General features: G+C 37.5%; 3 protein-coding genes and 1 pseudogene across 5 annotated transcripts in view; 1 reads left to right on the top strand and 3 right to left on the bottom strand.

Moving 5' to 3' along the window:
• The window catches only part of LOC149838847 (elicitor-responsive protein 3-like), a 1,093-nt pseudogene extending 312 nt beyond the window's left edge, over positions 1-781 (bottom strand). Inside the window, exons 1-5 of the transcript XR_016432216.1 lie at positions 736-781; positions 530-627; positions 248-374; positions 95-166; positions 1-12 (exon numbers count right to left, since the gene is read on the bottom strand). The exon at positions 1-12 is cut by the window's left edge and continues 74 nt beyond it. The product of XR_016432216.1 is annotated as an elicitor-responsive protein 3-like (transcript). The remainder of the gene's footprint in view (positions 13-94; positions 167-247; positions 375-529; positions 628-735) is intronic.
• Positions 782-24,211: 23,430 nt separating this feature from the next.
• Positions 24,212-37,516, bottom strand: LOC149838846 (phosphatidylinositol 3,4,5-trisphosphate 3-phosphatase and protein-tyrosine-phosphatase PTEN2A-like). 2 transcript variants are annotated; one of them, XM_090006836.1, is made up of 13 exons: positions 37,387-37,516; positions 36,220-36,748; positions 35,773-35,874; positions 35,623-35,679; positions 33,752-33,817; positions 30,011-30,187; positions 29,733-29,819; positions 29,572-29,636; positions 29,379-29,455; positions 27,606-27,652; positions 25,706-25,836; positions 25,455-25,524; positions 24,212-24,882 (listed from the first exon to the last, which is right to left on the bottom strand). In XM_090006836.1, exons 2-13 carry the CDS (start codon positions 36,649-36,651, stop codon positions 24,346-24,348), a joined length of 1,848 nt encoding a protein of 615 aa, XP_089862962.1. In that variant the 5' UTR covers positions 36,652-36,748; positions 37,387-37,516; the 3' UTR covers positions 24,212-24,345. The 2 variants fall into 2 exon arrangements, with proteins under 2 accessions (XP_089862962.1, XP_089862961.1); XM_090006835.1 differs by having other exon boundaries at positions 36,220-36,681.
• A 16,915-nt stretch (positions 37,517-54,431) lies between these two features.
• LOC149838845 (protein MRG1-like) lies at positions 54,432-102,794 on the top strand. Its single transcript, XM_090006834.1, has 11 exons — positions 54,432-54,601; positions 57,662-57,715; positions 57,928-57,941; positions 69,143-69,288; positions 69,663-69,698; positions 87,809-87,849; positions 88,779-88,880; positions 89,303-89,382; positions 98,759-98,934; positions 101,492-101,576; positions 102,398-102,794. Exons 1-11 carry the CDS (start codon positions 54,464-54,466, stop codon positions 102,495-102,497), a joined length of 972 nt encoding a protein of 323 aa, XP_089862960.1. The 5' UTR covers positions 54,432-54,463; the 3' UTR covers positions 102,498-102,794.
• Positions 102,795-103,997: 1,203 nt separating this feature from the next.
• LOC149838844 (uncharacterized) lies at positions 103,998-140,324 on the bottom strand. Its single transcript, XM_090006833.1, has 10 exons — positions 140,075-140,324; positions 139,564-139,631; positions 137,220-137,245; positions 121,526-121,616; positions 121,107-121,202; positions 119,682-119,750; positions 104,952-105,010; positions 104,653-104,775; positions 104,484-104,555; positions 103,998-104,404 (listed from the first exon to the last, which is right to left on the bottom strand). Exons 1-10 carry the CDS (start codon positions 140,159-140,161, stop codon positions 104,349-104,351), a joined length of 747 nt encoding a protein of 248 aa, XP_089862959.1. The 5' UTR covers positions 140,162-140,324; the 3' UTR covers positions 103,998-104,348.
• Between the last annotated feature and the right edge of the window lie 3,855 nt (positions 140,325-144,179).

Here is a 144,179-nt window from a genome sequence, read left to right as displayed (position 1 = left end):
TCTCCCGAGTACCTGTTACAGAAAACAAAGCGTTAAAAGGATTGGATTGTGAAGCTGGTAATACAAGCAAATTGTGAGAAACAAAACTGGGTACCTTCCACCTTTGCCTTGAAGCAGCCATGATGAATCATCAAATCCTTCGTAGAGGACCTTCTGCATCTAAACCCTGATATCACCATAAAATCAAACACTTTTCAGAACAGGAAAAACAGAGGGTGGTATGGTGGTGGCGGTTCGGAGAAGGAACTTTCCGCTGCCGATGAAATCCTCCGTGGTTATAGTGTGGCTATTCCAGAAGACCACGTTGATTTCCCGAAGTCCCTCGATGAGGCTGAAGACGAACTTCTCCTGGAAGGTGGGGTTTTTGCCCCCGTCTGTAGCAATGAATGAACCAACGACCATGGTAAGCGGAAAGAAAGCATAGAAGAGATATCACTTTTGGAGTAGAAAGAAAAGATGGGTATAGAAGAATTCACAGTTTTGTTGTAGAAACAGAAGATGGGGTTCATGAGAGAAGGTGCTCTTTCACCTGTGCAAGTTCTGGTTCTGAACTTGGTGCTTCCATATTCAAGGCATAGGGGTCTTGCCTGGATATCCATTCTGTGTCCTTCAATTTAGCGCATCCAACTGCCAAATCCCAAGGCAAAGAAGGTTAACCAAATAACCAAAAACATCAAACACACAAAATATTGTGTGATTTTGATGTGGTGAAGAAGATGGTGGTGGTGTATTCACCTGTTACTTCCAGTAGTTGGCCTTGGATTCCAGTAACCGACATGAGTGAGAGACCTGGTAAGAGCAAACAGGGTATGGAAAACAGGAGAAGGGAAGAGATCAGAGAGAGACAGATTTGTATATGGGTACTTACGCAAGAAAGTATCTATCAATATAGATTGCCTTAAATAGTTGTCTTTTTCTTTTTCTCTTGCTATATGTTCACGCGTCTCTCTCTCTCTCTCTCTCTAACGCGTTTAACAAAATAGTAAACGCCTAAAAAGATTTAGATAAAGTGATTTGGATAAAGTCAACCTCTTGTGAACTGCTGAGTGCCAGGATTCTCGAAGTCAATGACTTTTTGGCTTCTCACACACTGAATTCCGAGGAGGAGGGGCCTCCATCTGGGTGGGGGATATTAAAAAAAAGGTTTGGTCTCAGTGGAATTAAAGTTAAAACACGTAACATTATTCTTTTGGTGGAACCGGATGACGTTGTAGTCCTTCCTCTAATCCTACCCTTGAAATTTTGTTAAATTCTTCTCAATATAATCGTTTGACCCCGTCCTTCACCACCTTGGGATCCAACTTGCCCTTCCAAGGTGTGTTCGACTTTGGCATGGCAAGATGCAAATTAGATATTTTAATTCTCTAAATTCCAAGTTCAGAGAGACAGAGAGAGAGCATTGGCTCAACTAATTGCTCTTTTTTTTTTTAATTACATGGGAAAACAGGTGCCGGGTCAGAAGGCCAGACGCGCTGGAAGTTCTGCCAAACGATGCAAAACTAAGGCTGGTAAATGAGCTGAATGGGATGAGCTTGAAGTGTTCAAGCTTGGCTCATTCTTGTGGTAAGCCAAGCGAGTTAGAGCTCATGATCAAACTGAGTTAAGTGAGCCAAGCTCAAGCTGGCTTGTTTATAGGAAAAACACATTTTTTAAAGCGAAAGAAATGGGATTGCAAAAAAAATACATGTAAAATATATCTAAAATATATTTCTTATTACCTAACGAGCTTCGAGCTGAATACCTATTGTTCATATTCAGCTTGCCGAGCCTATTTCATGAGTTTGGACAAGCTCTTTACAAGGCAAATATGATTTGAGGGACGAGTGGCTCAGCTTGTTTTCCAGCCCTACCTAAAACCCGGAGGCCACCCCCTCGCCGTCAAGGAGGCCTGCTTTGGTGAGGCCCACAATGGGATTCAAACATGAGACACTGGGTATAATCGCCTCTCACACTTAACTTCCTGACCACTTAGGTGCCCCCCGTAGGGCATGGAATTGCTAATTCATTGTTTGGTGTATGACGTTCATAGATAGAGACGATGCATGATGATGATGATGATGATGACATTTGCTGGACCCATCATGGATAAGGTTCTAAAGTCTACTTCTTAATCCACCATGGATTAGGATTTAGTCTAGTGAATTGGGCTTTAAGGCCACGTTAGGATGCAGGAAAAGATGGAAAATTTTATACAACAAACAAAATGTTTCCATTGAAATTTTTTCATATCCTCGTGAAAGTTTCACATCTGTATATATACCAAGATCTTTCTTCACCTAAACAGCTGGAGAGATGGTGGTAAAATTTTTCCCAGCCGTAAGTCCCATAAATTTCATATGATAGGAAGATTCTATTTTTCCACCAAAATCGTTATCTTTTCCATGTGTTCTAAGAGCATGTGTACAAACATATGAAATGCTTGCTCACTTAAGTGGGAATATTTTCCTTTTCAAACATGGGATTCTTTTTCTTATGGCACAATTACCCTAAAAGATGTAATTTTCAAAGAAAAACATTTTCTGGCACTTTTGCATTTCTCTGTGATTATCAATGCCCTGTGATTCTTAGGTCCTGTGATTGTAAATCATAATCAAAATACTTTTTCAAGGTTAGTGGAACATGAAAAGTAAAAGTGATTGTGATTGCCACCTGTGCTTGTTTTTGCCTCTCTTTTTGCCTTAAATCTTGTGAAAGTAGATCACAAGGTTGACCTTGTAATTCACAATCACAGCTTCTACTTTCTTACCTGTGACCAAAGTAGACTTTCTCCATCTTACGATTACAATTTATAAGTTCACCACTTTCTCAAGTTTATTGAAACATAAAAGGTGCAAGCTGTGATTTTGATTTTCATTTATGATTGTTCATTCCTTGAATCTTTGGTGGCAAGATTGACCATGTGATTAACGATTACAACTTCTACTTTCACGGTTGCAACCAATGGCCAAAGCCAGGAATCTAAACTAGGGTGCACACAAATACACCTAGATTTTACTTTTATATACATGCATGTAGAATAAAAACTCTAAATTATACAAACACAAAAATGCACCTAGAGTTTAAAAACCCAAATCAAAACCCTAACTCCTACAAACATCATAAATTGTGTATTTACGTTAATTGATAAAAAAAACTTTACATTCTAACCAAAATCAAATCATGCAAAATTCATAGATTCATGCCTAATGGTAATTAATAAAAAATAAAAAATAAAAAATAAAAAAACCATAACTAAACACTTATGTCATTTTAAAAAGCCAAACCAAAACCCTAATTCCTATAAACATCATAAGTTATACATTTATGTAAATTGATAGAAAAAACTTTAATATTATAACAAAAATCAAATCACAGAATATTCATGGATTCATGCCTAATGATAATTTAAAAAAACACAGACAAACCCTAAAACCATAATTAAATATTTATGTCATTCTAAAGAAAACCAAAATCAATACTCTAATTGCTACAAACATCGTAAATTATGCATTGTGATAATTGATAGGAAAACCTTAATATTCTAACCATAATCAAATCATACAATATTCATGAATTCATGCCTAATGGTAATTAAAAACACACACACACACACAGAAACCTAAAACCATAACTAAACATTTATGTTATTCTAGAAAAAACAAATCAAAACCTTAGTTTTTACAAACATCATAAATTATGCATTTATGTTAACTAATAAAAAAATGTCTAATATTCTAACCAAAATTAAATCACATAATATTCATGGATTAATGCTTAAGATTTGGCTAATAAGGGAGGGATTAATATGAAAACCCTTAAGAAATAACTTGCATCATGAGATTCCAACTAAACTATAGGCACATATGACCGATTGAAATATCTCAAACAACAGTGAATCACTGGAAGCCAATATTTTCTTACCAGTTTACGACAAGATTGGTTAAGGATCAAATTTAATACAAACCAATGTCTATGTATAGAAATAAAACAAGAATTTAGGTTTCACGACATCCAATTACTCGCTTTCATAGTCTTCATCATCAGCAAAAGTAAGCACAGAAGCATCAAATCGCTTATTCCCACCGACTCCAACTTCGGGGCCTCAAACTCTTGTCCCCCACTTTGGAATCTCCCGCAGAAATGGGAGTTAAGCCTTCATTGCCCACAGAAACATGTCCAATCCCATGTGTCACGCTCCCCATCTCCTTCTGAGCTGCCAATAACTCCAGAAGCTTCAGAGCCCACACCATCAGTAACTAAGATACACTGAATATTTGTCAACCAAATGCTAAAGATCATCTCCTCTCAAGCAGCTTCTTCATTTGGTGCAAAGTGCAAACCATAACTACCAGAAAAGCAATCACACAATGTTCTTTCACGAAAACACACTGTAAAATTCTCAACTTGCTAGCATCTTGCACAGAATTGAAATCCCCATTCTACACCTTTAGAACCCATGCGACAATCAATATGCTGGATATGTTCCGGGATACAGCCCTGCATAAACAATTAGAATTCATATAAACAACCAATTCATTCTATTGGTCCTGCTTGCAAAACCACATTTGAAAGAGATTACCTGGAAATGGGGGTGGTGGATATGGTCGTGGAGGATATACATGATGCTGAGGGGAATATGGAACTTGCGGGTACGTTATAGGCGCCGGTGACGGTGCGTAGGTAGGAAAGGAGGAATATGCAGCAGTTGGTGGTTGGTAGCTAGCAATTGGAGGGTAGGGGCCGGGTGGTGGCTGAGTGTAAGAAACAGGGTAACTGCATTGTGGTTGTGGTGGTGGTGCATATTGGGGAGTTGATGATGCCTCGTATTTCGGTGATTTCTGCAATACCCACAAGAGGGAAACGCCATTAGATCGATTCAATGATGAATCTGAAGGAAGGGAACACACAAATTGGAAGTGGAAAAAGTGAACTCACATTGGGGTTCTGATATTGCATTATCACCCTTACTTCCCCTGCATACCTGTTACAGAGAACAAAGCGTTGAAAGGGTTGCATGATGAAGCTGGTAAAGCAAGCAAATCGCGAGAAACGAAAGTGGGAGGGAGGCAAAATACCTTCCACCTTTGCTTTGGAGCGGCCATGATGAATCATCGAATCCTTCGGAGAGGACCTTCTGCAACTGAATCCTGATATCGCCATAAAATCAAGCACTTTGAGTTCAGTAAGAGGAAGAAGAAAAAGAGGTGGTGGTATGGTAGAGGAGTGTGAGAAGAAGGGGCTTACTTTCCGCTGCCGATCAGCTCGTCCCTAGTCAGATGGTGGCGGTTCCAGACAATTACGTTGATTTCCCGGAGACCCTCGATGAGGGTGAAGATGAACCTCTCCTGGAAGGTGGGGGTTTTGCCGCCATCTGTGGCAATGAATGCAACCATGTTAAAGTGGAAAGAAATGTAAAAGAGCACATTTTTGTAGCAGAAAGAAAAGATGGGGTATAGAAGATATCACAGATCCGAGAAGAAACAAAAGGCTTCATGAGAGAATGATGTAGCCATTCAGAAAGATCATTCATGAGACTTACAGATTTGATACCAAACAGGCTGCTACAGCTAGATTATCTAAGAATATCTATAAATATCTAAGAGAAACTAAAAACTAAAAAAAATGTTAGAAATAACTGAAAAAACCTTATAAACCAACTAATTTTGACTCCTACCCTTTTCATTTATCACATTATATGCAGCGCCACTGCATGGGTGGGCAAACAGCAACGTGCCTGACAGTCTTCCATCTCGGCATTTTTCAAGATGGGCGATAAATGTCAACATGGATAGTCAGCAGTATTGGAGCTGCTGCATAAAAAAAGACCTCATGTATAAAAGAGGGTTTACAATACTAAGGGGGCGTTTGGTTTCTTTCTTAGAAAATATGAAACAAACATGTTCATAAAAAATATGTGGTCGAACCCTTAGAATAAATGCAAAAAGGTGAATTTCCTGTCGAAATGGGTCCATACCTCTCCATGGGGAAGCACTTTCCCTCCAAAGCTGGCCTTTTAAAGGAAACAAGCTTCCTTAGGTAGGAATGTAACAAATGATTCAAGTTTCCTATCTTGGGAAGCACCAAACTAAGAAAGCATCTTAATCCTACTAAACTATTAAATTTGGATATGAATCAGTTGCATATATCCAACATCCATCACTGAAGATCCAAAAAAAAAATGTTCAAACTAATGGCAAATGATCTAGTGGATCTCGATCTTGCGTTACTATTTTTCCATTATAGAGGTTGTTGTTGGATCATTTTTCGGATCACACAGTTTCACAATCGTCATCATGATATAAAACACGAAATAAATAAAGAAATTCAGCAGTGTAAATAGCATGATTAACAGACGACCGAAACAACAATAGGGAGCAAGCATGACATTTTCCGCATCAGACCAAAATCCAGACAATAGCATTAGAGCAAACAGAAGCATAGAACATAAATAAAACAACATGCACATGTTTAGATTATGAAGCAGGCTAAGGCGTACGAAAGTACTCCCCTTAGAGAAGATTCGCCCCCACATACTGTGCAAATCAGGGTCCGACGTCCTTCCCCCAGGATACAATAGCCACGACGAAACCGAACGGTGCACTCCGGCGGGTCGTCCTTCGAAAACAGCCTCTTCGAACCAAAGTTGCAGAACAACCCCTTTCGGGATAACTAAGGAAAGAGAGAGAGAGAGAGAGTAACAGAGAGATGGGAAATCACAGAGCTTCGACCAGAAATCCCCTGTCTCCACTTCTCCGTAACCCCAGCCCTCACCACGCTTTTATAACCCACGAACGGTTATGAAACGTGGAAGGACCCGTTACGGATTCTGAGGAGACGTGATCCGTTAACGGTCTTCGAAAGATCGAGACCCGTTACGGAATCCGAAGCGTCATAACGGGCACGGAATACGAGGAGTCGTGACCCGTTATCCATTCCCATAACTCGTTACCGAATCCAAAGAAACTTTGGGTAAAAAGATACTTGTCTTGATTGGATATGGCCCTAAAGGGCCAATTACCCGAACCCGAACCCGGCCCGGCCCGGCTCGGAACGGCACGACACGGCACGGCGGGCGGGCGCGGGCGGGCGCGCGCGTGTGTGTGTGTATGGTGGTCATCCCACTCCCTTGTTCTCAAGAACAAGTGTATGAGTTCACTAATTTCTTATAAAGCTCTCAGAAAACTCAAGCAAAAGCAATATGGGACTATTTCACCTCATCAAGACCTCTATCTCTAAACAACCCATTTCTTCTTTGAATTTCTCTCCCTTCTTTCTTACACCTAACATTCCCCCACAAATTCAAAGAATGAAACAGGAGGAAACCAAGGTGCAAAAAGAGACATTCTACAACAAGACATATCATGCTTTCAGCAATGGTACCTTCCGGTTTAAACCACTACCTTAGTTGACTAACTTTACCCCCACAGGAACGAAGTGAACTGAAGTCTTGAACTTGAACCTTTGGTGTATGAGTGTCCATCAGCAAAAACACGATAAAGGTTCTGGTTGTAATCTTTAGGGGCGGCGCGTTAATGGCCATGCGCCCGAATCCTGTTTCATGAGTGACTTCAGGAATAACCCAATTCCTTGAACTGCGGCCACACAGTTACACTCACATAGGTGGGCTTCTCCAAAGATGCACTGCTAACATCTCGCCTAGAAGACTTTGAACCCATTCAGAGTTTTAACTCTTCCTTAACTTGCAGCTACAGCACCTTTCCAGAGTAAACAGAGGAACAAACACAGATACAAGGTATCAAATTTAATAAGGTGCTATCGAATTCACCCTACAGCTTGTTATTACCACATTGAACCTACTTTGTGGGATCTCCACTCAGATAGGTTGGGTTGCTACTGTAGATGAACTACTGATGGGTTTCAGTCCCATCCCCTCTTTGGATTTTAGGACTAAAGACTTATCTAGTCCTTTCGTTAATGGATCAGCTGTGTTCTCTTTGGATCCAACATAGTCCACAACAACCACTAACTGAGACACCAGTTCCCTTACAGATTTTATTCTGACTTGGATATGTCTCCTCTGCTTTTGGTTATATTTTGTGCTTTTAATCTTTGCAATAGTGGCCATATTGTCACAATGCACAGATATCGCAGGAATTGACTTGCACATTAAAGGAAGTTCCTCAAGAAGTCCCTTTAACCATTCAGCTTTCAATCCTGTAACATCTAAAGCACATAGTTCAGCCTCAAAAGTAGACCGAGACAAGATGGTCTGCTTTACTGATCTCCAGGCGACTGCGCCGCCACCCAAGGTAAATACATACCCTGTCACGCCATAACTGTCAAAGTTCATGGCTATCCAGCTCGCATCACTATATCCCTCAAGAACTGCAGGGAATCTCTTGTAATGCAAACTCAAGGAAATGGTTCCTTTCAGGTATCTAAGTACCCTGTCCAATGCCTTCCAATGAGTGCGATTTGGACAACTTGTGTATCTACTTAACTTTGTCACAGAGAACGAAATATCCGGTCTAGTGCAATTTGCTAGATACATCAAACTTCCAATAATCTGGGAATACCTCAATTGAGACACAGGAACACCAGTCGTATTCTTATGAAGAGGGATATAAGGGTCATATGGAGTTGCTACAGATCTCCCTTGGTTATAGCCAAATTTCACAAGTACTTTCTCAACAAAATGAGATTGTGAAATGGTTAACCCTTCAGCTGAACGAGTCAGCTTTAAGCCTAAGATCATATTTGCAACACCCATATCCTTCATATCAAACTTACTACTAAGAAACAACTTTGTCTCATTAACAATTCCCATATTGGAACTAAACAGTAGAATATCATCTACATACAGGCATAAAATAATACAACCATCACTTTTAACTTTACAATAAACACACTTATCAGATTCATTGACAACAAAGCCAAATGATAAAATAATATTATCAAACTTTTCATGTCATTGTTTAGGGGCTTGTTTAAGTCTATATAATGACTTAACAAGTCTACAAACTTTATCTTCATTACCAGGAGCCACATAACCCTCAGGTTGATCCATATAGATCTATTCTTCAAGATTGTCATGTAAGAAAGCGGTCTTCACGTCCATTTGATGGACCGAGAGATCATAAATGGAAGCCAGTGTAATAAGCACCCTAATAGTGGTCATCCGGGTAACCGGAGAATAGGTATCAAAGTAATCTATTCCCTCCTTGTTTGAACCCCTTGGCAACCAGTCTCGCCTTGTACTTATCAATGGATCCATCTGGTTTCAACTTCTTCTTAAAGATCCACTTGCACCCAATTGTGGAACTACCACGAGGGAGGTCAACCAGTTCCCAAGTACCATTAGAGATAATGGAGTCCATTTCACTCTTGATGGCGTCTTTCCAATGCTTTGCTTCAGGTGAAGCCATTGCATCTCGGAAAGTGGGAAGATCATCTTCGATAAGGTAAGTGATAAAATCACTTCCCAAATCCTTGGTAATCCTTGGTCTCTTGCTCCTTCTAGGTTCAACCACTTCCTCAGACTCATCAGGTCTAGGATAGAAACAAGATGGTTCTACCCCCACATCTGTCATCCTTTCTACATGTTCGGGAATGGAACCAGAAGTTGAAGGTATATCTAAAGAAGACAGATTATGAGGTACACCAACTTTCATGGGAAATACATCCTCAAAGAATGTAGCTTCTCGAAGCTCTACAATAGAGTTAACATCTATGCCAGATATTTCAGACTTAATTACTAAGAACTTATAGGCATAGTTGTTCTCTACATAACCCAAAAAGACAACATCTACTGTTTTAGGACCCAACTTCTTCCTATTGTGTTCTGGGACAAGTACCTTAGCAAGGCACCCCCACACTTTAAGGTATTTTAAGCTAGCTTTCCTATTTCTCCAGAGTTCAAAAGGGCTACTATCCTTATGCTTCTGAGGTACTCGATTCAGAATATGGCAAGCCGTATTCAAAGCATCCCCCCACATATAGGTAGGTAATCCAGAACTCCCAAGTAGAGTATTTATCATGTCAGTTAGGGTTCTATTCTTTCTTTCTGCAATCCCATTGGATTGAGAAGAATATGGAGCTGTAAACTCATGAACTATTCCAACAGACTTGCAATATTCATCGAGTTTATTAGAGGTATATTCTCCCCCTCTATCAGACCTCAATCTTTTAAGTTTTCTACCAGTTTGTGTTTCTGCTTCATTCTTAAAGTTAAGAAACTTATCAAAAGCTTCATCTTTTGATTTTAGCAGATACACATAACAGTATTTAGTGCCATCATCTATAAAAGTGATAAAATACTTTTTATGATTTCTAGTTAACACTCCATTAAACTCACAGATATCTGTATGCACCAGATCCAATATTTCAGAATCTCTAACAATCGTATGGAATGGTTTCCTACATTGTTTTGCTTGCACACAAATTTCACATTTTTTAGTTTTATCAATGGAATGCTCAGGAATCATTTTCAAGTTCATCATGCGTTTCACAGAGTTGAAATTCACATGACCTAATCTATTATGCCATAAGTCAGATGATTCTATGTTATAAGCAACATTAGACAATGAGTCAAAAGAAACATCATTTTCTAATTTATCACTGCAAACATGTTCAACACGAATTTTAAATAGACCATCATCTAAATACCCCTTGCCAATAAAAGTTCCAGAATGTAAAATAACAACTTTATTACATTTAAAGTTAAATTCATAACCCTCTCTAACAAGACATGAACCACTTAGAATGTTTCTTCTAACTACAGGCACATGGTGCACTCTGTGTAAAGATAGAACTCGTCCTGAAGGAAACTTCAGATCCACGCGTCCAATCCCTAACACCTTTGCAGCCGTTGAATTGCCCATAGTCACGGATCTGCCTGCAGCAGCCTGGTATGAGACAAAGACAGACTTATCAGCACAAACGTGCACATTAGCCCCAGTGTCAACCAGCCACTCAGTTGGCTCATAAACGTGATAGATTTGTGGGTTAACAGAAACATACCCAGTACTGGTCCCAACGACCTCAGTCACCATGTTGACTTGAGGCATTCCGTCTGTGGTCCCATGAGCTTTGGCCTTCTTGGAAGGACATTCCTTAGCCCAGTGCCCAACCTGCCCACAGTTCCAACACGGTTTGTTCTTTGCCTTTTTCTGGATTTTGGCCTTAGGTTTAAACTGGTTTTTCATTGCAGATTTCGATTTTTGTCCTTTGCCCTTAAAAGCTCCGGTCATCATGTTCACCTTAGGCGGTTCAGTTGACATTACGATCTGTTTCTGGCTCCTATGCTCCTCTTCAATGGCAATGGCTACCATAAGATCATCTAGAGAAATTTTTCCTCTACGGTGCTTGAGAGACATACCGAAGTCTACCCAAGACTTAGGAAATTTCTCTACGATGGTCATAACCTGAAACTTCTCAGGAAGTTTCATTTCAGCCTCAGCCAAACTATGGAGCAGTAGCAGAAACTCGTGTGCCTGCTCAGTGACCGACTTGCCTTCTACCATCTGATATTTCAGAAACTTGGCAACAGAGTACTTTTCAAGACCTTGGTCTTCTGTATTGTACTTCTTGTCAAGTTGGTCCCATAAACCCTTAGCAGTGGTAGAGGAAGAACAGTACACATCGAACAATGTGTTGGACAGAGCCAACAGTATGCAACTACGACATATACTGTCCTTTTCTTTCCACTCTACAGCCGCAGTAACTGCAGCAGGGTCAGGGTTAGTATCAGACACCGAAGGGCAGTCGACTTCCAGAACATTCAACAGCCCTATCGTAGTGAACCAGATCTTCATGCGTTGTTGCCAACGCTTGAAGTTCTGTCCGGCAAACTTTTCTGGCATACCGGACATGTCCACTTTTGGTACAAACGCAGAAGAAGACGACATGCTTCGAATCTTCTCTAAGACTGTTGGATCATTTTTCGGATCACACAGTTTCACAATCGTCATCATGATATAAAACACGAAATAAATAAAGAAATTCAGCAGTGTAAATAGCATGATTAACAGACGACCGAAACAGCAACAGGGAGCAAGCATGACATTTTCCGCATCAGACCAAAATCCAGACAATAGCATTAGAGCAAACAGAAGCATAAAACATAAAGAAAATAACATGCACATGTTTAAATTATGCAGCAGGCTAAGGCGTACGAAAGTACTCCCCTTAGAGAAGATTCGCCCCCACATACTGTGCAAATCAGGGTCCGGCGTCCTTCCCCCAGGATACAATAGCCACGACGAAACCGACCCGTGCACTCCGGCGGGTCGTCCTTCGAAAACAGCCTCTTCGAACCAAAGTTGCAGAACAACCCCTTTCGGGATAACTAAGGAAAAAGAGAAAGAGAGAGAGTAACAGAGAGATGGGAAATCACAGAGCTTCGGCCAGAAATCGCCTGTTTCCACTTCTCCGTAACCCCAGCCCTCAACACGCTTTTATAACCCACGAACGATTATGAAACGTGGAAGGACCCGTTACGGATTCTGGGGAGACGTGATCCGTTAACGGTCTTCGAAAGATCGAGACCCGTTACAGAATCCGAAGCGTCATAACGGGCACGGAATACGAGGAGTCGTGACCCGTTATCCATTCCCACAACTCGTTACCGAATCCAAAGAAACTTTGGGTAAAAAGATACTTGTCTTGATTGGATATGGCCCTAAAGGGCCAATTACCCAAACCCAAACCCAAACCCGAACCCAAGCCCGGCCCAGCCCGGCTCGGCACGAAACGGCACGGCGGGCGGGCGCGGGCGGGCGCGCGCGTGTGTGTGTGTATGGTGGTCATCCCACTCCCTTGTTCTCAAGAACAAGTGTATGAGTTCACTAATTTCTTATAAAGCTCTCAGAAAACTCAAGCAAAAGCAATATGGGACTATTTCACCTCATCAAGACATCTATCTCTAAACAACCCATTTCTTCTTTGAATTTCTCTCCCTTCTTTCTTACACCTAACATTCCCCCACAAATTCAAAGAATGAAACAGGAGGAAACCAAGGTGCAAAAAGAGACATTCTACAACAAGACATATCATGCTTTCAGCAATGGTACCTTCCGGTTTAAACCACTACCTTAGTTGACTAACTTTACCCCCACAGGAACGAAGTGAACTGAAGTCTTGAACTTGAACCTTTGGTGTATGAGTGTCCATCAGCAAAAACACGATAAAGGTTCTGGTTGTAATCTTTAGGGGCGGCGCGTTAATGGCCATGCGCCCGAATCCTGTTTCATGAGTGACTTCAGGAATAACCCAATTCCTTGAACTGCGGCCACACAGTTACACTCACATAGGTGGGCTTCTCCAAAGATGCACTGCTAACATCTCGCCTAGAAGACTTTGAACCCATTCAGAGTTTTAACTCTTCCTTAACTTGCAGCTACAGCACCTTTCCAGAGTAAACAGAGGAACAAACACAGATACAAGGTATCAAATTTAATAAGGTGCTATCGAATTCACCCTACAGCTTGTTATTACCACATTGAACCTACTTTGTGGGATCTCCACTCAGATAGGTTGGGTTGCTACTGTAGATGAACTACTGATGGGTTTCAGTCCCATCCCCTCTTTGGATTTTAGGACTAAAGACTTATCTAGTCCTTTCGTTAATGGATCAGCTGTGTTCTCTTTGGATCCAACATAGTCCACAACAACCACTAACTGAGACACCAGTTCCCTTACAGATTTTATTCTGACTTGGATATGTCTCCTCTGCTTTTTGTTATATTTTGTGCTTTTAATCTTTGCAATAGTGGCCATATTGTCACAATGCACAGATATCGCAGGAATTGACTTGCACATTAAAGGAAGTTCCTCAAGAAGTCCCTTTAACCATTCAGCTTTCAATCCTGTAACATCTAAAGCACATAGTTCAGCCTCAAAAGTAGACCGAGACAAGATGGTCTGCTTTACTGATCTCCAGGCGACTGCGCCGCCACCCAAGGTAAATACATACCCTGTCACGCCATAAATGTCAAAGTTCATGGCTATCCAGCTCGCATCACTATATCCCTCAAGAACTGCAGGGAATCTCTTGTAATGCAAACTCAAGGAAATGGTTCCTTTCAGGTATCTAAGTACCCTGTCCAATGCCTTCCAATGAGTGCGATTTGGACAACTTGTGTATCTACTTAACTTTGTCACAGAGAACGAAATATCCGATCTAGTGCAATTTGCTAGATACATCAAACTTCCAATAATCTGGGAATACCTCAATTGAGACACAGGAACACCAGTCGTATTCTTATGAAGAGGGATAGAAGGGTCATATGGAGTTGCTACAGATCTCCCTTGGTTATAGCCAAATTTCACAAGTACTTTCTCAACAAAGTAAGATTGTGAAATGGTTAACCCTTCAGCTGAACGAGTCAGCTTTAAGCCTAAGATCACATTTGCAACACCCATATCCTTCATATCAAACTTACTACTAAGAAACAACTTTGTCTCATTAACAATTCCCATATTGGAACTAAACAGTAGAATATCATCTACATACAGGCATAAAATAATACAACCATCACTTTTAACTTTACAATAAACACACTTATCAGATTCATTGACAACAAAGCCAAATGATAAAATAATATTATCAAACTTTTCATGCCTTTGTTTAGTGGCTTGTTTAAGTCTATATAATGACTTAACAAGTCTACAAACTTTATCTTCATTACCAGGAGCCACATAACCCTCAGGTTGATCCATATAGATCTATTCTTCAAGATTGTCATGTAAGAAAGCGGTCTTCACGTCCATTTGATGGACCGAGAGATCATAAATGGAAGCCAGTGTAATAAGCACCCTAATAGTGGTCATCCGGGTAACCGGAGAATAGGTATCAAAGTAATCTATTCCCTCCTTGTTTGAACCCCTTGGCAACCAGTCTCTTGTTAGCACACATAAATATGAAACACCTCTTGTTATGATAAACGATTGCATACTATGAATGGAAACATTAATCTATCCAACACCTCTCTCGGGTACTCTTTTCATTGCGCTACTAGTCTTGGAAGATGATGCAGTAATGATTTCATAATTTCTTGTATTATTTCTTGTTGGTCAAACCTTGCACTGCACATGAATTGATACACATTAACAATCAACTGTCGATATACATTTTTTATAAGTTAAGTATTGGACAAGCGATAATGAAATACTTATGGTCGACTATCAATATACACTATTTGAATTACTCGTCGTGTGTCACACTGAAAAGACCCTGCATCCGGCGTAGTTGGGTCATGTGTAGGCAAAACAACACCTACAGAACAATGAATTAGAAATTCACACAATGCATATTTAAACTAATCAGTATACAATTATTTAAATGATATACCTATCGAAGCAACCCGTGAAGATGAAGGCTCAGACTGGCTACCACTGGGTGCTCGACGACTGTGACCTCCGCGAACCATATTCTAACAAATAAACAACATCATGCAATACATTCAAAAATTGCAATACCCCAGTTGTATTGTTTGTTGCTTCTTCCTCTACCCCAGTTGGTGCATCACTATGTCCCATAGCAGGACCCAATTCTGGTCCTGCGGCATCAAATATCAAATCTACATATGGATTATCATGCACCACATTCACCCGTGCGTCAAAATTATTCCAAAATTCTTCACCATGAAGCATCCAATTCTGATAACCAATAACAAAACCCTTCCTTTATAGGTGATGTCTAACGCCATGAGGTTCTACAAATCGATTATTCTTACACATCGTGCAGGAGCATCTGATCCGACCAGTGAGATCCACTGTACTGACACTTGCCGCTGTGAATTCAATAAAACTGTCGACACCATCCATATATTCATGTGATATCTCATTATCAACTATCCTACGGTATATCCAATCATGGTTTGCAGTCATTTTGTCCTATAATGTTACAGATATTATCATCACCAGTTAAAAGAGAATCTTAATAATGCTATGATGAAAAAAATATCTAATTTATCTATTAATTCTTATTTGGTGATTGTTTGTGAGCAATTTTTTGTTTTAATTAATGTGTAGCTTTTCGTGTGTAACACCATCACATCATATTTATACACATCACGAGGATATTTATAAATATGAAATCACATTTCACAAATGATACATTCATTTAAAAACATGTTTTCATGATACAATTTCACATGGAAGGCATAATCAAATAGAAAATAACTTCATGCAAGCATGAATACAAACACATCAAACATTGCAATACATTCAAATCATTCATATCAAAACAATATCAAACATGTACCTGCAGCAAACACACTCCAATATCTCGCTAACTACTATCATGCCTAGCATGAAATCCGTACTCCAAAAATAAGAACACTTATATTCTCATACATTAAAATCATGCTCAGCATGATCTCCAAACTCTATCAAAACAGTCCTAGATATCCACAACTAAGTGAGTGTGTAAACAGTAAGTATTGCATCCAACAAATTAAATAACATGTGATGCGCTTGCATCACTTACTCACCACGGGTATTTACCCGATTTACATTATTTTTGTCACTTACTTACCATGGGTGGCGGGGCATAAGCGGGATCCATTAAGAAATTTGCAAGTGACATTGTGTTAAAATAAAGTTTATTACCTAATAACAAGAAGGGTGACACCCCCTGTCGAAAATGAGCCCGGATAGGGAAACACAAACCTCGGGTGAACGAAATTGAAATAAGAGGTAGTAAGACTGAAACCAAGTAAGGCAGGGGGGGCCACCCCCTGCCAGAGAAACAGTAAGGCAGGGGGGCCACCCCTGCTAGAGAAACAGTAAGGCAAGGGGGGCCACCCCCTCCCTGAAAACAAAATAAGGCAAGGTGGAGACCCCCTGCCAAAGAAAAAAACAAGTAAGGCAGAGGGGGCACCCTATGCAGAAAAGAAAAAAAATCAGTCAACAAGGCAAGGGGGGCTACCCCATGTCAGAAAACACAAGGCAGGGGGCGACCCTCTGCCAAAGAAGAAGCAAGGCATGGGGTGCCACCCCCTGCCAGAAAACAAGGCAGGGGGGTCACCCTCTGCCGAAAAAAAAAATAGTCAACAAGGCAAAGGGGGCTACCCCCTGTCGGAAAACACAAGGCAGGGAGGCCATCCCCTGCCACAAAACAAGCGAGGCAGGGGGTGCCACCCCCTGCCAGAGAAATCAAGTAACGCAGGGGGCCACCCCCCTACCGGAGAAATAGTAAGGCAGGGGAGCCACCCCCTGCTAGAAAACAAGCGAGGCAGGGGGGTGTCACCCTCTGCCGGATAAATCAAGTAACGCAGGGGGGCCACCCCCTGCCAAAGAAATAGTAAGGCATAGGGGCGACCCCCTGCCAAAGAAGAAGCAAGGCAGGGGTGCCACCCCCTGTCGGAAAATAAATAAGGCAGGGCTTACCCTGGTCCTCCGGTGATCCTGAAAGAAAGGGGGAAAAGGCGAGAGGGGGTCCCAGGGTTTACCTGGGAGACGCCGGGAAAGACAGCGGCGGCAGGGCTGGCATAGGGGACCGACTTATAGAAGCTCGCAGATGGGGAATGAAGGAAACGGCGATCGTGAGGCACGCTGGGGACTGCAGTAATGACACCAAAAAGGGGGGAGGGAGCACGAAGACCGTGACCGAGAGGTCACCAGTGTGTCGACGATAAAGGCGATGGCTCTGCTCATAGAGTTTGCCGAATGGGAGTAGAGGGGAGTACTCGGGGTCACCGGCAACTTCAGTCGGTGGTGCCTGCTGAGAAGGGCGACGGTGGTCGCTGGTAGCACATCGTCAGTGGCTAACGAAGAGGGAGACGACGACACTGGGGTTTGCTGGCTGGAGATGAACGTGGTGGACTAGGGTTTGCTTAATTAGACTCATCAATCAACTTAAGTGTCTCAACACCAAAGGCTCTTTAGCTTGAGCTTTCACTCTGAATGCTCTCACAACTAACTTAAGATAAATCTTAACTCATTCAAAACTAATCTCTCAAGAACCTATCATCGCTCTGGGATATCCTTAAGCCCTGACTCATGGTAACATGCTTCTGTCTGGAATAACTTTTAGCCATTCATCCCTTGAGGTTTAAGTGTGTATGAGCAAGTATAACTATCATTCATGATATGGTGCACACAAACACTACAGTGGTTTCATGAAACCCAGGTTCACTCATAAGCCATGTGCACATAAGGTTTCTCACAACTCACATCACATCTAGCATGCTATACACAAACCATTCAACACAATGCATGATGCCCATGTCTTTGACATAAACCATAAATGCATCACTCGTGCAATTTGTCATCTCATATGATTTAACATACATCACATCAAGCAAGCATGACATTCATCATAACCATCATGCGTGAACATTCATCATGCTGTCATACATCATTTTCATAAAATTCTTACACTATACACTTATTCACAAATTGACAATGTATATGTAAGCATGATAGACATTGAATCACAGGTTCATGAATCATTACTTAAAACAGTAAATAGTAAGGTTTACACAGAGCTCAAATTGATAAGCATAAATTCTGAGAAACATCTGCATGTGTCTCCTACTATTTCCAAGTGACAAATTAAAAAAAAACTATTATATTTTTATCTTAGAAATTTCTAGATTGAAATTAGTTTTTCTATTAACACAAACAGGTGCAGACTTTTGTTTCCTAAAGAAAAAGTAATTCAGCAACCTTCCCAAAGGCTTATATTTTTCTCAACTTTTTTAGTTATAGCTTTATCTCCTATATTTCAGCAGAGTCTACTCTTGCTTCTAAACTCTATGCCATTATTTCTAAATATATTCTGAAACAGACCCCTATTAGAGAAATCACATGTTCTAATTTTCTGCAAGCAACAGATTTTCATCAATTTGGGTAAAGTTTTGGTACATACTGGCAAGAGTTACAATTTTTTTCTTATTTTTTGTGGGATATACAAGATGTCTAACATCACATATCAAAAAACTAGCCAAAAAATCCATAAAAGAATTTACGATAACAACTACCAAATTCAGTAAAGTACACAGGCCAAATTTCCTGGTTTATATTACAGAAGCTATATCCCTCAAATGATGAACTTTCTGGCCAAACCCTATTTACTAGAACTTCGTGTATATGTCTACATGACTCACACAAAAGAATTTTGCCAGAATCTAATTCGTTTGAGCGTCATAATTTTTCTACTAGCATCGTTCAATTAAAAAAGTACAAACAACATGACTATTTACATGAAAACACATATGTAAATACATCTAGTCATGGACTTCTAAGCATGTTACATACTTAACCAATCAATCATGATGCTATAACATGTTATCCATGCAACTTAAAGCACTTCACTTTCATATGACCGACACGTTGACATTTAGAGCAAATCAGTCTAGAACGTCTAGCAGATTTTCCTTTGGATGGTAACTAATCAACTCTGGTGTCCATGATAACACCTTGTGTGTTGGCAGCAAGTGCTATAAGATCAGCAGTGGCAGGGATGGTGTCAAGTGCCCGATGATGTTTTCTTCTTAATGAACTAAAGAGTATGTTTTAGCTATAGTCGAAAGTGAGTTCATCAATAGAATTTGCCCACGAACAATATTGAATGTGTCATTCAGTCCCATGAGGAACTGAATGACTTTCTCATTTTGTTGTTGATCCACAAGCAATTTCATGGCTCCATAAGTACACGTTGTTGGAGGGATGTAGGTTGCCAACTTGTCCAAGTAACTTTTCAACTTGGTGAAATATATGGTGACAACATTGTTCTCTTGTTGGTGTTGATTTATGGCACTTTGAATATGATATATTCAAGTCGTGGCTTTGAGTAAACCATTCTCTTCAATGGCGGACACATATCACACTTTCTACCAGATCTCTAGAAATTGAGTTTAGGATCATGTGATTACATCTCATCCATAGAGGATATTTCGGGATCAAAATCTCAAGTTGAGTGGTTGAAGCATCGGCAAATCAAAGCTTATTTTTTACACTCAAGGACATGATCATGGCTCGACTCCATGTCGAGTAATTATCACCATTAAGTAACTGAGACACTAGGACAACACCTGGGTTGTCCGAGTGATGAACTTAGAAGGAACTTACCTATAACCAGTGTTGTGAAAAGCGTTGAGGCGTAGCGAGGCGCTCCACCAAAATTTGAGGCAAGGCGTAAAGCATAAGCCTCAATTTTTTTTAAACTTAAAAAACTATAAAAAATATCTAAAATTATAAATAAATAACAAATTCTTTATTGATGAAACAACAACCAACAAGAAATAAATAAAATCTCAAATAAATACTAAAAAATAAGAGATTAACATGTAAAGCAGCTAGAACATAATAACAATAGTGCCCCTAAGGGGCACTACCTATTACAAAAATAAGAAACATAAAAAACAAAAGAAAATATAAAAATTACATAAATACCTAATATATATTAACACATATATACACATTTAATGTATACATATGTTAATCTATTAACATATATATTTACAAAGATACTATGATTTAACAGTAGTATGCTAACTTGAAGAAAAGTATCTTCTATAACAGAAAAAGATTTTGCTGCATTTTATGATTCAATTATTTAATAGTCAACAAATGTACAAACAAACAATAAACTAATAGCAGTTGCAATCTAAATAATGAATGCATACATGCTTGTGTATATGAGAAACCAAGTGCACAAGATCTTCTTTAACAAAAAAAAAAGTGACCTAAGCCAAGCCAAAAGAGTTAAATGCAACCAGGCTAATCGATTCAAACTTTTAAAGCATACTACCAAAAAGGAAACAAATCCATGTAAATACATGCAAGTGTACTCCATAAAACCTTATAATAGGAAAGAAACAATAGTTTTGGAAGGATGACATACACTGCCATGCCCAGCAGCTTCATCTAGTGGCAACAAGTATTTTAGGGCATATTCATAGTGCACAAGGCTCATCATAGCATCAACAACTTCACATAGTAAGTCAGCACAATCATCATGTGTGTGGAAAAAAAAATGAGAGAAGTTCACATGTTATCATATGAATACAGTCCTAGAAAAGTTCACGTTTTTTTTTCACATGCGGACTCTCAACATTGAAAATTGTAAAAAAAGCTTCTCTCCAAAGTTTCTGAAATCATCAACTTATGCTAAAGTAGGAGTTCAAATCAAACTAAGCTAAATACTTAACACAATCATCAACATGTGAACTTTTATTTCTATGACTGCGTGTGAAAAAAAATGTGAGATGAGAGAGAGACCGTACCAATTTTCAGTGAGAGACGAGAGAGAGAGGCTGAGTGAAGCCCTAAATTTTGGTCAAATAAGGGTTTTGACCCTTATTTGACCAAAAGCATCTCATCTTGAGGTGTGCCTCACCTCAAGGCGTGTGCCTCAAGGCTTTTACGCCTTATACTTGTGCCTCAAGGCAACCTCGCCTTGATGCAAGGCGGGTTTTTTGTGTTTTGAGGTGCGTTTTTAATGACACTGCCTATAACTAACGATGTCTCTGAGCCCCTGCCTATAACACTGCAACGTCTGAATAATAAAAAAAATGGTCTAGCCGACTAATGCAGACTGCAGTTGACTGCAAGACCGTCTGCAGAACAACGCAGACGGCACACGATTACATATCAGCACCACCCAACGATGTAGAGAGGTTCTGTAGTAATCACCTACTGCAGAGAGAAAGGATCACGTTTGCAGAAAGAAAGGATCATGTCTGCAGCGTGAACAACAGGGAGCAGTCTCCGACCAACGCAGATTGTAGTCGACTGCAAGACCATATGCAGAACAACTACTGTAGAGAGAGAATCATGTTTGCAGAAAGAAAGAATCGTGTCTCCAGCGTGAACAGCAGGAAGCAGCGGTAAGACGGGAGAGATATCGATCAAGATGAGACACAGCTAGGCAAACTCACAGGATCCGAGTTGTGTGCTATGATATCGTCTGAAGTTGCAAACCTGGATTTTCATATGGAGATGCAGATCCACGAGGGAAGCAGCAGAAGAAAACAGGAAAAAGAACAAATAACTTTCCAATATCCCTCGCTCATCCTTTTATAGTTACAATCCCACACTTTATGTGATGAGAATAAAGATACAACATTCAATCCAATCCCATGATTCATGGGATGAAAACGTAAAATAAGGAAATGAGAAAAAAGTATCAGGTGAACATAGCAGGTGCGACTTTCTTGCCACCAAATGGATTCACGATAATGGTAACGTTAGAGCCCTTCCAAATGAGTAACCGTGTTCACATTCATGATACCGTAATATAGTAACATTTAGACTCAATAAAAAAGAACAAAAAATCCATGAAAATCGTTGTTCACACATTAATTCATATATTTTCAGTTCTCATATTCCAGTGACTATATATATAGTCACTAGAATATGAGAAACTGAATATATTAGGCCCTCTTTTCTCGTTTTTTCCCCTTAGGCCCCATAGTTTAAAGTGTTTTATGATACATCTGAACTGTTAGATGTGTTTAACATGCTCTATTTAGTGAGAATTGACTCTTAGATCATGGCAAAAATATATATTTTTATGAGCCGCGAAAATTTGATGCCTTCATAGCCATTTACAGATTTTTTTACATTATATTTTTGGATCACCAGAAAAAACTGTATACAGGTCAGATTTTGTTGACAAAACACAGTTCCCACTAAACAAAACCTATAGATCACATCTATGGTGTTAGATGTGAAAAATATACTAAAAACTATGATTTTTTGAAGGGGCCTAACGACACTTGAATAATGTTCTTTTAATAAAAAAATGAATTTTATGCCTTAAATATTTATGTAAATCTTTGACAGTTGATCTTTAAACCTTATAAAACTTGTCTGAATATTAGAATCGGATGGTCCAAGAGTCGATTCCTATAAAATCAAGCATATAAAACACATCTATATGGTCAGATTTAAGAAAAACATGAAAAAAAAACTCATCAAAAGCCGCCCTAGTGGGCAGTAGGCTAGAAAAAGTGGTTAGCAACTGACCTTTATATATATAGTCACTAGAATACTAAAACTACCTGAAATAAGCATTTTCAGCTCTTTTGTTTGCAAATCCAGCCATTTTGATGTGTTCAGCATGGAGAATTTGCTAAGACTCAACAGTTGGATAGTGTATTTTCTTTGAAAAATATGAGTTTTGGATGCTTAATGTATTTATGAAAATTATGAATCAATGATTTTAAAACCTTAAAAAATATTGTTTATGCGTCATAATCAGATGATTCAAGAGTTGTCCTTATAAAACCAATTATGTAGATTATGTATGTATGGTTAGATGAGATAAACATCACTAGAATATGAGAGCTACCATGTGAACTTCAATTTTCATGGAATTTTGTTCTTTTCTCTTATCTAACCATACGTGTATATATATAGTAAACTCTACTCATCAAAAAATCAATGCCTGTGGGATATTAAAAATAAAAAGCATAAAATTTCTCAGTAACCACTAATGGATGGCCTCAGTGCAGAAAACCCCGATTGTTGACAATGAACAAGTCCAAATCCGAGTTGCAATATCTGGCGGCCAAGAAAATGACGTGTATAAGATAGAAGTTTTTTCCCAGAAAGAAAGAGACAGAAAATTTAAAGAAATAACAAGTCAACAGCTTAAGGGATAATCACATAATCCGTGCCTAGCCTGTGAACTGAGGTCACTAAGACTAAATGTGACGGTGTGTTTCCCTTGCCGTAAGGTGTGGAAGCCAACAGGAAACTTTTTCCAGTGGGCAGGGGGAGTACTCATATAGAGTTTTATACTTTGTCACCTCTCAGCCTGGAGAGAGAGAGAGAGAGACAAAGATTCAATCAAGGGATTTTGAATCACCACATTCTGCTGGATGGTTTTGTGATATTGATGATACTACCCTTCTATCTGAATCTACCAACAAACAGATACGGACCTGCATCTGATGATTCGGTTCTTCAGCAGACTTCGGGTCTTGGTATCCATATCCAGATCCGTCATCTAATAAAAATAAATGATATAGTTTACCAAATCCAACTAAATGGAATCGGGAAGTGAAACATCCCACTCGAACCCAGAGTTGGAATAAAAACAATTATGCCCTCTTAAGTAGATCCAAGTAAAATTTCTCAGCACAATGCTGCAACGTCATCCTTCACTCCTGAAGCCTCACTAATCCAAAATTTAGTTCACAACGGATGGGACCTGCGGTTGTGGTGTTAACATCTTCACTCTCTGTTCTTTGAATCAGCTGGTTTTCCTGGAACGAGTACTGAAAACAAACATTTAACCCAGACAGTGAGAAACTAGTGAGATCTCAAACAACATCACTGGAAGCCAATTTCTTCCTCCCCAGTTTACAAGATTGTTCAGAAATCAAATTTAATACAAATCAATCTCTATGTACAGAAACAAAAGAAGAATTTACGTTCAATGACATCCTGTTACTCGCTTTCATAATCTTCATCATCACCGAAAGTAAACACAGAAGCATCAGCAGCCATAGCCTTAAATTCACTTATGCTCGCGGAGTCCATCTTCGGGGCCTCAAACTCTGAGGCATCACCAGTTTTATCCCCCACCTTGGAATCTCCTGCAGAAATGGGAGTTAAGCCTTCATTGCTCACAGAAACATGTCCAATTCCATGTGTTACACTCTCCATCTCCTTCTGAGCTGCGACATCTCCAGAAGCCCCGGTAACAGCAGAGCCCACACTGTCAGTAACTGATTGAGACCGCCTTTCCTTTGGTGGCCCACCTTCTTCAGATTCACTGTCTGAGAACACATCATCCTTCTCTTGGCTTCCTGCTCCTTGGCTTGGGACTGGTGGCAGCCTGGCTCCAGGACCTTGTGTGGAACTAACCTCAGATTTTCCTTCTGGTGCCTCATTACTGGTTTCATTTTTGGCCCGTGTGGGAAGAGGAGCATCATGCTCCATCAGTACAACTTCAACCAGAAATCCTGGAGAAGGCAGTTTTCTCTGCAAAGCAGTGTAAATTGTTGGAAGGCTACATAGATCGACTTTATATAATAAAGCACACCTTGAAAATCAAAATGTTGAAGTTGTGAAACTAACTGTCCCAAGACATGCTTGGGTAAAAGTTGGTCGTGTCAAAAGCAATAGCTTTACAGGCTAATTATGCATTTTGATTCAATAAGACATTGTTTTGCTCTTATGAGATTGCCCTTGATCTATCATCTTCATTGAAATAACATCACAAACTCGTAAATCATTCATGTCATAGATGAGACAAATAACAAATGAGGGTAACTAATCCAAGCCAGCAGAAAAATAAAGAAAATCATAGATCACATTTGAATACCTTAAAGATGCTTCTTTAGACACGCTGACGTGATTTTTTACAAAATTCTTTTGATCAAAAGAAGAATAGCAATGTTCCATAATATATTTTGAATGGAAGAAAATTAATTTTAGGCCAGAAACTAACTAAATAGAAACCAACAACCACACCAAGCAGAAAAAACAGTACAAGTGCTATACAACGGAAAAGCAGAGATGTTTTTCCTTCTTTTTTCCTACACAGGCATTACCTTGTCAAAACCATCAAGTTCAGAAGTGTTCAAGGTTTTCCTGTTTTCCATCATCGTTGTATTCAACCAGCTGAAAAGAAAAGCACAAAAGTTATTTATTAACACAATAGTTGACAAGAATAAGATGATCACCAATACAAATGAGAGTGAAGGAACAAGTTACATAACGGAACAGAGATATAAAGTAAAATAGAAGACTTTGCAATAAATTGAAATTCCTTGACAAGAATCATGATGGAAAAGTTACAAACCAGTAGAAATCTCCTTGACGATCATGAAAATGGATCTTGAAGTCACCAGCCAACTCTGTTAATCCTCTCTCGCCAGGCAAAGCAAAGACCATGATCCCTTTCCGTGGAGCACTAAACCAAAAGTCTTCAGGCTGAAATAACATACAAGCGTGAAATTGGACATCCCATCTTAAATTGCCACAGATGCACAAGTCATATAAAAGCTAATGCTAGAGACCACACGGGGCTATGTAAAACATAAGTTGAATACATAGTCACCGCCGATATTTTGAAAATATCACAATATTATTGGTCTTTCAAAGTCGATTGATATTTTCCTGAGATTTTTAAAATATCGCCAAAACCTGAAATATAGCAATATTTTCCCAAGATTTTCCTGAGATATTCCCAAGAATTTTAAAAACAACTTTTTTTATATTTTCTAAGCATAATTTTTGTTTCTATTAGATTTTACAACCTTTTCTATTTTTTTATATATTTTTGCTGAGAAAAATACTATAAAACCAATTATTTCTTATCTTTTTTATTTTTCATGGCTTCTGAGATTTTTCTGAGAAAAATACTTTTTGAAAATATCACCAAGAAAAACCCTTGCCGAGAAATTACCTTCAACAATATAGGTGACTATGGTTGAATAAAAACTATAGCACAAAATTTCACTTAATCACAGTTTCAGGAGCCAAAACTTGGACAGCAGGCTCACAGTTGGAAGGCCAAGCATCAGGTCAATTCTAAAACTCCATTCTCTATATTTTTATACGATAATCTAAGACAATGCTTTGTGATAGTAATTATGGAACCAAGCACATAGAGAAGAACAAGAAAAAAAATGCACAGTGAAAAGGTAAAGAATAGAAAAAGTCTGGTCCTATGTCACCTGGGTACGAGGACATGGCTATATATATATATATATATATATATATATATATATATATATATATATATATATATATATATATATATATATATCACATAAATGCAAAATAAATTCAAAATAAACTGAATATAATCTAAATATATATGCTATATCTAAAATATATATTATATACTGAAAATATAAAGTTATAAACTGAAAATATAATTATAAATTAAAAATTGAATACAAACTTGTATTTACAGAGGGTAAAATGGCGTGTCCAGGTGTCGATGCATGTCGACACGGGTACGGAGGGCAAAATGGAGTGTCAGTGTGACATAGGTCTGGTCACAAGCATCTGTTAACCTGAACCAACAATTTAACAGAACAACTTAAACAGTGGTACCATGTGAATGCTTCTCACACTTCCAGCAGTTCCTGGTTATGTTACATTATAGCTGCTCTCTAGCCCTTCCTTTAAAGTCACATTTGGTTTGTCAGTTTTCCCCTTTGTTTTCTAAATGGTTACTGCACTGAAAACCTAAAGAAACATAAAAGTTTAGGTAATAGCCATCAGTTTTCAATTTCTGAGCTAAAACAGATTTTAATGAAGACCCTGATTTACCATATTCTTGTTGATTTTTACTTTTTTGCATTAATAATCAGAAGGAATGTTTTGCAATTGTTTACGTTTCTGTTGGATATTTTCTTTCTGCTTCCGTTGTTGAAGGATGCACCTTCAATAGAATTAGGTGTTACAAAAATTTTTACTGCTAATTGAGCGCTCAAAAGTCCAGCAAATGGCCAAGGCACAGTCCTACAGCTACAGGATGTACAATCTCCAATAGGCAGTAAGAAAGGTTAAACTTCTCCAGCATATCATGAATATATTGCAAAGAGATAAGCTGGTCTGACCACAGATCTTTGCTGGGACAAAGAATGCTATATGAGAAGTAAATCATGTTACTCTACCTATCTCAATTATTTAAGACTGAAAATCCCACAATAATATTCTCAAAAAAAAAATCATGTCAAAATATTTACCGCCATATCCTTAGTCCTCGGATGCTTTTTGGTGGAAAAAAGAACACCTGCAATCATAATTACAATTATCAAATTAATAAATCCTAGTGAAAATTCAAGCAGGCAAATTAACTTGAAAGTGTCAATGGTTGAAGGATATCTTATGAGAAATACTATGCACACTATATAACACCCTAGTGTTTGAGAAAATCAGAATGTACAAGACTTTGAAACTCTCAATATATCAAATTTGTCACATTGTTTCATGGTTAAGAGTAATTATGCCATTATACCAATGATGCTTTCTTCTCCAACATTTTTCCATTTACAATAGTGCAAAAGCAAGCTTGCTAGGGATGCTCTTGGAATTCCAACAATTGCAGAAGAATTGAAGTGAAAACATCAACTAGAGAAATTAACACTGAAGAAAATAAAATGCTTTGTGTGCTTAAGTGAGTTATCATGCCCGCCCAACAACTAAGGATGGAAAAAGGACCTGATATAGGTCAAATCATGGCTAATCCCATTCACATCAGACTTTTGGTCAAACAGATAGGATTCTAAAGGGATGTTTGATTGTCGGACAAGCCAGACGGCATTTGTACATAACTCAACAGTCACACCCCATGGGGACTGGCGCATCCTTCCAAAACGCACTGCGCAGGGAGCACTTTGTCCTGCATATCAAAGGCAGGATGCCCCCGCTGCAGGGGACACTTTGTCCCCGGGCGGGATGCATCCTGCGTGTCAAACGCTCCCTGAAGATGAACCTCCAACTCAATGCTGTCTTGGTAAAACCATAATGGGTTCAGATTTGGGAAGGATGCTTCCACATCTAATCTGGGAAAAGACATTGAGTACAGCCACATGAGAGCAAAAACACAGGAGGATGCGAGATATTGCAGATGACCTATTGTTCCAAAGTCCAACCAAATTGTAACAGCAACACTTCAAACAATTTTCATTTTCTCCTGTGTTTCATCTCTTTTCTTTAATTTTTACGAATTGGAAAATCCTCTTCAATATAATATTGGAATTCTTTTTCAAGGTTTACAATGAGGGTTGGATGAAGCTTGTTAATACATGTTGCTTGTATGGCTAAGCACTTTCCTGTTATGATTATTGAAACTAAATTGTTCGTATATGTGCTTCCGAAACTAATGCTATGAATGAGATTGGCTATAAAGGATCAATACTATATGAGATATCAAAGATAATGGCAAATAAAAGTTGCAGATGAAAATATTTGTGTACTCAATGTAGAGCAATATATTATGCATTGGAATAAAACACAACCAGCAAGAGTAGATCTCAGATTGTCAGCAGATTAAAGGTAGATTTCTTTGGTCTACAACCTCAGAAGTTTGCAAGTTCAAGCTAGAAAAAGGTCCCTGGAGCTAGCAGACCAGTGGTTGTAGTAAAAAGCACCAAGGAAATTACTATTCTGGAAACAGAAAAGCAGCTCAACAGCTATGAGTATTCCTCTCCTATCTTATGAGTCCATGTCAGATGGCTAGTAAATGAAGGTGACAAAAATTGTTTGTCAGAAAATTTAAGGAGAAATCAACCATTATATTTGATGCCTCAGAACACAAAATGGTAACTGATTTACTTGTAATATGTAAATGTCCATTAAAGCAAATGAGATAGCTGGGATCAATAAGCATTGTTCACCCACTCATTTGAGGGGGGGAAGAAAAAGCACTTTCCCATGTATTGCAGCATCTATATTAATAAAAAAACATGAGATGGAAACAATATTTGTGAAGCAAAAAAGAAAAGGATGAAGAATACCATTATGATCAGAGACTGTTATGGAGGGCCTAATCCAGTAAGGGCACCTGTGAAGACGAAATCCCCTAAGGATGCACCTACATACATTAGAAAATGAATTAGCCAAAGCAATGATGACAGACATCTTTACAGCCTGAAATACAAAGGAATATAACAAACTCCTGCTTCATGGAGACAAAAAGTAATAGATTACCTCCTCCCAGGCTGATTTTCACCATTAAAATATGTCAGGATTCGCTCAAAATATTTCACATATCTCTGTATCAATAGAAAGAAAAAACGTACAAAAATTATGTTCTTTTCCACTTGTGAGACAATTAAAAAGGATCCAATTAAATGATGGGGTAAACTCACTATCTGACTAGGAAGAACAAGCCCCTTCCCATCCACACATCGTTTCTGATTGTAGTAGGAAATTGACTCTTCAGCTGTCGGAAAGAACTGCAATACAGTTCATCACAGCACCAACCAGTTAAAAGCATGGACAGGTAAACCATGCCACTTTACATCATCATGTATAAAACTCCCACTTCACTTTTAGATAAAAGTGCAACAAAACATAGGAACATGAAAAAGAAATTTGTCATGCTATAAACATTAAATCTTCCTTAATTTTCAAGACAAAATCTGACCTTAAGGTACAGAAGAAGGCTTGATATCATTAGTCCAGTCCTTGCCATACCAGCTTTACAGTGGACAACAACCACATTTTCAATATCTTCTTTCAACCATGCATAAGCACTTTGGCAAAATGATATTATAAGTTGAATTGGTGGACAATTGTGATCATCAAAGGGAAAACAAGCCACCTGATGATCAACAAAGCAAGCATTACATGTCAAGGAACTTTATGTCGTTATCAACTAAAGAAGCAAATAAAATAGCAGCTCAGCATATAGACTGGCTTCCCCATTAAATATGATAGAAGCTCCAACAGTGGTAAGCAATGGAAAACAACTAAAATATACAGGCCGGGCACCTGACTTGAACCAACACAAGGAACTTAGAACCAGCACCGTCATGGTGCTTTCTGGTGATTTAAACAACACTCAGACATCTAGCAGATCTAAGTGTACTAAGTCAAGTTTGATGGACCCACAAGAGATCCAGTTAGCTTAAATGGGTTCTCAAACATGAACTAATTAAGGATCGACAGCTAGGATATGAATCTGACCAGTTTAGATCTGATAAGGTTAGAAGGCTAACAAGATGTGAGTTCTTTCAGGAGTTCTCCACTCAAGTCCACTTAAAAGGCAAAATCCAATAAGATCAGATTATGCTACACCTACATCCAGACCAGACCATGACTAATTGCCAATCTGTACTGCTTGTCTGAGCCAGTTGTATCATGCTAGATCATTTCACTCCAGCCAGACATGAACCGACTAGGTATGCACCAGTAAGTAGGAAAAGCAGTCCATCACGTAATGCAACTAACCATCATCTTTCCTGAAGATTGACCTTATGACTTGGGGGAGTGCGTGGGGCAGATGGAGGTTATTTCAGGTTAAACCCTTTGTATTTTTTTTTTTCGAAAGGCTTAAACCCTTCGTATTAATGTTAGGAATCTTCATGTAACATAAAATTCCAAGCTACGTGTAGGGTCAAAAAGTTACTTTTATCAAACTAAGATTCTTTAACTATCCTTTGTTACTTTTTTTTATTCACTTCTACTTTAACCTAGTATTCCCATAAAGTAACAATGTGATACGCGCCTGCACACACACACACAATTTTAACATTATACAATGAGTTCAAACTTAGCAACAACCATACATCCACACACATGCATACACATAGATATACATATATAGGAACATATTTGTATACATACATACGTATGTACGCACATATATGCATGAATGTGCATGTTGCACCCAAAACCTCGGAGAGCCTTGCAACGTGCCATAGGTATGGGACTGGGTGCGGTGCATGGGGTTGAAGAGACGTGTGCATGCCACTGATAGTGCCGTGTGCCTGAGCTTGACACTGGGCTGTGCAAAGGGGTGTGGCGTGTGCACGGGTTGGTGCAATGCAGGTGCTGAAAAACGTGTGTGCATGTCACTGATTGCGTCATGTGCCTGAGCTTGGCACTAGACAGTGGAAGGAGTGTGTGACATGTGCACTGGCAAGGTGCAGTGCACATTCATAAGAGGCACGTGCATGCCACAGATGGTGTCGTGTGCTGGAGTGGGGCACAGGGCTGTGCAAGGAGTGTGGCATGTGCCTGGTGTGGTGCAGTGCAGATGCGGCAACAGATGCATGGATGTGTGTGAAGTGCGGTGGAAGTGCCCCAAGAGTGATGGATTGGTTGGTTGCGGCGTGCATGAGGCAGTCGGGCCAACCCCGTGGCAAACAGGCCTTGCCCATGTGTGCAGAGTTTGGTGCACATGCATAACAGTGGTGTCGTGTGTTGCACAGACCATTGTCATGCGTTGTGCATGTGGCGTGCGAAGCACATCATGCGGTGGGCACGCAGTTGCGGTGAGCATGGTCAGAGCTTGGCATGTGCAGCAATGTGCGCAGTGTGGGCACAGTTGCGTGCACAATCTTTGAGGTGATAATCCAATGAGCATTTGAAGTTGTTTGGGGCCAAGATCGAAGATTCACCGTGTAAATGGACTATGGGGAACACGTGGGTGAAGGCGGATTTGAAGAATTCCGAAGTTGAGAAATTTATGGTTCCCCAAGTGTTATTCGGGTTCCTCTTGCTGGCAGGGGCCTGGCTCCTAAAACACCTATATAGGGGACCTCCTGTTTGAGCTGTTTGGCACATGTTGCAGCAGTTTGGCATAGGCACCCCCTATATCGCACGGGCAGCACTGGGAGTGCATGGGGGTGTCCGTGTGTAGTTCAAATCCCCCATGGGGCGTAGGCAAAGACCTTGGGTGCGTAGGCAGGCGGCCCTTGGTGCGGCGATGCGGTCCCAACCATGCCAAGTGGCATGGGGTTGTGCAAGAGAGTGCACAACGCCGGCGAACGAGTTTGGGTGGTGCTGTTCGCTATGGCAGATAATCATCAACTGGTCTGCGGACTGGGGGTCGAAAGATCTTGTCCCTTTTATGGTGAGGTTATGTTGGGGGCGTGCCCATGGGGCTGCTATCTGCTCCATGGCACGCGAGGCTAAGGCATCTGTGCGTTGTTGGCTCGGATGGTTGGGCTTGAGGAAAGGTGGCTTGCAATGATGGTTGGAGGCATGACATGCATCGGTAAAGGCTTTGGGATGCGTTATGCTCCCATGACCCGTGTTGGATGTTGGTTAAGTCGGTAGTGCTGCGAAGGCACGTTTCAGCCCTTGTCAACGTGCGCTTGCTTGTGGGAGTGGTAAGGCACGTTTGGCTTGGTGGTTGAAGGTGCTAGCCGGTATGGGACGGCTATGCACGTAAGTGGCTATCAGATGCACGATGGACCATGTTCGGAAGGATCTCTTGAAAAGAAGAGCTTGTTAAGTTGACGTTCCGCTGGGTAAGAAAGTTACGTGTGGGAAACACGTGCTGTGAGGCTGACTAGGTCGTAAGGCCTAGTGCCGCACGGGGCTTCCTTGGCTTGAAATGCGAAAAAATTGGCCTTGGAAAGTTAGCCCGTGACAGTGCATATACACATTGTACAACACTAAAAGCAGAAAAAGAAAAAAATATTGGAAGGAATAACACCGAACCTGATGAGTGGGTTGTTTTCAATGAGGTTATAAGCCTATCTTTGCTGATGGGCCAAGTCATAGCACTTCATGAGAAGATGGCCTAAACATAATTGTTTAGGCCAAATTCTCAGGCCTACTACTATCACAAGTTCATGACAGAAGTATGGAATGTCACTCATTAATCAATTTGCACCATTAATATTGCTCTAATATAGCTACATATTCATGTAAATTTAGAGATAAAACACTGTGGTGGGAAGTCATTCCAACCAACATCGTATCTAAGACATTTACCTGAAAACTGAATAACTAGCTCCTGTTCAGTTACTGGAACCATCAAAATCCCCATCAAAAGTGAAAATTTAAGGCTTGCATAAAGAGACTTGACAACTTAATCAGAATTTTACGGCGTTCAATACAGAGAGGTGGAATACAGAAATTCAACAGCATTGCACACAAAATACCAGAAAATAGTATGTTGTCAAGCTTTGGTGCTTTGGTCACGTCAAAAATCTTTTACATTTCATGTATGGTGGATTTAACCACATAGATTACAAACACCAGTTGTCAGTGATATAATGCAATGTGGCATATCCTTAAGCACATCAAGTGATAATGGTCTCAACATTAATAGCCAACAATGAAACAAGTAATACATTAGAGATAGTGGCAAGAAATGTTGGTTACATGCAAATTATGGATATACAAATTAAAACATTTAAAAAGTGTGTACCTTTCCCTCGAACAGTGATGCATCATACAACCTTTCTGAACAAAGGTTATATACTTTGTACTTCCCCTGCCAATTGAATGTTAACTGAGTAACCAATGCAAAGCACTAGAACTCCAGCAAAAGTGTCATTATATTACAAAGCAACAATAGAGAACCACAGAATGAGATATTCAACCACCAGTATTATGTGATTGCAGGCTTCTTTGACAACTTAAATTGTTTGATAACGCAGCATAAGTAAAAGTTTGTGAAAAAAAATAAGATTTCTTACCAAAATTTAAATGAATGTATTTGAATGCCTTGAAAGTTGAAACACATATATCTACAAAAAATTTATGTATCCAGCTTCATTTGATTAGCAGCACTATGATATGTTCCATACAAAAAATGACATGGTTTTTAGGGTTTTTATTTCTGAAAAACTTACTCTTGTGGCTATCATAAAATTCAAGAAATTTAGACCACAAAAACATGAGGTTCTACCATTAAAAGGAAGAGTTCCAGTTATGGATAAGGGCTGAAGGCCCATGTTTTTTCGAACTTTATCTAATAATAAAGTTGGCAATTCAATGCTAAGCAACCTCCAAAGCAGTAGGTATCTTTATCAGAGTCTGTTTCCATTACTCTTTTTGATAAAGAGTGCAATAAACTCAACAATAAGATTACTTGCAAAACATTCCCGCATAATAGATGCTTTTAGTGATGAAGTTAAAATTCCAACTTATCATGTATTGTCAGCAGCTGAATGTTGTAGAGGGAAAAGCAGTGACTAACATAAAAGTTGCAATGAGGAAGCAAGTGCATTTACATGCAAAGGATAAGCAAACAGCAGTCTAGGAGAATACCAAATATCTATTATACATGGGATCGACTGAATTTGAAATATCAGATACAACTGAAAGGCAATACTGGCTTGAAGTTTGAAATATAAATAATGTTGTTATTTGGTGTTATTCACAGTGACAGATTCTAATACTTAATATTGACCTGGGCGGATGCATCATTTACTGGTCTGTTCTATCAATTAATTTCAAATAAGTCATACCTTGCTCAGATCAATCAATACAGCATGGGTCAGCATGTTGAATGGAAGGGATAAAACTTTAGGCCTTGTTTGGATGACAAGGGGCAAAACCTGATGGAAGATGGTTGGACAAAACAGGGTTTTAAGAGGAGAAAAAAAAACATTTTCGGCCATCCGCTGGTCGGAAAATAGCTGGCTGGTACCAACCTGACCCTTTTCCAGCCAGCCGCCAACCAGAAAAAATAGCAGGACAAAAAGGGTTTTTCCAAAAAAAAAAAAAGAAACGGTTATTTTCCAGGAGGGGGCGAGGAGACAAAAGTTTTGAGCCGGCCAACAGCCGGAAAATGGCTGGACAACCTGATGCATGATGGAAGGAAGGCAGGATAGTTGAACATGAGGGGAAGAATTGAGGAGGTGAAAACCCAGTTCAGATAAACCAACAATTTCAAGATGAAAACCCTGGGTAGTTTTTTTTTCATATATTAGGTTTTGATGAATACCTGGTTTATGAAAACCATGCTCTATGGCATCCAAACCAATGCCTGAACTTGGTTTTATGCCCCACCTTTGTTTTAACTAATAGTGTCATGCAAACGGGCTTTAGTTTATTACATCTATACAACCTTAGGGTGTGATACTGGTAAACTTCACTCACTATATCATCAAACATCATTCATCTCTTTGGAGTATCATGCACATGTAAGCTTCAAAATACTTGTAGACTAACAACAAAGGATCGGCAGAAAAATGATAAACAAAGACATACATAGGTATACCTCCTCCAACTACTAACAAGTTTTTTAGATGATACAAGTGAACCCGTGCTCAATGAAATACAATCCTTTACCTTGTGATGAGTCTCAAAAAATTTGATCACTTCTTCCATATGGTTCCGGTAGAAGCCCTACAGTAAGTGCCAAACTAATTTCCAGTAAGAATTTCTGCAAATAGCTCAATAACTAAAAACTTGACCTATCAACTATACCAAGTTACCAACCTCAACATATCCAAAAATACCAGAGCTTATATCACCAGCAGGAAATCCCATGGCAATGATATTCTCAGTAATATATGTCATATCCAAATCAAACCCACCTTCCTAGAAAAAACACATTGGAAAGCAATTGTTACAAAAACATGCATAAAATAATAAACCAGTAACAGCCTAGCATGCTCATTGAAAAGGTAGCATCTTATGACACAGGCAAAAGGAAAAAGTTAAAGAAAACCCGGGACTATTATATGACAATGAATTAGCTACCTACTTTAGAAGAAGAAGAATGCTACAAAAAAGGGGAAAAAAAGAAGGAAGAACATGGCATAAAGAAGTGAAGGAAACAATAAATGATATGTTTCTAACATATAAAACAGCAGTTTAGATGGACATGTAGATATGGCTTTAACAGAAAGCGTCAACCGAAGCACATACTCAAAGAAAACTCACCTGATATCTTCGCTTATTCTGAGAGACCATATGTCGTGCCTTGGTCTGGACGGCTTTCACAGCACTTTTAGAGGAATCAACTAAGCCTTTTGTGAACGTTCCCAGAACACTGGATTGCGCAGCTGTTGAGTTGCCCTCGGCGGTAGTATCGACAGCATTAGGACTTCTTGGAGACGTCCGCAGCGCAAATCCAGATGTAAAACGAGAAAATGCTGATTTTGCAGAATTGCCAGACTCCGAATCTTCTTGAATCGAGAACTGTGGGATCTTGAGGTTTTTGGCCCACGACGATATACTAGAGGCAGACAGTTTCGGAGATCCTTCTTGAGCAGGCCTATCTTGGCTGGGCACACTAATGCTATGTTCAACTTTATCCGCTTCAGAAGGAGAATATGCAGTGCTGGATAATTTTGAATCCATTAGCCTATCCATCTCAGTTTCTCCTCATACACTATAGTGCATCTGCCACAAATCCATGCACTAATGACGAACACGCAAACGGGAAGGACAAGGCTGATAGTGCTATACACTAAACGAAAAAGAAATCGAACATTTCAGCGGGAAATGAAAAGGAATCGAGCAAGAACTATCTTCTCATCTAATGCAATAACTAACACGGGTTTGTGGAATAATGAACACACGCTGAAAATACGAATCTTCCAGTGGCTTTGGAGTTCTGCTAGTCTTATACGAGTAACAGTTAGCGATATCGCAACTGTTCGGAAAACCAACTTGGTGAATTCAACACGGTTAAGAAAATCGACCATTTGCCCCATCAATTAACAAAGAGAACCAAAAGGATCGAGAAATTTCCACTGTTTACAACTAAATCATAAAAAAGGAGGATCGAACAATAAATGCTCCGTTAAACGAATTGGGCGAAACCTTCGGCGACCCAAATCTCGCTATGGGTAGCAAAATAACGTTGGAAATGCACAGATCGTAGTCACCAACAAGGCAATTTGTTCAAGAATCGCGTCAAGGGACGCCGAAATGAAATGAGCAACGCCTCGGAGTGCGGAAATTGCGGAGATGGTGATCTCGCAATGAATTTCCGCACAAAAAAGGGATCCAGAGGATGATCGCCAGAGCAATTTCAACGCATGAAACCAGATCCGATTCCGATACGGCAAAGGAAGACGATGAAGACGGCGAAGGAATCCATACCTGATATTTTCCGATGGCCGTGGCGTTGGAATCGCGTCCCAACTACTTGAATGAGAGGAGCGTGTAGATAGTTTTCTTTGCTCTTCGCTTCTGGTTTAACTCGTAGAAGACGGTGTGGGTGTGATCAGTCGCCTTATTGTTTGAGTTGAAGGGTTTGATATTATTTAGGAAAAATTACAGTTGGAGCCTAGCTTTTTTACTTAATTCCAAATATTGGTTTAAATTTTCAAATTTTTTAAATATACCCCTATATTTCTCTAAAAACTACCAAACAAAGGCCTACATTTATTATTAACCTATAACTCAGGTTAAATAACAACACAAATTACAATAGTAACCTTCATCATTTTAAGAGTTCAAACAGTGTACTTTTTTTTAGAATGATCGAGTATTTTTCAATTTTCAAAGGAAAATGCAGGAAACCAAAAAAGAATTACGTTTTCCAAAAGGATAAATTTGACACGAGGTTTCTAATTGGACTGTTTTGAGGAAATGTTTGGCCCATATCTAGAATTGTAGAAAAGTCTAACCAGTTTTTTGAAATACAGGCAAAAGGTTGGCATATAAATGTAATTTTCTGCATGATTAAACCAGCTATAAAATAATGTATTATTTGTTCGTAAACAATTTTCTTCAAGCTATTTAGGGAGAACCCCTGATTCAAAAGTTTGCACTCAAGTGTCAAGGAGGCGTACCCATTAAGTGACACGGTTCTGGGTGAGTGTTCATTCATCTTAAACAAAAAAGAAATAGTTTGCACTTAACTAATAAAATATGACCCATTAGGCTCTAAGCACTTGGCTAGGTGGGTTGTCTTAAGACGTTCAAGTTGAGAGACATCACGAGTTCCATAGCAACCCTTTGCCAGTTGCCACAAGGCTCAAGCATCAAGCTTCATGGTGGGTGAGAGTGGTGGCCTTGGGGTTTTACACTTTTAAACGTGGCAACTATCAGTTCAAGTAACTTTGTAGCACAATACCTACGAGTAGGAGCTATTGGTGCATGTGTCCTTGTGGTGAGATGTTGCAGGTACTCCATGAGTAAATGGAACACCGGTCAAGAGTGCAATGCTGCTCTCCATACGTAGAAGTGCATATTTCGATGAAGAGATCACAGCAAGGAAGAAGGTTCTAAGCTCGTGGATAGCTATCTTGTTTATTTGTAGTTTTGTAATAATTATTGATTAAATTGAAAGTGCTATTATACATTAATGCAATTGATTTATTTGACATGTATGTGCAATACAAATAGAAATTCATTGCAATTGACTTATTTTATTGATTATATATATATATATATATATATATATATATATATATATATATATATATATATTGCTACTATACATGAATACAATGTAATTGATTAGTTTATCATGTATGTGTGCAACATGTATAAATTTATTACAAGTGACTTATTTCATTTAGTTTGTCATGTATGCATAAAACATGTAAACATTTATTGCAATTGGTTGGTTTTATTATAATTAACTGATTTGAATAAAATTAATTTGGATTACAAGATTCTCAGTAAATTGATTCAGAAGAGCTAACATCATGCATATACTTACTGTAACCAAGCATACCAATGATTTTTAACACTGACGGAGAAAATAAATGAATTTTTTTATCAAATGCATTTTTGCAAATTCTTAACATCAGTCACCCCTTCTTAGAGGCCGTTATGTAGTTTTGGAATTTGACAAACAACACATTTCAATTCAAAGATATTGAGATGACCATCACATTTGAGGACGTAGCATGAATCACCAGACTAAAGTGCTATAGAGAGCCAGTGAGTAGCACGAGGTGGGTGGATTTCAAGCAGTTGTGTGATATTTATTTGCAAGCAGATGATAATGCATTCGGATTCGATAAGATCAAGTTTGCATGGCTTAAGAGCTATTATGACCCCAATAAGGTGAGGAGGATGAAAGCAAAATTATTGTATGTTAGAGTAATAAGGTGGACAAGACGGTGAGAGCATTCTTGCTATACTTCTTTGGCTCATGCTTATTCATCGACACTGGCAGAAAATCGGTTCATGCATCGCACATCGAACTGCTAGAAGACCTAAATCACGTTGATCAATACACATGGAGAGCATGCACACTTGCACACCTATATTCAAGTTTGAGTAGCATGATGAGTGAAAGAAAAATCCTTGTTGGAATGTTAGTGTTGTTCAAGGTATTTATTCCTTCATTGTACCTAAACTTTTGATTTATAGTATATATCATGTTTTGATACATATTGTGTATTAATCATTGTTGATCATTGTTATGCAAGTTTTGATATAAGAGCACATATTCATTGAAAGACCTCAAACGCGTCAAGTTGCCCACAAATTTTTATGTACCACAATGTAGAGTTGGTCATGCAACGAAGAGAGACATGATCAAAGATTAGTGGGTCATCTTGTGCTACATGTTGACTAAGTTGCATCGCTTCGCAAGCTGACTAGGACAAACATAAGTATTATTGTTTATATTATGTATGTTTTTTTAATAAATACATCTTTATAGGACTAACTATAAAGGAAATATAGGTAAATTGGTGATCTTATGAAAGCGCATTAGAATAAGAGGAGAATGCTTATGTGATTGTAGGGGTGAAGGACATTGTCAGGAAGGACATTTGGATGCACAACATGAATAAAGTTGATCGCTAAATGGTCAATTAATTCATTCAGCAGTTTGGGTTTGTTCAGCAACTAACTAGTATGTAACACTCTAAAAATTTAGAATCTTAAAATTTTCATAATTTTTTTTAAGCATAACATAAGTTATTTTTAAAAGAGAAAATCTGCTATGATCTTCAAACCCATTACAAGTTGAAAACTAGACCATAATAATTTAAAAAATATTTTATTTCACTAAATTAATATTAGAGTTATACAAGCCAAAAACATAAAGACTCAAAGATAATTCAAATTATCCTAATCTATACCAAAATTTTAATTGAGTCATCGTGTATCGTAGCATTCATTTGTTCATCTTTGTGAACCTATTTTTTTTAATAAAAACAAATGGAACAACTTAATATCAAAATATGTACCAGTAGACCTCTATCGAGTCTCTAGTATGAAAAGAATCACATATATAAAAGTATGTAACATTACACAATATTCATACATAAGACACATCTCTTATATGCACTATTATGTAATCTATAATATTTGTATTTCATTTCATATGGTAATCTCTTTAACTGAATTGAATCTAAATACCTATAATTAATTGAATGATCATAGGGAATTGCTTGCATTTCTCAATCCCTATAAATTATGTATATAACCAAAATAATTTAATCTAAATAATCACTAAAAAATTATTTATATAATCAAATTAAGCAATTAATGAAGCAGGTAATTATGTACCTATATGTTTTTCATACATGCATCAATAATATTATTATCTTTTAAATTATTTTTTTTCATTAATGTAAACACTCAATTTTCCCAAGATGCCCAAAATACTAACAACTTTAGAAGAATCAAGTTGCATGTTGGAGTTTATAAAGATGACAACATGAGAAACCCCAGAGAATCTGTTGAACGACTATCTTAGTTTAGTGGTCTGACCCTGGACGACTCTTAATTTAACGATCTGACACTGGACGACTGTCTCAGTTTAGCGGTATGACATTATACGACAATCTCAGTTTAGCGATCTGACACCAGAGGATTATCTCAGTTTAGTGATCCGACATTGGACGACTATCTCATTTTTTTCATCATTTGGCTTATTTTGTCATCAAAGGACAGTCAAACTTGTTTAGTCATCCATCTCTGGACAGACAAACTAGTTTAGCCGTCTAATCAGTTAGAGTAAATAAAACACATTTGCCTTATCTACAACTACTTTTGCATGAATTCAAGAGAATATTATGATCATTGCAAAAAATTTCCTCTCTTGTGGTTTCTCTCTCTTCCTTTCTCTTTTCCTTTCTAACCTCTATTTCCTCCTTTTTGAAGGGAGAAAATAAAAGACAGAAAAGAAGAGAGAAGAGAAAAGAAAAGAAAGAAGAGAGAGAGGAAAATCTTCTGCGAAGGTCTCACTTGACCTGAATTTTTGAAAAAGATTACTCGCCTCCGTTTTTGAAATATTTGCGGAAAAATTGGGAGACGGGGCTCGCTCGTCGGCACAAGGTTCGACCGTTCCTGACGCCTTTACCAGGGGTAACCGAACCAAGGATCGAATTTATGTCTTTTTGCTTTGCTAAAAGATTATCTAAGAATTTATCCTAAGTCTAAATGCACAAAGAATCATGCTTGTGCAATGCAAATTCAAAAATGTATGCTTTTTGAGAAAATACTTTTGAAAATCTGAGACTTTTCAAGTGATTCTGAAGTAAATGTGATGAAGAAACGATTTGAATTTAACTTATAACTTGAGATAGATCAGGAAAAGATGTTTGAAGTTCTAAGTCTTTGAAATAATCAGAGTTGGGAGAAAATAAATCTTGATTTGAAAAAGAAAATGAAATGAAGTTTCAAAGTCAAAATTTGGACTTTTGAGTCTGGATTTAGGAGAGGAGATTAATTTTTGGAATGGAATTGAATTCTATATTTGAAGTTTGAGATCAGAATGAGATTTGAGAAATCCAGATTGGGTTTGAAGATAAAATTGGTTTTAAGAAGGCCAGATGTGTTTTGAAAGTGGATTTTGGACACTGGGAATCAAAGATAGATTTGGATTTGAAATCTGGCATCCTAAATGGATTTGGATCTGAAATCTGAAATTCAAGATGAAGTTGAATTCTAGAATCCTAAATAGAATTGGATCTGAAGTCTGAGATCAAAAAATGCAGTTGAATTCTGGATCTAGAATCCTAAATGGGAATTGGATCTGAAATCTGAGGTTCGAGATGAAGTTGGATTATGGATCCTAAATGGAGTTTGGATCTGAAGTCTGAGATCCAAAATGAAGTTGAATTCTAGGATTCTAAATGGAATTTGGATCTCAAGCCTGAGATCCAAGATGGAGTCGGATCCGACATTTGGAATCCTAAATGGAATTTGGATCTGAAATCTGAGATCAAAAAATGGAGATTGCATTTGAAAATCTGGATCTAAGTTGGGATTGGTTTCTAACTTTGGATTTGAATTTTGAAATTCCATATGAGACTTTTGAAGATGGGTCTCAGTTTTGAAAACCGAGATTGAATTTAAAACTTTAGAAGAAAAAATTGAATTTTGAGATCCAGAATAAATCTGAATCTTTGATTTTGAATTAAGAAGCATTTTGAAGATAAAGAATAATTTTGAATTTTGAAATCAGAAGATGGATAAAAAATTTCAAAGTTAAATTTGAACTTTGAAATTGATTTGAGTTTGAAGTTGAATCTTGAAAAATGAATTTGAAATTTCAGAATGGATTGGAACTTTGAAATTTTGATTTGAATTGGAAATTTGAAGTTTGAATACAAAATGATTTTGAAATTTCAAAGTCAAATTGGACTTTTGAAATTGATTTTTTGGGATCTTGAAATGAGATAGAATTTAAATATGAATCTATAAATAAGAATTGATCTCAGAAATGAAGAAAATACTCAAAATCACTTAGAGTTTTTGAAAGAGAATTTTGAAAATATGATGCAATTCTGTCCTAAATGATGAATGAATTTAAAGAATTTTAAATTGGATTTTGAAAAGCATATCTCATTCTTTAAATGAATTAAAATAAGATTGAAAATATAATACATTATTGACTATGGTCATTGAATATATTATATAATAATCTATATTTAAATTCAGGTGAAGAATAAAACATATTTTTGTGCTTTTATAGAGTTTAAAATGAAATTAACTCTCAATATATCCTGACTATGGCCATTGATATATATTTTGAGCTAATTTTAAACTAAACTCTGATAAAAGAGGAAAATATTAAAAACAAATGTGATGATTTTTTAAAAGGATCCAGTGTGGATCCAGTGTTATTCCATAAAAGATGAAAATCCTAAGCTTTGTTTACATCCTGACTATGGTCATTGATGCAAATCATCAACTTAGGATTAGTCACCTCCTATTTAGAATAATGCATGTGTCATTCGTGTTCCCATTTGTGAATTTTTAGAAACAAAGGAAAATAATGAAACAATTGTTATTTTCATGCTCATCCATTCTAATCTAAGACTGAAGATGTAGAACTTTTATTGATATGTAACTTATTACAATATTGAATCTAAAAATTACCACAATAGCAATCTTCATGTATTTTCTATAAAATCGATTTAATGAGACATAAGCATATCATGTTACAAATGTAAGCATAAATATCTTTAGACTATTTAGGGAGATGAAAACCAGAATGGGCATTAACTTCCTATGTAAGAGAGTGAGATAAAATGTATTGAGCAAAATATAAAGCTAGATGTGCCTATCTAAGATGCCATGCCGGGTGCAGGGTAGGAGCTAGGGAGTAAGGTGCTGCAACTATGGCTGGGGTAGGTGAAATAATGGACTTTCACAGGGAAAGATGACAACGAATGTGAAACATGACTGTTGGTGCAGATGAACCTAGCTGAAATGAAGATTTATGCGGCGAGAGTACCCATGGTACACATGCAATGAATCATCTACCATGATAGGATGATGAAATTACCACAGCAGGAGGGTACTCTGATGGCAAATTGGAGCAGGGAGTATTGCTGCAAGTGTTGCAACAGTAGTACGAAGATGAAGCAGGGTCTTATGCTGGAATGGCATACTATGCACAAAAATGGCATGGTTGACACTCCATGACAAAGGCTAAGGTGAGTGTAGCAGCAACAGGGGCTGCTGTAGGGAAAAAAATGGTGAAGCTGAAACGAGTTGTAGTGAAAAATGTGCAGCATATATGAATGTGTGGCAGCAGACAACCCATAGTGAAGATATTATAACAGGGTTGCATAGGATGAGGGCATCCAGCCGGTGGAGTAGTGTTAGGTTGTATATGTGTGAGATGATGGTAATATTTACAGAGGAGCAAAGTATGATACTTGCAGCTGTATGAAACACAACACCAGGTAGGTTGAGGCAAATAGAGGTATAAGGTGCCAAAAGAATGAAGAGTATGGAATGTGGACAGCACGATGACCTATTCTCACTAAAGACAGGGAAATTATCTACAGAAAGTCCAGAATCTTAGCTAAGCTTATGATCAACCTGAGATGCCTAAAAGGAATAAAGCTAACTGAAGGTGGGCAAATGGACAAGATATCAGTGAATGCAAATGAATTCCTATAAGAAATAGTTGAAATCATACTGGATTGAAACATTGTGAATGGCAGCTGTAAAACTAAGGCATATATTGTTGTGGCACTTCGATCCCCCATTCCATTTATAATTTTGATACTCTCAATTCTGGCATATCTGAATGCTCATCGGGGGCTGCAGGGGGGGGGGGGGTAATGATGAAACATTCTCTAACAGCAAATGATGGACTGAACTCATAGCAGGCCACAAAGTTTCCCCAAAATTGTCTGAATCACGGACATTTCTGACCCAATTTCAGGTCAATAGTTGAGGATGAACCACACTCTTCAAGCTTGTGATCCGAGGTGACTCTGCCATTAAAAATTGATGCAGACTATTGCCATTTTCAAAGGTGTTTCTGGAATACTGACAGCATGTACATGTCAAAAACAGAATGGGTTTCATAGTATCCATCATGCACAGATTATTCAACTAGAATAACCACCATAGAAATTTAATATCAGGCTTGATCTTTGCACTCCAAAGGCATTTTCATTACATTAACATTATGGACATATCAATCTCAAAATGGGTTTCATAGTATTTATAATACAACGCTTCTCGGCAAGAATAATTACCACAGAAACTAAAAAAAAATAGCTTAAACTTTGCAGTCCAACAATTTTTCTAGAACATTATCATTAAGAACATATCAATACATGCATGACACACACTGTTGAACAACTAGCCACAAACCAGATTTTTTTGTAAAAGCAACATCATGGCATTATCTTGGAATGACAGTTCATCAAATCACTAATTATTCGACTATTCACATTCAAGAATTATCAGAAAAATAGTAAGGAGTGGGTCCTTACCTTGATTCTTCTAGTGTTTCTGTTGTACAACAGCTTCACACCAACGTAGTTGGTACTGGGGGTTATGGCTATGCAGGAAATTACAAGTCCATGTTAGGACCTTAGATATTGCTGTAAATATTTCAAGTGTCGGCTTGGCGCCACCGTCACCAGAAATATAACGAGCAAACAGGGTAGTCCACGACAAGAATGGGCAGAGCAGTGTTTGCAGCGACTAATGGAAGTTCCTGGATGAGAGCTGATCCAGATATGTGTCTCCTTCAGTAGGAGACTGTCATTGAAACTGGTCCAAAACCATTGCAGTGATATAAAGGATAACCCACACTCATAAGTCTACTTAGGCTACCAGCATTATTCATTAGCAATCAGATCTATACATGTGGTCACTGTAAGCATATTTATTGGAGGTTACCAGTTCAGGAGCAGCAACTTGGTATCATCTTAATATGATTAGACCATTTCTCCATGGATCACTATCATTAAGGAATGGACCAAATAGAGGTTAGTGCATATATACAAACTAATTCCCTATCTCACCAACAAGTATCGTCTTAATTGCAAGCAGTATTCAACTCATGACGCAGGAAAATCTTCCCATAATTTCTCCCAACAGAGATTTGGCAGAGCAACTGCTATGGAAGAGCTTTTATGATGGAGTTAACAAATCACAGACAAAGTCTTCAACAGAAATCTATCATTAGAGTCCTTTAGGGTCCTCTTGATATGACCATTCCATTCAAGGTGTAAATTGCAGAAAGCAGCACAAGAGAAATTTCAAAACATAGATCACCAGGTAACAGAAAATCAGATTGTCGACTTTTGCAGTTAAATGACAATCGGATCATGTAGAGTATGAAATCACCGATTGAAAGCTATAAACAGAGAAGGTAAGGCGATTTTCAAAATGGCCTTGTAATCGAACACTAGTGGAAAGGTTTTTAAGTAAATGAAATGCCACAGAGGGACCCAGGAATTGGATTACATAAGGGGCACCAGGTGCCGACTCCAAAAGTGTAATATCCCTGCTGCACTTGATACACACAAGATGTATTCGAAGCCGCCCCAGTAATCAAGAAATCGAGCAAGGACGATCACTCAGCAAACGTAAAAAGGATGAATCAAATGATATGCAGAAGAAACTAAAAAAAAAAAGAAATAAAAAAGGAGATGTGGGAGTCTGAGAATCCCATTTGATATTGCACAATGTGTGTGGATTGGTGTTTGCTATATGCAAACTGACACCACAGTAGTGCTTCTAAAGAGGTGATTAAACATGAAAAATAATACGCATAAAAAAAAAGAAGAAAAATCAAGAATAACAAAGAGAGAAGGGAGGGGAAAGACTTATCGTAGCCTTGTTGTTGGGACTCACTTAGGATGAATGCCTCCTGTATGCGGTGATAATATGAAGGGAGGTATTTACGATGGATTGAAGATGGAGTGTCTACAGTGGAGAGGTGAATCGTAGTTCAGGCTCCTCCAGGCGATCAGAAGAGAAAGTCTGATTTGCTTAACTCTGCTGCAGGGCTCTCAGATCGCTGGAGTTCTGAAGAAAGGAGTACCGACATTCTCTATACTCCTTTGGTTTGCTTGAAACCTCTGCAAAATGGAGTTTCCCTTCTTTTTCCTTCTTAAAGCTCCTTTCGAATCGTCAATCGAAGCAAGAGAGGGGTTTTCACTACTTCGTGAAAGAGGGGTGCGATGCTTGCTTCTGCTGAGATCTTGAACTCGTAGGTAGCCTCTTGCTTCAGCCGACAGGGGAAGTAAAAGGAGGATTAGAGACAAAGAATAAGGAAGATGTACGCAGAAAAGAGCAATGGTGGGGTGAAGCGCGGATCGTTCAGAAGATGTGCGATGGTAGGGTGAAGATGGATGAGGGAAAAGAGGCCTTTCGTGCCCCTTTTAAAGATGGAGAAGAAGGGTCTGTAGGTTTTGAAGTTGTTAGAGATGAGTAGAGGAGGAAGAAGGTGCACGATGGAGGGAGATCGGGAGCGAAAGGTAGGAGAGAGAAAGAAAGGGAGGGTTTGGAAAAGTTCGAGAAGGAGGGGAAGAAAGCTATTCGCAGGATTTTCTTTTATTTGAAATTCTAAAACGAGGCTCTTTTCCACATTTTTTCTAAAAAGGGTTTGGAGTAAAAAAAAAGTTCAAGCTAATACACATTTTTTTCCATTAAAAACTTATTCTTGAGAGAAATTCTAAAGATATGAGAAAATATGAGGAAGACCTGAGGATTTTCAAAGGATGGGATCCAGATGGGGTTCTGAAGTATTTTTAGAAAATATTTGTTTTGAAATTGTAAGGTTTTTCTGAAATGAGGTTTCTGGGAAATATCGGTTTGTTTTTTTGAAAATTAGGATTCTAGAGTGGATCCGGGCCCGCTTTGGATCAGAATATTGGGCCAGGAATGAAAATTGACTTCGGATTCCTGTGGATCTGATAAATGAATGGAATTTTTATTTAAAAAAAATTGACCCAATTATTCAGAAGATGAAAGTTAGGGGCAAAGGAATTTTTTTGGAATTTTTTGAAAATTTGGGGTGTTCACAAATATTCTCCTCGAATAAAACCTCATATCTTATTCGAGATGAACACGAATCTATTTGGACCATATCTGAACCCAGAAAATCCCATGATCTAGATCTATTCTGAACCCCTATAAATAGGGGGCAATCCCTATGATCAAAGAGGAAGGGAAGATGTCTAAGTGTTGACACTAAAAAGAACAAACACAAGATCATCGCTACCCACCTCTTCGTTCTTCCTCACTTGCTCGAATGTTCTACCTAAACAACTGCAAAAAATGCTTATTTTCCTATGGAAGTGTTGCCAAATGTACAAGAAAAACTATAAAGCTTAAAAACAAACCTAAGTATGAAAAAAATGTGTTTACTCTCTTTTCTTCCTTTTATTTATTTATTTTATTTATTTAGTTAATTTTATTAGTTTAGAGCAGATACTTACACACAATTTTTTTGTTTATTCACATCATCTGTTGTGTGAGTTGCGCTACGAAATCAAAAGGCGTGCTCCGGCTTTAACTTTCATTTGGCAAAGGGTGATTGAAGTTTGAACGACATCCCTAAAACTTTTAAAAATAAATTTTTGGGATTTAAAAGGTAAGTCTCAATATTTTTTATCAATAATTAAATATCATGCTACTAATTATTTTATAAAATTAAGTGATTATCTTGATTCAACACCTGAAACTCCACTATTTTGGTGTATTGTGAGTATTTATACCTCCATGGGGTATTCATTCACATATTTTATTTTACATTTTACCCCTGGCTTGTAGAGACGCCAACAACAGAGTCAAGGATTCATGTGACTTGCTATGATCGCAGTGTAACTGCTAAACACACGTGTGGTTGGACTACTAGCTTCTTTCAACTAAGCTTGAAAATCTCCTTAATTCACTGTGGATGAGGGAAAGCATCCACTGTCTTAAAGATTTTTTGAATTTTGAATTTTCATCCTCAGAGGGATCCTGAATCTTGGATTTTCATCCTCATAAGAAAAAATGGTCAAGACTACATAGTGTTGAGAATTATCCCTCATAGAGACTACTGAAAATCTTACAAGAATGGTGTTGACACTGGTTTACATTTGACCGACTCGTTCGTCCACCATTTCTCAATGTTACAAGTTCAAAATCATTAATGCAATTTTTCTTATCTTTTTTAGATCATATTCTCAATGCATGTCATTTTTACAATAAATACAACATGCTCAGAAATTTACAATAGTTACACTTCTATGTCAATACCCATAAAATTTTCCATGCTATGCAGTATGCATCAATATACATTTAAAAAAATAACCATGTTTGTAATACGAATGGCATGAATTTACAATTAAAGTATACATTTACTTCGTCACACATTTATGCATCACAACATGCATTTTAAATCATTTTAACATAAATGATTATAAAAAATGATGCAACATTTGTGTCAACACAAATTTTAACACATCATGTTATGTTTTTTCAATCATGAATGGATCTCAAACGAATTCCAGGGTTCTTAATTAGCACTCATGGCTCAACCGCAGTCTTACGTATGTATACTAATCTTAGCATATATATTATATATAAGTCTCATAAAATTATTTAATTAACTTAGGGTTATGAACCCATAATCCCTAAAAAAAATAGTGCTAGATATTTTCAATTATATTAAGAAAAATAGTGCATAAAAAACACACACACTTGACTTTCAGTAATTATAAGATGCATTGAGTGAAAGAAAAGAGAGAGCAAGAGATGGAAGAGGGGAATGTGGCCTTCGATGGGGGTTGTTTAGAAAAATCTAGGGTTCATTGGTTATCAGAAAGAGACAAGAACAAAAGATATTTTCATGCAAAAATTAAGAAGAATGTGGCTTATAATAACATTTGTGTGCTTAAAAAAGCATATGGTAGTTGAGTCTCTAGTCTGGTTGGGATAACAAAAGTGGAGGTCCATTTTTTTTGCAATTTGTTTTAGAAGGAAGATTGCTCGGGGACACATTGGGGGCATAGCTGACCTTAGTGTTTCTTTTAATGAAAATTATAATATGTTGAGAGAGGTAACCATACATGTAATACCCATGATTTTTTGGTTAAATAGTTAAATGAGATATAATAGAAATTCTAAAGCATATTTTATAATTTTGACTATATGGTTGCGTTCGTATCAAAATTTTGAAGAAAATGGTCTTCATTTCATCAAAATTGAAGTTAAAATGAGTTTGAAGCACACTCGACAAGTTCTTGGGGACATTTGACCAAAAAAGGTCAACCCTTAAAAAGAGGAGTTAACCCCTTGCTTGAAAATAATCCTCGATGGTTGACCCTATGTAAAGAGAGTCAACCCCCCTTTGGTATTTTGGTGTTGTAGGGCATAAGGGACCACTACTCCTTGCCGAGAAGAGTCGACCCTTGCGGTGTTGTGTAGTTGGTTGGACCATGTGGGTTGGAGTGGATCCGATCCACCTCAACTCATGTGAGTCACCTCACTTTCCCATCAATCGTAGCTCCCTTTTCCCTCATTCCCTTACCTATTGCTCCACCCTACCACACACAAACTCAGTTTGTGTTCACACCACCATCGCCCCTCTTTTGGTTTAGATTATGCCTATAAAAAGGGGTAGACTCCCCTCTCGTTCCAGACCCACCTCCTTATCCTCCTCTTTGTAGAACTCTCTCTCTCTCCTTGCCTATCTTCTCTGTTAGGAACATGCAAACAAAGGTTCACCCTCCCACTTCATGTTTCTCTCTATTTAAAAATGATCGAAGATCCTGCAAACACCACCTCCATTTCCAAGTAAAACTCCATTAGACTTGGAGTTGCAAACTGCATATAATCAATGTAGGTTTACCTTGATCAAGCATGTATACGTAGTTGTAGGATGTGTGAGCGATAGGCACTTTATGAAAGATGCTTTTTATATGGTTTACATATGAGAAACATTGCAAAAATATCTTATTTTTATATTATAAATATATATATGTTTTGAGAATCGATGCATGTTTATTTTAAATGAGCTTTACTCAGTTTCTTCGGAATAAACTGTTGTTTTACTATTTTATTGAGTTGTGAATGTTTACACAACTCATATGTTTGTTTGTATGAAGTTTCAATATTTGAAACTTGACAAAAACTGAGTTACAGAAAAGCTGAAAGTGCAAGAGTTGACTCTCTATATTAGCAGAGTCAACCCTTGTTGCTTTTCGTTCATGTTGTGAAGGCCAAAAGAGTCTACCCTTTATTTTTTGAGAGTCGACCCTCACGATGGCCTATGTACAAGCTCCTGATAACATAAGAGTCAACCCTCCAAAGGGATGAGTCGACCATTGCTGTGTGAGAAGTCAAAACCCTATGTTATTCCGTAGAGTCGCCTCTTGCTGAGAGAAGAGTCGATTCTTGCATAATAAAGAGTAGACTCTTGCTGAGAGAAGAATCAACTCTTGCAGAATAAGAGTCGACTCTTAGAGATTTTGAGTCGGTCCCTAGACTGTTTTGGTTGATTTTAAAACTCCATAATATTGTGAGTCGACCCACCTAGTCAAAGAGTCGGCCCCTGCTATGAAAATCACCATGTATGTGTGGTTTAGTTGCAGACTCTGATGAGTCAACCTTTCTGATGTTCTGTTCGGTTCTGACTCAAAAGAGTCGACACTTGTTAAAAGCGACTCGACTCATGGGAACCTGAGTTAGTTTTTTCTATTTTCTAAACTCGGCCAAGGTTGTCAAGCCAAGGATTCAGATGAATCACCCCGATAACAAGCCGAGAGATCTATTTTCACTATAACCTTGCATGGAATGCGTAGGTAAGTGCTTAGTGGTTCAATTTTTTATATTAAAATGAATGTGATAACACGATAACTGTTGGTATAAATAGAAATGTGATGTTTTACTACACGATATTGATATATGTAATGCATGAAACTGATTATATGCTTCGATCTGTAGCATGTGGATGAATGATATGCAAATGCATCATATGAAATTCATGCTTAAGAATGTTGTTGCTTATGTTTAAACTTAGTATTATGGCACGTGTGTGTCGTGCACATGAACTCTACACCGAAAGGAGACATAGTTCAAGCCCAAATAGGCGCTCTTGACCTTATGTATGGTCAACCAGACTAAGATTGCATTAGTGCCCCAAAGTGGTGGATGATAACCTTATAACATGTTTAAATCATACGTGCTTGTGCCTGGTAGAGGCTATTGCATCTACATAAGATCAATTATTGTTTAAAGCATGTATGACAAGAGAGCTAACCAAAGAATGTGAATGATTAATTCTCTTATAGCTTACAATAAGAGAGTAAGCCGCTACACTAGGCTCCGTGAAAATTTTAAGCACGAAAGTTTGCTTATTTAACCACGAAGATAGGGAATAACTACCACTTGTGGTGCATGGTGATAGTTAAAAGGTTTCAGTTGAAAGTGAATTCTAATATATCAAGTTGCAAGTGTTAGGGTTTTCTCTTGTTAAAGCACCCGTCACTCGAGAAAGGAAAGGATGTGCAAGGTCAAGGTAATGAGATACATAATGAGTAAATATACTACCTTGGGTCGAGCCTTTAGTCTAGTCTGCACTCTACTTGTAGAGTCTAAAGAAAGAAAGAAAAAAACATGTTGAGCATGTACGAAATCTTGACATGCATCATCTAAGAAAGAAATATAAATGAAAAAATTGTAAGCTACCCATATCATGATAGATGCTTGAGTTACTCTGGTAAGGTATGCATATATTGTAAAATTTGATACAATTATCTGGTGATATGCTATGAACTCTTGGTGAAATGTTTCTTGTATGCATGTACTATGCATGCATGTTTCGTTATTGTATTCTTACAAACTACAAGAAATGAATGGAAGGTCGAAGTGATTGTGGGATGCTGGGACACCGTCAAAGATCCAGTCATTTTCCCATCACGAGCATTGGATTTTGTAGTTATCATGTTGTAATACTTTTAGATCTGCAACACCCAGTTTGGGTATGCAGCATTTTGAATGAAATTGGTTTTCATGCTTCATTTAATATAATATTGTTTTGAGTGAAATCCTGCCTCAGGTTTCAAACCCAAGTCAAAAGAAGGTTTTCGTTGATTGTTCTTAAAGTAAAAAAGAAAAGTTTAAGAATTTTATCTATTTTTTTAAGGGTTGGATATCTGAGGGCGGTAGAATGCAAGAAGTGAAGGAAGCAATGTTTGACCTCAACGCTGTAGGGCCAGATGGATTTTCAGGTATATTTTATCAATGTTATTGGGACATTGTTGGCAGGCATGAGAGTAAGGCAATAATTAAGTTTTTTAAGTCATGGCAAAATCATGAGATGGATCAATTATACAAACATCATTTTGATCCCTAAGACTCGCGAGGCTATTCGATTATCTGAATTTCAGCCCATCAACTTATGCAGTTTTTTTATAAGATTATTTCTAAAATTATTGTGAATCATATGAGGCATGTGTTGTAGTGAATTATCTAGAAAAATCAAAGTGCTTTTCTCAAAGGCAAAAATATCCAGGAAAGAGTTTAATTGCACATGAAATGGTTGACACCATGGGTGGTAGGTAGTAAGAAGAGTTCGTGCGTAGTTAATACAGATTTGATGAAGGCATAAGATAGAGTAAATTGGGAATTCTTATGTTCATTTCTAAAATTCTTTGGTTTTGCAAAAAGTTGGATTGACTGGATTATGGAGTGTGTTACTACTACTACTACTGGGTTTTCCATGGTGAATATGGGAGTAGGTTGTAAAAGTGGAATTCTGCTTTTATCCTTGGGCCTGTTTGGAATCTTGGAACTGGGATGGGCGTTTATGCATTTGGTGTTCCCAAGGCAAAATCTTGGTCGAACGCTCATGGTGGTCCTGTTTGGAATCTCGGCGTTAAGGTGGGCGTTATACATTTGGGATGGGAAATGAGGCCCTTTCTTTTTTTATTTACATCAAACGATGGATTTGGCAGCTACCCATCCCAAACAAGCCAGAGTGACATGACCCAGAGAATCCCTTCTATCCTTGAGGGGCATCACTGTCGGCTTGTCTGGAAACAGCAGTTGGTGCAGGTTCAAGTTCAAATTTCAATGGCATCACTTATCCCCTGCTAGCTTTATCAACCATGAAAAAGTTATGCTTTTAACGGTATTGAAAACTTAGGTGTGCTTTTTATTATCACCTAAAATTTTGAGGTTATGTTATTTGAAAATTTTCTTAAAAAAGAAAAAGCATGGGAACAAGATCAGTTGATTGGGTCATGTCACTAGGAGCGATCCTGATTCACGATGTGGTCCAAGAGCAGGCGACCAACGTCAAGACCCACCAACCAGACCCAAGCCAATGGGGGCCTAAAAAAGGCTGGAGCACCCGAGCCAAGTAACCAACCAAACCCGTGGGTAGGTTCGACTTCACCGCCGCAGGTGGCTCCTATACAGTACACGCCTTGGGGATTTGAACCGAGGAGCTGATTCTCGTGTATAGAGAGAGAGAGAGAGTGAGTGAGTGAGAGAGAGAGTGAGAAAGATGGGGAGCTCCAACGCCGGCGGCGGTCGGGAGGGGATCTCTAGCGACGCCGGCGGCGATGCCTCAGAGGACGCGCCCGTCTTCTCGGAAGGCGAGAAGGTCCTCGCCTACCACGGCCCCCGCATCTACGAGGCCAAGGTTACACGCCCTCTTCCTTCGCTTCTATCTAGGGTTTCGTGTTTCCCTTAATTGCATCTCTCTCTCTCTCTCCGTTTCCCCCTACCTCTCTCTGATTCGTATGTCGGGATATGGAAATTCTTGGTACTGTGATCTGGGACTTGTTGAATTATTTCGTGTAGACGTTAGGGTTCGGTTGGGGGTGGGGGGCGGGATCTTATATCCGGCGAAACTGAAGCTCGGCGATCGGGTTGTTGGTCGCCTCCGAGGATCTGTTCGGCTGGACGACGCGTTTCGGTCAAGGTTCTTTTGTATTTGCGAACTGCAATCGGCGTGATTGAATGCTTTTGAGGTTTCAGGGACTCAAGCGCCGGTTGAGTTGATGTCTTAAGCGCGAGAGCGAGGAGTTGGATGAAAGAAACCGTCGTGTTTTCGTGATAAGTTGATGAATCCCGTTGGTTGGTTGATGGTGGTTTGAAGTAATTAAACAGTGTGGATCGATCAACGGGGCGTGAACTCTGATGCCTGTCTGTCTACATCAGCTTATTGGTTTGAATTGTTCTACATTAGCGTACCTGGGCCGCAGAGTCACCAGGAGACTCGGATTTTATCGGTTGCCTTGGGTACCATGACTTAGAACGGGAATGCATGTCTTTTATCTTTGTTTATATCCCATGTGTTACTTCTACTACAGCTATGTGTTATTCATTCATATGCACATTCTTCTTCTTCTTATTGCCTACAATTAAAAAATTCAGATACGTGTATCGTTCATTCAAGTTCCACATCATTCAGGCTGTAAACGTAAAAGGGATTCATTACAAGTAGAATCAACATAAATGCGGAGAAACATGCAGCTCAAGGCTTGTCACTGAAATAGAAAAAGTTGTTTAGCATGAACCATCGAAGAACCTCACTAAGTTACTAAATGCAGGGAAATACATAAAAGAAAAGGGCGGCCATGGTCCAAGAAACATTGAATTCCCATGTCCTTCACTCTATGTTATTCCATTTATTTGATTCCCTAATAGTTGTCATTGTTGCTTTCTGTATTTGCCCTATTGAATTTGAGAATGGAAAGATAGGGAGGTAGCAGAATACAGAAGATGAAAGGGCAGAGGAGAGGGATGGTCACAAGAGACAAATGAGCTTTAGGTCATACTATTGTAATAATCCCATTTCGATCTGTCCACGTGAATGTACATGCCTTATATCAGCTCAAAACCAGAAAGACTAAACTGCCCTGCGTGCTTTACATGATAACCTCTTGCAAGAAAGGAGGCGGGTAAAGACTAAAAGTGTCCTCCCGACCTGGCGCTTCAAGTTGCAGGAAGTTGTTGGACACGCCAAACTTCGTCATCAGACTATAGGTTCTTGGTCCTCAACCACTTACATCTAAGAATAACTGCTGGTTAACTTTCTGACATCGCATGTGGAGCACAAGACTGATAACGGACAGTGCAATTAACTTTGTTTGTTATTTTATGGTTAACAGGTGTACCGTGTATCTGCAACAACTTCTCTGTCATAAAGTAACTCAATAGGGTTCTCCATTGTCAGTCTTAATCTGCAATCCTTTGTTAATGGCGCTATACTCCACCTTGCCGAATCTATCAGATGGTGCTGATTACCTTGAAAAAGTTACTTGTAGGCATGCACGTATGCATGTATTTTCAGACTTGGTGAATGACACTTATTGCACATAATGTCTGTGTAAGCTGAGATTCACCCATCCCTTTTCCACTACTCATTGGATAACTTCCTCCAACAACTCTCTATTTCTTCCCATGGCCTGATTTGTGTGAAGTGTGTATGGATTTTGCACCAAACACTCACTAAGTATAAAGTGCATGCTTCAAGAAACTAAGATTGCTATCTGTAATGACACACCTGTGCCTAGAAAGTGACAAAGAACATACAAAATCTTAACTTTGGTTGCTTGACTTGAATATTCCTTTAACCTTTGAGGTCATAGGATGCGATTTCCAATCTCCTTTTGCGCTTATGATTTGTAATATTTGTCTGGATTTTTCAGATCACATAAGCTAAGGTCCTTCATAGGGAATTTGTACTTGCAACACGACAAATAAGTAATCACATACTAAAATTCAAAATTCATTATTCTCGTGTGATGAAAATGTTAAAAATAACACCATATGAGAAAAGGGAAAAAGAATGAACAACTAAATCATCTGACTTTTGCAAAAGAAAGCAATTTCTAAGAGTATTTGGAGGGCCCATTGCTCATTTTAGATGGTTTTCCGATGCATTTTATCCTGACAATTTTAAAAGTCCCATTGAATTTGCTAGTAATTGTGTGTTAAATAAGACACGTACAAAATTACAAATATTGAAAGAATTCCCTAATTGGCATGTTTAAGAACAAACTAATAATTATTGTTGTACTACCATGCTGCATCATTCTTAATTAAGTTTCAACCTTATGATTTTCACTAGTTTGGTACATCCTATGACGTATGCATGCCATTCTTCAGTGGACTATCATGATGTAGAACTTTTTGTCACTTTATGAGATATAAGTACCAACAGTTAGATCAACGAGGACTTTATAAGCCTGACTGAATATCCTGATTATCTCACCAAGTTTGGCTTATCATAACTTGCAACTAGGTGAGCATGTAGTCAGAATGTTTAGGTTAGTATGGAATATAGGTGGTGATTTATTTGAAAATCATTCCATAATACTTGATCAAGTCAAGATTCCTGGAATTGCAAATCACTATTATAGAACATGTATGTCACTACATGTAAGAAACATGGTGTACTAATTGTATTCATGTGAAAAAGCAAATCTGGCATGAATTACAACTGTCTTTAAGGACGGGGAAAAGGTTTGCAAGCTCACATAATTGCTAACTGGTTTAAGGACTTTTGAGTTCTATGTCTGTGCAAAGTCTATAAAATGGTAGATTTTTCTTCCATTCACGGTCAACCTTTTTTTTTCAGTTCTTTGAGTTTTCACATATTTGTGCAGTTTATTCTTATCTTTGTTGTGGCTGATTGAATTTTTAATTGGGTTAGTTTTATGATTTAATGCATTTATCTATTTTCTATGGCTAGGTTCAAAAAGTAGAGATTCGGAGCAAGGAATGGAAGTATTTTGTCCATTACCATGTAAGTTTCGCCTTCGTTGTTGCTTGGGATGGCCTCTCTTTTCCCCTGTGGTCACGGGGTTGATGTCCCCATTAGGTTGACTGTCTTCTTATGTATCAAATTGTTCTGATTTTTTTAACTTTCCCCTCTGGGTGAAAGGAGTATTTTTGAGAGCGTATATTGAGTTATTGTCTCCTATATTTGAATGTAATATGTGTTTCTTCATTTTGCAGGGCTGGAACAAAAAGTGAGTAACCTTTGGTTGCTTTCTAGATGCTGTGGTATTCCTGCCCTACATGCATTTTCTGTTAATTGTATCACGCCAGGCTGCATATTTGCTAGTGGTGATGCTTCTGGTTACTGTCTTTGGCATCATTTAATAACCATTCTTGATCTAGCGTGAGATGAATCATTCAATGCTGTTGTCGCTTGAATGGGATTTTGTTTTACCATAGCAAATTGTTGTGGGATAAACAAATTGTAATGTATGATGTCTAGGTATGTAGCATGCTATATTTAATGGAATAGTAAACATGCTAACTCCTTTTTTTGGGCTTAATGAAGTTAGTGCTGTTGGCAATGAACCATCCTAGATGGAGAGATGGTTGGTTCAGATACATTTTGTGCTTTACACAAACTAGTCTTCGATACATTATCAGTTTAGTTGGAACTCTGTAGCCCCAGGACTTCCTAGTCACCAGGCCCCTAAAAGCCTAGTCAGTGCCTAAGCATCTACTAAGGAGTTAGTGGGGGGAAGATGAAGAAGAAGAAGGTTAGGAAGAGGAAAAATAAAAATAAGAGGGTCTGGGAAGAGGAAGAAGAAGAAGGTTGGGAAAGAGGAATAAGAAGAGGAGAGAGAGAGGGTGGTTGTGGTTTGAGGGTACCTATGTCACACATATACTCCATTTTAACTCCGGTTCCATATCCCCTTATATACAAGTCATAGTGGAAACTTTCTAAAAATTGTTGTATCCATGTGTCCGCAGCCATATCCATGGGACATACTTACTCTTTTGTCTTTTTGTTTGTTAAGAAAAAGGATCAGAATGGTCCTTACTGTTTATATATATATATAGATATACCAAAATACCTGATAGGGGTATTTTGGTCTTTTCACTACATAATTGATATTGTATGTAATTTATGTAGATTTTTCTTTTTTTCCTTTTTTGTATCTCATTTTGGGACCATTGGGAGCCCCACCTAAATAGAAGTTGGGGTCCCCAACGGTCTTTAATATGACCGTTGGGGCTCCCCAACGTCTATTAAGGGGAGCCCCAATGGCCCCTCTTTGTGCTCTGCTTTTTGTATATAAAGGGGGACTTTCCCCTTCATGTAAAGTATGAGTTCTCTCACGTTCTCTCCTTAATAATATTCATTTTTTTTGCCTTTTGGCATTCACCCCATAGTGGGTTTGTGTATTTTGCACATTAAGTGCTTGTGATATTTGGTTCTTTATTGAGCTTTTGTATTTTTGCATATCTCGTTACATAGTATCAAAGCCAACTGAGTTCTTTGTAATCTTGAAGGTTTCTTCTTAAGATCCTTGTAAGTTTTTTCTCATCTCTACCTTCTTCATCATGGAGCACGACTCAAGAGTAAGAGTAGAGCTATCCTTCAAGCTCAATGGTTCAAATTATTTGATGTGGGCGTCGGCTATGGAAAACCATTCGTGGAAAAAAACTATGGAGTTTCGTGATGGGGACCACTCTTGAACCAATATTAAAGCTCACCAAGGTCGAATGTGGTGTTGAAAAAGCTCTTGATGGTGAGAATCACATTAAAGCAATTAATAAGCATCAAACAAAGGTAGAGGATTGGGAAAGTAACCACGCCAAAATTTTGGCGTGGTTCATGAACAACGTTAACATAAAGATTTGTGCCAACATTGCTAAGTTTAGAAGAGCCAATAAAACTTGTTCTTTCTTAAGGGTAAGTATACCCAAAAGGATCTAGCTAGACAATTTTTTTGTCAAGAAAAGATTAGATCCACTAAACAAGATGACATGAGTGTTCAAGATTATTTTAATGCCTTGTCTTCCCTTTGGGATGAACTTGCTCTTCTTGAGCCCAAGTGGGTGGCTCCGGAAGATATTGAATTGAGAAGAAAATAAATTGAAAAAGAACATTTCTTTTAATTTCTTCACGGTTTTAGACCGAAGTTTGAACAAGGGCATCCCTTCTTCATAGAAGCAAAACCGTACCTATTGAAGATGCCCTTGCCGAAGTATGCCAAGAGGAAACTTGTCTTAGTATGACTCATAAAAGTGATGAGATCTTGGCTGTTACTCGGCGATGATCCAATGTTAAGCCCTATAGGCCTCCCCACTTTGCCAAAAATAATTTTTTTAGAAAGCGTGTTATTTGTCACTATTGTAATGAACAGGGACATTAAACCAGTTTGTCCTAAGCTTAAAGGAAAGGTGGCCGCGGTTGGTGAAAATGTTCCAAATAAAGAATTGAACAACAATGGAGGAGACATTAAAGATACTCTAAATTAAATCTCAGAGGCACTTCAACATCTTCTTAAGTGTTCTTATACTTCTAGTGCCGCCATCGCAACCTCCTCATCTCCTCCAGGTATGTGGATTTTGGACTCCGGTGCTTCTTTTCATATGACACCACATCAAAACATCCTTTCTAATGTCTACTCCAACCTTACAACATTTTACGTGAAAGAAGATGAAGTCCACAACTGAAACTTCAAATGAATATCACAAAGGATCTTTCTCAATGAACAAAAGACACTCAACAACCAAAATGCTCAAAGAAGTGCACACAAAAAGAGGCAAAAATAATATTTCATTCAAGTGAGATGAAACCCACACAAAAAAGTGAGTTTACAAGGGGGTTTTACCCCATATATATAATGCTCACAAGAGGGAGTCAGGAGGGAGTTGTTGGACTCCCAACGACTCTATTAAGAGCCGTTGGGGGTCCGACAACTCTCAAGTAAAGGTGCTTTTTGACTTTGGTCAAAAAGCACATGTTACTAAAGAGGTCTAAAAAAGTCTAAAAAACAGAAATAAAACTTAACCTAACCTAATTACTATCTAACTAGAATATAACTAACTGTATTACATTACATTTTAACACTCCCCCTCAAACCTACGGTTGAATAATCGAAAGTTTGTCCAAGAGAAAGTGAAATCGAGGAGCAGCGAGAGGTTTGGTAAAGAAATCTGTCAGTTGATATTCTAAGGAAACATATGTTAGATCAATGGTGCATGTAGGAACTCCTCTCGTACGTAGTGACAATCCATTTCAATATGCTTGGTGCGTTCATGAAATGTTCGGTTGCTTGCAATGTAAATAGAACTTTTGTTGTCGCAGCATAGTCTTGATGCTCCTGTACTTTCAACACCCATGTCATGAAGCAAACGCCTTAGCCAGACTACCTCCATAGTGGTTGTAGTCATCGCTCTGTATTCAGCTTTAGTTGACGAGAGAGAAACTTTTTGTTGCTTCTTACACCTCCACAAAATCAATGATTCACCTAAAAACACATAGCAATCAGTAGTTGTGTGTCCATCGTTGGGATCATCTCCCCAATTTGCATCAGTATAAACAATTAAATCAAAGGAGGAAGAAACAGACAAAAAAAGTCCTAAAAAATTTGAAGTTTTGATATATCGAATAATGCGTAAAACAACTCCTATATGAACAATGGTGGGAGCATGTTGAAATTGACTCGCTGTATGAACGACATGTGCAATATCAGGTCTTGTAATAGAGAGGTAAGACAGTGCTCCAACAAGTTGTCTGTAGGGAGTTGGATTTTCAAGTAATTCTCCATCATCAATCTTTATTTTGATGTTGACAACTTCAGGAGTGTCAACCTGTTTTTCGTCCGTGATACTAGACCTGTCAACAATATCCAAGGCAAATTTAGACTGAGTTAGTAAATAGCCTCTGGAAGAATAAGCAACTTCTATACCAATTTTTTTTTAAGAAACCCAAATCACTCATTTTGAAATGTGTTTTGAGAATTTTGTTAATGTTATCAACTCCCTGTTTGTCACTTACAGTGATGATCATGTATTCTACATAAAGAAGATGAATGATGATACCTGCATTAGATTTCTTAACAAACAATGCTGTGCCAGTAAGACAATTAAAAACTAAAATCAATCATAACTTGGCTAAATTTATCACACCAAGCCTTTGGGGCTTGCTTAAGTCCATATAAAGCTTTGTTTAATCGAAGAGCCTTTCTTTTGGGAACAGTAATACCAGGTGGTGGTTCCATATATATTTCTTCAATTAAGTTTCCATTGATGAATTTTTAACATCTATTTGGTATATATGCCCTTTCTTTGAAGATGCTAGAGCTATCAAGATCCTAACTATGGTCATTCTTGCAACCAGAGCAAATGTTTCTTCATAGTCTATTCCGTATTCTTGGAAATATCCTTTGACAACTAAACAAGCTTTAAACCTTTCAAAAGTGCCATTACTCTTGGTTTTTACTTTGTACACCCACCTACATCCGTTAGGTTTTTTTTCCTGATGGAAGATCTTGGATAGTCCAAGTATTTACTTTTTCTAGGGCTCTTAACTCTACTGACATTGCTTCGACCCATTCAGATTGTTCTTTTGTTGTATCATAGGTAGAGGGTTCTACATAGGAGTGTATCAAAGCAATATAAGCTTGATACTTTGGTGAAAAAGACTCGTATGACACAATTTTTTCGGGAACTTTAGAGACTCTCGATGACTTCCTAATGGATACTTGTTCATGTTCTTTAATGTATTTTTCGAGAGCACAGGGTTTCTCTAAATTACCTCGCCTAGAGGTACTGAATGCAATCAGAAGGGTCACTAAAAGCTTTTGAATTTGTTATATCAAATTGTTCTTCTGAACTTTTTGCTAGATCATCTTCAACAATTTTTGGAACTAGATCCAATAGAAAAGAATATTCATCTATTTCTTTAGAATTCATATTTTCAAAAAATCTTTCATTTTTTAGGAAGGATACATTCCTTGAAACATATAATTTTCTTGTTTTGAGATCAAAGCATCTATAGCCTTTTTGATGACTTGCATACCCTAAAAAGGCACATGAAATAGCACGAGGAGAGAATTTATCATTTTTGTTTGAAAAAGCAAAACATTTGCACCCAAAAACTCTTAACCTAGAGTAATCTGGGATTTGTTTAAAAAGTTTTTCAATAGGAGATATATGGTTTAAGGAAGATGATGGCATCCTGTTGATAAGGTAAACTGTGGTTAACGTGGCTTCGACCCAAAAAACCTTTGGTACTTGATGTGTAATAAGTAAGGTTCTTGTTGTTTCTATGATGTGCCTATGCTTTCTTTCTGCTAACCCGTTTTGTTGAGGGGTATAGGGGCATGATTTTTGATGTATAATGCCATGCAAGTTTAAGTAATCCTTAAATTCTTTAGACAAAAATTCTTTGATTTTTAATTAACTGATGAAATATTTGAAAGTGTGAAAAGACTTCAGATTTGTGTTTAAGAAAATAAATCCAAGTGTGTCTTGTGAAATCATCTAAAAAAATTACATAATAAATAAAGCCACCTTTTGAGCTAATAGGTGTGGGGCCCTATACATCTGAATGTATTAACTCTAGTGGTCGAGAAGAGACAAAGGTTCTTGCTTGAAACGATAGTCTTTTTATTTTTCTCTGAATACATTTTTCACTTTTAAAATTCTCAAAATTACAATTTTTTTCCATCTTTGGAAATAACTGGAGCTTGGATACACTAGGATGTCCAAGTCTCTTGTGCCATAAGTCCAAGTCAACCTTTTGAACATTACAACACAATGTATTCTTAGGTATGTCCAAAAAATCCATGTAGTACAAACCTCCTTCTCTATGGCCTTCCCTAATCAGCTTCCCTGACTGGTGATCCTGCCCTCGACATTCACGAGAGGAGAAAAAATATTATATCCATGGTCAGTTAATTGTGAAACAGATAAAAGATTTAAATTGAGTTTTGGAATATATCTAACTTGTGGAATGTAAAACCTTTTTGAGTTTTTGAAATCTCCTACTCCTTTAATTTCAAGAGATGTTCCATCAGCAATAAACACGTCTGACCCATTTGAGTTATGACATTTAGATAAGACATTAATATTTGGAGTCATATGAAAAGAAGCACCTGAGTCAAGAAGCCAAAGAGATTTACCTGGATCTGAGGTACTAATAGAAGATACTGAGTGGTTGAAGTGCCTCAACCAGTTGTGCTAGAGACATGCTTTCAATGAAAGATTCATTGGATTCTTGCGGAGGTCCGACAAAGGCAACCTTCTTTTCATATGGTTTCTTCAGCTTTGGACAGTAAGTTTTTACATGTCCTGGCTCACGACAGTAGTAACAAATTACTTTTCTCTTCTCAAAATTATTTTCGGCATTCGTTCTTCAATAATTTGGAGGTTTGTAAGTGCGAACATGATTCCTTGGTCTAGATACGGCTAAAACTGAGTCATCATCATTTTTTGCAATTCTACTTTTGAGCCGATTTTCCTCCATGCTCAATTCTTCTATAGTATGTTGAAAAGAAGGAACCTTTTATCGATGAAGAAGAATGGACTTGGTAGGTTCAAAATCCAATCTTAGTTCATTGAAAAATTGAAAAAAGTGCTCAGCATTCATTTGATTTTGGCGGAGTTCGATGTCTTGTGGGCAATGCCACTTTGGTTCGAGAAGATCCAACTCTTTCCCTAATTCGGACAAGCTATTGTAGTATTCTCTAATGCTTTTGTCCCCTTGAACAATATTTCGAACTTGATGTTGTAGATTGAACACATGTGCAATGTCTTTAATAGAATACATTATCTTAGGATAGTCCTAAGCGCCATTTGCATGTTCAAACTTTGCAAGACTTGAACATTTTTTTATATCCACGCTACTTATAAGCCAAAACATAATCTTGGTGTGACTCATTCTCCATTCTTTCCATTTTTTCTCATAAGCAGTAATGACTTTAGTTTTTTCTACCTCCGTTAGAGGTATTTCTTTTTCTCCTTCGATCTTTGTGAGGATTAGTTTAGGTTCCAAGTCGGTTCCATCTACTAATCCCCGCAACCCCTTTCCCCATATAAGGTGCTTCATAATCGAAGCCCATGTGACGTAATTAGAATCATTGAGCTTGATGGGTTTAACTGTGACATTATCACTGTCATCCATTTTACAAGGTTTAATAGGGAGAGAAAAAAAGGAAAAGAACAATAAGAGTAGAGAAAAGGGATATACTCTACCACAAATGATAGATACGAGTACACCCTTATATATATTTGAAAAAGAACGTCTCTTCTTCTCCAAAGCTTGAGTGGCACACTTTTCAATGCAACGAGACAAAAACTTGATCACAACCTTTGCTCTGATACCATGAAAGAAGATGAAGTCCACAACCAAAACTTCAAATGAATATCACAAAGGATCTTTCTCAATGAACAAAACACACTCAACAACCAAAATGCTCAAAGGAGTGCACACAAAAAAGAGGCAAAAATAAAATTTCATTCAAGTGGGATGAAACCCACACCAAAAAGTGATTTTACAAGGAGGTTTTACCCCATATATATAATGCTCACAAGAGGGAGTCAGGAGGGAGTTGTTGGACTCTCAACGACTCTTAATAGAGCCGTTGGGGGTCCAACAACTCTCAAGTATGGTAAAAAAGCGCATGTTACTAAAGAGGTCTAAAAAAGTCTAAAAAACAGAAATAAAACCTAACCTAACCTAATTACAATCTAACTATCTAACTAGAATATAACTAACTGTATTACATTACATTTTAACATTACGTTTCAACGGTAGATGAGACTTCTTTAAAAATTGAAAACATTGGAACACTTGATTTAAAACATTCTCAAGATTTTTTTTTTCCAAAATTAAGGGTGGTTTTAAAACTCAATTTAAACTTATTTTCGGTCTCTCAAATTATCGATCATGGTTGCAAACTCTCTTTCTCACCTAAAGATTGTATTGTGCAGGATCTCCAGTCAGAAAAGCTGATTGGGCAAGGCCATAGGAATGACGATCTATATTTTATGGATTTTTTACTCTACCATCCAAGTTATTTTGTAATTTTATAAACTTCAAAAGTATAGAAGTTTGACACAAGAGACTTGGCCATCCAAATTTTTCAAAGATGTCTCTTTTCTCCTTTTTGGGAAATTCTTGTAATGAAAAAGTTATGATTGGTAAAGATTGCATCTTTGGTAAAAAAGTTATTTCATTTCCTCAACGAAGTTTTATCTCTACACGTCCGTTTGAATTGATTCATTCCGATGTTTGGGGTCCCTCTCCTATCATATCTAAGGAAGTTTTTTCATATTATGTAATTTTTGTGGATGCTTTCACTAGATACACATGGATCTACTTTCTAAATTGAAAATCCGATGTATTTTCCGTCTTTAAGGAATTTCATGCAATAGTTAAGAATCAATTTCTAAGTAATCTGTCTATTTTAAGATCGGATTTGAGAGGAGAATATATGTCAAATGAATTTCAAACTTATTTATGACAAAATGAGATTTGTCATTAAAGATCTTGTCCTAAGACACCGCAACAAAATGGTCTTGGGGAAAGAAAACATGGGCATATAATAGAAACAACTAGAACTCTTTTAATTTTTAAAAATATTTCAAAATCATTTTGGGTCGAAGCTGCTTTAACTTCAACATATCTAATTAGTAGAACTCATTCGTCATCTTTAAAAAATCTTTTAACAATGAAAGAAATGATTGACATGAAAGTGTAGATGAACATGTAACAAATAATACTCAAGTTTATACTAGAAGAAGTGAAAATCATCATCCATGTGCTTTTGACAATTTTTCTCAAAACATGTCTTTGGAAGAATCTTCTTAAAGAAGGTCAAGTCGTATCTCTAAAGCACCAAATAGTTTTGTATCTTATGAATCTTTTTTCCCACATTTTAAAGTTTGTTTATTAGCTCTTCACTCTTTTTATGAACCATCCCATTATAATGATGCCAAACAATATGCACATTGGAATGAAGCTATGAAACATAAACTTAATGCACTTAAGAAAGCTCAAACTTGAAAATTTGTTAATTCTCCTCAAGGAAAGAAACCCATAAGATGTAGATGGGTTTTTAAGGTAAAAATGAAAAGTGATGGCTCCTTAGAAAGATATAAGGTTAGATTGGTAGCCAAAGGATATACTCAAGAATATGGGGTAGATTATGATGAGACGTTTGCCTCGGTAGCTCGAATGACAAGTGTTCGAGTCCTTATTGCATTTGATTTTATTAAAAAATGGCATATTTATCAACTTGATGATCTTAGTGAAGAGGTTTATATGGATTCTCCTCTTGGCATGAATTTAAATGAAAAAGTTTTGAAACTAAAGAAAATATTATATGGTCTTAAACAAGCTATCAAAGCTTGGTATGATAAATTTAGTAATGTATTAATTAATTTGGGTTTTGTTTCTTGCTATACTGACATTGCTTTCTTTGTTAAGAAAATAAGTGATTCTATTGTAATTCTTCTTCTTTATGTTGATGATATGATCAACACAGAAAGTGACAAAGAGGGAGTAAATAACATCAAGTCTATACTAAAGAAAACTTTTAATATGTTTGACTTGGATTTTCTGAGGTATTTTTTAGGTATTGAGGTGGCTTATTCACATAGAGAATACATTCTATCTCAACTGAAGTTGGCTGTAAACATTTGTGCTAAGCCGAAGATTTTAGATGATAAGAAAATAGAAACTCTCGAAGTTATAAATGCCAAATTAAGACTTGAAGATGGTGTTCTACTTGATAATCCTACTCCTTATCGACAATTAATTGGATCTCTTATCTATTTGTCCATCATCCGACCGGATATTGCTCATGTTGTCCATGCATTAAGCCGGTTTCAACATGCTCCTACGACAATTCATATGGCAGTTGTCATGAGAATTGTGCGATACATCAAGAATACTATCTCAAAAGGTCTTTTCTTATCCTCTTCTTCATCTTTTGATTTAACTGCTTATACTGATGTAGATTGGGGATATAATCCCAATGATCGAATCTCTACTACTGGTTTTTATATTTTCTTAGGGGATTCTCTTATTTCTTGGAGGTGAAAGAAGCAGCAAAAAATATCATTGTCATCAATAGAAGTTGAATATCGCGCCATGACAACTACAACCATGGAGATTGTTTGGCTTAGAAGCCTTCTTTGTGATATGGGGATCATCATCTCAACTCTTTCAAAGATGTGATGTGATAACAAAAGTGCGATATACAATGCAAGCAATCGTACCTTCCATGAGCGCACCAAGCATATTGAAATGGACTATCACTATGTTCGAGATGAATTTCTAAGAGGAACGATTACATTGCCTTATGTCATATCAGAATATCAGTTGGTTGACTTCTTCACCAAGGCGCTTCCAATTTCTCGCTTTTTGTTTCTCCTTGGCAAACTTTCGGTTTTCTCCTCGTAAAGTTTGAGGAGGGGGTGTTAAAATATATATATATATATATATATATATATATATATAATGTCTTTTTTCATTATTATTAATTTTTTTTATCTCATTTTGGGACCATTGGGGCCCCCACCTAAATAGACGTTGGGGCTCCCCAACGTCTATCAGGGGGAGCCCCAATGGCTCCTCTTTGTGCTCTCCTTTTTGTATATAAAGGGGACTTCCCCCCTCATGTAAAGTATGAGTTTTCTCACATTCTCTCTTTAATAATATTCATTTTTTTTGCCTTTAAGCATTCACCCCATAGTGGGTGTGTATTTTGCACATTAAGTGCTTGTGATATTCGGTTCTTTATTGAGCTTTTGTATTTTCGCATATCTCATTACACTTACTGATCAGTCATGCCTAGTCAGTCAACTAGCAAGCCTGCGACTAGGTGCAGGCTTTTGCCTAGGTGGGCTAGGCGCCTAGTTATGAGTCCTTAAAGGCCTTATGCTTAATTTTTCTTTATATTACTGAATGGTTTGTCCAATCTCTAGATCCAATTTTAATGGCTAGTTCATGGATGATCCCATTGCTTATTTTAAATCTTTCTTATTTTGTCTTGGGTCAAATAATCATCTCAATCTATAAAAGAAGATGAAGTTTTTGCGACTTTTTCATATTTATTTGTATAAATAGAATCATTTTGCTAACCCATCTTATTTTTTCTTCAAAATTATGCTTTCTTTTAACATTATTCTAAAGAGAAAACCTTTCCTTTTTTATCCATTCATAAGAGGGGAATTTCAATCTGCAGACTATGGCTGTTATCTGGAGATAGATAACTTATCATCTCAAATTATGCTAGTTGTTTTTTAATGATGCCATCCGTATTTTCTGTCCACTATTTTCAAGGTTTATGGATGAAGTGAAGTTATTATGCTAGCTTTGTGTTAACAGGAATGTTATTTAGACCATTAGTTTAGGTAATCCACTCTTTGAAATAGATGCTCTTATGTTTGATACTTTGATATTCAACAGCTGGGATGAATGGGTTACCTCCGATCGATTGATGAAGTTTAATGATGAGAATGTTCGGAAGCAGCGTGCATTGTTAAAAAAACAGGGTGTTGAGAAGAACCCCAAGCCAGGTCGGACAACACAAATGAAGCCCAAGACTTCAACAGGTTTGTGTGATATTTTATTTACCCTTCTGTTCATTTGTTTTCATGAATCTCTCAACAAGCCAACCATGAAGGTGTTAAGACACTTCAATCTATGTACAGTTGATGTTAAGGCATTTCATTCTGTTGGGCAATGACTTTTCATGATATATATGGATTACATACAACTATCTGATGGTGAACGGAAAGTTGCACACGCAGCACATGTACTAAATATGGCTATTATTAACATTTTTGCACTGATGTTGTTATTGATAGCAACAACAGCTACTATAATTATTATTATTTTGAAATGTCATTCTGTTGGGTACCGATTGCATCTTGAACCTGTACACCATGATTATGTTTGGTATTTACTCTTTCTTTGGGATCTCCAGATGCTAAAGCAGACAAAGAGGATCAAAGGAACTATGGTGAGTGGGCATGTTTTTTTATCTGAAGGTCGGAATGTTAAATCTATTACATCCTTTTGTCCTTTTCTGTAGCCTGTGGGATTGTTTTGCTTAAGTGAATATGGTTTTCCCCTTAAAATCAGAATGTTTAATCTATTGCACTTTTTTTTGGTTTTCTTTAGACTGGTGGATTATTTTACTTCAGCATTCAGTTTAAAGTTTCTGCTTTGTGATGATTTTTCTTCAGTTTTGCATTTACCTGTATCCATTGGCTAAAAGCTTATTTACTGTTTAATATTACAAGATCAAGTTCACAGTTTCCTTGTCACTTATGACACTATTCTGACGGTTTAGTTCATTATGGTCTTGGCTTTCTAGGATTAAAATTTTATATCGTCTAGTGATCAAAGTAATGTTTGGATGCATACTCGTATAAAAGAAGCTTAATATGGATAAATATTTGTGACTTCTGTTGGAAATTGCCAAGCCGTGGACATGTGGGTCTCTATTTAATTGCATGTGCTTGTAAAATTGTCTTCAATGAGACAATAGGCATACAAGCACTAGATCCTCACAAGAGATGTGCACAAAAGGAACTCAAAGAACACTTGAACTAATATGCACAAAGGCATAAAACAACATAAACATGCACAAAGGCATGAAATGCCACAATATATTAGAAAAATGAAAATGCTTGAGCTCTCAAGCTTAAATACAACAAAGGGGAAATACCCCTATTTATAAGGAGACAAAAAGAGGCCTTGGTGGGGCCTCCAACATAGTCGTTGGAGCCCCTCCAACGGTTACAAATGTGACCGTTGGAGGGGCCCAACGACTATATTGGGCCCCCCAAGGTTTGACCAAATAAAAAAGAAAATAATAAAAAGAAACTAAAGAAAAGAAATAACAAAAAATAAATACAACATATTCCTATTGGAATATGCACAAAATGAAAAGGACAAAAATACCCTTGTCGGGTTTTATAAGATTTACTATATATATTTGCATATATACGTGGTATATATGTAAATGTATCTCTCTCTCTCTCTCTATATATATATATATATTCATACAAATATGAGACTACATTTTAACACCCTCCCTCAAACTTATGGTGTGATGACCGCAAATTTGCCCAAAAGAAAATTAAATATGGGGGAACAAAGTGCCTTGGTGAAGAAATCTGGTAGTTGATATTCAGATGCCACATATGGAAGATCGATAACCTTCTTTAAATATTCTTTTCGAACATAATGACAGTCCATCTCTATGTGCTTTGTGCGCTCATGAAAAGTATGATTCTTGGCAATGTAAATCACACTCTTATTGTCACAGCATAACTTTGTTAGTTCTTGAATATGAACTCCCATATCTTCTAGCAGATGCCGAATCCATACTATTTCCATGGTTGTAGATTCCATGACTCTATACTCAACTTCGGTGGAGGACAAAGAGACCTTTTGTTGCTTCTTGCACCTCCAAGAGACCAACGATTCACCTAAGAAAACACAGAAACCAGTGGTGGAGTGACGATTATTGGGGTCACCTCCTCAATCAGAATCAGTATAGGCAATTAACTTTAATTTAGAAGATGAAGACAAAAATACTCCCTTATTTGCAGTTCCCTTTAAATATTTGATGATGCGAAGAACGCCACTCATGTAAACCGTTGTGGGAGCATGTTGGAACTGACTGGCAATATGAATCATGTGTGACAAATCAGGTCGTGTGATGCTAAGATACATCAACGAGCCTACCAATTGTCTATAAGGAGTAGGATCGGTCAGAGGAATCCCGTCATCGATCTTCATTTTCGAGCCCACTATTTTAAGAGTTTCACAAATTTTGTCATCTGAGATTCCTGACCTATCAATAATCTCACACGCAAGTTTAGTTTGAGATAGAAAATAACCATGTTAGGAGTAAGCAATCTCAATTCGCAATAAATATGTTAGAAATCCTAAATCTGACATTTCAAATTTCGAAGTCAAGACGAATTTAATGTTCTTGACTCCTTTGGCATCATCACATGTTATTAACATATCATCAACATATAATAATAATATGACAATACCTGCATCAAATTTTCTGGTAAATAAGGCAGTATCTGTGTAACATGAAGAAGAATCATGTTCTAACATTACATTGTTAAATCTGTCATACTAGGCTTTGGGAGCCCGTTTTAACCCAAAAAGAGCTTTTCGAAGACGAAGAACTTTATCTTTAGAAATTTTCATACCTGGTGGAGCATCCATATAAATTTCTTCATTAAGGTCACCATTTAAAAAAACATTTTTAACATTCATTTGAAAAATATTTCATTTTTTAATAGACGCAATAGCGATAAGACATCTGATTGTAACCATCCGTGCTACAAGTACAAATGTCTCTTCATAATCAATTTCATATTCTTGACTATACCCTTTCGCGACTAAGCGAGCTTTGTACCTCTCTAGAGATCCATCGCTCTTAGTCTTAACTTTAAACACCCAACGACAACCTATAGTTTTCTTTCCAGAAGGTAGAGTTTGAAATTCCCATGTGTTAGCTTTCCTAAGGGCTTTGAGTTCATTTTTCATAGCTTCTTGTCATTTGACACAGTTTTTGGCTTCTCCAAAATTTCTTGGTTCAAAATAATAATGAATGGTATTAAGACAAACTCTATATTTAGGTGAAAAAGAGTCAAAAGTGACAAATCTTGTTGGAGGCTTCCTATTTCTTTCAGATCGTCTGGTGTCATGTGTGGGAATAAAATTACTATATTGCTCAATTGCACTTTTGAAAGTATTTCTATCTCTACGCGAATAGGTTATTAGGTCATTTGTTGTTCTGTCTTCTTGAGTACTTGATGAGTTGAAGTTATTAATATCTGCTTCATTGTCATTATCATGATTTGATAATATTTCATCATCACTAGACATATCATCATTACTAGATAATAGGTCAAATAAGAAAAAATAGTCGACATTTTCGTGACGAGAATCATTCTTTTCAAAACCACTCTCGTTTTCTAAAAACGTCACATTTCTTGAAACATATAACTTATCATTTTTAAAATCGTAACAACAAAAACCTTTTTGAGTCTCAAAATATCCAAGGCACAGGGAATAGCTTTAGGTGAAAGTTTATCATTCTTATCTGTAAGAACAAAACATTTGCAACAAAAAATTCACAATCTTTTATAATATGGTTCCCTTTTATATAGGGTTTCAAAAGGAGATTTTTTACCCAAATTTCTAGATGGTAAACGATTGATAAGATAAACAGATGCAAGAGCCGCTTCGGCCCAAAAGTTTTTGGAATATTTTAAGCTATAAGAAGAGTTCGAGTAGTTTCAATGATATATATGCCTATGTTTCCTTTCGGCCAACCCATTTTGTTGAGAGGTTTTAGGACATTACTTTTGATGAACAATACCACTATCTTCAAGATACTTCTTGAATTCATTTGAGAGATACTCTCCTCCAGAATCAATTCTAAATATTTTTAATTCGCTATTAAATTGATTTTTGATCATTACATGGTATGATTTAAAGCATGAAAAAACTTCATGCTTATGTCTAAGAAATATATCCAAGAGTACCTAGAAAAATCATTTACAAAAATCACATAATAGGCAAACCCTCTTTTTGAAACAACAGGTGCCGGTCCTCAAACATCCGAATGAACAATTTTGAAAGGTTTAGAAGTAAACATGGATCTTTGTTCAAAGGGAATACTTATCATTTTTCCAACAATGCAATCATTACAAGAGAAGGTATCTTTACAATTTTTTTAGCAAAATGTAAATAAGATAACTTGGTGATATTGGGATGACCAAGTCTTTTGTGCCAAACATTTATATCTTTATGTTGGGCAACATTACAAAAATAAGTTCAAGGAACTTTAAGAGAATCCATATAATATAAGTCTGCCTTCCTAGAGCCTTCCCCAATCAATTTTCCGGACCGACGATCTTGTATTAAACATTTATCAGAAGAGAATTTAGTATCACATCCATGGTCCGAGAGTTGGGAAAGGGAGAGAAGGTTCAAGTTTAATTTTGGTATAAATCTAATTTTAGGAATGGAAAAGTTTTGAGTTTCAAAATTCCCAACTCCTTTAATTTCAAGAGAAGTCCCATCGACGGTAGAAACAAAAGATGAAGAACTATTTTTTGAATATTCGGAAAGAGAATACATGTTCGGGGACATATAAAAAGACGCACTCGAATCCAAAAGCCAAGAAGTTTTACCTGGAGGAGAGACGGAAGACACAACGGCTTCCGAGATGACTCCCTTGAGAAGAGGTTGAAGAGCCTTCACAATTTGGTTTAGAGAAAGAGCTCCACTTGAAGAGGTCTCCTCCTTTTGCGGTTGAGAAGTGGTGTCCTGTAAAAGTATCTTCAATAAGATACTATAATCAAGACCCAATGTTCTTGATGAAAGACAAGTGCACCTATGCACAATAAGAACACAAAGAACACTTGTGCAAAAAAAGCACAAATCAATCAATCTCACAAATGCACTAAAAATGAATAAAAGCTTTATTGAATGCTTGGGCTTTGACCCAAAGCCATATCAATTACAAGAGGAGAACCCCTATTTATATACATCATAGAGAGCCTTGGAGGGGCTCCACTTATAGACGTTGGAACCCCTCCAAGACCGTTGGAAAGGCCCAATTTCTATAAGAGTGGGCCCTCCATGATAGTTGACTTGGTCAAAAAGAAAAGAAAAAGAGAAAAAAAGGAAAAACAAAAATTACAAGCATATTCGTAAGGTGAATATGCGCAAGAAAGGTGAAATGACTTAACTACCCCTACGACTAACATTAAAATATATATATATATATATATATATGAAATTACAAGATTTGATACATAATTTAACACCCCCCCTCAAACTTAGGGCAAGATGACCGAAAGTTTGCTAAGGAGAAAGTTGAATCGCGGAGCGCACAAAGCTTTGGTGAAGAAATATACCAATTGATATTCTGAAGTAACATATGGAAGATCTATGACTCCTTTTAGATAGGATTCTCGAACATAGTGACAGTCCATCTCAATGTGCTTAGTCTGCTCATGGAATGTATGATTTTTGGCAATATAAATTGCACTCTTGTTATCACAGCAAAGCTTAGTGGGCCCTTCTATTGTGATCCCCATGTCTTCTAGCAGCTGATGAATCCGTACGATTTTCATGGTAGTAGTTGCCAGGACCCGATATTTAGCTTCAGTTGACGATAGAGATACTTTTTGCTTCTTATATGTCCATGAAATCAATGAATCTCCTAAGAACACACAAAAACTAGTGGTGGAGTGACGGTTATTTGGGTCACCTCTCCAGTCAGAGTCAGTATAAGCAATTAACTTTAATTCAGAAGAAGAGGATAAGAATACTCCCTTATTTAATGTACCCTTTATGTATCTTACGACCTACAGAATTGCACTCATGTGAACCGATGTTGGTGCATGTTGAAACTGACTTGCAGTATGAACTGCATGAGAAATATCTGGTCTAGTAATACTCAGATACTTCAATGATCCCACAAGTTGCCTGTAAGGGGTGAGATCAGAGAGAGGAATACCATCATCAATCTTCATTTTGGCTCCCACTATAGTAGGAGTTTCGCAAACCTTATCATCCGTAATACCTGACATGTCAATAATCTCAGAGGCAAACTTAGTTTGAGACAAAAAATACCCTTTATGAGAGTATGCTACTTCAATACCCAAAAAATAAATTAGGAATCCCAAATCAGACATTTCAAATTTATCTTTCAAAATTGATTTTATGCTTTTAACCCCTTTAGAACCACTTCCGGTTATAAGCATATCATCCATATATAAAAGCAAAATTACAATCCCTGCATTGTTTTTTCTAACAAATAAGGCAGTGTCAGTGAAACAAGATGAATAACCATTTTCTAACATTACGGAGTTAAATCTATCATACCAAGTCTTGGGGGCTTGTTTTAAACCATAAAGTGCTTTGCGAAGGCGAAACACTTTCTCTTTGAGAGTCTTCATTCCTGGTGGAGCATCCATATATACTTCTTCGTTTAGATCACTATTTAGGAAGATGCTTTTAACATTCATTTGATAGATGTTCCATTTGTTGATTGAGGCAACGATGATGAGACATCGGATAGTGACCATACGGGTCACAGGGGCAAAAATTTCTTCTTAGTCAATCCCATATTCTTGACTATATCCCTTTGCTACTAATCGAGCCTTATATCTCTCAAGAGATCCATCGCTCTTAGTTTTTACCTTAAATACCCATCTACATCCTATTACTTTCTTACCCTTAGGGAGATATTGGAACTCCCACGTTTTGGTTCTTCTTAGAGCACCAAGTTCATTCTCCATAGCTTTTACCAATTCAGAACATTTTCGTGCTTCTTCAAAATTTCTAGGTTCTACGTAAGAATGAATGGCACTAAGACTGAGATAAACCTAGAGAGAGCTTTCCTAGGTCTTTCGTTTTTTCGCAGGTTCTCCTCTCTTGGAGAGACAGTCCTACTGGTGTCATCATATCTTTCAAGAGCACTTCTGAAGGTGTTTTTATCTCTATGAACATAGGTGATGGGATCTCTAGATGTTCCTTCATCGAAATGTTGATGAGGAGGAGAGAGCAGATGGGTGATAGTTTCCTCGATTTCATTATTTCTTGAGTCATTTTGAGTTGACTCCTCATCACTTGTATCATCATCTTTAGCTAACAATTCAAATAGAAAGGAATAATCAACATTCTCATTATGAGTTTTAAAACTTTCGAAACCACTAAGATTTTTTAAAAAACTCACATTTCTGGATACTTATAATTTGTCATTTCTAACATCATAACACCTAAAACCCTTTTGGATTTCTGAATAACCAAGAAAGGCACAAGGAATGGCCTTTGGAGAAAGCTTATCATTTTTATCTGTAAGAACAAAACATTTACAACAAAAAACCCTTAACCTGCTATAGTCAGGTTCCTTCTCGTATAATTTTTCAAAAGGGAAAACTTTGTTCAAATTCTTTGATGGAAGTCTATTTATGAGATAGACCGAAGTAAGGGTTGCCTCAGCCGAGAGGTTTTTTTGAATGTTTTGTTAAATAAGCAAAGTTCAAGTTGTTTCAATAATGTACCTATGCTTTCGTTCGGCTAATCTGTTTTGTTGAGTTTTTGGGCAATATTTTTGATGGAGAATACCACAACTTTCAAGATAACTATTGAAATCATTTGAGAGGTATTCTCCTTCAGAGTCGGATCTAAGAATTTTTAAGTTTCCATTGAATTGATTTAAAATCATCATATGAAAAGTTTTAAAAGTCGAAAAAACTTCATGTTTATGTTTGAGAAAATATATCCAACAATACCTATTCTAATCATCAACAAAAATCACATAATATGAGAATCCTCCTTTGGATATCACAGGAGCCGGACCCCATACGTCAGAATGAACGATTTCAAAAGGTTTTGTTATAAACATAGATCTTTGATAAAAGGGTGAACTTTTCATTTTCCCAAGAATACATTCATTACATACAAAATCTCCTTTACAAAGGTGTTTAATAAAAGGTAAATATGAAATTTTAACAATGTTGGGATGTCCAAGTCTCTTATGCCATACATGAATATCCTTATTTTGGACAACATTACAAAATTGATTCTTGGGAACTTGAAGAGAGTCAACATAATAGAGATCTCCTCTCCTAGAGCCTTCCCTAATCAGCCTCCTGGACCGGCGATCCTGTATCCAACATTTATCAAAAAAGAATTTTATATCGCAACCATGGTCCGAGAGTTGAGAAACTGAAAGCAAATTCAAATTTAGTTTTGGTATGAATCTAATTTTTGGAATAAAAAAATATTGTTTTTCAAAATTGCCTATTCCTTTAATTTCAAGGGATGTTCCATCCGCCGTTGAGACAAAAGATTGAAAAGAGTTTTTAGAATATTCGGAAAGAGAACAAGCACTTGGGGTCATATTAAATGATGCACCAGAATCTAAAAGTTAAGATATCTTATCGGGGGGTGAAGAGGTTGTCATAGCGGCTCCGGAAGTTCCTTCCTTGAGAAGATGTTGAAGTGCTTCCATAATTTGTTGTAAAGAAAGAGACCCATTGAAAGAGGATGGTCGTTCTTCCGGTTGAGATGTGGTAGCCATTACAAGCAATTTCTTCCATTTTGGGCAAATAGGTTTGATATGCCCCGGTTCTTTACAAAAATGACAAGTTAGTTTGCTATAGTCTTTTTTTCCATTTTGCCAATTTCCTCTTTGATTTTGATTCTTGAAGTGAGGACGTTTGTAAGTCCTCACATTGTTACCCGGTCTTGAAACGACATTCACTCCTTCACTTTTTTCTTGAATAGAAGAGGTAGCAAGGATGCTAGGTTTGCTCTTACTAATACCCATACGGGTTTCTTCCCCACTCAATTTAGTAATAACATCTTCAATGAAAGAAGAAAGAAGAAAGAAGAAAGAAGAAAGAAGAAAGAAGAAAGAACCAAATTTGTTCAAATTCGAGTCTAAGGCCATTTAGGAAATTAAAAAAACGATTTTCCTCAAGTTGCTTGTGTCTAAGCTCGATAACTTCACCACTCCATTTGGGTTTTAGCATAGCAAGCTCATCCCAAATGGAAGATAATTCGACAAAGTATTCTCAAATAGTCATCTCATTTTGTTGTAGGGGTAATGTCCTCTTTTGAAGGTAGTACTTGTGCGATAAATCTCTTGATGTATACATTTTTTCAAGATATAGCCAAGCTTTGGAAGTTTTTTTGAATTTGATGATGCTGGCATTGATCTTAGTTTCAACGGATGAGAAAAACCACGATAAGATCTTGAAGTTTTTCATTTTCCATTCGTCATGTTTCTTTGAATAATCTTCAAGAGCTCTTTGCCTTTCTTCTCCTTCAAGAATCTTTATATCTTCTTTTTCCATGATAGTAATTTTTGGTTCGGGTTCCGGTATCGAACCTTGAACATACCCCCAAAGCCCCTTCCCTTTAATATGGGCTTCCATATTACCGGCCTAAACATGATAGTTTGAACCATTGAGTTTAAACCCAAGCGAGAAGTGAGTCTTTTTCGCTCATTAGAGAGGATAAAAATAAAAAAAGAACACGTACCTCAATAGATTTTTAAATCTTTCTTGACAAAGAAGACTTCTAAAATATTGGCCGAAGGAAATGATCCACTCCAATCTCCAATGTCTTGAAGGCATGTTTTTTGAGGCACCCAAGAATGTGGAGAATGCACGAGCTTTCTTCTTTAAGCCAAGCTCTAATACCATGTAAAAGTATCTTCAACAAGATACTATAATCAAGACCCAATATTCCTGGTGAAAGACAAGTGCACCTATGCACAATAAGAACACAAAGAACACTTGTGCACAAAAAGCACAAATCAATCAATCTCACAAAAGCACTAAAAATGAATAAAAGCTTTATTGAATGCTTGGACTTTGACCCAAAGCCATACCAATTACAAGGGGAGAACCCCTATTTATATACACCATAGAGAGCCTTGGAGGGGCTCCACTTATAGACGTTGGAGCCCCTCTAACGGTCACAATTGTGACCGTTGGAAGGGCCCAACGTCTATAAGAGTGGGCCCTCCAAGATAGTTGACTTGGTAAAAAAGAAAAGAAATAAAAGAAAAAAGAGGAAAAAGGAAAAAAGGAAAAACAAAAATTACAAGCATATTTGTAAGGTGAATATGCGCAAGAAAGGTGAAATGACCAAACTACCCCTATGGGTAACATTCAAGAAATATATTATATATATATATAATTAATTAGATACATATACATATATATAATGTATGTATATGTATCACCTTATATATATAAAATATATATGAAATTACAAGATTTGATACATAATTTAACATGGCCATGGCGAACAACTTCTTCCACTTGGGGCAAACTGGTTTAATATGCCTCGGTTCTTTACAAAAATGACAAATAATTTTGCTATAATCTTTTTTTGCACTTTGTTCACCATTTCCTCCTTGATTTTGATTCTTAAAATGAGGGGGACGATAGGTCCTCAAATTGTTTCCTGGCCTAGACATCGTATTGACCCATCATTGTCTTCGAAATTGGATAGAACCACAAACACATTAGATCCTTGCTTACTTATGCCCATCCGGGTTTCTTCTCCACTTAATTTGGTGATAACATCCTTAAGAGAAGGAGTAAAAGATGACAAAAGAGAAGACCTTATTTGCTCAAATTCGGGCCTTAGCCCATTCAAAAAATTGAAGAATCGATCTTCTTCTAATTGTTTGTATCGAAGTTCAATCACCTCTCCACTTCATTTTGGTTCGAGCATAGCAAGCTCATCCCAAATGGAAGAAAGTTCGGCGAAATATTCCCTAATGGTCATTTCGCCTTGAAGAAGAGTTAGAGCCTTCTTTTGAAAATAATATTTATGGGACAAGTCCCTAGAAGTATACATTTTCTCAAGATACTCCCATGCTTGAGAAACTTTTTTGAATTTGATAATATTTGCATTGATTTTGGTCTCAATGGAAGAAAAAATCCAAGACAATATTTTGAAATTCTTCATTTCTCATTCATCATGCTTTTTTGAATATTCCTCAAGAGCTTTGGTTCTTTCCTCCCCTTCATGGATCCTAATTTCACCTTTCTCCATCAAGGTAATTTTTGGTTCCGGTTCCGGGATTGTGCCTTTCACATAACCCCAAAGACTTTTCCCTTTTATGTGAGCTTCCATGTTTCCAACCCAAACGTGATAGTTGGAGCCATTGAGTTTAAAACCAAGAGAGAAGTGAGACTATTTTTCACCCATTAGAGAGGAAAGATGAGAGAAGGAATACGTACCGCAACAAGATTTTTAGATCTTATTGTAAAGCCCTTCTAAAATAATGAAGGAAGAGACGCCTCCACTCCAATATCCAAGAAGCCAATCACACAATCTCCAATCTTTAACCAAGCTCTAATACCATGTAAAATTGTCTTCAATGAGACAATACACATACAAGCCCTAAATCCTCACAAGAGATGTGCACAAAAGGCACTCAAAGAACACTTGAACTAATATGCACAAAGGCATAAAACAACACAAACATGCACAAAGGCATGAAATGCCACAATATATTAGAAAAATGAAAATGCTTGAGCTCTCAAGCTTAAATACAACAAAGGGGAAATACCCCTATTTATAAGGAGACAAAAGGAGGCCTTGGAGGGGCCTCCAACATAGTCGTTGGAGCCCCTCCAACGGTCACAAATGTGACCGTTGGAGGGACCCAACGACTATATTGCCCCCCCCAAGGTTTGACCAAATAAAAAAGAAAATAATAAAAAGAAAAAGAAAAAGAAAATAAAGAAAAGAAATAGCAAAAAAAAAATACAACATATTCCTATTGGAATATGCGCAAAATGAAAAAGACAAAAATACCCTTGTCGGGTTTTACAAGATTTACTACATAATATATATATATATATATATATAGAGAGAGAGAGAGAGAGAGAGAGAGAGAGAGATTTGCATATATACGTGGTATATATGTAAATGTATCTATATATATATATACATTCATACAAATATGAGACTACATTTTAACATTGCTGAAGTGTTGAGTTTCTTCAATTGATTGTACTTTTTGATTGATATCACTTTTTGATTGATATCACTTTTTAAAATAGTATTATTGTCAATAGTCCCAAGGTTTTTAAAGATCTCTAGGAAGGGAGAGATGGATGAAAGCAGGCATTCTTGCAAACCTAGGAGACATTTTCTCACCATGGAAATTTCACCATTTTTCTCCAAGTGAGGGTGTTTACATGAGCAGGTTAGGAATCATTTTCTCACCGGAAAAAGACAAATCTCTACAACTATTTTTATGAAGTTTTTCAATACGACTAGTGCACAAGGGGATGCGGTACAAGAGTGAAAATGAAGTATCTGTTTTAGGTATCAGGCAACCTTTTGCTCAGATTGTAACAGCCATTTCTGCACTTTTCAGATTGTAGCCTTGAATGTTCGATGAGTACAATGATAGAAGTCACAAGGAAGTTCTTTACAACATGAAAATTTCTTCAATTCTTAGGTTTTCCCATTATTACCATTGTTATTTCTAGTTTTTTTTCCATTTATCTTTGCATCCTTAGGGTTTATTTTAGATTTTTACACTATGTTTATGAGAGATGCAAAACTTTTCGAAAATGCATATTGTTGCTTGCCTAAACATTCTACACTTGTTGACTTTAGCAGTTTAGCCACACTTAATAACTAAAATGTGTGCATGCCTATTGTAATGAAGTGCCAAATGAAAAGAGCAACGTCTCCAAGTGAAAGCACGGAAGCACGCACATACACAAGATGCCACTAAAGGGCAAAATAAACCACAAAAGTGGTCAAGCACAAAAAGAAGATAAAAAAATATATCTCACTTCATAGAATGCTTCAAAAGAAGCTTAAAGAATACATGGGGCTGAGCCCCTTATTTATACACAGCAAGGGACCCAAGGAGGGGCTCCCATAGAGTCGTTGGAGCCCCTCCAACGGTCATATTTATGACCGTTGGAGGGGTCCAACGACTCTATGTGGACCCCTCTCAAATGTAAAAAAGGAAAAAGTAAAAAATACAAAAAGGAAAAAGAAAAAAGGAAAAAGAAAGAAAAGAAAAAGCATATCAAGGATATGCGTGTATAGGTGAAATGACAGAAATACCCCTGTGGGGTTTTACAAAAATATATATATATATATTTATATATATAGATAGACACGTAGACATATATATATATCATATATATGTATATGTGTCGTAATCGATATATATAGATATATATATATAAATATACATCATATTTTAACACCTATGTCACATGGATATGGCCATTTTTATGAAGTTTCAAATTTTCTAATATGCCTAAAATATATAGGGGACATGGAATGGGAGTAAAAATGTAGTATCCGTTTGACATAGATGTGTGTGTGTTGGGGGGGGGGGGGACATAGTGTTAGAAAGTGACTTGGAATACCTTGGGTTCAATAATGAACCCATACTTATGCACGTAAAGTGCAAATATACCCATTAAAGGGAAACAACACACGCACATAATGTGCCAATACATAAAACCCATAAAAAGGGAATAATATGACTTAAAGTCATAAGTTACATATCATTGAAGAATAATGGAGAAGGGGTGAAAACCCCATTACAATGGAGTATAAGCTCCCTCAAGAATACGAAATACAAAGGGGAAATCCCCTATTTATAAGCATGAAAAGGGACCACCTTGGGGGCTCCCAAAGGGGACGTTGGAGAGCCCCCAACGGTCACATTTGTGACCGTTGGGGGCTCTCAACGTCACTTTTGGGAGGCCCCCAATGTGGTACGAAATCCAAAAATATAAAAAACAAAAAAATAAAAATAAAACAAAAATTACAATGCATATTCCAATTGGAATATGCGTAAAATGCTAATTTATAAGAATACCCTTGAGGGTATTTTAGGAAGATAAAATATATATATTTATATATATATAAATAGAGATATGTATACATATATATATATGTATACGTATCTTTATATATATATATATAAATATATATATGTACATTTAAGGATCAACATATTTTAACACCCCCCCTCAATCTTTGCGGGGAAACGAAAAGATTGAACAAAGGGCAAGACTCCAAGAGGCTCCGGCAAGGATGCAATGGAACTTGAAAAAGCCTTCCTCCTATTGTCTTCAAATTTCCCGAACTATCCAGGGTACTTCTCTTTGTCCTATCTCCAAGATCCTGTGAAATAACAACAAAGAAACAAGTAAAACAAATCTTTGTACTTTTATTCAAATGGAACATTTCTAACTAGCACAGGTTAGAAGAGATGCACATTATGCAAAAATGACACCAAAGTTTCAAAATCATATATCATGTTTAAAACAAAATGAGCGGAAGCAAATTATGCAGAAATAAATTGCAAGAATGCATAATGCATTCAAAAGGTCCAACGTTGGACAAATATAACCCCATAATGGGGAATAACAAAATGGTCCACTAAGGGACACCACAAGAAGCCTACGAAGAGGCATGATATACATAAACATTATTGAATGAGGGCCCAAAAAGGCCATAAAGAGCGTATGCATATACTTATCATGAAATGAATTAATACTCAAAGAACTCATTAATGAACATGCTTCAAACATGTAATGAAGTGCCAAACAAGAGAAACAAAGTCTCCAAGCATACTTTAGGCAAAATAAACCCAAGAGTTCACAAGGTTTTAAAATCATTTATGAAAGACATACATAATACTCATTTTGCATATAAGGGTGGCAAAAACCATAAGCACTTAATATATAGATTAAATGCTAAGAAATCAACTTGATATGCATATCAAAAATATGATTTGCTTGAAAAACACAAGTCATGAATGAAATTTTGCAAATTTCAACAATAGTTTATCCATTACACACATCTTCCTCATTAGTCCTCCAAAACCCATAAATCAAGTGTATAAGCTACTAGATCAAGAATATAAAGCCATTAAAGGCCAAAGATACACACAAAGGTGTGTAAAAGAACCTCTTGTCTACATATAATAATACTTGAAATAAGTGCATCTACGACAAGAACAAGAGAATACATGCCAACATGGACTAAAAAATATCTCTTGTCTACGTAAAAAATACACTTAAAACCAAATATGTTCAGCTACTAGAACAAGAGTAATAAGTCAACCATGGGCTAAAACATAATACATCTCTTCTCTACATATGATAGCACTTGAAATGAGTGAAATAAGCCAACCATGGGCATACATCTTAAGCGACTAGAACAAGGACACAAACGCCAACATAGGCTAAAAATCGCACACCATGGTGTGAATCAACGTGCCTTGTCTACATATAAAAACACTCAAGACAAGTGTATTCAGCTACTAGACCAAGAGAGCAAAAACCAACAAAGGGCTAAAAACACACGAAGGTGTAATAAAATTCTTGTCTACATATGATGACACTTAGATAATGGGCATAAAAGGAAAAGACTTTTGAGGCAATAAACTTGTAATGAAAATAAACCTCGAATGAAACAATATTCCTTTTAAAACATGAATACTCATAACAATAACATTTTGGAATAAATGCATGTAAAAGTATCTTCAACAAGATGATAAAATAATATTTTTTAGAACAAATGTGTGAACATACACACACCAAGAACACTTGTGAAAAAACACAAGAACACATGTGCACAATAAGCACAACATTCGGAATCACAAATGTGCAAATGCACTCATAAGATTCATAAATAAAAGGTTGGGCTAAAATCCCAAAACACCTTGATTTTAAATATACCTTAAAGCATTTAAGGTTTCAAACACCATATGTCCATCACATTTACATAGAAGCATCCATAATATCAATGGCCACAAGAGAAAAAATGAGTGACACACTCATAATTAGAGATCAAATACCAACTCATTTTAGAGTCCCAAGGTGCCCATAACTCACCTCAACAACCATCTATAATATGGAAGGTGGACAATCTAAAATGATACAACACGAGGTGCCCATAACTCACCTCGACAAATATCTCTAATATGACAATAATAAGGCCAAATAAATGATGCATTAAATAACATGTGATGGACAAATATAAATGCCACAAAAGGGCAATAAACACATAAGGAATCATTTTCCAGAAAGTTTTTACAAAGAGGACCGATTAACAAAATGAATCAAAGGTCCAATATAATCCATCAAAAAACAATTTTGCATAAACACGAATTATGCCTAATCTTTAAAAGAAGTCTTGTATCAAAAAGACCACAACATAAAGAATTCATCAAGACAATCAAGCTTTTAATCAAAGAAATCATAAGAACCGTAATGGTTCACAAAGAAGGCTTTAACACAATACTCAAGGAAAAAGTACTTGAAAATTTATAGATTTGGGATTAAATCCCATACAACAAGTTTTAAATATTCTTTGATTGAGATGAGATATGCGGAAACGTACAAAGTGCTATAAGCACTTACAATGATTTAAAAAAGGACTCAATATCTAAATTCATTATGTTTTTCACAATAAGAAATATGCATAAAGGCTCCATAATGCAAAAACGTCTACGAAGAGACAATACACATGTAAGCACACAAGGCTTTATAAAAGATGTGCACGAAAGCATTCATACAATACTTGAACAAATACACACCAAGGTGTAAACAAACATGCACTAAGGCATGTATATCATAGAAAAGAGGGAATGCATATAAGCGCAAATATTTTGAGAAGCAAATGTGCACAAAATACAAAAATACACAAAAGTGAGCAAGTATGCACTTTATAAAAAGAGCAATGCTTGAAATTCTCAAGTTTTAATTATGTAATTACATGCTTGACAAGTGCAATTGAGGACAACTAAAACTATATTATGGCCAATGTAGGCATTTCTAAAGATATTATTAAGAGATTTCGAAACCTTATGAAAAATACAAACCAACAAGTTTATAAGGATGAAAAATGAAATCATTTATACCAAAAAAGGATGCAATAGATGAACTATGCATTCTATGTGGAAAATTCCTTTCTTTTTTTTAAAACAATCTTTCCTAATGGTTTATCATAAATAATTTTTCAAAAAAAAGAAACATTGAAAAACTTTTTAGGAGTTCTTATAAGTTATCATTAACAAGAACTACTTTAGGATTCAACAAAGATTTTAGATGTGAGAGATTCTCATATAATGATTATATCAAATTTTTCAAAAAAATGCACTAACATCCATAATCAAGAGAGGAACTCAAATCAAATTAGGGTTCATATGAGAATTAAGAAATTTTAAGCAAAGATCATTATTTTAGCAAGAGATCATATATAATTTTAAAAGTTAACTTATAGGTCAATCATGAAATACTTATTTAAGAACTATAAATCTCACATAATTGAAGGTAATTTTTTAAAAACATAAATTACTATTATATGCTATGAGTAGTTCGATAAATAGACACGAATTTTATATTTGGACAACAAACGATTTCACCAAATTTAGAAGGAGATATTTTCAAAATATATGAGCACACGAAATGTGAAAAGAAATAATTCAACTATCATGACCATCAAAACGAACAAACTATATGCAAGAAACATACTTTCAAATGCATAATACTTTTTGAGAAAAGGGATACATACCTAATAACTTCAAAAGCATAATACTTTAGGAAGAGCAATGAATACTTCACCATTTCTTGAGCGACACGCTTTCCGTTGCACCAAGAGACAACCCCATCGTGACCTTGCTCTGATACCATGTTAGAAAGTGACTTGGAATACCTTGGGTTCAATAATGAACCCATACTTATGCACGTAAAGTGCAAATATACCCATTAAAGGGAAACAACACACGCACATAATGTGCCAATACATAAAACCCATAAAAAGGGAATAATATGACTTAAAGTCATAAGTTACATATCATTGAAGAATAATGGAGAAGGGGTGAAAACCCCATTACAATGGAGCATAAGCTCCCTCAAGAATACGAAATACAAAGGGGAAATCCCCTATTTATAAGCATGAAAAGGGACCACCTTGGGGGCTCCCAAAGGGGACGTTGGAGAGCCCCCAACGGTCACATTTGTGACCGTTGGGGGCTCCCAACGTCACTTTTGGGAGGCCCCCAATGTGGTACGAAATCCAAAAATATAAAAAACAAAAAAATAAAAATAAAACAAAAATTACAATGCATATTCCAATTGGAATATGCGTAAAATGCTAATTTATAAGAATACCCTTGAGGGTATTTTAGGAAGATAAAATATATATATTTATATATATATAAATAGAGATATGTATACATATATATATATATGTATACGTATCTTTATATATATATATATAAATATATATATGTACATTTAAGGATCAACATATTTTAACACATAGTTGGGTAGATATATTTTTCCATCTGCAGCTGCATAGTTCAGTGTAGGCTTGATGATCAAGTTGTATGTCTTTTTGTCAAGAAACTATCAGGCTACAGAATATGTCATTCAAGTATCTTTTTTTTTAAAAGATTATCGACCATTACAATTGAGGGTTGATTAAATCAATCATAGAATTTTCCTTTGGGAACTTTTACTAAAGCCAATTTGTGTGTTTTTCTTTCAGTGGAAAAAGGGAAAAAGAGAAAAAGTGGCTCTGGTGTTGAGGTATGTCTTAGAAATTCATGGTTTCTTTTCTATTGGTTTGTGATGTGGCAATCCAATACGTGTTGTTTGGTTTTATATCCTTGTTGCTGGTTCATGTATATCATTAGTCGTTCTCAGTCTTCATCCATCCATATGAGGTTGGCTTTGTGAGTCCTATAACCTATTCCTTCATTCCTTACTATGTAATGCCAAAACCTAAGGAGAACTCCACATTATTTATCATCCTCAATTTCGTCCTTATATGTATTTAACACAGTTTTTTGTTAATGTTCTTATGTGGACTTTGTTTGTGAAGTAAATAGTAATTTGCTAAAGGCTGAACATCTTGCCAGTTGCCATCCTCAAATAATTTATGTTTCTATTGCATTGTTGGTGAATGTCATTTCGTAGGAACCATGTTGTTTCCTTCAAAAAAATGGTGGGGCCCACAGCGCAGGTGTTTGTTTCACACATGGTGGAGAAATACCTACTTTTGTACAGAAAATTGACCATTTTCCATCATTTTTGGGTGAAAGAAACAAGCCCTTAGTGAGATTGTGATGCTCCATTGGAACTAGCTTCCACGGCAATTAGATCGTTCTTTTAGTTTTTAAATGTTGCGTTGAAGCATATTACATGTCAACATACTGTGCAGACGATTTCAATTTGGCATCGATATTCAAATTGAATTTCGAAATGCTATTCTGTCTGTTTCTCTTGTTATTTGCTCATAATTTATTGATGAAGAAGTTGCTTCTTTCTTTCTAAGCCCTGTTTAATCTATCTGTTGTTGACATCAGTATGTGATGCATGAAAGTCTGCTCGTTCTTTTATATGTAAACAGTTTTTCTTTTTCCTGAACTTTTGGTTTTCCAACTCTTTTGTTGGATAACAATGCTTGTTTTCTGATCTGTATTTTTAATAAAGTTATGTGCTATCTGAACTGCTAGGAGGACACTGAATTACCTGAAAAGCACATGAAGATTCAATTTCCTTCCACTTTGCAGAAGCAGCTGGTTGATGATTGGAAGTTTGTCACCCAGCTGGGTAAGGTAATTATCCACGGTGTCTCATTTGTTATAATATATGAATGGCTGTTGAAATGATTTTGTTGAGGGCCTGAGGCTACTCTAGGGTGTTCTATGCTCATGTTTTGTTAATTTGGCAACGTGTCATCGTGGTCTATTTTGCATTCATAATCCAACTTTGGTTTATTATTGTAGAGATTTTGCTGTATGGATGATTTGCCTTAGCTGTTGCAATTGTCAATTTGTCATGCAATTTGAAGCTTAGATGTATTTTATTATATTTTAACTTTTAGTGCCATCAGTACAACCAGCAGCCTATTTCGTTCCATGCATCTTAATAAGTCGTGTGGTCACTGGCTTTTATTAGAATCAATACCTGAGTTGGTTAAAATGGAAAGTCTTTTTTTTTGTGATCTTAATATTGAAAAATGTGTTTTCTATTGCAGCTTGTTAAACTTCCACGTGTACCAAATGTCGATGATATTTTGAAGAGCTATCTTGAGCACCGGACAAAGAAGGATGGAATGTAAGTCAGATATAGCATATTCAAAAGTGGCTACTTGATGCTCCATTATGCATATATCATGGTCCCTTTGTTGTCCAATTTTGTGCCAAACAAACAAACAAACAACAACTACGCCTTCATCCCAAAACAATTGGGGTCAGCGATATGAACCAAAAAAGAAATTCATTTTGGGTCTTCCACATGAATCCTTTTCCTCCAATCATTTCTATCCAACGCCATGTCCTCGGTGAGGTTCAAAGCATTCATATCCTTTCCTATCATCTCCATCCAAGTCTTCCTAGGCCTACCCCGACCTCTTTTAACTAATATATTTTCCCATTTCTCCAACCTTCTAACTGGAGCATCATTAGGCCTTCGCCGAATATGTCCAAACCACCGTAAACGATTCTCTCGCATCTTATTTTCAATGGGTGCAACACCTACCTTCTTACGTATCTCTTCGTTCCGAATCTTATCTTTTATTGTATTTCCACACATCCATCTAAGCATCCGCATCTCAGCTACACTCATTTTTTGAATATGATGTCTCTTGGCAGCCCAACATTCCGTACCATAAAGTAAAGCGGGTCTAATAGTTGTCCAATTTTGTGCCAATTCTATAATATAAATATGTAGTTTCCTAGGGAGATAAGTGTTACATTTTCTCCTGCACCATTATTTCTTAAATCTCTTGGCATTCTTTGTAATGAAGTAGAAAAGAAAGCAAGAAACCACTTATGGGCTTACAATACACACTATAATGTGCACAACCATGGACCACTTATGGGTCAATACAAAAATACAAGCACAATAGCCACTTAGGCTCAAGAACACCATAAAAAATATAAAGTTTATCTAGGATAAAATGCTAGAGAGAAGCAAGATACGAGAGAAGGGGGTGATCCCCTTTATATAGGCAATAGGGGCTCAATAGAGCCATTTGGAGCATCCCAACAGCTAGAAATAGAGCCATTGGGAGCTCCCAATGCCTCTATTTGGTCAATGACTAGTCAAAGTAAAAAAACAAAAATAAAAAAATAAATAGAAAAGATTAATGTGCCCCTAATGGGCAAAGCCTATTATAAATATTGAAATAACTAAAATACCCCTAATGGGTATAACCTATTACAACAATATGCAAACAATATAACATATATATACATATTTATATGTATATATATTTACATATGCATATATATAAGTATATATAGTTAAATATATATACTTATATGTACATATTAACACTCCACTCCAAACTTACGGTGTGATCATCGAAAGTTTGTCAAATAAGAAATGAAATTGGGGAGACGGAAGCGCTTTTGTGAAGAAATTTGTTAGCTAAAATTTTGATGCTACATAGGGCTGGATGATAGTCTTCTTAAGATATTCTTTATGAATATAGTGACAATTCATCTCGATATGCTTGGTGCGTTCATGAAATGTGTGATTGCCAGCTATGTAGATGGTGTTTTTGTTATTACATCACAACTTGGAAGATGAATACTTCTGCACCCCCATATCTTCTAACAATCTTCTCAACTACAAGTCTATCATTGGGATATCTGCCTCAGTAAGAATCAAAATATGCAATTAACTCGAGTGGAAAGGAAGAAAATAAGAAAAGTCTTTTAGAGGCAGATTTTTGCAAATATTGAATAATCTTCATGACATTACCTTAGTTGTCAAAGGCGCTAGGCGGAGCCTAGGCAGTGAGCCCTTAAAAAAGCTAGGCGGGACTAGGCGGACTAATCGCTACCCAAAATAAAAAAAATTAAAACACACAAAATATGTAAACAAACTGCTAAAATTAATAACAAACATGTATACAACATAAAAGCAATCAACAATAAGCAATAGACAAAACATAACATGATGTCGAACACTATAAAGCAATTATATTAATTAATCAACTCAAAAAATGAAGAATAAATAAACAATTGAATAAACAGACCATGCAACTAACAATGTGAATGAACAATATATAAAAAATAAAATCGTGTATACAAAAAATTAACAAGTCAACAATAAACATAATATAAGCAATAGACAAATAAGAAGAAAAAATGAACAATTAAATAAACAAACCATGCAATTGATGACCTGCTAAAAAAAATTAAGAATAAATGCAATATATATAATATATAATATGCTGAAATACAATATATATAATATAATTGAAATACAATATAATTAACAGGAAGAAAAAAGGGAAGAGGAAAGAAAAACAAGAAGAAAAAATGAAAAGGGAAGGAAAAAGAAAAAAAGGAAGAGTGAGAACAAGAGAGTGAGAACTGAGAGAGACGGTGCATACCTTGGTCCTCTTATTCTTCTTGCAAAAATCCGATACAGTGAGAACGAGAGAGAGAGGAGGGTGTACCTTGGTCCTCTTCTTCTTCTTCTTGCAAAAACTCGAGAGAGAGGAGAGGGAGAGAGTGTGAAAAGGGGAAATTAGGGCACCTTTTCCCCCTTTTAATTGGTCTTTTGGTCAATCCAAAAAAATGAACTAATCTAGGCTTAAGCCTATGCGCCAAGGACAACACTCATGTGCACAGTAGTAGGAGAATGTTGAAATTGCCTGAATCTATGTAGAACATGAAAAATGTCAGTTTTGGTGATAGTTAAGTAAATCAATGCCCCAATCATCTGTCGATAAGGAATGGAGTCATCTAAAGGCGTTCCATCATCAATTTTCATCTTCGCATTTATTACTTCTGGTGTGTCTACCCTCTCATCATCAATGATTTCAGATCTGTTAATGATCTTTGTAGCAAACTTGGAATAACCACGAGGAGAGTAGGCCACCTTATCCCCCAAAAAAATCTAAGAAGCCCTAGATTAGTCATTTCAAAATTTTGTTTAAGAACATTTTTAATATAAATTACTCCTTATTTGTCTCCTCCAGTAATAATCATATCATTAACATAGAGAAGTAAAATGACAATACCTACATCAGACTTCTTAACAAACAAGGCAATGTCAATATAACATGATGTATAACCAAGTTTAATCATAACAAACTAAATCATTCCTTTTTTAAGACCATTCAGTGCCTTTCTTAAGTAAAGCACTTTTCCCATAGGAACCTCGTAACCAGGTGGTGAGTCCATATAGACTTTTTCCTCCAGTTCACCACTAGGGAAGGCATTCTTGACATTCATTTGATAAATGAGTCAATTTCTAACCACAACTACTGCAGTATGGGTTCTAACTGAGGTCATGTTAACTACAAGTGCAAATGTTTCATCATAATATATGTCATATTCTTGGGAATAACCCTTGGCCACTAGCTTAGCTTTATATCTTTCTAAGAATCCATCACTTCTAGTCTTAACCTATAGTTTAAATCCCTTTAGGAAGGTCTTTTAGTTCTTAGGTTTTGGAATTTTTTAAAGCTTTTAATTCTTCATTCATAGGACTCACCCATTCAAGATAACCTTTGGCTTGATTGTATGAGAAAGGTTCAAAGTGAAAAAAGCTTAGCCAAGCAAGCTCTATACTGGGGGAAAAATGACTCATATGACACAAATCTATCTGGAGGTTTATGTATTCTATCTGACCTTCTAAGGGTACCTGGTTCTTGATTTTTTATACTAGAATATTTTCCTAGAGCACTAAGATGTCTATCATCTCCTCTTCTCCTATATTGGATTACTAGAGGTTCACTTACTACGTCAGGAAGCCATAGTTGGCAAACCCTGGGAGACGACTCAGATTGGAACCCTAATGGGTCACCGATTGAGGTTATCGATCCTAATGTCGATTATGATTTTTTTATCATCCATTTTATGATTTTAATGCACAATTCTTATATAAAGTCACTTGTTATAAAAAATCTAATATTGTTTAATGAAAAAAGTTAATACAACAACAACAACTACGCCTTCATCCCAAAACAATTGGGGTCAGCGATATGAACCAAAAAAGAAATTCATTTTGGGTCTTCCACATGAATCCTTTTCCTCCAATCATTTCTATCCAACGCCATGTCCTCGGTGAGGTTCAAAGCATTCATATCCTTTCCTATCATCTCCATCCAAGTCTTCCTAGGCCTACCCCGACCTCTTTTAACTAATATATTTTCCCATTTCTCCAACCTTCTAACTGGAGCATCATTAGGCTTTCGCCGAATATGTCCAAACCACCGTAAACGATTCTCTCGCATCTTATTTTCAATGGGTGCAACACCTACCTTCTTACGTATCTCTTCGTTCCGAATCTTATCTTTTATTGTATTTCCACACATCCATCTAAGCATCCGCATCTCAGCTACACTCATTTTTTGAATATGATGTCTCTTGGCAGCCCAACATTCCGTACCATATAGTAAAGCGGGTCTAATAGTTGTCCTATAAAACTTTCCCTTCAACCGCAATGGCATTCTACGATCGCACAGCACTCCAGTAGCACTTTTCCATTTCATCCACCCAACCTTTATCCTATGATTTACATCTCCATCAATTTCTCCATACTTTTGAATGATGGATCCCAAATATTTGAAATAATCATTCACCGGTATATCTTGCTCACCAAGCTTCACTACACTCCCATCACTACTTCGTTGCTTACTAAACCGACATTCCATATATTCAGTCTTACTCTTACTCAACTTAAAACCTCTAGCTTCCAATGTCTGTCTCCATAATTCTAACTTAGCATTAACCCCAGCTCTAGACTCATCAATCAAAACAATATCATCAGCAAACAACATACACCACGGTACATTTTCTTGAATTGATCTCGTAAGCTCATCCATCACTATCGCAAATAGGAAAGGGCTTAAAGCAGATCCTTGATGTAACCCAACCGTTATCGGAAAATTGGTTGTCACCCCTCCACAAGTGCGGACATTGGTTACTACTCCTTCATACATATCTTTAATTATACTAATGTACTTGAGAGAAACACCTTTCTTCATCATTGTCCACCAGAGAACGTCCCTAGGTACTCTATCGTATGCCTTCTCTAAATCAATAAAAACCATATGCAAATCTTTGTTCCTCTCTCTATATCTTTCAATAAGTTGTCTAAGAAGATGTATAGCTTCCATAGTTGATCTTCCAGGCATAAAACCAAATTGATTCTCCGATATCATGACAACCTTCCTCAACCTAGACTCAATCACCCTCTCCCAAAGTTTCATAGTATGACTCATGAGTTTTATACCACGATAGTTTGTGCAATCTTGTATATCACCCTTATTCTTATATAAAGGCACCAAAGTACTCATTATTAATGAAAAAAGTTAATAATCATGTATAATTATATGTTTTTGTAACTTAACTATTGACATATTAACTTGAAGTTTAGTTATTTTCATGTCTGATTCATGTGCTTACACTATAAATTAGAGTCCTGACTCGTCCGAGTCACCAAGTCAACTCGCTGATTCGCGAGTCAAGGATTGAGCGATCCGAGCCCGATTCATGAGTTTGCCAACTATGCAAGAAGCTCACTACCTTGGATATTTGATTGAGGTTCATCATCAATATCAACATTATCATGTAAAGATTCATTATTACATTTAGGAACTAATTCCATAAAGGAGTAATAATTTCCTTTCCTAGGCACATTTAAATAAAAGAAACCTTGTTCTATAAATGTAACATTCCTTAAAATATAGAGTATCATGTTTGGAATCATAACATATAAATCATTTTGGGTTTTTACCATAGCCAAGGAAAACACAGGGAATTGCTCTCGGAGAGAGTTTGTTATTTTTGTTTGTAAGAACAAAACATTTGCATCCAAAAGTTCTTAACTTGAAATGATAAGAGGAAATTTTATAAAGTTTTTCATAAGGAGAAATATTTTGGAGTTTGGAGGAAACAATCCTATTTATGAGCTAAACCGTATTAAGTGCAACTTTATCCCAAAAATCTTTTGGAACATGTTTAGAAATAAGTTCTAGTGGTTTACACTGTGTCTATGTTTCCTTTCGGGCAAACCATTTTGTTAAGTTGTATTTGAACAAGTTCTTTGTTCAAAATTTCATTGGCTTCTAAATACTTTATAAAATCATTTGACATATATTCTCCCCCAAAATCAGAGCGAAAGATAGAAATATTAGACTTCAAAAGATTTTTAATATGGTTATAAAAGGTTTTAAAAGTTTCAAACACTTCATATTTGTGCCTAAGAAAGTAAATCCACATATACCGAGAGTAATCATCCATAAAAAATCACATATTAAGTATAGCCAACTTTTGAAGTAATGGGCACCAATCCCCAAACATCCTAGTGAATTAATTCAAGAGGTTTTAAAGTAATGAAGGTTTTCGCTTGAAAGGAATAACTTTCATTTTTTCGAGTACAATGAAAACTTTCATTACAAAAAGTTTGCAAATGAGATACATTGGATAGTTTAGATATGCTAGGATGACCTAGCCTTTGGTGCCACAAAAGAATATTCAAGTTTTGTACATTGAGACAAAATGTATCATTGGGAATAGTCAAATGATCCATGAAATAGAGATCTTCTCTATGGCCCTCCCCAATCTGCTTCTTGGATTAGAGATCATGCACCAAACATCAGTTCGATGAGGACATTATACAACCATGGTCGGTTATTTGCGAAACAGAAAGAATATTTAAATTGAGTTTTGGAACAATTCTGAATTTTAGAATAGAAAAGTTTGATTTTTTTTTTTAAATTTAATTCCTTTTAAGTCAAGAGAGAAACCATCAACGATAAAAACATTTGGTCTTCTTGAATTCAATTCACAATTGGAGAGTATAGAAGCATTTGGAGTCATAGGAAAAGAAACATCAGAATCTAAGAGCCAAGAAATCTTACCGGGAAGTGAGGAAGATGAGACCTTGACACCCGTCAAAGAAGGGGACGAGCCTTTGAGGAGCAGTTGTAGAGCTTCCACCAATTGGGACAAAGACATGTTCCCAATAGATTTGTAATCTCCATTGATTGCATTCTTGTCCACTTGAGAAGCTTCTAGAGTTGCTACTCTTTCCTCATTCTTTCCTTTGAATTTAAGGCAATATGTCTTGATGTGCCCCGATTCTCTACAATTATGACAAATTTTTTTCTCTCATCATCACTTCGTGGCTTCCCAAAGTTATTTTTAGATAAATGAAGAGGCTTATAAGAATTTGTGTTGGCACCAGGTCTTGAAACGACCTTTGGTCTCTTAGATTCAGTCATAGTCTTTAATCTTGTCTCTTCCATACATACATCAGCGAAAACTTCATACCAAGGTAGAAGCTCCTCCTTCTTTCTATGGATGATAGTGACCCGAACTTGTTCAAACTCGAGTCTAAGACCCCTCATAAATTGAAAAAAATTGCTCTAAGATTTTATTTTTCCTAAGACGAGCATCGTTGGGGGTGTTCCAAATAAGCTCCATGTTAGCCATTTGGTCCCATAGTCTCTTGAGAGTCCCATAGTACTCCCTAACGCTTTTTCACTTTGCTTATAATTATGGATCTCTTCATGCAACTCCCATTTATGAGCCGCATCCTTTGCGTGTAGGTTTGTTTGATGAAGACCCAAGCTTCATCGACTCTTTCAAATTCTAAAATATTTTCGCAAGGCTCTTCACACATACTTCCCATAAAGAGGGATAAGACTTTGGCATGGCCAACTTCCCACTCTTCAAGGGCTTTCTTATATTCTAAAAAGGCCTTCTCTCACTACCCTTTAGGGATTCTTCTTTGATTTCCCTATCTTCACCTGTAATTGATTTGGTGAGAATAGGTTGAGGTTCCAGTAAGGAACGATCAACATATTGCCACAAATCTTTACCAACTAATGTTCTTTTTATAGCGGTAGCCCACGTACTATAGTTGGACCCATCAAATTTGATGGGAACAACCACTACAATTTATTTATTTATCCGTCATAGAAATAAGGGAGTAGAACCCCTTTATATAGGTAATAGGGGCTCAATAAAGCTGTTCAGAGCTCCCAACAGCTCTATTTGGTCAATGACCATATAGCCCTTGGTCAAAGTAAAAAAGACAAAAATAAAAAATAAATAGAAAAGACTAATGTGTCTCTAATGGGCAAAGCCTATTACAAAGTCTGAAATGACCAAAATACCCCTAATGGGTATGACCTATTACAACAATATACAAAATATAACATATATGTACATATTAACATTCTTGTTATGCAATAAAACCAGGTTTGTCAAGAGCATCTGAACCTCTGGCTTGTGTTTGTTTTTGTAGTAACCCAGTTCTCTTAGCCACTGAACAAGTTGTCTGTATTGTCTATCATGTATACTAGACAAAAGAATGGCTAGATGGTCCTAAGATTCTATCAGAATTACTCGTGTGCTTAACAATAACAGCGTAATGTGCAAAAGAAATTTCAAAGGTCTTTAGGTATGAAACTCATCCCACTTTGTTACTTCTTAAAATTAAATTTGATAACTGTTATTCTTCAAAGAATTTGGTGCATGGGTGTCCATTGTGCATGAGCATGAATAATTTACCCTTTTGAAACCTTTGCCTCTTTCTGCAATGTTAATAGAATATTTGCTATTGGTTTGCTGAGAAAACATGTGAAAGAAATAATCATTGGACTCATGATGGTTAGAATCAATTGGAAGGGGTGAACAAACAAATGTTGGCAACTCATACAGTTGGAATGTCTGACATGCCAAGAACTGTTCCAATCAAATCATTATGCTCTGCATGTCCAATTAAAGAAAGAATTGGAACTTATTATTCAAAAGCATGCCAAGCGCTCACCTATGTGCCTAGGCAACCTAAATGCTTGCTTAGTGACTAGCACTGCCTAGGCAGGTGAGCACCTAGGTGGGCGGCGCCTAAAACAATTGTGCCTATGTATTTTATAATTTTTGAAAATTTATAATAATATTTTGCTACCTTTGTTTTAGATTTTTTGAACTTTTCATAATTTTTATGCTAATAATATTCGCTTGTACTAGTCAACTCTTTTGACTACTAAGAGTTGAAACGGTGTAAGGATCGTAGCTATAAGCTTATGAGCTAAAATTTATTATTATATGCTAAAAATTGTACAGATTTGTAACAGGCAGCTCATCTTGTCACCTAAACACTGCGGATTGTAAATTTAAGGCCTCAGACAAACAAACTGTTTTTTTGAAATAATGCTAGAACCTTTGAGAGCTTCATGGTTCTTTAGCTTTCCGTTCATTCATCTATGAGGCAGCCACGGATCCTGTTTGCCACATCATGAGCTGTATCTTGTTGATGAATCTTTTGAAACCGCTATCTGGATAGTTTGTGGATTATATGCTTCACATTTAGTTGAGAATGTTGAATTGGTTCATTTCTGTTTTTTTTGTTAAATGTTGATGTTGGAAGCTAAATGTATTAACTGTTTATTAGTGATATGGGAAACTATGTATTGGTCCTGAAAACTAAAAGTGTAGTAGATATGCTGCTCTTGTAGGATTGCTGAGTCAGTCGGGGAAATATTAAGTGGCCTACGTTGCTACTTCGATAAGGCATTTCCAGTAATGCTCCTGTATAATCAAGAACGCCAACAATACCAAGACGCAATATCAGAGGATGGTAGCATCGCTCCTTCAACAATATATGGGGCTGAACATCTGCTGCGTCTCTTTGGTATTGTGTATACACATGCTCTCCTATAGCTACCTGTTTTATTATAGATTGTTGTTGCAAACATGTACTTTATTTGATCTTATCCTATACATTTTCTGTTTTCTTCAATTGCTTAATTTTGCTTTTTTTTGTCTTGGATGTCTTCGATGTTGCCAATGCTTTAGCTCCCCTTGTTACTTTTCTACCTGTGTGTGTCTCTGTATGTGTTTTGAAGTAATATGGATGATTGAATGCTTGTAATGTATTTCTTATATTCATATCATCCTAAATGTCAAATATGCTTACTTTTGCGATTTTCTCTGGGTCTTTGGTGTCTCAGATATTGCTAATTCTTGAAGTTTCCGTGTGTACTTGTGTGGGTAAATATTGGCTACTAATGAAGGTACGGAACTAATAAGCTAGAAACCATAGGTGCAAGTTGTATTGACTCAATCTAACCACACAGATGTGTTCAACATGGTTTGTTTGCTAAGGATCAAGCTTTGGATCATGCTTTTCTGATGTAAAAATGTGATCTTTTGAGTTATGAAATTTTGACACATTGTAGGCCGTTGATTTTTGGACACCTTTAAAAACCTAATTACATCACATAATTCAAAACAAGTTTCCTACTAAACAAACCATGTAGATCACATCAGTAACATTTGATCTACAAAAAAACAGATATTTTTGAAGAAAAAAAATGATTTCTACTCATTAGTTTTGTACCTTCATTAGTAGCCAATATTTACCCATATATATTGGTTTTCCCACTAAATGGTCCACCCCATCTGTCGTCACCCTGAAAAATTGTATTTAGAGATGTTTTTTAGCAAATCTGACCATAACGATGTGATATCCATGGTTGAAAACCCACAAATAGACTCTTGGGTCAACTTTTTTTTATGTATAGATAGGATTTTAATCCTACTTTTGTTTGTAGGTTTTTGACCATTAAGTTCATCCCTGTATGGTCAGATTTGCCGAAAACATCTTTAAATATGATTTTTGAAAGTGAGGACAGGTGGGTGGGGACCATTTAATTGGAGGACCATCTCCCTTTTTCTCTATATATAATGTCCATTAGGGGTGTAAACTGGTCAGACATTGTGGGATCTAGGTTAATCAGATTCATTGTTGGAGTTGGATGAAGAAAACGTATACCGAACATGGATCTCAATTATGGTACATACCGAAGTATGGTTATACATTTACATGCAAATAGGCTTGGATTTTGTCAGACTCGGATTAGGATTTGGTTGTAAAAATACCAAAACCAAAGCCAAATCTGATTGATAATTGGATGCAGCATTCTCTATCGAATCTGACCAAATAGATTCAGATTCATATGGATATCATATCTGAACCTGGCCAGTTACATCCCTATCCACAGACTCCCATGGATGTTATGCCACGATGCTGTGTTAACACCACCATATGTAGTTGGCAGTATCCTATTGTTACAGTATCATCTAGGCTTTTCTTGGGATTATATAAAATGTTCTTTTCTGGGGAGAAACTCAAGGCTTTGAAAGAAATGGAAAATTTGAAAGAATAAGATACTGACAGAAAACAAAAAGTAACATAAATATGTAATGTCCTTAGCATCTGCTTTGCTTTCTGGGGATCGATCATCTTATTCTGTTTTATTCTCAGCAAACGGATTGGTGTGATGGGTGTAACTTGTTAAACTTTTGAAAAATTATTGATTTGATTTGTTTCTTGACCAAAGGAATGCTTGTGTTTATGTTTTTTGTAGAAAATTTATCTTGATTTTGTCATATTTTTAACCCTCAAAGGTTGAGTTTTCTAGAAGTGTTGAAAACAGAAAATTGCTGTAAAAAAGTGCATAATACGATATAAACAAATTTCAGTTTTCAAAATTATGTTTATAATTTATATGTCAGCATTCATCTGAGCAGTATTTTTTATGACAAAAATAGTTGCCATGTGCTTCTTGACCTCTGTTCCACATCCTTGAGCACAAAACCACATGCACAAGCTGGAGTGTCATCATTCTTCTTTGGACCAATATGGATGAGGCCTTCAGGTCTCATCTCATCCACTTTCTTTACACTACCTTCAGGATTCTATCCAGGGTTAGGAAAAACCTGATCCTGCTATGCAGTCCCCGCTTATTGTAGTCCAAACCTCTTGGGGGTTGCAAGTTCTACACAACTTAGACCTACCTAGGGTGTGATTCATGGGACAGAAAAGCCACCGACATCAAGGGGCAGATCATATAACTTTGTGTCATCCTCCGAAAGATCAAGATATCACTCCCTGTATAATTTCACCAGAATCACTTGTTTTCACTGTGCAATGAGCTTTTATGCACAAACGACATTCCTTGTACATTTTGTCTGATTCAGCAGCAATGTATTATGCATTCAGTTTGTTGAAATTTTTTCCATGTCTTTTACAAATACTGAGATGCGGTTGTTACTGCTTTCATTTATGATGATTCAGGTGTGGATGGATGACGTGTTGGTAATTGCTCTGCATCTTTCAATTGTTTGCTCATGCTATTTCTTCTAATAACTCAATTGTTTGATTTTTACCGTGCATTTTTCTATAGTGAAATTACCCGAGTTATTGGCATATGTCAACATGGAAGAGGAGACAATGACACGGTTACAGCAAAAGTTGCTTGATTTCCTCAAGTATGTTTTCCATCCCTGATTCTAACATAGTGAAAAATACATATCTGAAACTTCAAACAAGTTGGTTTAAGTAAATCGATTGTTAGGTTTCCTGATGCAAGAGAAACCCATGTGTTATTGGTCTGGGTAACTTGATTGATTGCCCGCAAGGGCTCCACTCATCTGACTAGGGGGCAGCTTATGATGCCCCAAGATGAAGGGGCGACATGAGTTCCAAATCTGTGGTGTGCATCCCTTGCTGCAAGGCCAAATCTGGGTGTAACCCCTGGTGGGTAAGTGGGGCCTAGGGTTTTACATTGACAGACATCGCACACACATGGATTCAACCTATTTTACCTTCTGGCGAACAGAAAATTGGTGGTTTTCTCCCGCTATCCAGGAAAAAGGAAAAGAAAAACTTGATTGATTCTGTTCTCCAAAACTTGTCACTTCCTTCTAGGTGTTCAGTCTTTATTCTATAGATAATCAATTTTTAAGTAACCATGATGTACTCATGATCATTGAGACTGGGCTAATGCATATTCATATATTTCCAATCTCTGCTGCATAGAATCCTCTTATGTGGATTTCTCAATCTTGCAGAATGCTAGGTTGCAGTCGCATACTGATTATTTTGAATCTTGTGTTTGATACCTTTAAGATCAACTCTTTTTCTTCAAATGATCCATTTTATGTGTGGCGGGCCTGGCGGCATGTATGAAATCTTTGGATGCTACAACAGGCACCAATTTTTGTAGAATTTTGATCTTTGAGGAATCTCTCTCTCAACCAGAATAAGCATGGATCTTATTGATAATTCATTATTTCTCATTCAATGGCAGGTTCTTGCAGAGGAAGCAAAGCACCTTCTTCCTTTCTACATATGATGGTCCTAGAATTTTTGAAGATACCAAGGACAAGGAGCAAAGCACGTCAACATGATGATGCTGGTCCACCACTGCCATTGCTGTTGAGTCTGAGTCGTGGTTCAGAGGGCAGTGATTTTCCTGTTTTCTAATGGGATGCGTTCACTGCACCTGAGATTGTAATCTTTTATCCTGTAATGCTAAACTTGATGTTCCCCCATTGCTTTCAATTTTTATCTCGCGGCGCCCCTGCCAGAAATGTAACCAATTATCATGTATCAATATCATACCTGGGGAGCACCTCAAACAATGTTGTACATTATAGTTGTAGTAGATGACATAATAATAGTGCTCATACCGTACTCTGCATGTATACAACCGCCAGAACCAAGGTTCATGTGCTTGTAAAGCTATCTGCAGTTTGTGAGGGTTCGGAGCCTGTTACTCTGACTCAAGTAATAGGGAGTCAGAAGGGTTTGATGAATGAGTTGTAAATATGAGTTTTTCTTCTAACAAATGCTGCACTAAAAAACAATGGTTGTGCATGTAGAACAACAAAGTTCTGTTAGACTGAACTTTCAAATCCATGAGCTTGGTACAGGACATCTCAGAGAAAGATTTAAAGAAATTCAAGCGAAAAAAGAAATTTGAATACTTCGATTTTTTTTGTGTGAAAAGCGACTTGCTGAGTCTTCTGTAAGGTCAACCACTTGGAAAAATGTGTTAAGAGCCTTGGCTGTTCGAAAACTTGATTCTTTTACAATATTAATGTTTGTATTGCCATCTTCAATGGATTCACAACTTTGCTAGTTTGTGACCATCTGGGAAGGTTTCTTCGAATGTCTGCAACTCTACTGCTGACTCTGCTGCATCTACAAGAAAATATATGGATCCGAAGAACTACAATGACACTTATGCACTCATTTACTATATTTTCTTAAAGGACTTTGCCGTTGTAAAAATATACTTGTTTTTTGTGGGGATTATCACCGTAGGGTGGGGCAAATTAAGGGCTCAATTCCCTTGGTTCATGGCCATTTAAGAGAGAGAGACCTGGGGTTTGATGTCTTCTTAAAATGGTAGTGATGTGCTGAATCAATATAGAAAGCAAATGTTGAGTTCCATCATGCTGCCGGCTTTTGTAGGAACCTAGTCGTTTACAGAAAATGGCGAATCTGTAAGAGAATTGATCCACTTAAAACAACAATTTGGAAACATGACCCAGGATCAAACCCGCTCCAGGCATGGAGTAACACTATGAAGCCAGTCCACTCTCCAAGGGTTTAACAGTAAAGGACAAGGCCAATTAGGGATTAATCCTGGTGAGTTCCTGATCATTAAAAAGGAAAATATCTTTGGTTCCAACTATGAAGGTGATTCATTGGCTATTTGGCTTGCGTTTAGAAGACCATGATGGCCAGGGGAATAAACTTGTGAGTATCCATACCTGATCTTCAGGTAAATAGAACCATGGACCGAGGTTGATCATGTCATGCTGCCTGAATAGAAAATTAAAGTTTTTTTTTGGATTAACAAGAAAAAGGTCGGAGGAAATTCTGGGGAGAAAATTTTCACAACTTTACAGGCAGGGAGCTTAATTTCCACCTCACCAAAGGATTAATTTTCATATGAAAATTTTTCATAAATTTTATGGCAAATAAGACTGACATTTCCAGCTTTATCTGAAGTACAAAAAGAGAATCCAACATGAATCGGTGAAAAGCCGAAGGTGTGAAGTCGTCCCCTAACTAGTAGGCGACTTCGATGCCATCAGCTTGAAGTACAATGTTACTTGGGCATAGGCAGATTGAGAAACGCCAGTAAGTAGCTAAACATTCTGGCTTCCCACATCTGAAGTGAAACATCATTTAATCAAGTTCTTTGCGACCATTTCTCACGTTTCAAGAATACATATCTGGTGTTGTGATTAACTGAAGTAGAAACTCATGATGAATCTGGTTGGGTTGAAACCACCGAGTATCACTGATTGAAAAAATCGAAATTCTAAATCAGCACAAAAACATTACATGATCGGGAAAAGGATGCCAATGGTTCAACTTACTTAGGGGGAAAAGGATGATGATAACACCAATTGGATACAAGAAGAAAGTAGTCTTGTCCAAGAATGGAAGTACTGCATCAGTAGGTTAGACCAAGATGATTAAACCATTCGACTCATTAAAGAATGCAAGAAAAAATCTAAAGAAAATTTTCAAGGTTGTGTGCTTTACCATCATAACCTAGGAAATTGAGATAGTGATAATAGGAGAAAGCCACCATAAAAAGCAAATTCGAGAGCAGCACAGGTATAAAACCATGTGCAACTAAGAGAGGTGATACAAAATATTGAATCACTGCATGTTAAAGAAAATGCAGATGTCAATAGACTAAACAAAAAAACAGCAATGAAGACCAAGAAACAAAGGGCAATAAAGTTACATGGTGATGCCACAGGTATACTTTCCTAATAAGCACAAACACCTGAACAATGAACGAAATTAATCACAGTGCAAGTTGAAAAAGGAGTTACCATAGAGCACAACGAACATTGGAAAGAATGAGTTGCAGTGGACATCAAATGCATAGAGCCTTCATGAAGAAAGACTACAAATCAGCAAAGGTCAATGAAACAAACGAGCAGCACATAGCATGCTATTGGGTAAAGGATTAAAAAAATGATAAAAACTAATCAGCTGGTGACCAAATTGCAGCAATATATCAACAGAGACATAATAAATTTGCATACAATAATAAATCAAATAGTTAACCATGATCAGAAGCAAAATCAGTCACAATTAAAGGTAGATAAGATATAGCACCCCCTAGAGGCATGCTCCAGTTATGCTTTTCAGATATCGAAAGGCACTTCCGAGAACCACAACAAAAAAGAATTATCCTTTTTTATATGTGTTCAAGGAGCCACTTTCGTTCTGCAAAAAAGAGTAAATTTGAGGGATTCCATGTGTGTTGGTTGGAAACTTGGAATAAATAGAAACAAAAGTTAGACTGCCTTTCTTTTACTTGCTATTGAAGGCAACATATGGAATCCTCTTGGATTTCAATTAGTCTTATCTAGGATGAAGACACAAACAAATTTCAATGAGAAATTTTTTTCTCAAGTAATTTGCATTCTTCCTTACATTAAGAAATTGCTACTAAAATCATATTGCATTCATCACAGAAAATTTGTTACGTGTGGAGGAAGTTCTGATTTTTTATGACCACTCAACATTGAGTATGGCACACTTGGCCTGTTATAAAAGATTCTGGGAAGAGAACTGGACAAACAATAAATGCTAATGATTGAAGACTTATATTTTTCCTACTCAATGATTCTGAGACTATTGCTTATTAACATCCTTGATTGCCATGCTGGCTCTTTGCCTATAGAATACCTCTGAATGCCGTTGTCTTTGGGTTATTCCAATAGGCATTATGAGCAGAAACTACAAAAATAGCATCCATAAATGGTTCCATTCTTGAACAAAGCGCTTCAAAAGCAGTTTCTCAGGAAGTGAGCTTCCTAACAAAGGAAGAAGCTTCTGGTAATCTATTATTATATAGAAAGCACCATAAGTAACCGCTTCAGACAAGCCCTCTAAAAAATAGGAACCCCTCTCTTTCCCATGTGGCTCCCACCTTCAAATCTCTCTCTCTCTCTCTCTCTCTCTCCACGTTAGGCAGTTACTATGACAGTAGCTATTCGTTACTGTAACCAATGTTCCACGTTATTCCTTTTTACCATAACCTTACTTATCCACCTTTGGCTTATCTAAAATAGAATGCCTATGTAAGCCATTATACATAAAATATTTTTCTGAACGGTATCTTATGATTTTGGCTAATGTATTTTCATAAGAAGGATGGGTATAAAGATGGGTTGATGGCAGGGAAAGGAAGGCTTTTGGTTTTAGGGAATCTGTGATGGCTGATATAATTATCAGTACTGGTTAGAAGCATTGTCATAGATCATAGTTACCTGAAATTTCTTAGATAGGTGGGAAGCTTGCTTCCTGGAAACTCGCTTCAGAAGCGCAATACTCCTTGCTTCCGAAACTTGATGAGAATCTCGATCCTCCCACGCTTCTCCTATGCTTTCCACATGCTTCATCTATTCTTCTTATATGTTCTCTCACTCTACTTTTTCATGTTTTTTATGTATTTCCTCTCACGCTTCTCACTCACTTCAATGTGCTTTTTCTAAATTGATAGCTATGTCACGGGGATTCGGCTAGCAGGGTGCCGCACCCGCGTTGACGCGACTTGACGCGGGTGCGGTCAACGCACCCAAGGTCATTTTGGTCCAATTCTCGGACTTAAAAAAAATTGCCAAGAAAAAATTTTTTTGCCCTATATGTCGGAGAGATTCTCCAACTAGGTGTCGCACCTGCACCCGATGCGGTCAACCTGACCCTGGGTACAATCAACGCACCCAGGGTCATTTATATATATAATTTTTTATATTTTTGCCGCACCCCCACACCTAGGTTTTTTGAAAGTGTCGCACCCTCGCACCCGCACTCATGTGACATAGATTGATAGTCATCATTTTTAGATTTTGTTAAAAACTATGTCACATGGGTGCGGGTGCGACACGGGTGAGACGCAATTTCAAAAATTTTAGACACGGGGATTCGGCTATATATATATATATATATATATATATATATATATATATATATATATAAGACTCGGTCAAAGTTGTGCCCATTAGGGGACAGGTGATGAGTTGTGAAGCCTGATTCAGGGTTTTTTTTCCTTACAAGAGGGGGTGGGGTTCCCCCGGCGCGGGTCCCACTGCGCGGTCAACGACCGGGGGTCCAGGGGGGCCGCCCCTGGCGGGGGGTTATAGGGGGGCAGCGCCCCCCCCCCCCCCCCCCCCAAGATTTTTTTTTTAAATTCTGTAGCCCAGATTTTTTTTTTTAAATTCCAAAAAATGGACCAAAATGACCCTGGGTGCGTTGACCGCACCCAGGGTCGGGTTGACCGAGTCCGAGCCGCACCCGCACCCGTGTCGACGCGGGTGCGTCGAACTTGGAGCCGAGTCCGTGTGATATAGGTTAAAAATTTAATTCTTACACTAAAGAATCATGAAATTTTACAATAATCACTTTTATTTTAGTTTTTATTTGCATTCCATTCAGATTCCCATTCAATTCTTATATTACTTTTTTGTATTCCCCGCTTCCCACTTCCTATACATTTTAAAATGCATTGCTTCTCGCTTATGCTTCCCGTATTGTTTCCCGCTTTCGCTTCCTAGTCTGGCAACCTTGTCATAGACCTTAATTATCACTTGGGTATCTTTAAAACTTTCCAGTATATCGATCTGATTATTGTGATTTTTGTTGGTGTTAATAGGGGCATGGCCCGAGTGTGAGTTTTAACAATGAAGAGTTTGGGCATTATCCTTGTGAGGTGAAAGGGAGTGTGCCAAAATAGAACTGATGCATTTGGTGTTTAAAGGTAACAAAGTTTGCCACTACACTTTTGTTTAGCCTCTTCTTTGTCGATTTTAATTTTTAAATAGAAGTCCATTCCATCTGATAATCCCTTGCTTATTTGTCTAATCTCATTTTGTAGTTAGTTTCATTTATTCACACGGACATCTATGACAAAAGACTTGTAAGACATATTAGGGATCAACCATAGATTGACCCCATCTGAGTGGTGATCTTAGGGAGCCTTTAAGTTGGACAAACCTGGCCAATCGAATGGACCACCTTTACAAGTCTTTTGAAACATTGGACTTTCGTCCAGATGGTCAACATAGAAATGGACATTGTTGTAATAAAATATGCGGAAAAGCAAAGAGTGCACTAAGCACTTACAACATCCACGAATGAACAAACAACAAGGGCTAATACCCAAACCCACAAGAGACAACACAACATAAAAATATAAATGTCTCTTATTGAAAGAGAGAGAGCTCTCAAGAGTGAGAAATACAAGAGGGGTTCACCCCTATTTATACACAAGAGAAGGAGAGGGGGAGGGCCAAGAGGCCTCAAAAGGAGAGCCACCTAGGGGGCTCCCCATGTAGTCGTTGGGAGCCCCCAACGGTCACAAATGTGACCGTTGGGGGCCTCCCCCCAACGGTCACAAATGTGACCGTTGGGGGCCTCATCGACTACATGGTGGGGCCCCCTTTGTGTGAGCAAAAAACAAAAAATAAAAAAATGATTTACAAAAAATAAAGAGGAAAATAAAATAAAAAAAACAAGTACCTCTATCGGGTACTTGTGAAATGACAAAAATACCCCTATCGGGTATTATATATATAAATATATATATATGTATATATGAATTACATGTATTTTAACACCCTCCCTCAAGCTTTACGGGGATATAACCGAAAGCTTGTTAAGAAGAAACAAAAACCGAGGAGCCGCAAGAGCCTTAGTGAAGAAGTCCGTCAACTGATACTCTGATGTGACGTAAGGTAGTGCTATAGTTCCTCTTAGGTATTCATCCCGAACGTAATGGCAGTTCATCTCAATATGCTTAGTACGCTCATGGAAGGTGTGATTGCTTGCAATATAGATTGCGCTTTTGTTGTCGCAACACATCTTCGAAGGAGTAGAGATGACAATGCCCATATCACTGAGGAGGCTTCTTAGCCACACAAGTTCCATGGTTGTAGTGACCATAGCACGATATTCTGCTTCTGTCGAGGACAAAGATACTTTGTGTTGCTTCTTGCATCTCCACGAAATCATAGTCACCTAAGAAAACACAAAATCCGGTAGTTGAGACCCGGTCATTGGGATTTCCTCCCCAATCTGCATTAGTATAAGCAATTAAATCAAGTGACGAGGCAGAAGAAAGAAAAACTCCCTTAGTTATGGTATTTTTGATATATCTGACAATCCTTAAGACTGCACTCATGTGCACGGTTGTAGGTGCATGTTGAAACTGACTGACAGAGTGGACGGCATGAGCAATGCCTGGCCGTGTGATGGATAAGTAGGTTAGAGACCCAACAAGTTGCCAGTAGGGAGTAGGATCCTCGAGAGGTGCTCCATCTTCCAACCTTAATTTTGCATTGATGACTTCTGGGGTTTCTGTCTTCTTATCATCGGAGATACCAGATTTGGAACAGATGTCAGCAGCAAGTTTCATCTGAGAGAGAATGTACCCTCGAGGAGAGTACGCCACTTCAATTCCTAAAAAATATCTTAAGAAACCAAGGTCAGACATATCAAAATTCTCTTTCAAAACCTTTTTAATATCATTAATGCCTTGCTCATCACTTCCTGTGATGATCATATCATCAACATAAAATAGTAAAATAACTACTGAAGACCCTGCACTTTTCACAAACAAAGCAGTGTCAGTATAACATGAACGAAAATCCAAACTTGTCATTACATTGCTAAATCTATCATGCCAAGCCTTTGGGGCTTGTTTTAAACCATATAATGCCTTTTTAAGTTTGAGAATCTTATTTTTACCAATACATACTCCAGGTGGGGGATCCATGTAAACTTCTTCATTTAATTCGCCATTTAGAAATGCATTCTTAACATCGAGTTGATAGATAGACCATTTTTTCACTGACGCAATAGCAATAAGAGTCCTAACACTAGTGATTCTAGCAACAGGTGCGAAGGTTTCTTCATAATCTATTCCATATTCCTGAGCATATCCTTTAGCTACTAACCGTGCTTTATAACGTTCTAATGAACCATCACTCTGTTAAATTATGTATATATAAATATATATATATATATATATACATTAGTATATATATATAAGTATATATACGTATATATGTATATATACATAATTATATTTTCTTTTTCTGTTTTGTATAAACCAAAAACCCGATAGGGGTATTTTGGTAATTCCCAAATGTACCTTTTTATTTTTCCCTTTTTTCCCTTTTTTCTTTTTTCTTTTTTATTTCTTCTTTTTGCTTTTTGGAATCATAAAGGGGCCCCACCCATCTAGTCGTTGGGGCCCCAACAGTCATATTTATGACCGTTGGGGCTCCCAACGACTAGAAGGGAGCCCCCTTTATGGGTCCTCTTTAGTGCTTCCCTCCTCTATTTAAAGAGGAGGTTCCCCTTGTAAATGCATGGGTTTTTACACCCTTCTCTTCCTTTCTTCAATAAATCCAACTTATGACTTTAAGTCATTTCCTATATTTGTGAGTTTTGTGTGTGCACATTTGGTGTTTGTGTTCTTGGCTCTTGTAGTCACTCTTAAGGAGTGACTTTTGCTCTATTGGCGCTTCCGCCTCTTTTCATTACATTGTATCAAAGCTCGGTTGGTGATTGGGCTTCTCTTTTGACATCTTGGAAAGCGTGCCTCTCAAAGTTTTGAAGAAAGGAAGTATATTTGGTGCCGATGGAACGTGACTCTAAAGTGAAGCTCTCTTTCAAGCTAAATGGGTCCAACTATCTCATGTAGGCCTCCGCTATGGAAAATCATCTAAGAGGTAAGAAACTTTGGGGTTTTGTTATGGGGACTACTCCCGAACCCTCTCTTGTTCTTACCAAAATTGAAAATGAAGTTGAAAAGGCTTTAGATGGCGATGAGCGCATCAAAGCCATTAATGAACATCAATCCAAAATCGAGGATTGGGAAAGTAACCATGCCAAAATCTTGGCATGGTTTATGAACAACGTAGATCTTAAAAATTGTGCCAATATTGCCAAGTTTAGAAGAGCCAATGAGGCTTGGTTTTTTCTTAAGGGTATGTATACCCAAAAGGATCTTGCTCGGCAATTATTTTGCCAAGAAAAAAATTGTTTCACCAAACAAATGGATATGAGTGTCCGGGACTATTTTAGCTCTCTAACTCCTCTTTGGGATGAGTTTGCCCTTCTTGAGCCCAAATGGGTTGCTCCACAAGACATTGAACTAAGAAGGGAACAAATTGAAAAGGAGCACTTTTTTCAATTCCTTCATGGACTTCGCCCGGAATTTGAACAAGTGAGGGCATCTCTTCTCCATAGAAGCAAAGCCCTACCTATTGAAGATGCTCTTGCCGAGGTATGTCAAGAAGAAACTCGACTTGGCTTGAGCATTAGGAATGATGAGGTTTTGGCCGTTAATAGGCCCGGTTCTAATGTTAAAGCATATAGACCTCCCCACTTTAACAAAAATATCAATGGGCCTAGAAAGGGAATCATATGCCACTATTGTAATGAACCGGGACACATTAGACCGGTTTGTCCTAAGCTTAAAGGAAAGGTTGCCGCGGTTGGAGAAAATTCTCCAAAGAAGGAAGAAAGTACCAAAGAAGGAGATATCAAAGAAACTCTTAATCATATCTCCGAAGTTCTCCAACACCTTCTCAAGTCTTCTCCTTCAACATCCGGAGCCGCCATCGCCTACTCTTCATCACCTCCAGGTATGTGGATACTAGACTCTGGTGCTTCTTTCCATATGACATCTCATAAAAACTCCCTTTCCAATGTTTTTTCCGAACCTATGTCCTCCTATGTCTCAACGGCCGATGGAACGTCTTTAAAAATTGAAAGTATTGGAACACTTGACTTAAAAAATTCTCAAAATTTCTTTGTTCCTAAAGTAAGAGTTGTTCCAAAAATTAATTTAAATCTTTTTTCCGTTTCCCAAATCACCGACCATGGATGCCAAGTCTCTTTCTCACCTAAAAATTGCATCGTGCAGGATCTCCAGTCAGGGAAGCTGATTGGGCAAGGCCATAGAAGGGGTGATCTCTATTTTATGGACTTTTTGACGCTTCCATCTAAGTCATCTTGCAATCTTGTTAAAGATAAAAGTATTGGAATTTGGCATGAGAGACTTGGTCATCCAAATTTTGTAAAAATGTCTCTTTTCCCTTTTTTGAACAATACTTGTAAAGACAATCACATGACTTGTAAAGATTGCATTTTTGGAAAATCTAAAGCTATTCCGTTTCCTCAAAGAAGTTATTTTGCCACTCGGCCATTTGAACTTGTTCATTCCGATGTGTGGAGACTTTCCCCTATTTTATCTAAAGGAGGCTTTTCGTATTATGTGGTATTTATTGATGACTTCACTAGATTTACATGGATATACTTCTTAAGTCGCAAATCTGAAGTCTTCTCGTTCTTTAAAGAATTTCATGCTATGGTTAAAAATCAATTTTTGGGAAATCTATCTATTCTTAGGTCCGATTCGGGAGGTGAATATATGTCTAATGATTTTCAAACTTACTTAAAAGAAAATGGAATTTGTCATCAACGTTCTTGTCCCAACACTCCGCAACAAAATGGTCTTGCGGAAAGAAAGCATAGGCACATAATAGAAACTACAAGAACATTATTGATTTCAAAAAATATCCCAAAATCCTTTTGGGCCGAAGCGGTTCTAACTTCAACATATCTCATCAATAGAATCCCTTCATCCTCTTTGAAAAATCTTTCTCCATTTGAAAAACTTTACAATATGTCTCCCGATTATAAAAGATTAAGAATTTTTGGATGTAAATGCTTTGTTTTAACTCGCAAAAATGATAAACTTTCTCCTAGAGCTATTGAATGTATTTTTTTGGGATATGGCGAAAAACAAAAAGGATATCGATGTTTTGACATCCTTAATAATAAACTTTATATCTCAAAAGATGTCACATTCCTCGAAGAAGAAAATGGTTTTTCGCATCAACCAAATGAAAATATTGACTATTCCTTTTTATTTGACTTGTTACCTCAAGAAAACATCATAGATGATCATATTGATCTTAATGAACCTCTTGAAGATCTTGTTGAACATCCAAATAATGATCAAAACTTAAAAGAGAATGCTTCAAGACAAATACAAGTCTACTCTAGAAGGAATGAAAGAAATCCTCCATGTGCCCTTGAAAGATTTTCTCAAAATGAGTCGATAGAAGAAACCTCTCAAAGAAGATCAAATCGCATTCCTAAGATTCCAAATAGATTTGTTTCTTATGACTCTTTTTCCCCTAATTATCGAGCATGTCTTCTTGCTCTTCACTCATTTCATGAACCATCACATTACAATGATGCTAAACAATATGATCATTGGAATGAAGCTATGGAGCTTGAACTTAATGCCCTTAAAAAGGCACAAACTTGGGAAGTCATTGATCCTCCCAATGGCAAGAAACCCATTGGATGTAGATGGGTGTTTAAAGTAAAAACTAAGAGTGATGGTTCATTGGAAAGATATAAGGCTAGGTTGGTAGCCAAAGGTTATGCCCAAGAGTATGGGGTAGACTATGATGAAACTTTTGCCCCGGTTGCTCGAATGACTAGTGTTTGAGCCCTTATTGCTATAGCTTCTGTCAAAAAATGGCCATCTTTCAACTTGATGTTAAAAATGCTTTCTTGAATGGTAATTTAAATGAAGAAGTTTATATGGAACCACCTCCAGGTATGAATTTAAATGGAAAAGTTTTAAAATTAAAAAAGGCTTTATATGGACTTAAGCAAGCTCCTAAAGCTTGGTATGACAGTTTTAGTACTGTATTAATCAATTTAGGTTTTCCTTCTTGTTATACTGACACTGCTCTTTTTGTCAAAAGAACAGGTGACTCCATTATTATGCTTCTACTGTATGTTGATGATATGATCATCACTGGGAATGACAAAAAGGGAGTAAATGATGTTAAGTCTATATTAAAAGATACTTTTGATATGTCTGACCTTGGTTATTTGAGATATTTTTTAGGAATTGAAGTGGCCTATTCAGCACGAGGGTACATCTTATCTCAAATGAAGTTAGCTGCGGAAATTTGTACCAAGTCAGGAATATCTGATGAAAAGAAAGTGGAGACCCCTGAAGTTATCAATGCGAAACTAAGACTTGAAGATGGTGTTCCTCTTGAAGATCCAACCCCCTACCGCCAATTAATTGGATCCCTCACCTATCTATCCATCACACGTCCAGATATAGCTCATGCGGTTCATGCAGCGAGCCAATTTCAGCATGCTCCTACTACGGTTCATATGGCGGCCGTAATGAGAATTGTGCGATATATCAAAAATACCATCTCCAAGGGACTCTTCTTATCCTCTTCCTCATCTCTTGAATTAACTGCTTTTACTGATGCTAACTGGGGAGGAAATCCCAATGATCGGATCTCAATTATGGGTCTTTGCATTTTTTTAGGTGAATCTCTCATCTCGTGGAGATGCAAGAAGCAGCAGAAGGTCTCCTTATCATCTACTGAAGCTGAATATCGAGCTATGACAATGACAACTATGGAGATTATGTGGCTCAGAAGTCTTCTTAGTGACATGGGCGTTAACATTTCCACTCCCACCAAGCTCTGTTGTGATAACAAGAGTGCGATATACATTGCCAGCAATCACACCTTTCATGAGCGGACCAAGCATATCGAAATGGATTGTCATTATGTTCGAGACGAATATCTCAAAGGAACCATCACATTGCCATATGCCACTTCAGAGTATCAACTAGCTGACTTCTTCACCAAGGCGCTCCCAACTCCACGATTCATGTTTCTTCTTGGCAAACTTTCGGTCTTCTCCCCGTAAAGTTTGAGGGGGTGTGTTAAATTATGTATATATAAATATATATACATATACTTATATATATATACATTAGTATATATATAAGTATATATACGCATATATGTATATATACATAATTATATTTTCTTTTTCTGTTTTGTATAAACCAAAAACCCGATAGGGGTATTTTGGTAATTCCCAAATGTACCTTTTTATTTTTCACTTTTTTCTCTTTTTCCCTTTTTTCTTTTTTCTTTTTTATTTCTTCTTTTTGCTTTTTGGAATCATAAAGGGGCCCCACCCATCTAGTCGTTGGGGCCCCAACAGTCATATTTATGACCGTTGGGGCTCCCAACGACTAGAAGGGAGCCCCCTTTATGAGTCCTCTTTAGTGCTTCCCTCCTCTATTTAAAGAGAAGGTTCCCCCTTGTAAATGTATGGGTTTTTACACCCTTCTCTTTCTTTCTTCAATAAATCCAACTTATGACTTTAAGTCATTTCCTATATTTGTGAGTTTTGTGTGTGCACATTTGGTGTTTGTGTTCTTGGCTCTTGTAGTCACTCTTAAGGAGTGACTTTTGCTCTATTGGTGCTTCCGCCTCTTTTCATTACACACTCTTGGTTTTAATTTTGAAGACCCATCTACATCCTATAGATTTCTTTCCAGTGGGTAACAAAGTTATTTCCCAAGTTTTTGCTTTTTCAAGGGCACTAAGCTCTAAGTTCATGGCTTCAACCCATTGGGGAATATCTTTGGCCTCATTATAGTGTGAGGGTTCATGAAATGAATGCAACGCAATTAGACATGCTCTATATCTTGGAGTTAGGGACTCATAGGAAACAAACCTATTAGGAGGATTGGAGATCCGACTGGATCTCCTTAACGAGGTTTCTTCTATGTTGGATCCTTGAGAGTATTTTTCTAAGGCACTCATCTGAGATTGTTGACCACGCCTAACATATGTTTGGATTGGTCTATTATTCTCATCTATAACATTATCAAGAGGAATTTCCTCTAGGTCATTCAAAGATACATTAGAGATTTCCTCTTCTTGAGGAGTCTCATCTTCTTGAGATAGAAGATCAAATAAAAAAGTATATTCACTTTCGTCAATATCTTTAGTTTTCACAAAACCATTTTCATTTTCCAAAAATGTTACATCTTTGGATACATAGAGTTTGTTATTTTTCAAGTCAAAACATCTAAAACCCTTTTGATTTTCTCCATAACCCAAGAACACGCATTCAATAGCTTTAGGAGATAATTTGTCCCATTTATGAGTAAGGACAAAACATTTACATCCAAAGACTCTTAATCTATTGAAGTCGGGTGTTCTTTCAAATAATTTTTCGTATGGAGATGTATTTTGTAAGGATGAAGATATCATTCTATTTATTAAGTAAGTTGAGGTTAAGGCCGCTTCGGCCCAAAAATTCTTTGGAATTTCTTTGGAAATAAGGAGTGTCCTAGTGGTTTCTATGATGTGTCTATGCTTTCTTTCGGCCAAGCTGTTTTGTTGGGGAGTCCTAGGACACGATCTTTGATGACAAATTCCATTTACTTCTAAATAGTTTTGAAATTCATTTGATAAATATTCTCCACCCGAATCGGATCTAAGAGTAGAGATATTACTTGAAAACTGATTTTTAACTATCATATGAAATTTTTTGAAAAAGTCAAAGACTTCGGATTTTAAATTGAGAAAGTAGATCCATACATACCTAGTGTAGTCATCGATGAAAGTGACGTAATAGGAGTACCCTCCTTTAGACATGACGGGAGAAGGACCCCAAACATCCGAATGGACTAACTCAAAAGGTCTTTTGGACACAAAAGTTCGGTTTGGAAAAGGAGTAGACTTCATTTTGCCAAAAATACAATTCTTGCAAACAAAATGTTTCTCATTACAAAATTTCTTTCCAAATGGAAAGGAGTACATTTTTGAGAAACTTGGATGTCCAAGTCTTTGATGCCAAATATCAATATTTTTATCTTGGACATGGTTACAAAAAGAGTTAGTGGGGAGTTTCAAGTTGCTCATGTAATAGAGATCTCCCCTCCTATGGCCTTGCCCAATCAACTTCCCGGACCGGAGATCCTGTATAGAGCAATCCTTAGTTGAGAAGGAGATTTTACATCCATGATCACATATTTGAGCAACAGAGAGGAGATTTAAATTAAGTTGAGGTACAACTCTCACGTTTGGCACAAAGAAATCTTTTGAAAAGTTTAAGGTTCCAAAACTTTTTACTTGTAAAGATGTACCATCGGCAGTTGAAACATAGGAGTTTTTATAATTATTACATAAATCGGAAAGCTCATTTTCAAGAGGAGTCATATGAAAAGAAGCTCCAGAGTCAAGGATCCAAGACAACATACCTGAAGGAGAGGAAGAAGCTACGGCGGCACCCGAAGTTGATGGAATCTTGAGTAGAGTTTGTAGTGCTTCCGATAGTTGAGCAAGAGAAAAAGAGTCCTTTCCTTTGATTGCTTCCTCTTTCTTTTGAGTAGCTTCTTCAACGGAAGCAACCTTATTTTTTGGTGCTTCATTCAACTTAGGGCAATTAGGTCTTATATGACCCGGTTCTTGACAATGGTGGCAAATGGCTTTTCTATAATTGCCATTATAGTTATTTTGTCTTCCAAAATGTGGAGGTTTGTAAGTTTTCATGTGGTTGCCGGGTTTTGATACGGCCAAGACATCATCTCCTCCTTTAATCATGCCAAGACGAGTTTCTTCTTGGCATATTTCGGCTATGGCATCTTTCAAGGGAAGAGGTTTTGATCTATGTAAGAGGGAGGATCTAACTTGCTCATATTCGGGCCTAAGCCCATGTAAAAATTGGAAAAAGTGTTCTTTTTTCATTTGTTCTCTCCTTAATTCCACATCTATACTAGAAACCCATTTTGGTTCTAGTAAAGATAGCTCATCCCATAGAGGGCCAAGAGTGCTAAAGTAATCCCTAACACTCATTTCTCCTTGCTTGATAGTCCGGATTTTTTATTGAAGAAAGAATTGACGAGCAAGGTCTTTTTGGGTAAACATACCTTTCATGAAGAACCATGCTTCATTTGCCATCCGAAATTTGGCAATGTTGGCGCAAATCTTGAGCTCCACATTGTTCATGAACCAAGCAAGAATCTTGGCATGCTTACTTTCCCAATCTTCTATTTTAGATCGGTGATCTTCAATGGCCTTCATGCGGGCATCTCCTGCAAGAGCTTTCTCTTGATCACCTTCCATCTTAGTTAGTTGAAGTTGCGGTTCCGGAATAGTGCCCATAACGTATCCCCAAAGCTTTTTCCCCTTGAGGTTGTTTTCCATGGCGGCGGCCCACATCATGTAGTTGGATCCATTGAGCTTGAAGGAGAGATCAATCTTTTGTTCTCCTTCCATGATAATCACTTACAAGAGGATAAAAAGAAGAGAGATATAACAAGAAAAAAATATGGCTACACAACTAGCTATATTAAGAAGAAGAGCATACACAAGGCTCTGATACCATGTAATAAAATATGCGGAAAAGCAAAGAGTGCACTAAGCACTTACAACATCCACGAATGAACAAACAACAAGGGCTAATACCCAAACCCACAAGAGACAACACAACATAAAAATATAAATGTCTCTTATTGAAAGAGAGAGAGCTCTCAAGAGTGAGAAATACAAGAGGGGTTCACCCCTATTTATACACAAGAGAAGGAGAGGGGGAGGGCCAAGAGGCCTCAAAAGGAGAGCCACCTAGGGGGCTCCCCATGTAGTCGTTGGGAGCCCCCAACGGTCACAAATGTGACTGTTGGGGGCCCCATCGACTACATGGTGGGGCCCCTTTTGTGTGAGCAAAAAACAAAAAATAAAAAAATGATTTACAAAAGATAAAGAGGAAAATAAAATAAGAAAAACAAGTACCCCTATCGGGTACTTGTGAAATGACAAAAATACCCCTATCGGGTATTATATATATATAAATATATATATGTATATATGAATTACATGTATTTTAACAATTGTTCCATTAATAAGCACATCTCTTTTCATATAGCTTGATAGATTTTTATTACTACTTTCAACATGTATAGATCTTGGGTGATCCATTACCGAGTTGGTTTTTATGTAAATTAATAAATACTGTTAAGGAGCGAGACCGATGCCAGGAGAATTGGGTGGGGTAATATTAGGATTTGGATGGGGTGGTCTCGAGCAATGTACAAGGGTGTCTTTCTGGAAAAGAGCTGGAAAGTGACCTTCGGGTGTCTTACCTATTTTCATCTCTCTCTCTCTCTCTCTCTCTCTCTCTCTCTCTCTCTCTCTCTCTCTCTCTCTCTCTCTCTCCTTAGTTTGGTGCAGCACACCAGCACAATTCTAGTCATGGGTTATCTCATTATAAAGGAATAACTCAAGCAATGAATATTTAACATACAACTAAAATCACGGTATTCTTAAATATGTTACAGATTTTCAAAGAATTATTTTTTTAAATACTTGAAGATTGCAATTCTATCTGAGCAAAGCCATCTAGAAAGTAAACTTGTTACATATAATTGGATAAGCAAATAACTGATAGCTCTATAACTTCAATATAACATATGATATATATGTAAAAGATTTATCTTGATCTTGTTAAAGCCAGCCAAATTGAAATAATGAGTTATTGACACAAGGCAGACATTATTACAATTGGCAGGGCACACATGAGAAGTTGAAAACTATGGTTTAATAAATTGCAAGATCGTACCAGACAACCTTCTATAACTCATGCGCTAAAGAAAGCGACTACCCAGAACGAGAGCAAGATGTTCTTACCATTCAACCCTTTGTTCTACAACATGGCTGTTTAGAGTCTCTTCCCGAAGATAAGTATTTGCCAAAAACCTGCAAAATCAATGAAAATAAGCAGGCATTTTCTGTTTATCCTATCAAATTGGAAGTGCAATACAGATATCAGTGACAAGCTTGAAGCTGATCTTTGTGTCCAAGACATTATATTGGCTGACAAAGTTCAATACACAGCAGAAATTCTAGCAGTCCAACATTATTAAGTTGGCTGAGATCAGGAGACAATTTATTCTACTTTATAAACTAGAAAAGCAAACTACAGTTAAATCACTGAAATCTTATACCACATTAGGTGATTCCACATGCACATGAAAATAATGCCACAACTTGTCTGAGAAAATAGTGTAGCCATGCCTGTGTTAGTTTTATGTAATTTCCTATTTAATGGTTTCCTATCGAATTCTTACTAGCAGCAATGCTGAAATCATGTATTGTTTCTGTAATGGTTTGTTACTCGCTCAGGAATTGACCTATCATAGCAAACATTGAGGTGGGCCATATTTTTGCACTTAGACAATGCAATGTTATATTTGATCATTCAGTCCGCTGCATGCTCAATTACAATAAACTTTCCATCCTTATACTCAATTTTCCTATATACCATCATTAAATTTTGAAAATTGACTGTTTCAATTTTTACTTCACTCAGTTATACATGGAAAAAGAGGAAAACTGAATTCACATCCTAGAAAATTATTTTAAGAGTTCAATAACACAATTGCCATCTTGCTGCTTATTTCCTGCACCAAGTTACTGTCTTTGCTTCATTCAGAGTCTGCCTTGCAAGAGTCCCTTCGCTATTCCAGTACCAAAAGCTCTAGTGTTGCTCTAACTCAAGCATGAATCTCTAGTTGCTTGTCCAATTCAGTGCCGTAGCAGATTATCTGACTTTACCAGCACCACCCAGCTATGCTGTAGCCACCATTTCTGGTTTGCACACTTGCATGAAAAGTCTGATCCCTTTGTAAAGGAACGTTGAAATGGTTCAGGCTTTTCTGAATCCCCCGAACTTCAGTTCTGATCATCTGTCACCACCATGTGCTATCTCTCCCAGGCATCAGCTGCCTCCAACCATTTAGCCTAGTCAAATCGGTGATCTCACACTATCCTGCAAGTATCTGCCAATACAACCAAGCATCTACCACAACAGAATAGTTGGCTATCAGATGATCAGTCTTATCTCAATATGCCCCGAAGTCATTTATTAATTACACAGCCATTGCAATTTGTTGGATCAATATAACACAGCTGTGAAGACGGAACCATCATAAAGATTCTCGTATATCCTTACCAACAACAAACCTCCCAACTGTGAATGACATTTTCTTTTAGACATTACAAACAAATAGCAAAATTTGCACCATAACCATGACTGCTCTTGTAAATTCTTACCAACAAATCGTAGTCAAAGCCACTCCAGTTAATAAGAAATGGAACATCAGCACTGAGATAATTGTGAAAACACCATGTGATACAGTATTAGCGTACCTGAAATCAACAAGGAAAAATTAAAAAGAAGCATTGCAGTAAAAAAAAAGGCTAATAATAAATTTAAAAAAAGAAAAACTCTCTGCCTGTGTATGGTTCAATTCAGATTGAGCTTGACTTTTTTGACTGAAGTGTGAGCATGAATAAAAGCAAAAAAGTACAATTGAGATGGAAATATAGAACTTAAATGAGACCACAATATGAATGAGATGTTCTAAAACAAAATACAGTTTTACAGAGAAACCAGCAGAATGAATTACAGAAGAAAAGAAGTTCCCCAATGCAAACCCGGACAAGAAAGTACAACAAAAAGCATTACTTACGCAGCACAGTATGCTGAGGTTGCAACTACCAAGAGGAGACTGCAGATTACAACAAATGCTGGATCATCACGTGCCCATTGATTCTTCGTCTCTGAAACATAAGAGGACATCCAAACCCAGACTTGAAACTTGAAAGTAAACAAGCATTTACTGTCAACTGCTAACAAATACACCAAAGATTGATTTGATGATACTGATAATTGCTCAAAATCAGTCATCAATGAGAAAAATATTTAGGCCAGCATGGCATGCTAATTATTGTAGTTTATTTTGGAGAGAGAAAAAATTCAACTAATCCCAACTATAAAACCTGTATATATTTGAGAAAAAACAAATGCAAATAACAATTTCTCTTGGTCAAAGGGAGAACTCCTTGAACCGACCAGGAATTTTAATTTTTGACAGTGAGGAATTTCACCCCTTTCTCCAATAAGAAAAGAAAAAAGACTTGGATTTTTCTGAAGAAAATTTGATGAGGAAAGTACTTTTTCCTTTTTTAATTAAATTATAAATAATAAAAGGAACAAAAATCCACTTACATCATGTTTCACTCTTTAAATTAATAGAAAAAAAGGGAAGTCTACTTCTTTCGAATCAAAAGATCACCTATTTTCATTCAAAAAAGAAAACCAGGCATGTAACGCCCTCAAAATCCCGAACCTGTAACTTTTTTTACGAAAATTCTGAAAGCTTTATAATCATTCTTTTTTTAGAGTTTAAAATAGAAGTTCAGCAAAAAATAATGTTTGAAATGACAAGTCAACGAACCTTGGGTGCATTACAAATTTACAGGCGAACCTTCCTTTACACAAGGGATTTGTAACTCTGTACATTCATTGAAACCAAATAGATTCAAAACGAGGTTTTAGAGTTTATACGAAAAGTAAAATTTCAAATAAACTTTTATACCAAATTACAAAAATGTTCTTAAGAGCAAAACGTTAGGGAAAGAGTCGCATCTTGCTATCATCATGTCATCACTTGTTGTTCCAACCTAATCATCACCTGTACCCATGAAACGGGTCAGATTGATTAAAATCTAGTAAGTGCATAAATATAACAATTCAGAACAAGACTAACATATACGTTGTTACTTTCGTGATGTGCAGTTCAGAATAAGCAAAATGAACATGATAACTTTGTTTCGATATTAACTGTCCTAAGGGTACGCATAGGAGAAACGTAGAAACAACTGAAACTACCCGGAAGTTTGTTATGCTATGTATTTTGATACCCCGAACAACTAACTAAGTATGCTCCTAAGGGGACGGCCAATGACCGAGAGAGAATTCCCCAGAGGCAACTCGTTAAAGGGGACACATCCATACTTCTACCGAAGTCATTGAGACTTACCACCTAAGATAATTTTTGGTAGCTCAGTCTCCTAACTTCGATGAGTGAGAACACTGAGTCATTTACTTGAGTAGTGTAGTTGTTAACAATCTATCGATTGCAGTTTTTGTACCATCCTATCTTCTTCCTTGACGAAACTAAAGAAACGAATGAGTATATTAGGTTTTATTTTAACTGACGACCCATTCTATATGCTCTGGTCTTTTAAACCAGCTTAAGCATCTTGGCTGTAAAGGCGATCATCACCTTTTATGTGATTTTCTTTTCATCATTGTGCATTTGCACGTTGAGGTTACCATAAACCTATCATCCAATCATTGTAGTATTAACATGCCATGCATGTCTGATAGCACCGCTACGATGAGAGAGGTATCAGTTTCTTAAAAAGAAACCCCAACTTTATTGTGTTGCGAAAGAAACGATGTAACCATTTTAATTTAATTCAACATACTCTGGTCTTTCAAACCAACTCGAGCATCTTGCCTGTGAAGACGATCATCACCATTTATGTGATTTCCTTTTCATCATTATGCATTTGCACATTACGAGGTTACCATAAACCTCTCATCCAATCATCGTAATACTAACATGTCTTGCATGTTTGATAGCACTGCTACGATGAGAGGGGTATCGGTTTCTTAGAAAGAAACCCTAACTTTATTTAGAAAACCTCAATGTCTCGTGCTCTTGGCATGAGATATCATAGTCATTTTCGGATATCACAACAAAGGACCATACGTACTTCTTAGGGCTACGTAGGGAAGGGAAAGACTTGGTTGCGAATAAGCAACCGCCATATATTCGTTTTTGCTTTTCGAAACAATGAATATTTCAAATATTAGAATCTTGCATAAAATCCCTTTTTCTTTAAATACTTGGCGAGCATGGGCAAATCTACGTCTTTAAAAGCAAGCGTGATGCAAGGTAGGCAGGAGTACGCAAAACTGCGTACCTTACAAAGTTATATATATGTATATATAATACATATATATCAAAACATAAGTTTGTGCACGTTACAGCGCGACAACAATGTAAATGAGATAAAGCAAGACTCGATATGCGAAACCACGCATCATGCTAAATAAACTGTGTAAGCGATGCACGATGTATGCAATCGTACATCGGCTAAATAAACAGGAAAGCAATGCATGATGTATGAAACCGTACATCGGCCAAATAAATTATGTAAGCAGTAGCCTGTACACGTAATAATGCGACGATAAAGTAAATGACATAAAGTCAGACTCGATGTGCGAAATCACACATCGAGCTAAATAAACTGCATAAGCGATGCACGAAACCGTACATCGGCTAAGTAAATTACGTAAGCAGTAGTCTATGCACGTAACAACGACAAAGTAAATGACATGAATTCAAATGAACAAGAATATGCAAAATTGCGTCTTTGATATATATGCTATACGTATAAGTTAGAAGTATTATGTCATTTGTCCTTATATACAACTTTTCCTACCTCGGAGACGGTCGGATTCATTGACGATTTCGAGCGTAGGTTATCAAGGGCTCGTGCCTTGGTATGCGTGTCACGTCCATTACATTGTCTTGGTACGCGTGTCACATCCATTACGCTAATGGTGTAACAACCCCAACTCACACCTCTTGAAAATGCGGATTTTTTTTTTACAAGTGCGAAAAACTTCCCAAAGACCCAGGGTCCTTACAGTTCCAATTTCAGCTGAATAACTGATGTAGAGAAGGCCCAGGCATCACAGACCCAACAACACGCCGACGATGTTTTGGGTCTGGGTCCGGACCCGAGACCCAGATCCAAATTGAAGTCCTTTAAATAAGCTGCCTAGGGTTTCGTGAGGGGGGAACTTTTTTCAGAAAAGCACAGCCGCAGTTTTGCTTTCTTCATTTCTTCAGCAGTTTTCTTTTCCTTTTTTTTATTATTGTTCTCCTTTACAGTCTGACGTCGATTACTGCCATTCTTTATTTTCTGTTAGTTAATAGTTGTATTCCCTATGAGCCCTGTCAGTCCATTATTTCTTTTGTCATTACTTCCTTTCTTTATTATTGTTTCTTTTGTTTCTTTGTTGTTTCACGTCAGTTGTTTTGCAGCCCTTCTCCCCATTGTTTGTCTCAGCCTACAACATGCTATTGGCATTTTGTTTATTCCAGACATTCTGTTTATTTCCTATTAGCTATTGTTTCTTTACTATTATCATTATCAGTTTGCACGTCATCAGCCTGTTAATACGTTATTGCTCGGATCCATTGATCTGAGCCTTTCCTCTTCTACGTGCCATTGGATATCGAGTATTGCACAATCGTGCGTTGAAAGGACCTTTCCAACGTCAACCCATAGCGTGACAACGTCGGTTCATTCGCTGATTAAGAAACAATCACGTCGGCAACCTTTTCGTGAATACTTTCGGCATTTCTCACTGCATCAAATGGTATCAGAGCCCGGGTTCTCCTCCGTCGTCTGCGATATGGTCCAGGAGGCGAGGAGCGATCCGGCGAATGGAAACGAGCAGGAGGATGCTGGCAGCGAGAGTCCAATGCTGCGTATGTTGAGAAGGATGACCAGAATGGAGGAAACTATGTCGAGGATGAACAGAGAAATCGTGGGCATCTCAAAACGACTAGATGGGATGGAGGCCCGACTAGTCGCCCTCGAAACACAGGGAGAGGGGCGTGCAACGTCAACCCAAAAACAGGGGGCGGATCAGGGTCGCCAGCCGATTCATGTTCAGCCTGTCAAAGACGAAGTTCCAACGTCGGCTCTCCCTCCCTATTTCGAGTTGCGTCCTCCCCTCCAGGCGAACCAGAGGAACCACGCAGGTACGCCTCCTCCTCTGGGTGTTTCCCTTTCTCTGCAGCAAGCCCTTACGGCTGCACCACCGGTCGGACCTGCTCTGCAGGACCCCAGCTTCATGTTGGGTCCTGCCGAAGGTCCAGGCCCGTGGCCGCGAGCTTCTGGGACGGTCCCATATGGTGGGTCGTGCCAGCAGGGTCCCAACATCACGCTGGGCCTGGCTGCCGATCGAGGCGCAGCGGCACAACCCGGGAAGGCAAAATTTTTCGAGGATCCTGCGTATGGAAGCAAGAAGACAGCAACCCATGGGAACCCTATCGTTGCGGAAACGGGTCAGCCGATGCACCCTCAGCTTGCCCCGATTCACCACCACACCTTCGATTCTCCCTCCATATTCTGACCTGAGTCCTCCGCTCCAGCCGAATCAAGGATCCACTGTATCACATAGGGATGAGGAGTTGCACGCAATTGCATTGTCAGCACAAGTACTGCTTTCTCAGCTAAAGCAGTCAACAGACAGAATACGTGAGGCTGATAACTTCATAAGGGCATCAGTGCTTGCCCTCTTTGTTTCAGATTGCTTTGGTGGCAGTGACAAAACTACAAACATTGTTAGGATGCGCAAGGTTGTTGCTGTTTCAAATTATCAACAACCTTTCATCTGCACATGCTCCACTGGAAGTGATCATGAGGGAGCAGGGGAACCCTTGGGGACGGGACCAGACCCAAGAGGGTCCAGACCCGAGTTCGTGGAAACAGGACCCGAGCCCGGGACAGAGAACCATCCTTTGGGTCCTCGGGAGCGGGACCATCAACAACTGTTTCAACCAATCAGTGAACAAAAACAACGTTTTGCAACTATTGCTGAATTGGCTGCAACATTACTCTCAGTCCTCCTCTACTTGGGATGGTGCAAGAAGCGACAGGTCTTCCATGATAATATATCAAGCAGAAAAATGGTGATCTTGAAATCATCAATCATGCAGTCTCTTACCTTTGAGGTTTTCCTCAAGAAGCCAATAAAGCTATCAATTCCTCAAGAAGCCAATAAAGCTATCAAGCAAGGCCATTATCGGACCTGAAACAAATGACTTAGAGGAGTCGAATCGAGATCCTGAAAGCTTCCATCAAGAGCAGGATCTGTTGCAGAAAACTGAAAAGCCCAAGCCTTGCGTTGAAGCTCTGTTCATTACGTTATTTGAAAATCATAGTAATCTTCTGGGCCCTTTTGTGGTTTCCACTCTTCATGTAGCAATGATTAGATTCTCAACAATAGAACCTGAAATACTGACCGCCTTGTTTCTCAAGGAAGCTGCCTATGGTTCTGCTAGACATACGTATCACGAATTGTCAAAATGTCACAGCTTCAAGACTTGGTATGAAGGGGTTATGTCTCTTGAACTCTCAAATAACCATCCTAATCAGCGAATTATACATCGAAAAGTTGCATGGATTTTTGGCAAATGGGTTTCAGAGACCAAAGGCGGCTTAAGGAAACCAATGTGTATGCAACTATGGGGAGCCACAGTGATTCAAGCATCTTCAATGGCACTGCAGCTACTAGATCTCTTTAGATACCTTGTGGCGATTATGGGAAGGAGTTTCGATCACTTACAAGTTGCAATGAATATCATTGAGTGCTACATTATCTTAGGCGGAATGTACTTTTTAAATGTTCATGCCCAAAACTTGGGCAAACTTTTAGATGGAATTGTGAACAGTGTGGTGACAATAAGTCGTCGGAGCCGACTTCTTCCCAACCCGGGGAGAATGATGCAGAGCAGGCCCAGGCATCACAGACCCAACAACACGCCGACGATGTTTCGGGTCTGGGTCCGGACCCGAGACCCAGATCCAAATTGAAGTCCTTTAAATAAGCTGCCTAGGGTTTCGTGAGGGGGGAACTTTTTTCAGAAAAGCACAGCTGCAGTTTTGCTTTCTTCATTTCTTCAGCAGTTTTCTTTTCCTTTTTTTTATTATTGTTCTCCTTTACAGTCTGACGTCGATTACTGCCATTCTTTATTTTCTGTTAGTTAATAGTTGTATTCCCTATGAGCCCTGTCAGTCCATTATTTCTTTTGTCATTACTTCCTTTCTTTATTATTGTTTCTTTTGTTTCTTTGTTGTTTCACGTCAGTTGTTTTGCAGCCCTTCTCCCCATTGTTTGTCTCAGCCTACAACATGCTATTGGCATTTTGTTTATTCCAGACATTCTGTTTATTTCCTATTAGCTATTGTTTCTTTACTATTATCATTATCAGTTTGCACGTCATCAGCCTGTTAATACGTTATTGCTCGGATCCATTGATCTGAGCCTTTCCTCTTCTACGTGCCATTGGATATCGAGTATTGCACAATCGTGCGTTGAAAGGACCTTTCCAACGTCAACCCATAGCGTGACAACGTCGGTTCATTCGCTGATTAAGAAACAATCACGTCGGCAACCTTTTCGTGAATACTTTCGGCATTTCTCACTGCATCAATAACCATACACCACAAACGAACTTACATTTACCATCCACAACCAAACCAAACCAAACCATTTTATTGATGAATTAATGTCAGTCTCAAAAGTAGTCTCATATTCAAACCAGAGTGAAGTAAACAACTAGACAAAAGCAAAAGAGACTGAAAGAAACAAAAAGTAGAGCCACTTTGTCCGTAAGTGAAGCGGTCTGAAGCAAATGTGACCCTCGTGTCTCCTCAAAAGCTAGTCGACTTTACTGAACACATGCGGCTGCGAAAAACCATAAAAGTAGAGGGTTAGAAATCCGAAGAATTCTGCGTACAGGTTCCTCTAATGAATCAAATAAGAAAAAAAACATGAATAAGATCCACGCAATAATTTTGAGGAACATAAATATCACATTCATAATTCAAATAACCATTCATACAATAGAGAACATCTATTAAGCATGAGTGAATATTAACTAAGCAACATGGAATGCAATTTAAGCAATAAGGGCATTTAACATACATTAGGGAACATCATGCATTCATCAACATATAACAATTAAAGGAATAGATAAAAGATGAATGTCCTAATGCATAGCAGAAATATGCATGATTTATGTGCAATGCATGAACACCTTATTATCTGTCCTTAAGGTTTTCCTTTTCCATATGCATGCCCTATTAAATGCATACAATTTAATTTCCTCTTTTTAATTATCGTTGCCCTTGGATACACCAAACGGGTAAATTCCCCGAGGTCAAGTTAGGTTCCCAGGATAGCTTAACACATAATTTGTATTTTATTACTGGGTTCCAAACTTAGCCCTCGACCGATATCAGGAATCAACACCATCCATCGGAACATTTGAAATTAGCATCCAATGTCGAGGACACCATGGAAATCAACATCCACTGGTGCCACTTTTCTTGGTATACCAAAACAACATCTGTGTCAAACACACCATCCCCAGGAAAAGTGACAGACTCTCCCTAAAACCGTGGCTAGGAGAAGAACCTCAATATCGGATTCAGGGGCAACAACAATGCACACAGAGTTTTTGTATCCTCACGGTTTCCCCAAAACCGCAACCTCCGAGATTCTCACAATAAAGAAGGAACATCAAGGAGAACATAAATTACATTGTTCTTTACTTTCTTTTATCTTAATAATTCATCTCTTTTACATTTGCAAATCAACATGCAAGTTAATAATATAAGCTTGCAAATCAGCATGCCAAGCTCTTCACGGGATCACAGCCTGCGGCAACAGAATACAATGCATCTCTTTTATATTTGCAAATCAACATGCAAAATTAGTAACATAAGCTTGCAAATCAGTATGCCAAGCTCTTCACGGGACCAAAGCCCATGACAACAGAAAACAATCCATCTCTTTTACATTTGTAAATCAACATGCAAAATAAGTTTGCAAATCAACATGCAACCTTAAGCTCGCAAATCAACATGTGCAGCTCTTCATGGTCTATCACCCATGGCAACAATAGAACAACGCAATTCAAACCATAATATAAATGTGATTTTTGCGATGCATTTAAACAATTTAAGAAGGAGCAACCAAAGCTCAAGGCTCTCCAGGCCTATGATGGTTCATTTAGACAATCGATGCATTATACGCAAAAACCATAACAACTTGCAATGTATGCAATGAAGTCAACATGCTTCTCAATGCATATTTAGATATGTCAATTTAACCATGTGCATGATATATCACATTCATATGCATGTGTTCACCATTCATGTGCATGTGCCTTTACGAAATCATTCCACATACATGCATTCACTCATGAATCATCTCAATTGGGACAAGTGAACAACTCATGCACTTATGTACCTGTGAAACACCCATCAATTCATGTATGCACATGCATTTGAAACAAACTTCATATACTATAATGCTTAAGCACGTCACATCAAGTCAAAGCATATAAATAAATTCCAAATCTCGACATGTCTAGAGAACCAACATGCATGCACACCACACATTCTGGAAATTTATACACACATTCAGAAATGCAAACATGTATCATGTGTATGTCACGATAAATATTCATAAGCATACCTTTGTTCAATTCGTATGCATACTCAAGTCAAATGCATACTTTTATTCATGAACCAGTTCCAATTAAAAATATGTGAACACGCACGCCATGAGGTACGTGCCAAAATACATAAATTCAATGTATACACCATAGGGTGTCTTTAATTGTAAAACAAAGGAACAGGTAGAGTGGTCAAATTCTAATGAATAATTAACTACTGACTGCAACCACGACTACAGCCATAACCTGTTGTATTCATATGCTGAAAATTGTTTGTCATCCCAAGTACAATACTAAACAGAAACTCATAGCGCTTATTGCTTACAATCAGTTGTAAGTATATAAGGTTTACCAAAGTAATTGGCAGCACATACGTCATACGTTCAGATTCAGGAATTAAGGTCTAACATGCATGTCATGTATTCTGTTATGTGATGTTCTAAAGAACAGACCCAACCCAGGCAAATGCAGAGTTATGCTACAGCTCAAATGTAATTCCCACTATGTATAACTAATCCAGAGTCGTATCGTAGATTACTTCCAGTCATCAAGGGTGTTTAAAATTCTAGAATCAATGCACAAATAGACTTACATGTTGCCATACTGATTAGGATTTCATTAATCAACTATATATTTTATACCTGCTCTAATAAGCCACACTAGATAGGTACTATTCCCACACCATGAGCATGTAATAATCTGAGGATTTAAAAGAATTCAGAACATATGTGATTTCCAATAGGGTTGTCAATCAGCTCCTGCAAGGGTCTGGATATCAAAGTTTCAGAACATATGTTTTATATTCATTGGTAGGAATTAAAAATTTACACCACGACTTTACATGTTAATAACTAAAACACACCACTCAGATTATCTATCTATTTTCCTGTTCAATTAACCATCTCAGTAGACAAGAGAAGAAACTCCCAATGTTGAGCCTGTACAATAGGTATTCTCAACAACCTCTGCATACGAGGATCAAAAACCTATTTACATACTAACAATTAAAATTTGCTTTATAATTGATATCTGATCACAAGAGTGTACCATTCAGCATGTCTGCGATTCATCTTAGTTGTTTCCCACATAGTTCATTAACCTCAGAACATAACACCAAATGAATGAATATGTACTTTCAGAAATTAATCCATGAAATTTCCAGACTTCAGTATATAGCAAGCACTGAGCCTATTCCAATATTTATTAAGACTACAGAGATTTCAAAGCAACATCAGATGACTATTAAACATGCAGAGATTTATCTAGATGGATTTCACCAGAAAAACATAATACATACGCCAGTTAATATACAGATGCTCATTCAGTTAGACATCAGAACTGGAAACATAGATCGTGCAAAAGCTCACTCAGATGGGTATCGATGAAAACAGAGAATCCAACACATTAAGGCATCCATTAACATGCAAGAGGAAAAGCCCAAACGCACGGATGACTATGATTCCTTCATCTCCTTTCAGAATATATTGGAAACACAGCTCACATTTCCAACATTAAACCCTACCAAACTATCGCCGTACCTCTGAATCCGTGTTTGGGGCTGAAACTGTTGCAAGAAATGGATTTTAACGGCCATCAATCCTTTGCCGTGAAGGGGTGATCATGAATGCCCGAAAGTCGCCGGCTGCTAACAGGAGGGTTTGAGGGTGGTGTCGTCGTCGCTCCGAGGTCGCCGATGATCGGCGGTTACCGGGAAGCTAGGCGGTGGCAAGGGAGGGTCACTGATGGGAGACAGAGGTGGAGGGTCACTGCCTACCTGCAAGGGCCGGCAGGCGACGACGTCTGGCGTCAGGGCTGCAAGGCATTGCCGATGGCTTGCACAGAGGGAGACGAAATCAGGGGGAGGAAAAGGGAAACGAGAGAGAAGGCACAGGCGAGAGAAGAAGAAACCAACTCGCGATCCCCCTTTTGAAGGGGAAAGCCCGAAAAGGGAGGAGACGACCTACCTCCCGGCAGCTGCGCTTTGGCCCCCTCCCCATTACGATTTTCTTCTTACGAGGTTAGGATTCACTCTGAACCCTAACCCTCTCTCTTTATCGGGCAACCCATATCGGGTTGCCTTTATCTGCTTCTTTAGTTTGTTTGTTTGTTTGTTTTTTATACTGCTTACCTTATTATGCGAGGCACGGTCCGGGTCCGAGACTCAGGATCCAACCGTGAGTTGGATTCGAGACTCACCCATACGATGTGGATCCATAGGTTGGATCCGAATGGATCCAACAGTGGATCCTTGAGTTATATATATGTATTTCTTCTTCTTCTTATTATTATTATTATATATATAATATTATTTATTTATTTTTCCTTTTTTAATAGGTTTACATAATATTATATGTATATTCCCCTTTTTATGGATCCTGGATCCGAAATACGGATCCTAGGCCCATTTTGCATATTTCGCATTATTGTATTTTATAAACAAAAGTAATTAGCGGAAAATTACGGTTATTACAGATGGGGCGCACTAAAAGATATTTATTACGCTACGAAAGAGAATGCTGCAATCACTTAAAATAAATAAAATAAGCAACGTTTTGTGTTGCACGGGTCGAACTCGAACTTAGTTCGAGCCGACCGGGCTGAGCTAGGTTCATGCCAAGAGTAAACCGAGCTGGGCTCGGTGCTAGCCGGGCAAAGCTCGGCTACGTCTGACCAGCAGAAGGCGGAGACCGAGCTCAACTCAGTAGAGTCTACCCAACATGGCTAGGCCAGCCCATGGCGGGACAGTCCACAGCCGAGCCAGGCTCGGTTCCGGTCATATGGGAAAACAAAAGGGGAGGGGGTGGACTCGGCAGTCAAGCTTAACCTGGAAAGGACCGAGCCTAGGCTCGGTCCCTCAGTGCAGAGAACCAGGCTAGGCTCAATTCAAACCGAGCCCAGCTCGGTATCTTATCCTACCTCAGTTGCAGCATCCTGCTGCAGCTAAAGGGACTCAGGGAAAAGAGAGGGGGCAGGAGGGTTGCCCCTCCTGCCTGCGCAAATAGAGAGGGAGAGGGGACAAGAGGGTCAGTGCCCTCCTACCGTCGGTTAACAGGGAGACGAGAGGGTGCAGTGGATTAACTGGGAGACGAGAGAGGAGGGAGGAGGGTGGCACCCCTCCTCTGACTCTGTTCAAAACAGGGAGACATGAGAGGAGACGGCAGGAGGGGTCCCTCCTCTGCCATGGTCTACAAGGAAACAAAGAGAGGACAGAAGGGGCAGCACCCTCCTGCCGACGTCAACAGAAAAAGAGGGCAGGAGAGTCTATAATAATATAGTGTATCATAAAGATGTGTAAAGTAACTTATTAGGATACTATGAAAATACCCTATAAAGGAAGGGTATACTAGTCTTTTCATTCTTTTTCTTTTTAATATCTCAAGGGAGTCGATCCTTAAGTTGTATAAAGTCCTCATTCACAACAAGTAGTGAACTTGTGTTCCCAACTTTTGATGTTGAGCTTCCTCTAACCCTAACATATTTTCCTCTTGTTTCTTTGTTTCACTAACATGGTATCACAGCCATATTGAAGACAAGATATTGTTGATTAAAGATGTGCATGTGGAGGAGAAGGCTTCAATCTGTTGGGACCAGACTCACCTCGACTTGCACGTTGTACGTGGAACCAAAAATTGCTATGAACATTTCAAATTATATGAGGCAAAAGAAGCTTCGACATTTCTCAAGCAAGTCTATAAACAGGAAAACTGGGCAAGACATTATCAACTCACTCAAGAGTTGATAAGTATGTGACAGGGAAACAAGTCAATTGAAGAATTCTACTCTGATATGCAAAGAATCTGTGATGCTCTTGAACTAATGGAGGGGCAGAAGAAATATGAGAAGTGTATGAAATGTGTGCCTTACACTTCATGTCAAACTTGTTTGGGGATTCTTGATCAGCACAGGGAGACTGATAGAGTTATTGAGTTTCTCATGGTTCTTTGATCAAAATTTGATGGGACAAGGAGTGTCATCTTGCATCATTCTCACTTACCATCTGTGACCCAAGTCATTGCTCAGTTAATTGCAGAAGAGACTAAGCTAAATTCTCTTGAATCATTCTCTTATGAGGATAATGTCATGGTTGCATCAAGACGAATGAGTGGCAGAATGGGTGGAAGAGGTTGTGGTAGGACTGGAGGACGAGGGAAAATGGATTTTGGTGGAAGAGGTAACCTTAGTTCTATTCAGTGTCACTATTATAAGGGCTTTGGTCATATGAAAAAATATCGTCTCATTCTCAAGAAAAAAAATGGTGATACTTATGCAACCTCTACTGAGAGTGAGGGTGTCATGCTCAAGGAGGAGCAGTCAGGTGGTTCTTCGTCAGTTGGTGGTAAAGTGATAATTAGTGGGCAACTTCAAAGATTAGAGCAAGTTCAACAGGAAATTCAGCATCAAATCCAACAATTGCAGTGCTCAGTCAGCCATTGGCCATTCTTCCTTTGTCACTCCTGTCTCCTTATCTGGTACTGCTTTCTCAACTATCTCAGGTTCATCCTCAAGTTGGCTAATAGACTCTAGGGCTTCATGCCATATGACACCTTATGAGTCTGTCTTAGCCAATTGTCGTCCCTACAGTGGCATCTTTCGCACTGCATATGGTTCTTCTATGTTTGTCTCCAAATTAAGCTCTATTACTTGTGATTCTTATCCTGGTAGTAAATTCAATCTTTCTCAAGTTTATCATGTTTCATCTCTTGCTATGAACCTTAGTTTTGTGGGTCAGATTACCAAACTTAACCGTAATGTCATCTTCTCCTCTATTGGTTGTGTTGTGCAGGATCAGTTGTCAAGGAAGAAGATTGAGATTGGACATAGAAAAGGAGTTTTGTACTATCTGGATTCGATTGATATGAGGGAGCAGAAGGAAGTTCAAACCGGATATGAAGCTTTAGTTTTAGATAAGTCTGTTTTGTGGCACCAGAGACTCAAGCATATTTTTAGCTCTAGGTTGCAAAGTTTAGTGTCCTAGTTTTGAAAAATCCAAGTTAGTTGTGTCAAATCATGTTAAAGATTGTATAAGTTGTAGATTAGCCAAGAGTCATGCTTTACCATTCAAGTCTAGTGATAGATAATCAGAAAGTCCTTTTGATTTGATACATTCAGATGTATGTAGTCCTTCTCCTGCTGTGTCAAAAGGAGGATTGTACAAGGTTTACATGGATATATTTTATGAAAAATAAAAGTGAATTTTTTGAAATCTTTAAGAGCTTTTGTGTCATGGATGAGAATCAATTTGCAGCTAAGGTCAAAACTTTGCGTACTGACTCTGGTGGTGAATACATTAGCTATTGGTTTGAAAAAATCTTGCAAGAGAGAGATGCGGTTTATTAAAAATCCTATCCTTACATTCCTGAGCAAAATGGTGTAGCTGAGAGAAAAAACAGACATAGCTTGAAAACAACAAAATCTCTTCTGATTGGGGAGAGAGGTACCCAAAGTGATTTGGGCATATGCAGTTCAACTGAGCATTTATCAGATAAATCGTATGCCCTCTGGAGTACTTAAAGGCATATTCCTTTTTCAGAAACTATATGGAAAAGTTTCAAACTATGATATGTTAAAGGTGTTTGGTTGTGTATGTTTTGTTTAGATAGCTGACAGATACAGGGATAAGTTATTTCCTAAAGCTGTCAAATGTTGCTTTCTTGGTTTTGCTGAGGGTAAAAAGGATACAAGTGCTATGATCCAGCTGGAAAGAGTGTGAGTATCCAAGCATATTGTGTTCCCGGAGAATGTGTTAAACTTTAATCAGTATAAAAAAAAAGTTAGAAAATGAGATTGACTTGTTCTTTTTAGTTCCCTTTAAAGAAGGAAAGGTGGCAGAGAGAGGATGGAGAGTCAAGGGGAGCAAGTTTTAGCTAGAGAAGATAGGTTTGGTCAGACCTATTCAAGGAGACGTGAAGGTGTGATTGAAATTTCATTTTTTGATCAAGTGGAAGATCAGGGAAGTGAAGAGGTCAATCTTAATCAAATTCCTACGACAATTGATCTGGGACAACCACAAAACTTAGAGTTACCATCGTCTTCTTCCGCATCTTCTTAAGTACGTAAAAGTTTTAGACCTTTGTACTTTCATCTCATTTTGCGTCCTATGAGTCTTTTGCTCCCCATCATCGTGCTTTCTTAGCCTTAATCCATTAATATGTTAAGCCTGAGTCCTACGCAGAGGTAGCAGGAGTGGAAAATAGCCATGGTTGATGAAATGAATGCACTTGAAAAAATGCAGGCATGAGAGCTAGTAAAATCACCTCTAAAGAAAAATGTCAATGGCAGCACATGGGTGTACAAGGTAAAGGCAAAGGCAGATGGGTTAGTAGAGAGGTAAAAACAAATGCACTTGAAAGATGCTGCTTCTTACCCTTAAATTGTATAAAGACCTCATTCACGACAAGTAAAGTAGTGAACTTGTGTTCCCTCCGTTTGATGTTGAGCTTCCTCTAACCCTAATATCTTTTCCTCTTGTTTCTTTGTTTCACTAACAAACTAAAAGGAGTTTATTTATTTGATTTAGTGCAAGACACAAGATGAACTTAGTGAACTAACATTTTAATTGATAGAGATTAGCAATAAATTCAAGAGAGATTTTCTAGGAAAATCGCTATGAGAGTACCTTTTCTGTTTTTGTTTTCTTCTTATAGGCGATTGGGAAGCATAGATCGAGCTTGGTTGTATTCAATATTGTGTCAGTTCTAGGATAGGTTGTTACATAGAGTAATATAGCAATAATGTTGTGTTTTCCCTTAGAGAGTATGTTCCATAGGGAGCCTCATAGTCACTGTTTACAGTTGAGACTTTACTTTAGTAGTCATAAAGGGCAAACACAAAATGATTTCATTATGCAATATCAATGATGATACCATATCAAAAAGCACATGCAGAAGCAGCGAGCCTGCAACAAAACATGTGACAAATAATAAAAATATGCCAACCGTGATAGTCAACATAATCCATCAAGGCATTCTGATATGGCCAAAAATATACATAGAAGTTGATGAAAAAAAAAGCACATAGAAGCTGGCAATGCAGTGAGTGGACTTACGTTTATGGTATTTGGTGTGCTGATAGCTGTTTCCAGTTATTGACCCATACATGCAAGGATTGTAAGAAGCATAAACGAAAATCAGGAAAATCCAAATGCAACAGCCAGGATGTTTAAGACACATGAAAGATCACAATCATTGTAGTAATTCTGGAAGAGAAATTCCATAAGATTGTGGCGATCACAAACATTTTCTGCTCAAATCCCAGCACATGAAATATCATAAAGAAATAAGTAATATGCTAGGCATTAATGTGAATTCACTTATACATTTAGGTACGAGATCAAAGTCTCTACTATCAGCATTCATGGCAAAGAAAATGACTCGAGCCAAACCAAATGGACCAAATTTTACATTAAAACCCTAGTTTGATTTCAAATTGCACCAAGTGAACAGAAAAGACTAATGACAGCATTATCCTACTCTCCACTTAATGGTCATGGACAATCAAATCCTCTTGCATAAAAAAACAAGGAGCATTCAAAAGAAACAAATTTTACTTTCTTTCTACTAAAATCACAGCAGAAAGATAAAATAAAATTCAAATTCTCAATGCTGACAGTGAACCCCTCAATGCAAGTTTCAAATGCTATCCCCATTGTTGAAGATCTCCATAGAAAAAACACGACAGTTACAAAACATGAAAGGTTCCAGATCAAGTCTTCACCACTCCATCCAGAGTGGAGAGGCCAGGAAAATATGTTTGCTTGGACATGACAAGTGATGGTTTTCCAATCTAAGGTCCATTGAACACTATTTGATTCAACAGGCAGCAGAGAATTTCATCATCCCTACTTGCAGCTTAGATCTGTAACATCCTTCATATTTCAGACACTAAGAACAATAAGGTGTTCTTCCTTTCAAATGACTGGTGCTAACCTTTCCATTTTTGAATCCCATGGGGGGGAAGCAGTTCCCTTAGGGGGTGTCTGTTACACTCCCACTCAAAGGAAGCTTCTTTCCTTTGAAAGTGCCACTTTGGAGGGAAATTGCCTCCCCAAGGGGGGGAGGTATGAACCCATTTTCACAGGAAAGCTGCTTTTTTCCATTTATTATGTGGGTCCTACCATATATTTCTCATTGACATGTTTGTTTCTCCCTTTGTAGGAAAGAGGCCCTATTTCCTGTGAAAAGGGCCTCTTTCATAGGAAAGGGCATGAAACAAATACACCCCCCCTACTTTCTTGCCACAAATATCATTGATACAGCAAAACATACAGACAAAAATCTCACCAGAATATTGCATGACAAGGGTCAAAAGTTAAAATCAATTCTTACATATACCACTCATTCATGATTTGTAACATGCATTTATAAAAGCATGGACGGTAAAGCTTAATTAAAACAATTTTGTAAGAGGCCTTATGAAAATACATTATCATATTACAAGAGTTGTAACATATGAAAAACAAATCATAAATCAAGAAGAGAAAGGCTCCACTTCCATGGAGGAAACCAAGTCAGAGTAGCTATGTTAGAGTGACACGCCATTTTGTGTGTGTGTGTGCATGTGTGTCACTGGTGACACAAGCTGACATGCCCGGACATGCAGACACTGACATTGATACGTACAAATAATTTTTTTATGATCTCTTTATACTTTTTGATATTTTTTAAATAAAAATGCATTTTATAGCTTTTTATTGATTAAAATTTTAAAAATTTCTGTGTCTTCATGTCCTATTTTCTGAAAAAATTTCAAACTTGCAAATCGAACTAGAGTCACATGCCCTCATGTCCACGAATCTTTGTGACATAGCAGAGTAATTTGTGCAAAGCCAAACTTATGCATTCATCTATGATGCACTTCAGAGTGACATCAGAGACTTCTTCAGCACTAGAATTCATGACCTCAAAAGTTCTTCAACTTCTTCAAGCCAGACCAGTCACCACTAGTTCATACTACACCAAACTTTCTCATGCAAGGATATGCCCTTGAATCCCTGAATTTGGCAGAAACCAAGGTTTCCTTTTATGATGAACTAAAATAATATCTGGCTTTACAATATCTATTTGGTTTAGACATTACCCACCACATCCAGTATTAAATACATGTTTTGACAATAACATAACAAAATATTCATAGGAACACATCATCTCTTCCCACAGTGTTCATTGTATTCTACGGAAAGATACAGAAGGCTAAGAAACAAAAATATTTACATTAAGGGCATGTTTTCTTTGGTCAAAGGTGGGGATGCACATTCACAGCCGAGAAAGTAGAAGCTGTGATATGCAACCTTTCCATTCATTCAGCCTGCTGTTTCGGATCTAGTCTCACGTATAGCAGAAGAAAAAAATAAACATGAATTGGAACACAAGGAATTTAGCGAAGATACATACACAACTTTTGGTGAGGTGCAGAGATGAAGCAATTGCCAGAAAGAATATTCAATGTCCATTTGTTGCCACTGCAAAAAGAAAGGAATGGAAAAAAGAATCACAACCAACAAAAAACAAAAACAAAAAAAAAACTTAACTTCTAGGTGCAAAGTAAGCGACCGGGGCGATTTCTTATTATGGAAATGATATCAGAATGTGTTCCAAAAATCCCAATTCATCAGTCTCGCTTCAAGTTCACTTAGATCAGTTCGTATTCATAATTCCCAATTATTCGAACCCGATCAAATACTAAATCATCTGTCTCACTTCAAGTACACTTTGATCGGTTCGTATTCACAATTCCCACCTAAATCGAACAGGTTTTGAACCCAAACGCGCGTATTTCAAAATCGCGATATAAATATTCCACGAAACTTACAAATTCAAGTAAATCATGTTATCGACGACGGAAGAATCAAGCGGATCTGAAACAAATCGATGCAAGAGATGGAGAACGAGAGAACGAACTGACCTTGACGATTCTGCGGAAATACTGAGAGGGCGCGGAATGGAGACGCGACGTGGACGGCTGGCGCCCTCTGAAGACGGTCGGCAGCATCTTTCCCGGGCGACCCGAGGGGAAGAAAGCGATCTCCCTCCGGCGGCTTTGGCGGAGAGGGATTGCCGGGAAATTGGATCGTGGCTGCGATTTCCGGCGTCCGACTCGCCGTTACGGGTGATCATCACAGTGCAGTAACGAGCGGAGAGACTTGAAGAAGCGCCGGACGGCTTTCGGTATTTTGCCGCGCTCCTTCTTTTTTATCCTTTTGCTGGTCCGTCAGATGGTAGTTTTCGTCATACGTGTATACAAGTGCAGAGTTCTTAAGTGAGATGTGCGGTGAGGATTGAATATAACCGACGAGTGGTTATATGCAATATGACCGCAACTGCCCCCCTGCAGTAGCGGGTGTGCCCGACTCTCTGTGGCCGTCAACGGGTCGGGTTTGAGTCAGACCATGAGGGTCCAGACCCGGATTTTTATGTTAAATGTTATACTTCAATACTATGCGTTACATTTTTACAAACTTATACGAGTCAAGCCAAGTTGTGTTCGTCTTGTTCATGCTTAACAAGCTGCTCGTGACTCGGCTCACAAACTACAGGAACCAAATATGAATGGGTTCATGGTAAGCAAAACTGAGCAAAGTCATGAGATGCTAATTTACTTTACAACCCTAATTCCTATAGTTTGGGTTCAATAGGTAGCTGCCAATTCTAGTAACTGATGATATCCACTTTCATGATTCCATAAATTCCTTCCAACTCCCTCTTCGAGCTTTAAACATGAATAATTTTTTTGCTCAAACGGAATGTTGCTCATATGGTAGGGGCGACTTGTGAATGACACCAAGTTGCTGGCACATCACAAGTTTGAAACCCACTGGTGGAAGATATGTGTACTCCGTAGTGGGCTATGGAGACCTCAAGGGTTTTGCCAACCAAAGGCCAACCAATGTGTGGTCGGTGATGGAGTTTTTTTTTCTTAAGATTATCCAAAAAAAGAAATTGCAAATGTTTAAAACCCATAAAAAAGAAATGCCAAAAGCCTTAAAACAAATGAAAATGATTATACGGAAAAAATAACATGTTTTTTGAAATGCCCTCAAAATTTTCGAAATTCACCCCATGTCTAAATTCTCAAATGTCCAACTCCTTTAGGACCATTTTACTCTTCGCACGAGCGAATCTTCTGAAGTTCGTGCGATATATCGGGTATGCTTTCCAGGTATCACAAACTCTCACTAAAAAATAGATTTGCATATTATTTTTCATACCTTACGAAATCTGCATAACCAAATCTTTGGATTTTCTATAATTGGAACATGTTGAAACTTCATAAATATTATACTAAATTCACATATATAGTACGGAGTTCGTATAACCAAATCTGTGAACTTTCTGTAAATGAAACCTATCAAAACTTCATAAATATTCTACTAAATTCACATATATAGTACGAAGTTCGCATAACCAAAACTGTGAACTTTCTTTAAAAGAAACCTCTCAAATTTTCATAAATATTTCACTAAAATTGTATATATAGTACAAAGTTTGCTTAATCAAATTTGTGAACTTCTTGTAATTAAAATCTATAAAAACTTCGCAAATATTTTACTAAATTCATGTATATAGTATGAAGTTCGCATGACCAAATTCATGAACTTTATATAACTAAAACATGTTGTAACTTCACAAATATTTTACTAAATTCACATATATAATATGTTCGCACAACCAAATTCTGACTGTCCTAAATAGATGACAAAGTTAGGTGCAAGTTGTTAGACTTTGTAATTTATGCTTGAGATGTAGGTGTTATAAAGTTGAAAATGGATGAATGTTGCTTGTATGTAAGCAAAGAAAATGATAAATACAATGAATTTTGATTTAATTTGTGCAATGGAATAGTCAATTAGTGATAGCAGCGATGACGTAGACAATGAAAAATCAGATGATATCAGTGATGATGATTATACTGTGTATGTTTAGTCGGATTCACGAACAATATAGGAGGATTAAGACATTGATGACATTTGACAAATAATGGCAGTTGAAAACGTTGCACAAATGATTGTTTAGGAAGTCAGACCCTTGGTATGTTGTATAAGTTATATGAGCATTTGTTCGGCAGTAGAACTGTTTTATATTTTTACACTAATGACATGTGGTTTAACATGTTCTCATTCAATGGATTCTCATACAATGAATAACAATTAAAAATCATTGAAGCAGAAGCATCTAAATTGTATGACGAGTTGCATGACGAAAAACTTAGTGCCCCTGGAATCCACATACATACCTTCATAGTTTCTGTCTACAATTACACCCTGGACAAAACTATTACATTGTCGATCCCACTTTCCACCACCATCAGAATTCATTTGTGCAAATATCTAAGGTGGTGTATTCAAGGGGTTGTGGCTGAAGCAATTAAGATAAGGAGCACTCATTGATTGAATACCATAGTCTGAATGCCTGAGAGAACTGGTCCCAGAGTGCACACTGCCTTCGTGGTTGGGTGTCCCATCAACTTTCAACTCAATTATTTCATCACTCCCATCATCAAATCCCAAGGGAATGGGCTCATCCCCAAATGCTCTGAGATTACTTCTATCTGTCTCATAACTTACAGAGTTTGATGAATAACCACTAGAAAGGAATAGAGCTAATTGTTCCTTATCTTGTTCATTTAAATTTACCCATTGATTGTTGACATTACACTCTCTCATAGATGGATGCTCCATGCCTTTATTTCTCCTTGAGTGTAATTTGCTCCCTGATTGCTTTTATAAACTGGCCATGCCTCAACATAGCATCTCCACCAAAGTTTGCCTTATGTGAGACAGCAGAAAAACTAACAGTTCTTTCCAAATCCTCTAGCTGCCATTTGGTTGTTCCAAGGGCAGTAATGAGAGCTCGTTGGTGAAATTCTATTGGATTGAGTAGTTTTCGGTCAGTAGGTTCAGCACCAACAAAGCTTTACTTCTGTAAAAGGGTTCTAAAAACAGACTCCATCCTGTCAGTGGAGTCTTACACGATTTCGACAGTAGAGAACAAGAGGCTTGGGCATCATTCTCTGAGGGAGAAAGCATCGAAGGTGAGGAATGGAAAACACTAAGAATGGTAGTGGAATGATCAATGGCTTCACATTAATAAGAAAAAAATCAGGTGGGCATCGAAGAAAAAGGAGAAAAGAAAGAATTTGATCGTGAGGGGATGCAGACGTTGATATGCACAAAGGATTGAAAAAGTTGTGCTATGAGAAGTGCATGAGATGAATGCTATAGTAGAGTGCCTATTAGAAACTGGCTCAAAGAAAATATGAGGTGAATGAATGCCATAAGATGAAATGCAGAGCAAACGGGGTTATCAAAGATGCTAATGCTGGATGCCGACTCCATGAAATGCAGATGATATCAGATCCAGTGCTATCACCACTGATTCTGGATTGAATTGATGCAGTGTGTTGAAGTATGAATGCTGGTGCTTAGTGAATGTTATGCAATGTAACACACAACACAACATATGGCATATTAAACACACGGTAGCTTATGCAAGAATGATGATTAGACAAAAACCAACATGGTGCAATGAGTATGCTACACAGCAGATGCAACAGATGAAAGCATATTACCACAAGGATGATGAAAATGCAACAGATTAAAGCATAAACAACATAAACTAAATAAGGTGATGAGGCTATAAGATCTTAAACATAGAGTATGTAACGAAATGCAATTATTGAAATAGAGGATGTGAAGTGTTGTGAAATATAAGTGAACAACCCAAAAGAAGGCTTATCTCGCAGCAGCCATTAGCCCGACTTCACGATTGAATAGAGCACTTCCACAGTAAATATAGCTCAGGATTTCACAGTGAAATCAACACGAATTAAGATTTCACTATGAAATCAGATGCAGAGGGATAACATCAAATGCAAAAAAGGGAGGTTACGATGAAATTAAACACAAAAAAGGGATTTCAAATCATCAACAAGTGTTGATTCGAAATTTTCTCAATAATTCCAGAAATGCAGTTATGATGAAATAGAGGAGCATTTCACGCAAATCAGATGA

This window comes from Nuphar pumila, chromosome 5 (assembly GCF_984573655.1).
Source record: "Nuphar pumila chromosome 5, dmNupPumi1.hap1.1, whole genome shotgun sequence".
Classification (NCBI taxonomy): domain Eukaryota; kingdom Viridiplantae; phylum Streptophyta; class Magnoliopsida; order Nymphaeales; family Nymphaeaceae; genus Nuphar; species Nuphar pumila.
This window is presented reverse-complemented; position numbering and strand designations above follow the sequence as displayed.

Excerpts from the sequence above, each read along its gene's own strand:
- LOC149838846 (XM_090006836.1), bottom strand. The coding sequence starts at position 36,651 with ATGGATAGGCTAATGGATTCAAAATTATCCAGCACTGCATATTCTCCT. Across the intron at positions 35,875-36,219 it reads AGAATAAGCGAAGATATCAG|GAAGGTGGGTTTGATTTGGA; the intron begins GTGAGTTTTCTT and ends TGTTTTTTCTAG. Across the intron at positions 25,525-25,705 it reads CGTCAAGGAGATTTCTACTG|CTGGTTGAATACAACGATGA; the intron begins GTTTGTAACTTT and ends TTTTCTTTTCAG.
- LOC149838845 (XM_090006834.1), top strand. The coding sequence starts at position 54,464 with ATGGGGAGCTCCAACGCCGGCGGCGGTCGGGAGGGGATCTCTAGCGAC. Across the intron at positions 87,850-88,778 it reads AAAGTGGCTCTGGTGTTGAG|GAGGACACTGAATTACCTGA; the intron begins GTATGTCTTAGA and ends CTGAACTGCTAG. Across the intron at positions 88,881-89,302 it reads TTGTCACCCAGCTGGGTAAG|CTTGTTAAACTTCCACGTGT; the intron begins GTAATTATCCAC and ends TTTCTATTGCAG.
- LOC149838844 (XM_090006833.1), bottom strand. The coding sequence starts at position 140,161 with ATGCTGCCGACCGTCTTCAGAGGGCGCCAGCCGTCCACGTCGCGTCTC. Across the intron at positions 121,617-137,219 it reads GCACACCAAATACCATAAAC|AGACGAAGAATCAATGGGCA; the intron begins GTAAGTCCACTC and ends CTTATGTTTCAG. Across the intron at positions 104,776-104,951 it reads AATGTTCGTTGTGCTCTATG|TGATTCAATATTTTGTATCA; the intron begins GTAACTCCTTTT and ends TTTAACATGCAG.